This window comes from Leopardus geoffroyi, chromosome A3, assembly GCF_018350155.1.
Source record: "Leopardus geoffroyi isolate Oge1 chromosome A3, O.geoffroyi_Oge1_pat1.0, whole genome shotgun sequence".
Classification (NCBI taxonomy): Eukaryota; Metazoa; Chordata; class Mammalia; order Carnivora; family Felidae; genus Leopardus; species Leopardus geoffroyi.
Genome location: NC_059336.1, coordinates 119666443 through 119792234, shown reverse-complemented (window position 1 = coordinate 119792234; position 125792 = coordinate 119666443). Strand labels below are relative to the sequence as shown.

Below are 125792 nucleotides of genomic sequence, written 5' to 3'. Positions count from 1 at the left end.
TTTCACATTAATCCAGGTGGTACCTGGCAGTCCTGGGACTTATGTCAAATGTCCCCAACTCTATCAACCCGTCCTGGGCCTGGAGTCTCAGCTCTTTTTTTTTTTTTTTTTTTTAACGTTTATGTATTTTTGAGACAGAGAGAGACAGAGCATGAACGGGGGAGGGTCAGAGAGAGGGAGACACAGAATCTGAAACAGGCTCCAGGCTCTAAGCTGTCAGCACAGAGCCCAACACGGGGCTTGAACTCACTGACCGTGAGATCATGACCTGAGCCAAAGTCAGCCGCTTAACTGACTGAGCCACCCAGGTGCCCCTGGAGTCTCAGCTCTTAACATGCCCCCTCTTTCAACTCCCATGTCAACTCCTGCCTCCCCAGGAAACACTTTCCTACCTTCTCCAGGCCTCGGTGTCTCTTTCTTTTCTTATCTCCTGTGGCCATTTGCACTATGTGCAATTAGCATCAACTTTTTATTTTATTTATTTATTTATTTAAAAAAAATTTTTTTTAACGTTTATTTATTTTTGAGACAGAGAGAGACAGAGCATGAACGGGGGAGGATCAGAGAGAGGGAGACACAGAATCTGAAACAGGCTCCAGGCTCTGAGCTGTCAGCACAGAGCCCGACGCGGGGCTTGAACTCACGGACCGCGAGATCATGACCTGAGCCGAAGTCGGTCGCTTAACCAACTGAGCCACCCAGGCGCCCCTAGCATCAACTTTTTAAATGGTGTCCCCCATCCATCAACGGAAATATTCTGTCTCCCCAACTGGATTTCTTCTACTTCCCCATACTTGAATTTCTCATTACAGAAATACTTTTAAGAACACGTATGGTTTTTTTTTTTTTTTTAAGATCTTATTTTATTTTAATTTTTTAAATGTTTATTTATTTATTTTGAGAATGAGAGTGTGCATGAGCAGGGGAGAGGCAGAGATGGAGGGACAGAATCCCAAGCACGCTCCGTGCCATCAGCACAGAGCCCAAGGCAGGGCTCAAACCCACAAACCGTGAGATCATCACCTGAGCTAAAACCTAGAGTCGGACACTTGGCCGGCTGAACCACTCAGGCGCCCCTAAAGATTTTATTTTTAAGTACTCTCTACACCCAACATGGGGCCAGAATTCACAACCCAGAGATCAAGTGTCACATGCCCCACCAACGGAGCCAGCCAGGTGCCCCAAGAACACATTTTGAAGAGTTTTGACCATACTGTCTAAAGAATTGTGTATCCTAATTAAAAAAATATATATCATACACATTATTGACCTTTTCTGCTTACTCTCCATGCAGTCCATCCACAAATCCATCCACAAATCCGGTCTGGGTTCTCCCTATAAAATCTACCAGCTCTGGGGCGCCTGGGTGGCGCAGTCGGTTAAGCGTCCGACTTCAGCCAGGTCACGATCTCGCGGTCCATGAGTTCGAGCCCCGCGTCCGGCTCTGGGCTGATGGCTCAGAGCCTGGAGCCTGTTTCCGATTCTGTGTCTCCCTCTCTCTCTGCCCCTCCCCCGTTCATGCTCTGTCTCTCTCTCTCTGTCCCAAAAATAAATAAAAACGTTGAAAAAAAAAATTTAAAATCTACCAGCTCTGACTCCGACACCCTGCGTGCCCCCATCACCCCCGCCCTGGTCCATGCCACCTTTATCTCGTGCCCAGACACCACAGTAACAGGAATCCCTGCTTCGGCTTCCCTACTTCCCTTCTCCATAGAACAGTCGGTCTCTTCCTTCCAAACTATAAATCGAATCATAGCACTTCCTGCTCTCAGGCTTCCAGCGGCCACTTGTCACTCTCGGAATAAAATCCAAAGTCCCTCGCCCGGGCGTGTGGGACTTCCGTGGTCGGTCCTTGGTTACCTCTCGTCTCGTGTGCTCGTCCTCTCCCCTTGTTGCACTCTGACTGGATAGTGCTGGCCTCCTTGTTCTGCAGTCCCGCCAAGCACATTCCAGACTTAGGGCCTGTGCTCTTGTTCTTTTCACGGCCTGCGGACTGGTCCTCCCATGGCTGTGCACAGCCTCTCTCCTCTACTTCATGGGAATGTGAGCACCGTGACAGAATTTGTCTGTTTGTTTTAGATTTTTTTTAAATGTTTATTTAGTTGAGAGAGAGATGGAGAGGCAGAGACAGAGTATGAGCAGGGGAGGGGCGGAGAGAGGGAGACACAGAATCCGAAGCAGGCTCCAGGCTCTGAGCCATCAACACAGAGCCCAACGCAAGGCTTGAACTCAGGAGCCATGAGCTCATGACCTGAGCTGAAGTTGGAAGCTCGACCGACTGAGCCACCCAGCACCCCCCCGCTCTGACCCCGACAGATTTTGATTCCCCATCCCCGTGCCTACAAGTATGCCTGGTTCATCAAAGCCCCTGGGAAACATTTGCTTAATAAATAAATGAGTGAACGCAGTTACTAATAGCCTTAAAATCATCATTTTGAACGGCTGCTTAGCTTAATGTAAACTGGTCTTTACTGTGAAATATTAGGTTGAACCCTATGAAACTGCCGTTTTGTAGATTAAAAATGGTTGATATTGGCAATTTCACGTAGTTTAGTCGAATAAAACACACTCAGAAAGTTGCATTACATGAATACACCACTTGAAGAATTATTATAAACCAACATCCCTGTACCAAACACCCAGGCTAAACCCAGGACATTGCCGGCATCCCAGAAGTCCCCTGCGGGACCATTTGCAACCACATTTCTCTCCCTTCTCTCTAAGGTAACCACTCCTGATTTTTATGATAGTCACTTACTTGCTTCTCTTTGTCCTTTTACCATCTAAAGAGTATGGTTTTGGGGCGCCTGGGTGGCTCGGTTGGTTGGGTGTCCAACTCTCGATTTCGGCTCAGGTCATGATCTCACAGTTCCTGAGTTTGAACCGCAAGTTGGACTCTGTACTGACAGAGCCGCGTGAACCTTCTCTCTCTCTCTCTCTGCTCCTCCCATCATGCACGCTCTCTCTGTCAAAATAAACAAGTGAATTAAAAACAAAACAAAACAAAACAAAACAAAACAAAGAGAACAGGTTTGTTTTGCCCATTTTTTTAAAGTAAACTCTATGCCCAATGTGGGGCTTGGACACATGACCCCAAGACCAAGAGTCATGTCCTCTACTGACTGAGCCAGCCAGGTGCCCCAGTTTTGCCCATTTTGGGGTTTTATGGAACTTGTGCAGTACGTATTCTTTTGTATCTGGCTTTTTTCTTTTTTCGTTTATTTGACAGACTCATCCATGCTGTTGGTCTGTTGTGTGGAGGGTTATTACCGTATACCGTTTCGCTGTATGGCTATACCACCTCGCATCTGCTCTTGATGGACATCTGGGTTGTTTCCAGTTTGAGGTTATTACACATTATGCTGCTATGAGCATTCTCGTTTATGTTTCTCATGCACCTTGAACCCATTTCTTTTTTTAAAACTTTATTTATTTATTTTGAGGGAGAATGAGACAGGGTGAGAGTGCATGCGTGAGCAGGGGAGGGGCAGAGAGGGAGAGAGAGAGAAGGAGAGAGAGAATCCCAACCAGGTTCCACGCTGCCAGCGGGGAGCCCGACACAGGGTTCAAACTCCTGAATCATGAGATCGTGACAGCCGAAATCAAGAGCCAAATACCTAAGCGACTGAGCCACCCATGTACCCCGGACCCATTTCTGTTGCCTATATTCCTAGGAGCGTTGCATATATTTTCTATGATCCTGTGCTGAATGATAGAGAATGCAGTCTTCAACTTCAGTTGATGATGTCAAACTGTTTGCCAAACTGGGTGTTACAGGTTGCACTTACAAGCAGCCTGTGAGAGTTCTGGCTGCCTCACGTCAGAAGCAACACTTAATATTGGTGTTCTTAGTTTTAGATACTTGGCAACTCGTTATGGTTTTAATTTGGATTTCCCCGATGACAAATAAAGCTAAACATCTTTTCATAGGCTGGCTGACATTTCATATCTTCTTTTGTGAATTGCCCCTTCTATCTCTTGTTCATTTTTCTACTGAGTTGCCTGTCCCGTTCTTGTTGCTTTATAAGATTTCTTTTATATTTTGGCTTTGAACCTTCTGTGGCTTATATGTGTTGCAAGCATTTTTCTCTGTAGCTTGACATTTCATTCTTTTCACAGCACCTTTTTATAGCCAGTATTCCTGAAATTTAATGCACACACACGTCTCCAGTTTTCTTTCTCAGATAAGCACTTTTTGTGTTCTGCTTTAAAACTCTTCCCCTACCCAAGGTCACAAAGATATTCTCCTATATTATTTTCTAAAAGTGTTACTTAAAGAAATTTTTTTACACTAAAATGTTTGACAATTTTATGCAAGAACCACTAAAGTTTAATATTTAACAGCACAACAGACTGAAGTCCAAGATACAAAGTTATCGTGTTCAAGAAACTGGGGAGAATCATTCTATCAACTCACTATACAGTATGTGATAAGAAGAATACTCACTTTATCATAGAAAACCTGTCTACACGTAGTAGTTGCTTCAAAAAACAATTTGGGGGGCACCTGGGTGGCTCAGTCGGTTAGGCATCCGGCTTCGGCTCGGGTCATGATCTCACGGTTTGTGAGTTCGAGCCCCGTGTCGGGCTCTGTGCTGACAGCTCGGAGCCTGGAGCCTGCTTCGGATTCTGTGTCTCCCTCTCTCTCTGCCCCTTCCCAGCTCATGCTGTGTGTCTCTCTCTCAAAAATATATAAACATTAAAACATTTTTTTCAAAAAGCCACTTGGTCTTCTCTTGGCTTGTAAAAATGGTGTTGCAGATTTCAGTGTAAATTAGCAACCTTCGACTCTTTGGTGTGGCAGAGATGTGGTTTTCACCTTCCGGTTCTTCCACCCCAGCCTGTGCCTCGAGCCTGCAATGTTTTCTCCAGACCGTCACTGGGACTACCCATGTCGTCACTTTGCTGCAGGAGGGTCGGTACCACCTGGGTGAGATCCTGCACTGTCTTGGGGTCAGATTGGGGCATCTCTCCGGTTCCCAGCTTGACAGTGAAATCTCAACCGTCACCTACACTCTCAAAGTGTTACTGTTTTATTTATTTATTTATTTATTTATTTATTTATTTATTTATTAAAAAAAAAAATTTTTTTAGGGGTCCCTGAGTGGTTCAGTCGGTTAGGCATCCGACTTGGGCTCAGGTCATGATCTCACAGTTCATGGGTTTGAGCCCTGCATTGGGCTCTGTGCTGACAGCTCAGAGCCTGGAGCCTGCTTCAGAATTTGTGCCTCCCTTTCTCTCTGCCCCTCCCCCGCTCATGCTCTGTCTGTCTCTGTCTCTCAAAAATAAATAAATGTAAAATAAAATAAAATAAAATAAAATAAAATAAAATAAAAAACTTTTTAATGTTTATTTATTTTTGAGAGAGAGAGAGACAGAGCGCGAGCAGAAGAGGGAGACACAGAATTTGATGTAGGTTCCAGGTTCTGAGCTGTCAGCACAAAGCATGACACAGGACTCAAACTCACGGACTGCGAGATCATGACCTGAGCTGAAGTTGGACGCTCAACCGACTGAGCCACCCAGGTGCCTCTATTTCTTTCTTTCTAAAGTAGTCTCCATGCCCAACGTGGGACTTGAGCTCACAATCCTGAGATCAAGCGTGCTCTACTGACTGAGCCAGCCAGGAGCCCCTAAGAGCCTTGTTTTAAATGATGACTTAACTTTGTAACTGTTTTCAGATCATAATTCATTTCAGATCATTCTCTCTATTGTTGCACATTTAGGGTGACCTTTTTGTGTTTCTTTTTGCAAATACTTCTTTTAAATTTTTATTTTATTTATTTATTTATTTTTATTTTAGAGAGAGAGAGAGTGCGAATGGGGAAGAGGAGCAAAGGCAAAGAGAGAGAGAGAATCCCAAGCAGGCTCCACACTCAGTGCAGAGGCCGATGTGGGGCTCAGTACCAGAACCCTGGGATCATGTCCTGAGCCAAAATCAAGAGTCAGACATTTAACCAACTGAGCTACCCAGGCGCCCCCAAACACTATTTTAAACGTTGTGGGAACAGCCTCCTCTAAGCCCTCTGGCACTTGGGGAAAGGAAGTGGTGGGAGGTATTGCCCACTAACATTCTAGCCTTGCTCTCTCTCCTGAATTCTAGATATTTCTCCCAACACCCCCCGTCAGCCAAGCTCACCATCGTCACCAAACCGGGAGGTACCTGTGGTGGAAAGTCAGGAGACCTGACTCTGGCCGCTTTGGCATTGACCTTGACTGGAAAAGCACCCGACTCTGCCTCATCCCACCGGTGCGTGTAGGTCAGGGCACAGAATCCTGCATCACCAGACTGCCTGCCTGGTGCCCTTTCCCCTGGTCCACCACCACCAATCAGCAGTGAGGCCAAGGTCCTGGCTTTCACATCCCGGAATGTGGCAGGGGCGGTTTTCCTGGTGTGATTCACAAACTGCAACAATGTTTCAGCCGGACACAGAGACAAACTAAGGGGAGGGGGATGCGGGTGTCCTCAGCCGGGAAGCTTCCTCAGAGCCTCCCCGTCCCCAGGGATCTCTGCCTCTCTGAGCTGGTTGTGTCTCTCATAGTGGAGGGTCATGGGCCCCGCCCTCCCCCGCCTTGAGAGGGCACTCACACCATCCTTTTCGCTGTTTCTCACGTGATGCTGTCTCTCCAGCTGTGAGCACCCTCAGGTCAGGGAGCAAGCATGCGTACACTTCTCGGCCCCGCCCCAACCCCGTGGCTGGACAAGGAACGATACTCACCAGCTGTGAGAAGGAGCCACCAGACGGTGTTTGGAGGAAGGATTCCAAAGTGGTCCAAAATGAGCACCTCTGGCCTCCCTGCTGGCTGAGTGCTGTCACAGAGGAGTGACAAAAAAGGAGCTGGGACAAACTCGCACAGGCCACGGCAAGTAGACTTTCAAAACCCAAGTCCGACGCTCCCGGCAAAGGCTCAAGCGTTCTCGGCAATAGCTCCACCCACAGGCCGTGCTAACTGCCGTGGGGACGTCAATCCCCTCGGAAGATCCTGCCTGTACCCTCTGCGGGTTTAGAAGCTCAAGGGAACCACAGCTGTTCTGAGCTGGGAGCAGAGTGGCCCCAGGGCTCGGAGCACGCTCTGAGCCCGAGTCAGGAAACCTGAGCTCGGGCCTGGCTCGGCCACAGTGTGCCCCGGCCTCCTGGTGACTTCACCCCTCTGAGCCTGTGCCCTGATATGCCCAGCAAGGGGCAGTCCTGCACAGCCACTGCACAGGCATGGAGTCAGAACAAGTGACACAATGTGTATAAAATTACTTTGCAATAGAGCGTTGTACTGACATGAGGGTCATTAGACAGAAAAGCGCGGACAGATGAAAGGGGTAGGCCGCTGATTTCTCAAGGTACTTTACTCAGTAGTAGGAACAATCCTTTATTTGTTCAGTGCTTGATAATTCACAAAGGGTTTCTGGGTTCTTTATCTCACCTGAGCCTCACAACAACCTAGCAAGGCAGGGCAGGGATTATTCTCCCTGACCACTGAGCAGGTAAAGAAAAGGAGGGCCATTTTCCCATGGTCCTACAGTCACAGAGCCAGGACTAAAACCCCCTTGTGATAGCTCTCTATGCTCCTTATGATGGGCCCATTATGGTGTTCTCTGTTTCAGTTACTGCAACCCCATGGGGCAATTTCCCACAAGACGGGTGAGCACATCCTAGCAGGCCCCAGAGCCCCCCCCTGTGACTGGAAGGGGTGGGGAGGGTGGGGAGAGAGTAAAGAAGGCTGCGGTCATCTCATTAGCAATGGGAAGTTACTAAAAGCAGGAAAATACTGTGATCAGATCTGTGTTTTGTTAAAAAATGCTTTCCTTCTCCACCTCTTCCTTATCTGCTCTTTTTTTTTCCTTCTTCCCTCTTCTTCCTCCTTCTCCTCTTTATTCTTCATTTACTTTGTATAATTCCCCACAAAGAGAAAGAAAGGAAAATTCTGGGACTTTCCATCACCAAAACCCTTGCGTGTTCATCGAGCTGAAGTCCTAACTGGCTGGCTCCTTGTATTTATAGGACGCCAGGGTCCCGCCCAAAGACTCCGCTCTCTGGGGCAGGGGAAAGGGGGGGGGGGGCGTTCTAGAAGCTTCATGCTCCAGGAGCAACGCCAGGATTCAGCGAAGGAGTAGGATGTAGCAGGCATGTACGGCTGGAACCAGGCCCCTGGTCCCTCCCTGGCCTTCTGGAAAGAGCCTTGCCTCAAGGACTGCCTGAAATAGCCCAGAACCTGAGATCCTGGCCGTGTGCTCTTCACTGAGTGTCTGCCACTCAAGAGTTCACACTCCCCAGGCCACTAGCAAATGGCCAAGTGGCTGATGTGTAATCTGGGGTGCCCCCGCCCCAGGACGTCTTCCTCCCCAGTTCCCTTAGATTACAGGCCTAACTTCCTCTCCAGTTGGTGTCTCCTACATAGATCACATGCCCAGCAGCTGGGTCCCCAGTCAGAGAGTTTGGGAAGGATCTAAACAGAAAAGGCAAGCACATCTGCCCATGCACGTGTGCGTGCATGCGTGTGCATGCGTGACGAGCGTGTGACATCTCGGGAGGAAGGGGTTCACGCTGTCTCTACAGAGAACCTCTGCCTCCTTCATCTTGCTCAGTATCATATCGCCAGCACCACGCAAGTGGTTGGCACCTAACAAATATTCTCTGAATAAATGAATGAATGAACAATGAATGAACTGGTGAGGATCGTGGCCTGGATATAGCAACCAGAGAGGCCTTGGAGACCTCGCTAGCACGTTTCTAAGGAGTCCCAGCAGGGCAGGCTGGTGGTGATGGTAAAGGAGTCAGCAAGGCAGTGTGGGAAGCCTGTAAGGGGTCTGGAGGAGGCCGCAGGGCACAGGAGGGGTGGGGGTGGCGTAGGGATAGGAAAGGCTGTTTGAACAGAAAGCAAGAGTCCTGTTGAGAATGTCACCGGCCACAGGCCCTCTTGCACCCGCATCCATAGCAGCAGTCTCTCTTTTCTCGTGTGTGTATGTGTGTGTTTAATTTGAGAGAGAGAGAGAGAGAGAGAGAGAATCTTAAGCAGACTCCGTGCTCAGTGCAGAGGCCGAGGCAGGGACCTGAGCCGAAATCAAGAGTCGGACGCTCGACCGACTGAGCCGCCCAGGAGCTCCTCTATGAAAACTTTAAAATTCAAGAGAAATGCGAGTGATTTTTGTTGTTGTTTTTAATGTTTATTTATTTTTGAGACAGAGAGAGACAGAGCATGAACGGGGGAGGGGCAGAGAGAGGGAGACACAGAATCAGAAGCAGGCTCCAGGCTCCAAGCTGTCAACACAGAGCCTGACGCAGGGCTTGAACTCACAGACTGTGAGATCATGACCTGAGCCGAAGTCAGATGCCTAACCAACTGAGCCACGCAGTTGCCCCTGGGAGTGATTTTTGAAGGTGATGATTTCTTTGGCTCTTCCTCCACACTGGTCCCCTGTTTGTCCAAGGCCTGTCCTCCCATCAGCCCCCAGTCCAGTGACAGTGGAACTTTTTCAGCACCTAGAGCCTCTTGGGTGCCCATGGACACCCTCAACCTGCATAGTTTAGTATTGAATCAGCTATGGTCTTTTACTGTCTTGTTTGTTTTTGAGGAATATTACCGTTAATTTCACAGTTCACATGTAGCTCATCAACACTTACGGATGAACTGGGAACAATTTTGGGTCCCAGGATACCTCCCCCTCTCCTGGGATGTTTAACACTCCTACTGTTGCCCAGCTGGTGTCTGCTTGGGGAGTTCATGATAATTTTAATTTTGGCCGAAAATGGAAACAAAGAATCCTATCAGTTGAGCTGTTCCTTAGGGGCTTCACGGGCCTTGTTCTCTCTCTAGTTCCTTAGTAGCCTCCTCTAGGCCAGGAACGGTGTCTCCTGTTCTCTACCTCTCATAAGACCAAGCGCTGGTGAACATATTTTAAATGTGCTGGTTGATATCCCTGTTGGGTGATTTCAAAGTCAATCTTGTTAAAGAAGCAGAAAAACAAGCCAAAAAAGCTCGGTTGGAAGGGTTTCTACTCTAGCCTGGTTCACGTAGTCCCCGGGGCCTGCAAATCTCCCACTGACATATGGTCCCGTGATATTTACTCTAGTCTCAGAATCCTGGTGTAACTATGGGCACCTTTCCTGGGTTCCATGTTCTGGAACCTCCCTCCTCCTTAGGGAGTTACCTTCTTACCACTTACTTCTCCAGAACTACTCCCTTTGTAGCCAGAGCCAACAGAGATGCTCCTTCCCACACTTCTTGGAATGCCTCCATCAGTCCCAGTTTCTACTTTAAGGAACATACTTTGTCCAAGTAACTGGAAGGAAGGCAGAGCCTGAGCGTGAACTTCACTTTCCAGAAGGGACCCTGCCTTCTCTGGTACACAGTGGATAATCCCTTCCTTCCAGCCCAACAGGAAGGCCTACTTCAATCATTTAATGCCCTGAACAAGCATACAAGACAGACATATAAAGCATCATGAAGGCTTAGGGACAAAGAATGTCAACCCAAAGAAATCTTTTTCTTTTGCAGGGATATTTTTCATGCTGGCAGGCTGTCGGGAAGATACGTGGGGACCCTGGGATTTTCCTTTCGCTTTCTTGTGCTCTCAGAAACCACCCCCTGGTGACTCAGAAACATGAAGGTAAGGGCCAGGTAGGTGGGGCACAGCTTCCCATCCAGGTTTACCCAGTTTTACCAGACAGAGGAGCGCGCTGAGGCTGTAAGCAAGAGAGGAAGCCCCAAAGAGAGGAAGGACAGGGTGTTGGTTCCTCAACTTGTTGAGACCAGAGTTGTGTAGCAAGACAAACTTGAGTGTGCTCAGCATTTCTCCTTCCTGACTTGGGTTTCACCTTAGCCCCAGTTCAGTGGCAGCCCTGTTGGCTCAGAGGGCTGAAGGATCCAAGAGGAAGAAGCTTGTACAATCCTTCATGTAGTGGGGTGGGGGTGGGGGGTGGGGTGAACCTTTAAAGTAAACCTCTGGCAAGATCCCAGTGGGTTATGCTGCCCCAACTCTGGATCTGACTTCTCTCGCTTCTCTAACCTACCCACTCTGCCCTCCGCTCATAACAAATTTCTTATCATTCCTGATCATGACAGGTATGGCTGCTGTGTACAGCTTCGTGGGTTGTGCCCTGAACAATTCTTAGAGGTGCCATTTCCATATACAGAGGAAAAAATCACGCACAATTTTACCGGGCAGCCCTGAGACAGTCCTTTCATGACTTCTTTCCCATATATTTCTTCCTCCACCAAGAATGCCCTTGTTTGCTTTTCCTCTCACCATATATTCACCTGGTAAATCATCTAACACTTAGCTTTCAGACTCGGCTCAAATGATGTTGATGAACACAAATGTAACAACTGAATGCATTGGGAAATGCTCACACAGACATTGGGAAGAAACACCATATATATAGGAGTCTCTGGGCACCTGGGTGGCTCAGTCGGTTAAGTGTCCAACTTGGGCTCAGGTCATGATCTCACAGTTCTTGGGTTCGGGCCCTGCGTTGGGTTCTGTGCTGATAGCTCAGAGCCTGGAGTCTGTTTCAGATTCTGTGTCTCCCTCTCTCTCTGCCCCTCCCCTGCTCATGCTCTGTCTCTCTCTGTCTCAAAAATAAAGAAAAACATAAAAAAAATTTATATAGGAGTCTCAAGCTGGCACACTGTTAGCTCATTCTGCCTGGTAGTTTGATTATGCCCATGGGGTGTTCTGAAAAGCAATGTAACTAAAATCCATCAGGATGAGTCAAATTAAAAAGATATAATAACGAGTGTTGGTGAGGATATGGCCTAGCCTACGATTTAGCGGTTCTGGCAGAAACGCATATGTACACACACAAAACATGTGCAAACATGATCATAAAGGCACGATTCATAATAGGCCCAAACTAGAAATAACTTCAATGTCCACCAACAAGACACTAGAGGAAAGATGTGATATATTCATCAAATAGAATATTACACGGCAATGAAAGTGAATTAATCATTGCTTTTGCATAACAACGTGAATGAACCTGACAAATATAATGTTGTGTGAAAGAAACCCAGACCTAAAAGAATACATACACTGCGTGACTCCATTTATGTAAAACGAGCACTGTGGTGCCAGAAATGAGAATGATGGTTACCCTGGGAGGGCAGGTAGTGACTGGAAAAGAACACGAAGCTTCTGTGGTGCTGGCAATGTTCTATGTATTAACATGGGAGATAGTCACACAGATGTGTGTTTATTTTGTGAAAGTTTATCGAGCTGCGCACTTAGATTCGTACACACTTATGTGTGTATGCTACGCCTCGATAAAAAAAAAGATTGCTTAAAAGCATAAAAGCAACGCCGACTTTGGGCAATGATGTAGGAACAGAATCTAGATTTATCCTCTGCCTTCATCAGTTATAAAACGGAACAAAATATAGGAAGCAATGGTTTGAAGACATTGGATGGCAAGCGTCTCCGGACAGGGATCCCCGAGAGACAGGAAGCAGATGAGTCTTCTGGGGGTCCCGGCTCACTGCCTGGAGAGAGAGCTTCCAGGCTACCGCACAGAGAGAGAGGCAGAACTCTTGGAGATGTGCAGAAGAATGTTCTCGAAAGTTTTGCCTGGGCACCGATCGGTACGTGTGATTGTGGACATGCCCAGCACTGGGAAAAGAAGCCCCGTAGAGGCGAGGAGATGGACGAGCCCCCGGAGTGTGTGCGAGGCTGGGAAGAGTGGGTGTGCCCACCAGCCAGAGCAGAAAGCGCTCCCCACACACGGGGCTTGGAGCCCTCAGAGGAGGATGGCCTCAGGGGTCATGCCAAATGAGTCCCAGTCCGGGAGTTGTTCTGGACTCACCTAACAAAGCTGGAAAGCAAGCCTTGTGAAGGTCAGACGATTTCCAAGTAATTTAACCGCAGCCTATACTGAAGCCACCAGATATTTAAAAGAATTAAAAAAAAAAATTCTGGTACCAGGATGCCTGGGGGGCTCAGTTAAGTGTCTGGATCTTTTGTTAAAAATTATTTTAACATTTATTTATTTTTGAGAGAGAGAGACAGAGCACGAGCAAGGGAGGGGCAGAGAGAGAGAGGGAGGCACAAATTCTGAAGCAGGCTCCAGGCTCTGAGCTGTCAGCACAGAGCCCGACGTGGGGCTCAAACCCACCAACTGTGAGATCATGACCTGAGCCAAAGTCGGATGCTTAAGCAACAGAGCCACCCAGGTGCCTCAAGTGTCTGACTCTTTTTGTTTTTTTTATTTAAAAAAATTTTTTTTAATATTTATTTTTGAGAGAGAGAGAGAGGGACAGAGTGTGAGTGGGGGAGGGAGAGGGAGAGAGAAAGACACAGAATGTGAAGCAGGCTTCAGGCTCCGAGCTGTCCGCACAGAGCCTGACTTGGGGCTCAAACTCACGAACTGCGAGATCATGACGTGAGCCAAAGTCAGACGCTTAGCCAACTGAGCCACCCAGGCGCCCCTGGTTTTTATTTTTTTATGGTTTTTTTTTTTTTTTATTTTTGAGAGAGAAAGAGACAGAGCATGAGCAGGGGAGGGACAGAGAAAGAGGGAGACACAGAATCTGAAACAAGCTCCAGACTCTGAGCTGTCAGCTCAGAACCCAACCCGAGGCTCAAACTCACGAACTGAGAGATCATGACCTGAGCTGAATTCGCACACTTAACCAACGAAGCCACCCCGATGCCCCTCCAAGTGTCTGACTCTTGATCTTGACTCAGGTCATGATTTCACAGTTCATGGGATCAAGCCCCATGTGGACCTAACGTGCACTAACAGTGTGGAGCCTGCTTAGGATTCTCTCTCTCCCTCTCTGCCCCTGTCCCCTGCTCACGTGCTCTCTCTCTCTCTCTCTCTCTCTCTCAAATAAATAATTCTGGTACCCAACAATATAAACTTCAAAATATCTGGTATCTCATATGGTTTCACTTATATGGAATATAAAATAACAAAACAAATGAACAAACAAACCCAAACCCAGAAACAGCCCCATAAATACAGAGAATACACTGGTGGTTGCCATAGGGGAATGGGGTGGGGGAGTGGGCAAACTGGAAAAGGGGTGTGGGAGATACAGGCTTTCAGGTATGGAAGGAATAGGTCACAGGGATAAACGGTACAGCATGGGGAATATAGTCGGTGGGATTGTAATAGGGCTGTGTGGTGACAGATGGCAGCTACTTGAGGGGACCACAGCATAACCTACACTTGTCCAATCACTAGGCTGTTAAAAAAGCAGTGTTTCTTGGATGTTACCTAAACTTCTTGTGGTGATCATTTCACAATATACATGTGTATTAGACCATTATGTCTCACACCTTAAACGTACACAATATTGCACGTCAATTATAGCAATAAAACTGGAAAAACCCCCACAAAATATTTGGTGTCTAATAAAAAATTACCTGTCACTCAAATAAGCAGGAAAAAAAAAATCAATCAGTAGAAACAGAAACAGAAATGATACGGCTAATAGGAGACAAGGGCATTGAAACAGCTACTATAAATATATCCCATATATTCCAGAAGGTACAGGACAGCATGAGCATCAGGAAGAGTGAAATAGAAGATCTACAAGATGCCCAAATCAAAATTCTAGAGATGAAAAATATAGTGGATGGAATTAATAGCATAGCAGATCAGACATTAAATAAGAAAGCATTCTTGGCTATGAAAACATAGCAACAGAAAAATCCAAAATACAACACAGATAGGAAAAAAAGATTCATCTCTAGAATAAGAATATTGGGGCACCTGGGTGGCTCAGTCAGTCGAGCGTCTGACTTCAGTTCAGGTCATGATCTCACAGTGTGTGGGTTCGAGCCTCATGTCAGGCTCTGTGCTGACACCTCAGAGCCTGGGGCCTGCTTTGCATCTGTGTCTCCCTCCCTCTCTCTCTGCCCCTTCCTCACTCGTGCTCTGCTTCTCTCTCTCTCTCTCTCTCAAAAATAAATAAACATTAAAAGATGTTTTTAAAAATAAAATGAGAATATTGGGGCGCCTTGGTGGCTCAGTCAGTTGAGTGTCTGACTCTTGATTTTGGCTCAGGTCATGATCCCAGGGTTGTGGGACTGAGCCCCGTGTCAGGCTCTGTGCTGAGCGTGGAACCTGCTTAAGATTCTTTCTCCCTCTCTCTCTCTGCCCTTCTCCCCTGCTCTCACTCCCTCTTTCTCTCTAAAATAAAAAATAAAAAAATAAGCAGAACATCAGTGAGTGTTGGCAGCATTCAGGGCCTCACGTGCGTGTACCTGGAGTCCCGGAAAGAGGGGATGAGGTGAGAAGAGGACAGAAACCATGTTTGAAGACATAATGGCTGAAAATTACTTAAATTTGGCGAGAACTATAAACCCACCACAAATCAGAGAACCTCAACAACCCCACTCAGAGAAAAAATGAAGAAAAACCACATCAAGGCGCATTGTAGTCAAATCGCTAAAACACAATGATGAAGAGAAAACGCTAGAAGCAGCCAGAGGGGAAAATACACTCTGTGCTGAGGAACAAAGATAAGGACAGTAGCAGACATCTTCTTGGCCACATGCAAACCAGAGGATAATAGGGAGACATCTCCAAGCCACTGAAAGAAAAACTGCCAACCAAGAACAAAAATATCTTTCTTTTTTTCCCTGTTTTAAAATTATTTTTATCTTTTTTTTTTTTATAAATTTTTTTTTCAACGTTTATTTTATTTATTTTTGGGACAGAGAGAGACAGAGCATGAACGGGGGAGGGGCAGAGAGAGAGGGAGACACAGAATCGGAAACAGGCTCCAGGCTCTGAGCCATCAGCCCAGAGCCCGACGCGGGGCTCGAACTCACGGACCGCGAGATCGTGACCTGGCTGAAGTCGGAGGCTTAACCGACTGCGCCACCCAGGCGCCCCTAAAATTATTTTTTAAACCATGTTAGGGTGCCTGAGGGGCTCGGTCGGTTGAGTGCCCGACTTCAGCTCAGGTCATGATCTTGTGCTCCGCAAGTTCACGCCCTGCATTGGACTTGCTGTTGTCAGTGCAGAGTCCGCTTTGGCCCCTCTGTCCCCTGTCTCTCTGTGCCCTCCTCCACATGCCCGCACACATGCTAGCTCGCTCGCTCTCTCTCTCAAAAATAAATAAACATTAAATATTAAAAATAATTTTTTTTTGAGAGATAGCACGTGCTCATGGGGTAGGGGAAAAGAAAGAGAGAGAGAGAGAGAGAGAGAGAGAGAGAGAATCCCAAGCAGGCTCTGTGCTGTCAGCCCATCGCCTAAAGCAGGACTACATCTCACGAACCACCGGTGAGATCCTGACCTGAGCCGAAATGGAGTCAGACCCTTAACCGGCCGAGCCACCCAGGCGCCCCCAAAAATATCTTTCAGTAATGAAGGTGAGATAAACTTTTTCAGAAATACCAAGGCTGAGACTCTACTTCCGAGTGTGATAAAGATTTTACCATGTGACTCTTCACTGCGGAAAACAGTGATCAACCCTGAGCTTAGTACAAAAAGGAACTACGTGAAAATAGCAAAGCGAGAACAGGATCAGATGGACCCTCCCCACCCCCCGCCTCTCTGACCCACCTCACTGACTCACGCACGCAGCCCAGCCAAAGGCACACTGGACGGAGGCTGAAGCTGGCATCTTGCAGGTGGTGGCAGGAGAGCAGAAGGAGACAGGTGGAGGTGTACAAAGAAGCTCTCACCTTCGAGACGTTTAGCCCAGGGTGAAACGCATCCCATGTTGTACACAGAAGGCAGCCAGGTTCACAAGAAAAAACAGGTTTTATGATGTGAGAAACCAGAAAAGAAGAAGCCAGGACAATAGCGAAAACTGACCAGAGTGGAACCCCGGGGAAAAAAAGACCCAAGGTCTCCTGGCTGGCTCATTCGGAAAAGCATATGACTCTTGATCTCGGGGTGGTGAGTTCGAGCCCCACATTGGGTATAGAGATTACTAAACAAACAAACAAACAAACAAGTGAATAAAGAACAAAAGAACAGAAAGAAAGAAAGAAAAAAGAACAGAAAGAACAGAACCAGAGAGCTCTCCAAACTGTCGTATCTCTGAGTGATGCTTGCACCACACTTTGCATGAAACAAGAATGAAGATACTGCACAAGATGCGGGATTTGCCATGCCAGCCTAGCCAAGAAAATCACCTGCTAAAACAAAGGAAATAATACTCATTGGTGAAAAACAGCTGTATTAATTAGTCAGGGTTCTCCAGGGAAACAGAGTAAAGTATGTACGTGTATGTGTGTCTGTGTGTGGACAGGGGGTGAAAGAGAGGGAGAGAGGAGGAGGGAGTGAGAGAGAGAAATCGATTGATTATAGAGAAGTAGCTCTGCTGGCAAAATTCTTTTTACATCAGGGAAGTCAGTCTTTGTTCTATTAAGACCTTCAACTGATTACATAAGGCCCACCCACATTATGGAGGATAATCTGCTTAAAGTCCATCCATTTAAATGTTAATCTCATCCAAAAAACACCTTCACAGAAACATCCAGAATTATGTTTAGGCAAATATCTAAGCCCAGTGACCCAGTCAAGCATGCACACAAAAGTGACCATCACAATAACAGTCTGAGTATCTCCACAAATTCACATTCATGACATTCATATAAATAGCAATCCAAAATTGCTTGCAAATAAAAGACCAAGAAAATAAAACATATTCTCAAGAGAAAAATCAAAATTGAAGCAAAATTGACAGAATTAAAGGGAGAAACATACAATTCCATAACCAGAGTTGGAAGTTTAAACTCTCCCTTTCCGGCAACTAGTAAAATAACTAAATTAAAGAAATTGAAAGCTTGAGTAATTCTGTATTTGGTGAAACTGTCTTTATTTGTAGATGGCACTGTTTGTGAATGAAAAAAAAAAAAAAACCCTTAAGAATCTACCAAAAAGAACTTACTACAATAAATAAAACTTGCCAGTTGGACATAGTACATAGTCAATATATGAAAATCGATGGTATTTCTATATACCAGCAACAAGTAACTAGAAAATAAAAACGTAAAAGTCAACTCCATTCATAATAACATTAAAAAAGCTCACATAGGAATACATTTGGAGAAAGACTTACAGGCTGGAAACAATAAAATATTGCAAAGGGAAGTTGAAGAACTAAATAGAGAAGATAGTGTTATAGTTTGGAAGGCTCGATATTGTTAAGACGGCAATCCTCCCGGTTTGTTCTTTAGATTTATGTGGTCCCAGTCAAAATCTGAACAGTCTCTTTTGAGGAATTGACAAGCCATTTTTATTTATGTGTTTATTTTTCAAGTTTATTTATTTATTTTGAGAGAGAGAGAGCAGGAGAGAGAGAGAGAGACCGAGAATCCCAAGCAGGCTCTGCACTGTCAGCACAGAGCCCGATGTGGGGCTCAATCCCATGAATCATGAGATCGTTACCTGGCCTGAAATCAAGAGTCGGACGCTTAGCTGACTGAGCCACACAGGTGCCCTGACAGGCTATTGTAAAATTTATATGGAAAGTTGAAGGACTTAGAATAGCTAAAATATTTTGAAAAAGAAAACCAAAGCCGGAGGACTTACACTGTCTGATCAAGACTTGCTAGAAGAGGGGCGCCTGGGTGGCTTGGTCGGTTGGGCGTCCGACTTCGGCTGAGGTCATGATCTCATGGTCTGTGAGTTCGAGCCCCGAGTCGGGCTCTGTGCTCAGAGCCTGCAGCCTGCAGCCTGTTTCAGATTCTGTGTCTCCCTCTCTCTCTGCCCCTCCCCTGTTCATGCTCTGTCTCTCTCTGTCTCAAAAATAAATAAGCGTTAAAAAAAAAAAAAAGACTTACTAGAAGAGGGTGCTTGGCTGGCTCAGTTGGTAGAGCATGCAACTCTTGATCTTGGGGTCATGAGTTCAAGCCCCATATTAGGTGTAGAGCTCACAAAAAAAAAAAAAAAAAAAAAATTACTGTAAAGCTTCAGTGGTCAAGAGAGTGTGGTTTCCCCATAAGGGTAAATATAGACCAGGGGTCAGCAAACTTTTTCTTTAAAGGGCCAGGTAGTAAATATTTTAGGTTTGCAGTTCACATGGTCTCCGTAACAACTACTCAACTATACTGTAGCTTGAAAGCAGCCAGGCAGAATACAGAAATGGATGAGTGTGGCTGTATTATAATAACACTTTATGTAAAAAGCCAGAGTAGGCAGGATTTGTTGACCCCTGATATAGATCAGAGGAACATAACAGAGTCCAGAAATAAACTCTCACTCATCAGATCAGCTGATTTCTTTACAAAAGTTCCAGGGTAATCCAATTACATTGAAAGGATAGTATTTTTTTTTTTTTTTAACATTTATTTATTTTTGAGAGACAGAGAGAGACAGAGCACAAGTGCGGGAGGGGCAGAGAGAGAGGGAGACACAGAACCTGAAGCAGTCTCCAGGCCCTGAGCTGCCAGCACAGAGCCCGATGCGGAACTGGAACTCACGGACCATGAGATCATGACCTGAGTCAAAGTTGGACGCTTAACTGAGCCACCCAGGTGCCCCTGAAAGAATAGTATTGTAAACATACAGTACTCTAGCGAAAGGATATCTGTATGGAAAGAAATGAACCTTGACACATACCTCATGCTAAACTCAAAATGGATCACAGACCTAAAACTGTTAATCTTCTAGAACATATAACGGGAACATTTTGTGACATTTGCTTAGGCAAAGAGCGTGATAACAAAATCACAAATTATAAAATAAAAACTTGATAACAAATGACAAGAGACCTCAGCCCGGCATGGCCCTTTTCCAGGATCCTCTCTTTTCAATTTTGCAGATGTTGGGCCTCAGACAAGGAATCACATTCTTATGCTTTAATTTTCAAGGTTCATCTTTCCATTTACATCTTATTCCTTTTTTTGTTTTTTTTTTTTTAACTCACCAGTATATGTTGAGTAACTACTATCTTTCATGTTGTGGCCAGGTGCCAACAGGATTTCAGTGAACAAAACCTAGATATATATTTGTGTTTTTACTTATTAAGTCTTGTTTTTATTTTTATTTATTTATTTTATTTAATTTTTAAAATGACATCTGGATTTTTTAAATTTTATTATTTTTTTAATGCTTATTTATTTATTTATTTTAACGTTTATTTATTTTTGAGACAGAGAGGGACAGAGCATGAATGGGGGAGGGTCAGAGAGAGAAGGAGACACAGAATCTGAAACAGGCTCCAGGCTCTGAGCGGTCAGCACAGAGCCCGACGCGGGGCTCGAACTCACGGACCGCGAGATCATGACATTCGGTCGCTCAACCTACTGAGCCACCCAGGCGCCCCAATGCTTATTTATTTTTGAGACAGAGAGAGACAGAGCGTGAGTGGGGGAGGGGCAGAGAGAGAGAGAGGGAGACGCAGAATCCAAAGCAGGCTGTAGGCTCCCAGCTGTCAGCACAAAGCCCCACGTGGGGCCTGAACTCACAACCGTGAGACCATGACCTGAGCCCAAGTTGGACACAACCGACTGAGCCACCCAGGTGCCCTACATCTGGATTTTAAAGGCAACCTAAGGACAATTGCCTCTACCAAATACTTTCTCCTCCCTGCCTTCAAAGTTTTTCACTTCAAAACCAAGCTCAAATAGTGAAGAGATTGGAAGGTACATACCACCAAATTGTTATCAATGGTGGCTTTCAATGCCCTTCGTTTTCTGTATTTTCTAAAGTGGCAACATTTGTTATTTTTGGAAAGAAATACAATCGAAGTTACGTAGGAAAAAAACTCTCTAAAACCTCAATTTAAAGATCCTCTCCCGAGGGAAATTTTCCCTCATCGTACCTCTCTCCAGTATGACTTGGGGATTCTCTTCTATCCACACAGTCACCCTGCATTTTTGTCACTCCTAGCCCATAGAAGCAGCAGGGGAACCATAAATGTGGATCTTCTTCCTTGGACTGCGAACTGGAGGGCGGGGACCATGTCTTAGTCATTTCTGAATCCCCAGCTCCGAACAAAATGCTTCGTGTTCAGCAAGAACTCAGAAAGTGTCTGTTGGATGAACAAATGGATGAGGTTATCAAGTCGTGGGTAGGAAACAAGATGGAGGTCCATGGTCTAGAGCGCTGTGGTGGTAAAGGAGGCTGTGGGTCTTTAGTTATTGAAACTCAATTCTCAGGGTCCAGGACAGATCAGAGAGGAAATTTCATGCTGAGGCCTCTGGCCTTGGGCTAAAGCTTCTTAAGTTGACCCGGGAAAGATGAGAGGGAGAGGGTTGCAGAACCCAGAGTACAGCTGAGCCTGTTGGAAGGAGTTCAGTAACCCTAGGTGGGGAGTATCACAATTTGAAATTATCTATTGATTTGTTTGCTTTGTTACATGTCACCTCTTGTTAATGAGAGCACTCTATGAGGATAGGACCTTATCTGACTTGTATCACCAGGGCTCGGACCAATGCCTGGCGCATAGATGACACTCAATAAATATTTGTTGAATTAATGTTGAATGAACAAACTCACTCTCCACCAAGCCCACGAGAAAGAGCTCAGATGCAGCTTTATTCATTCATCCTGTAAAATATAATTGACAATAGATCTGAAGAAACCCCAGTCAGCACATTCTTTACTCTGTGGGAAGGCGTGCTGCGGAAGCCAAAAGTAGATCTGAGAGTTGCTTGGTAAATACAGAGTTGGACTAAGGGGACTTGGAAGATCTTAAGAGACTGTGTCATTGAGCTGGGGCACCCTGATGAGTCATGCTTTCCTACATGAGGACAGACGTTCCTTGCCAAACAGGATCCTGCCTTGCCCAATGCTGCCATCTTTTCCTGTCACTGTGGGAGAAACACAGTCTGCGCCATTCCCCTATCTCAGCAAGACTTATCAGTTTCTTTCTTTCTTTCTTTCTTTTTTTTTTTTTTAAGGCTTTCCCTCACATTACTGTGCCCAGGATTACAGAGTGTCCCTTGCTGGTTACATTTTCCACTGTGGCTTCCCAATGAGATTTTTGGTTATAATTCACATATCCTGCTAAAGATGAACAATTCTGGATCCCAGACTGAAACCTTCTACTATTCTAGTTGCAAAAGTTACTCGTTGTCACTCTATCTCAATTTATCTTTAGAAAATGAAATAATAACACCTTTTCCGTGTGTCCCACAGGCTATTAAGCAAAAGAAATTGAAGACGATAAATATGGGTGGCTCAGAAGTTGTGCTTCGATCCTTTCAGTTAAAGTTCCATACCTGGTTTGCTACTGATGAGCTACCGGACATTAAATAAGTCATTTTATCTGATACTTAGCCCATTGTCTTGTTCTTAATAAGCGGGAAATCCTCATATGGTTCTATTGCCATAGAGTGGCCTGAGACACCTCCCTACTTTCCCAAGCAGCCTGAGGAAAGATAGTCGGTTGCTTTTTTACATAACTAGTGGGCTTTTACTCTGTTGACTGTGTTATATAAACTTGAGACCAGGGGCACCTGGCTGGCTCAGTTGTTAGAGCGTGCAGCTCGTGATCTCAGGGTTGTGAGTTTGAGCCCCACATTGGGTGTAGAGATTACTAAAAAAAATAAATAAATAAAAGTAAAAAAAGAAAAAACTTGATAACACAGCTGAATGGTTTGAAAAAAGAAGGGAATTTCAGAAGTTGGGTAGTAGGAGGGTTGGAGAGAAGAGATGCCGCATGGAGAAAACTTTGAAAAAGAACGGGTCTAGCAAGACAAAAGAAGGGATCTAGTTAAGCTTTGCTATGCGATGCAATCCTCTTCTCCATCTTCCCATGAAACCTTCAGTATAATGTCATCAGTCATAAATAGTTTTTTTTAAGTTTATTTATTTTTGAGAGAGAGAGAGAGAGAGAGAGGGAGAGAGAATCCCCAGCAGGCTCCATGCTGTCAGTGCACGGCCCGACTCAGAATTCAAACTCACAAACCGTGAGATCATGACCTGAGCCAAAATCGAGAGTTGGCCACTTAACTGACTGAGCCACCCAGGCGCCCCCAGTCATAAATACGCTTGAATTTGAATGTATTAGGAGGAGACAAACAAGTGCCCAGTCTGGCCTTGATGCATATGGTGTGTACAGGCAGTACAGGTAAAAGCCAATCATCTTCTGGTTATATAATTAAAAACTGAAGAGGTAAATTGTGTAGTCTTAAGGGGTCTTGAAGCTCTAATATTTTGTGATTCTATATATGGTATAAACAGAATGTTACCAGGAAATTCCTTTTTTTGTTTGTTTCTGAACTGTAGAATCTTTTTAGGCTTTATTACCTATCTTTTTTGTTAACTTCTTTTTATAGATTAAAAAAATGTAATTATAGTATAGTTGACATATAAACGTATAGTTTCAGGTGTAAATATAGTGATTTGACAATTATATACATGAGGACGTGCTTACCATGCTAAATGTAGTTACCACCTGTCACCACACAAAGTTATTACAATATTATTGACTATATTCCCTATCCTGTACTTTCTATCCCCATGACTTATTTATTTTATAATTGGAAGTGCATTCCCCCCCCCCTTTTTTTTAATGTAAGCTCTATGCCCAATGTGGGGCTTGAATAGAGGACCCTGAGTTCAAGAGTTGCATGCTCTCTGATTGAGCCAGCCAGGTACCTCAGGAAGTGTGTACCTCTTAATCCCCTTCACCTATTTCACCTATCTCCACACCCTGCCTCCAGGAAGTTATGATGCAGTGGGTTAGGGTGAGGCTTGGAGATTCCCATTAAAAAAATTTCCCTAAATGATTATGATGCACACCAAACTTCGGGCATCATTGTACAAATACTTATCACATTCTGTGGTCAATGTTTAATTGCCCACACATGATCACTCTTCTCCCAGTCCTTAGCATGCAATATTGCTGACAGAAGCAAATGGGGTGTGTTCAGAGAATGTAAATTCACATTAATATTATTCTGAGTGAAACATGCTTATAAAAATAATATATCAATGGGAAAAAGAATACAACAAATGGTGCTGGGACAACAGGATATCCATATGCAAAAAAATGAAATGGGGCCCCTACCTCACACCATATATATATGGGCCATCCAGGCTCCCCTACCTCACATCATATTAAAAGAAAAGAGAGAAAAAAAAAAACAACTCAAAATGGATCATAGACCTAAATGTAGGAGGTAAAACTATAAAATTTTTAAAAAGCAATACACAAGTAAATCTTCTTGACCTTGTCTGAGGCAATGGTTTTTAAGACATGATACCAAAAGCAGGAGTGAGAGAAAAAAATGAAAGATAAATTAGACTGTCAAAATTTAAAACTTTTGGGCTTTAGTGCACACACCATCAAGAAAATGAACAGAAACTCCACAGAATGGGAGAAAATATTTACAGATCATATATTTGATAAGAGATTTGTATCCAGAACATATAAATAACTTCTACAAATTAGAAAGACAACTCAGGGGCATCTGATAGGCTGAGGCAGTAGAGCATGTGACTCTTGATTGATCTCAAGGTTGTGAGTTCAAGCCCTATGTTAGGTGTAGAGCTTACATAAAATAAAATAAAATAAAATAAAATAAGGCAACCCAGTTGAAAACTGGGCAAAGAATTTGAATATACATTTTGCCAGAGAAGCTATACAAACGGGCAATAAGAACATGGAAAAATGCTCAACATCATTAATCATTAGGGAAATGCAAATCAAAACTACAATGAGATACCATTTCACCTCCTACTGGGACAGCTAAAATTAAAAAGGCAGACAATAACATGTGCTGCCGAGGATGTAGAGAAACTAGAAGCCTTAGACATTGCTAGTAGGAATTTAATATTGTTCATTCAGCTACTTTGAAAAAATAGTTTGGCGATTCCTCAAAAAGTTAAACATGAAGCTATCACATGGCTCAGCAATTCCATTCCTAAGTATGTACCCGAGAGAACTGAAACATATATTCACACAAAACCATAAATACAGAAATGTTCATAGCAGCATAATCCATAATAACCAAAAAGTAGAAACGATGCAAATATACATCAATGATAAATGTACACACAAAATGTGATGTATCCATAAAATGAAATATTATTTACCCATAAAAGAATAAAGTACTGGGGCAGCTGGGTGGCCCAGTCGGTTAAGTGTCTGACTCTTGATTTTAGCTCAGGTCATGATATCACGGTTCGTGAGTTCGAGCCCCACGTTGGGCTGTGCGCTGACAGTGTGGAGCCTGCCTGGGATTCTCTCTCCCTCCCCCTCTGTATCTTCCTTGCTTGTGCTCTCTCTCTCAAAATAAATACATAAACTTAAAAAAAAGAGAGAGAATGAAGTACTGATTCATCCTACAACATGCGTGAGCCTTGAAAACATTATGCTAAGTGACAGAAGTCATAAAAAGCCATATATTGTATGATTTCATTTAAACATTTTTTTTTTCAACGTTTATTTATTTTTGGGACAGAGAGAGACAGAGCATGAACGGGGGAGGGGCAGAGAGAGAGGGAGACACAGAATCGGAAACAGGCTCCAGGCTCTGAGCCATCAGCCCAGAGCCTGACGCGGGGCTCGAACTCCCGGACCGTGAGATGGTGACCTGGCTGAAGTCGGACCGACTGTGCCACCCAGGCGCCCCCATTTAAACATTTTTTTTTAATGTTTATTTATTATTGAGAGACAGAGCATGAATGTGGGAGGGGCAGAGAGAGGAGGAGACACAGAATCTGAAGCAGACTCCAGGCTCTCAGCTGTCAGCACAGAGCCAGATGTGGTGCTCGAACTTGTCAGCTGTGAGATCATGACCTGAGCCGAAGTCAGACACTCAACTGACTGAGCCACCCAGGCGCCCCTGTATGATTTCATTTATACCAAATGTCCAGAATAGGCAAGTTCATGAAGACAGAAAGTAGATTAGTGGTTGGTAGGGGTTAAAGGAAGTTTGGGAGGTGGGTGTTGGGGAGTCACTGCTAATAGATACAGTTCCTTTTGGGGGTGATGAAATGTTCTAAAATATGATTGTAGTAACAGTTGCACAATTCTGTGACTATACCCAAAATCATTGGATTGTATACTTTAATATACATTATGGTATGTAGATTAGATCTCAATAAAGTTTTATAGGGTGCCTCGGTGACTCAGTCGGTTGTGTCTGACTCTTGATTTCAGCTCAGATCATGATTTCATGGTAGTGGGACCGAGTCCCGAGTTGGGCTCCATGCTGAGTGTGAAGCCTGCTTGAGATTCTCTTTCTCTCTCTCTCTCTCTCTCTCTGCCCCTGCGCCAAAGTAAATAAACATTAGAAAATAATAATGTTGTTATAAAAATAGTGCAGCATACACAGTATGATCATACAAAAATTCTACATGAAACACAACATTTTAGATTACGCATTCCATTGCTCAACCCAAAACACACTGTATTGGTCAGTGCTTTTGCAAGTGACAGAAATCCAGCTTAAAGTGGTTTATAAAAAGAATACAATGGATTGGCTCATGTAGCCAAAAATTACAGGGGTTGTTGGCTTTAGGCAAAGCTAGGTTTAGTGGCTCCAATGATGTCATCCAAGAATCCTTTCTTTCCATCTCTCAGCTCTGCTATCTATCTTCTATGTTGGTTTCTTTCTCAGGTAGACTCCTTACAAGTGGTGGCAAGATGGCCACCGATGTCTACAGGATTACAACCTTCCAAGTTAGCAAGCTTTGCCTTTCAACAACAACTCAGGATTAGATTTTGACTGTCATGGCCTGGGTCATATGGGTGCCCTTGGAGTGTGACTGGCCCAGCTTTATGGTAGGGGACGAACTATAGTGAGTTATAGTTTGATGCTATACATTTCAAAATTAGGTTACTTAAAATAAATGACCTTTGGGTGTTTTGGAAAAGAAACATGGGTACTTGGAACCAACATTAATCCACATGGACAGATGGATCAAAACTCCTGATTAAAAAAAATAATGCGTGGAGTTTTGATTTCAATGATCAGAAGCAACTAGGTGCGAATGTCCAGAATCAAGACACAAGAGCAGGGCTTGGTCGCAGGCCTGAAACCTTTGCTATCAGCCCAATGTGAGCAGGAAAGGCAAGGTGAAGGCAATGTCAAGGCTAGGGGAAGGAAGCCGATGTGTGCTGTGCACTTACTAAGTGCTTTACATGCACTACTTTGTTGGGCCTTCACAACAAACCCGCAAGGTAGGGATTTCGATTTCTATTTTACTGATGACAAAACTCAGGCTCAGAGACATTAGTGACTAGCCCAAGGTCACATATCCCTAAGTCTCCATATTTCCATTGGAGACCAAATTGGTCTCCATATTTCCCCACACGCGGGCTCTTCTGGGCTTGAGCCTAGGGATGGAATCCTCCTCTCCAGGAGAGGAGCAGCGTCTTTATATTTTTTCTGCTTTTGACCGGAAGTAAATCCTAGAATCTCCTAGAGAAGGAAGACTTCCTTTGCAGATAGTAGGAGATGCTGGTGTCCAGCTCATTTTTTTTCTGTCCCGGGAAGAGTCCAGGGTCCTGTCCACGTCTCCAACAGCTGGGAGGTGGTCTTTTGACTCCCTTCAGGGTTCAAGTTTCAGGCAGGAGGTTGCCGCTTTGGATGACAAGGGAGGTGCCAAGGTGGGAACCCCAGGTAAGAGTGAGGGAACAAGAAGCCATCCATTGAGGAGGAAGCTGGGATGGGGCAGGGCTGGGCTGGGCTGGCCCAACCGGTTCAGACCAGCCAGGAAAGGGCAAGTCATATCTGGCTCAGCAGTGGGGGCTGGGCCGGGGGAGTGGCGCTGACTCAGGGCCTGGCAAGTCAGGTGACAGCCCAAGGACAGCTGTTGCCTGGGTGTTTTTAGAAAACTTTGGCTGCCAAAGACTCTCTCTTGGGCTGCTTCTGTACCTTCTCAGAAAGAGGCAGAGAAAATGAGGGCATCTTCTTTATAATAAGCTCTAGGCATGGAGAATTAATATCTGGCTATACTCTGTTGATCCTTGCCAAAATTATACCTGGAAAACAGGAGCCGAAATTAGCCAAGAGGTCTCTTAATGCCCCCCCCCCCACCTTTTTTGGTTTGTTTGTTTTGTTGTTTTGTTTTGTTTTGTTTGTTTGAGAGACAGAGAGAGAGAACCAGTGGAGGAAAGGGGCAAAGGGGGAGAGGGGGGAGAGAGAGAGAGAGAGAGAGAGAGAGAGAGAGAGAGAGAGAGAAAGAACCTTAAGCAGGTGCCACGCTCAGCACAGAGCCTGACTTGGGGTTCAATCCCATGACCCCGGGCTCATGACCTAAGCCAAAAATCAAGAGTCAGATGCTCAACCAACTGAGCCACCCAGGGTCTTGTGGATTCCTTTTGAATCCTCTGAAGATCATTAAGGTTTTCCTCTTAGATCTTTTCAGGTTCCTTGTCAAGAATCCAGGATAGAGGTTAAGAGAGCAGGTGTTGAGGTCTGTCGGATCTGGAATCAAAACCCAACCTTATCACTTATTATTTGTATAGCTTTATTCAAGTTTCTTAGCTTAAAAGAAAGTAAAACATAATTTTAATTGTGGGTAATTTCAAATGTATCCGTATTAGACATAACAGTACGATGAATTTCCGCATATCTATTATGCAGCTTGAGCAATTACCAGCCTGTGGTCAATCTTGATTCGTCTCCCACCCCTCTAGCTAGTTTGCAGGAGATCCCAGGCATCATCCATTCCATCCCTCTCAACTTCTTCAAACTTCAAACAAAAACTTTTAACGCTTTATTCATGTAACTAACCTCTACACCCAACCTGGGGCTTAAACTCTTTTATTTTTTTATTTTAGGAAAAGGGAGAGAGAGCTTGAGGAGGGAGAGGAGCAGAAGAAGAGAGAGTCTCAAGCAGGCTCCACGCTCAGCACGGAGTCCGATGCGGGGCTGAATCCCACGCTCTGGGCTCATGTCCTGAGCTGAAATCAAGAGTCTGAAGCTCCACCGACGGAGCCACAAAGTCATCCCACCCCGTTTTTTTTTTTTTTTTTTTTTTTAAGTGAACTCTACCCTTGCGGGGCTTGAAATCACAACCTCAAGGTCAAGAGTCACAGGGCGCCTGGGTGGCTAAGTCGGTTGAGTGTTGGGACTTCAGCTCAGGTCATGATCTCACGGTTCGTGAGTTCGAGCCCCATATCAGGCTCTGTGCTGACAGCTCGGAGCCTGGAGCCTGCCTCAGATTCTGTGTCTGCCTCTCTCTCTGTCCCTTCCCCACTTGTGCTCTGTGTCTGTCTCTCAAAGATAAATAAACGTTAAAAAAAAAAAAAAAAAAGATCAAGAGTCACATGCTCTGCAGACTGAGCTAGTCAGGCAACCGAACTTCTTCAAACTCTTGTTTCTTCCTCTGAAAATGGGGATTATAATAGTCCCTACTTTCAAGTATTAATGTGAGGTCATGCTCTAAAGGGCCAGCACAGTGCAGGAACTCAGTAAATGACAATCTGTATTATTAAATTAAATAATAAGAATAAGAACAGTCTTGCTACCCTCCCATCTCTCTGCCTGTGCCCCTCTTAACTCCTAGTGACACTTCTTGTAGCATCCAAGGAATCTCTCCCCTCTCAGCACTAGGCCAGTGCTGACATCACAACAGGGTTAGGATGACCACCCGGACACCTCAGGATACCTGAGTCCTAGGGAGGGGGCGAGAGGGAGGCCATGGAGTCATGGGAAAGAGAGATCAAAGGTACAGCAGCCTTACAAGACAGACTGGTGGGCACGGGCCAAGTTTGAGCAGAGGTATGGCAGGTCCACGGGGCAAGGTCAGCAGAAGATGACAAAGAGAAAGTGGAACATGATGGGCACGTCAGGCAAAATTGGAGTCACTGTAGGAGTTCTGCCAGAAGAGAGTGTGACAGTCAGGGATCTGGGTTGCAACACAAGCTGGCTTTCGCAGATAGAACCTGAAAGTAAGTGCATTGAAGGGTTATTGGGAAGCTCTCAGAGTTACTGGGAAGGCTGGAGAACCAGGCTAAGGGATGAGGGGACAGAGACAAGGCTGCACCTGCAGAAAATGCACAGGGTTAGGGGCCATCAATCCCCCCTGCACACCAAGGAGGTGCTTCAGCTTGCAGCACCAGCGTGGGCAGCCCTGGACCTGGGACACTGTCCTGCTGGGGCTCACAGCCTCCCTGGAAACCAAGTGCTGCTGCTGGGCCCCACTGCCTTCTCAGGACATTCCCCCCTGCGCCTTCTTTTTTGTGTCATCAGCCTCTGTACCGAGATTTTAGGCTGGTGCTTCAGGCTGGTAGAGCTCAGCTCATGTCCCCACAGCCTAGACGCGTGCTCAGGGGCACGGGTGCCGGGAAAGGGAAATACAGTGGGAGGAGGGCTCTGTATACTGGAAGCTCACCGTGGGGAGTTTCCTTGTCAAAGGAAGGGGGTACGGTCCCGAGCAGCCAAAGACCTGACAAATGTCTGTTACACAAGGACGTGAGTGCGAATGTGGGTGAGGGGTGGGGGACTGGCACTGGTAGGAACAAGGCGAAAAAGCAGGACTTCCATGTGGCTGTCACGGACACCATTGCCCCCAGGGCAAGGCAAAAGGTAGTGAGGGGAATACTGGATGTACAAGCTACGTGGCAAAGGCCTGGTTTCCTCCTGGAGTATTTTGGACATTTGAGATGGCTGCACTCAGATAGTATCTCGGCAGTGTCTGACTCAACTGGTATGTAGCATGGAGGCTTTTTTCTTTTCTCTTCTGTTTTTTTTTTTTTCTCTTTCTTTCTTTCTTTCTTTCTTTCTTTCTTTCTTTCTTTCTTTCTTTCTTTCTTTCTTTTTCTGTATGGAGTCCAACGCAGGGCTTCAACTCAAGACCCTAAGATCAAGACCTGAGGGGCGCCTGGGTGGCTCAGTCGGTTGAGCGTCCGACTTCGGCTCAGGTCATGATCTCGCGGTCCATGGGTTCGAGCCCCGCGTCCGGCTCTGTGCTGACAGCTCAGAGCCTGGAGCCTGTTTCGGATTCTGTGTCTCCCTCTCTCTCTGGCCCTCCCCCGTTCATGCTCTGTCTCTCTCTGTCTCAAAAATAAATAAACGTTAAAAAAAAAAAAAATTTAAAGATCAAGACCTGAGCTGAGATCAAGAGTCAGATGCTTAACCGACTGAGCCGCCCAGGCGTCCCTCTAGCACGGAGGTTTTTGATACCCCGTGCTTCTATCCTCTCTCTTGCTCCAGGAAAGAGATGGGACAGCCTGCAGATAACTGAGTACTTAGTCTGAAGAGCTGGAAGCAGGGCGGGGTGAGGGCTGACAGGTGACCGCTGAGAGCTGAGCTCCAAGCTTCGTGAACAGACAATTCCATGATGTCTGAGCTTCCATTATGAATCAAGGTGATCAAATAAATCTGTCACAAATTTTAAATGTGCGTTACTGTTGTTATATTATGTGGTAATTAGACATAGAAACAAACAGCCAGAATCTATTCTTTTTTCAAGTCAAACCAAATACTTACGGGTTTTTTTCTCACTTTGCTATTATTCTAATATCCATGAGGAGTATCAGTATTAATTTCATCTATCTCTGTATCTCTCTGTACAATTGAATCCCTTCCTCACTTTTGTTTAAAAATTTAGATCTGGGAGGCAAAGCACTGAGTCACTTTCCTCATTTATTTACACACTGAAAAATTTTAATGTATTTTTAAATGTTTATTTTTGTGAGATTGAGAGAGAGAGAGAAAGAGAGAGGATCCACTGTCAGTAGGGAACCTGATGTGGGGCTTGAACTCACGAACTGTGAGATCATGACCTGAGCCGAAGTTGGATGCTTAACTGACTGAGCCAGGCACCCCTGACATTTCTAATCTGTGCAATGTTCCTCCCATTTTATTTCATTTCATGTTTTTCCCTTCTTCCTCTGTCACTGCCTTACCTTTCCAGGTTCCCTCTGTAATGTATTTGATGTACATTATTAAATATGTGTGAAACCTCATGTAATATAGTTTTGTATGTTTTTAATTTACACAAATGGCATTGTACTATAAATCATTTTCTGTTTCCTTTGTTCTAATTGCTGAATGTACAGCTAGTTACTAGCTTAATATTGCTATGCAGTATTTTATAGCACGCGGGGTAGGCCATGGACAGGCCTGCGGCTGGCCCAATAGTACAACAAAGAATTTTCTTACATGGTAGATTATAGGCCCTTGAATGCTGACCCAGTCCCTCACCAAGCCTAATCCTATAAAAACTTAGTCCCGACTCTGAACTCATTAGATCCATCTTTCTCCCTCTAAATGGCCTGCACTGATCACTAGAATTTGGGCATGTTTCTGGGAGGAACTAGGAAGGCATTGTTCTTTGCTTTACTTTTTTTCTAATTTATCAGGGAACTGAAGTGATAACAATGTAGCCTTGGGTCTGAGTTGTCATATTAGCCAGCTTTCAAACTAAGCTAACCCTTTGTGATCCAGACTACCTCAATGTGCATCCTTCACAGTTTATTTACTCCACCCCGGTAACAGATGCTTAGATTGATTCCAACAATAGCTGTCACAAACAAAGCCGTGATAAACCTATGTGAGGATTTCTCACGGACACACCCAGGAGTGGTATTGTGGGGTCATAGGCATGTACAACGTTTATTAAATACTGCCTCATTGCTTTCCAGAATGGCTGGGCCAGATTGCATTCCCACTAGCTAACGGCAAGAGTCTTGTCCCGCCCTATCCTCACCAACACTTGGTATTATCCATCTTTTTAATTTTTTGTCATTCTGATGGGCAGAAAATACTATCTTGTTTTAATTTGAATTTCTCTGATTACGAGTGAATTTAAACAACTCTTCATACATTCTTATACTCCTGTGAATCGTCATTTCCCTCCTTTGTTTATTTTCAATTTGTGTATGTAAGAGGTAATTTTTATCTAAATTTTTTGGAAAGTTTAGTAACTTAAAGAACAGTTACGAGGCGCCTGGGTGGCTCAGTCGGTTAAGTGTCCAACTTTGGCTTGGGTCATGATCTCGCGGTTCGTGAGTTCAAGCCCCACGTCTGGCTCTGTGCTGACAGTTCAGAGCCTGGAACCTGCTTTGGATATTGTGTCTCTCTCTCTCTCTCTCTGTCTCTCTCTCTCTCTCTCTGCCCCTCCCTGCTCACACTCTGTCTCTCTGTCTCTCTCTCAATAAAAAAATAATTAATTAATTAATTAATTAATTAAAAAATTAAAAAATTAAAAACAAAAGAATGGTTACAAGGCAAGGTTGGTCTGGAAGGTAGTTTCTTCTCAATCAGGTACCAAATCACCTCAGTCTTAGGGAGTATCCCAATTGGCCCTTATTTCTATAACCTGTTAGTGGTAGCCTGATCTGGGCGTTTCCACAGGGTCATGTCCTTAACTCAAATAATGCTCAATTATGGGTGCCACATTGCACTGGAGGGACATATACAAACCAAAATGGTAGTGCTGATAGTTATCTGAGAGTCATCTTATATGAAGAGAGTTAGCTTGGAGCAGCTTAGAGGAAAATACCAATGTTATCTTCAAATAGTTGAAGAGCTGTCATCTGAATGTGAGGGAAAGTTCACTCTGTGTTGCTCCGGAGCACAGAGTTAGGACAAATAGGTGATGTTACAGGGAAGCACACTTAGATTCAGTGTGTGGAACACTTTTCTGTTGGAAATACCAAGCACTGGGGGCACCTGGGTGGCTCAGTCTGTTGAGCATCCAACTTCAGCTCAGGTCATGATCTCACGGTTTGTGAGTTGGAGCCCCGCATCAGGCTCACTGCTATCAGTGCAGAGCCCGCTTCAGAGCCTCTGTCCCCTTCTTTATCCGCCCTTCCCCTGCTCATACTCTCTCAAAATAAATTATGAAATACCAAGCGCTGTAATCAGTCCTATTGGCATCAGCAAGCTAACTGGTGGTGTTCAACGACTGGACAGACCACTGGTTGGCTAGGGCATTTCTGCATGGAGCAGGGAATTAGTTGAGATGCCTTCCAAGATTTCCTCTAATGCAGATGTGATTCAATTGAATTTACATGTATTGAGCCCCTGGTACACGTAAGACTCTGGGTTAGGTATTACAGGAGACACAGCAGCAGTTCCTTAGATAGTTTACATCTTACCAGGGGAGGAGAATCGACATTTAAGGGACTGCTAGCCCCACTGCCAGGGTCTTTACATGGATTATTTTAATCTTCACAATCACTTGATTTGGTAGCTCCTGGTAACCTTACTTTCCAGATGAAGAAACTGAAGTTCAGTTTGATTAGTAATTGCTTAAAATGACCCAGCTAGGCGCCTGGGTGGCTCAGTCGGTTGAGCGTCCGACTTCGGCTCAGGTCATGATCTCACAGTTCATGGGTTCGAGCCCCGCATCAGGCTCTGTGCGGACAGCTCAGAGCCTGGAGCCTGCTTCCGATTCTGTGTCTCCCTCTCTCTCTGCCCCTCCCCCACTCACACTCTGTCTCTCCTTCAAAAATAAATAAACATTAAAAAAAAAATTAAAAAAAAATGACCCAGCTAAGTGAGATGGACCAGGGCTTCAAGATCAGATTACTGTGACTCCATCACATCATGCCATGAGTCTATAAATTTGTAAGTCACAAGTGTAGCTTCAAATTTCTTGGCTTGGAAAAGGGTTAAAGCATTCGCCTCCCCTGGTTCTGCCTCTGGAAAGTGACTTTTTCTTTCTCTGTTCTCTTCTTTCTTTTGGTGCTTCTGTGATTTTTCCAACCGTCTCATGCAGGTCAAGTTGCCATACCTTATGCTCTCCCCTCTTCTCTCTCTCAATTTACCTAAAGCCTTCTTTGCTCTTCAGCGCTCTGACTTTTGCTGCTGTAAAAATTCCAGTTCCTGTGATGGCTCATGTGTGCCTTGTAGCCCATTTTGCAATGATGCACCCAGGAGTTTACTCTGCATATCTTCATGTTAAAAGAGTACTACTATGTTTGTGTCTTGCTGCTCTCATTTTTTAAGTAGTGCGAATTGAGCAGTTATTACTTTAATGCCTAGTTGAATGGCCAATTATTAGAAAATAATTATCCTTTGCCTTGGATGATTCTTTTTTCTTTAAGACATGAACAAATGGTTAATTTACATATTTACATTTTTATATGTAAATATACAACCTGTAGATTGGTGAGGGTTCCTACTGGATCCATAATCACTTTTATTTATTTTTATATTTCTATTTTTAAAAAAAATGTTTATTTGAGCGCCTGGGTGCCTCAGTTGTGAAGCATCTTGACTTCAGCTCAGGTCATGATCTCATGGTTTGTGAGTTTGAGTCGCACATTGGGTGAGCTAGAGCCCCGCTTTGGGTGAGCACCAGCCCCGCTTCAGGTGAACAGGAGCCCTGCTTCTAGCCCTGCTTCTCTCCCTTTCTCCCTCTCTCTTCCCCTTGTGGGATTCTCTCTCTCTTTCTCTGCCCCTCGCTCACTTGTGCACGCTCTATCAAAAAGAAATATTTATTGGGGCGCCTGAGTAGCACAGTCGGTTAAGCGTCCGACTTTGGCTCAGGTCATGAACTCGAAGTTTGTGGGTTTGAGCCCCACGTCGGGCTCTGTGCTGACAGCTCAAAGCCTGGACCTGCTTTGGATTCTGTGTCTTCCTCTCTCTCTGCCCCTCGCCGGCTTGCACTCTGTCTCTCTCTCTCAAAAATAAATAAACGTTAAAAAAGGTAAAGTAAAATGTTTAAGAGAGAGAGCACATGCATGTGAGTTGGAGAGAGTCAGAGAGAGAGGGAGACTGAGAATTCCAAGCAGGCTCCTTGCTGTCAGCACAGAGCCCAACGTGGGGCTCAAACTCAGGAACTCTGAGGTCATGACCTGAGCCGAAATCAAGTCAGATCTTTAACTGACTGAGCCACCCAGGCTCCCTCTCTTTCGAGTTTTCAGTTTTTTTTTTCTGACACTGAGAATTTCTCCAAATTAGTATTGTTTTCTAGGGAAAAAAGTGAACTGGTGACTTTCATTTTATTTTCTCTTCAATAAACATGTTTTGACCTTCTGATATGTTGAAGATTCTTTGCAAAGTCATGAATATAATAGTCACAAGCTCTTAAGGAGACTCCAATTGGATAAAATATGTACACAAATATCTTTATAAATGTGGAAAATGTGTAAGAAGTGTCTAAATAAAGAGCTACGGGAAGAATATTTACATGGTTATTCATCAAAATACTAATAGGGGTTATCTCTGGGGGTAGATTTTTTTTTTAAGTGTGCTCTGTGTCCAACATGGAGCTCAAATTCGCAGCCCCAAGATCAAGAGTCATGTGCTCTGAGTCAGCCAGGTAATCCTGGGAGTAGAATTTTTAATAATTAAAAATTTTTGTTTTGTTTATATGCAGGTTCTAAGTTTCTAAAGATAAATATGTATTACAAAAGAGAAACAAATTCCTTCCAGCAAGAGTGTTGCAGAAGACAGGCTATGGCGAGGATATTTAAGCTGAAGGCTGAAGGGATAGAGGTGGGGGAGAGGGGGATGCATTTCACATGGAGAGAACCACGTGAAACTAAGCATGAAGTCAAGAAGATGCATAGTAATTGCAGAAAAAAAAGACTAGTTCAGTTTGTCTGGAGATTAATGTGAGGAAGCTGGGATAGGAGATAAAGCTCGTTGGCTAGGTCTTGCCATTAAGTGCCAGCTGAGTAGTCCAGCATTTCAGAACTGAGGTATCCCCGGAGAAGCTTAGGACAAACACATCCAATGGGATGGGGAAGGCTCATGGGGCAATCATTCTCTAACAAGAGGAAGGACTAAGTCAAGATATGTAGGCAGAGCAGAATATTGGCAGGTGATGGAGATAAGAATGGTTGCAGCCTCTCAGCAATCAGGGATGTCTAACAAAGACCTTTCTCATGGAAATCCCTGCTGAAGGCTGGGAGAGTGAACGCAGGAGGTAGGCACTAGCAAATAGGCAAAATCCCTGAGATTGGAGTGGTAGCTTTTATGGCCAGGTGACGACATAGCAGCGGGACTGCCATTCACGGGAATAACTCCATTTTTAAGGATAGAGAGAGCAAGGGGCGGAGAAATCAGAGGAAGAAATCAGGTACAGAGGATGGAAGATACATGCAGGAAGAGGAATAATGATGATCCTGAGGCATAATAATGATCTTCTGAGGCAGGAATTTTTTTTAAGTTTGTTTGTTTGTGTCTGTCTGTCTGTGATCTCTACCCCCAACATGGGGCTCGAACTCAAGACTTAAAGATCAAGAATCACATGCTCTTTGGACCCAGCCAGCTAGGCGCCCCAAGGTAGAATGTTCCGTTTTTTTTTTTTTTTTTAATTTAAATGTTTATTTATTTTTGAGAGAGAGAGAGAGGGAACACAAATGGGGGGTGGGGGGGCGGGCACCAAGGTAGGAATTTCCTATAAGCTTTAAAGGCAGGTCCTAAAAGTTGAAGCAGAGGACTGGAAACATGACTTTGGTCAGCTGCGTGTTCTCTAGAAAGATATAGAAATAATACCTTAACTAATAATATGAGCGTATAAATATATCTATTTTCTTTCTTGGCTTTGCAAATATTTGGGCAAGATTTACAGAGAAAAATTTTTAAGGGCATAAATCCTAAGCTAGTACTAACTAAATTGGCATTTTCTTTCACTAAGTTTTAGGATTTATCAAATATTACTTCATAACACTATGTTTTCCTTTTAGGCCTACATAGACCCCATTTTATTCTTTTTTTCCCCCTAAAGTCAGGGGCCTTTCATGCCTTGATCATTCCAGCCACCTTCCATGGCAACGTAGCTTGATGCTTAGGTCTTACTCCAGCAAAACTTTTAATTAACTTTGGGGAAGCCGAACATCGAGAACTGGCTGAGCCTCCCAATTCCCACCTCCATACAATGTGATGTCCTGTAGAGGTCTTCCTCCCTGTCCCCTTGCATATAGTGCTGGCTCTGCCACTAATGTGTGACCTCTGGCAAGTCTCTAACCTCTCTAAGCCTTAGACTTATCTGTAAATTACACACAGGAGTTGAATTATGATGTAAAAGATACGAAAGCTCTAAAATTCTATGATCCGGACCCAATAATAAATACAATTTGTTAATAAGTGCAGTTCACTCCTAAGGTTTCAGAATATGGAGCCCATGGAGAAAAGGCTCCAAGTGCTGTAACTGCTCCAAACACCTGGAATAGGGGTGCCTGGGTGACTCAGTCAGTTAAGCATCTAGCTTTTGATTTTGGCTCAGGTTATGATTTCACGGTTTGTGGGTTCAAGCCCCGTGTCAGACTCTCTGCTGACTTCGAGGAGCCTGCTTGGGATTCTCTCTTTCCCTCTCTCTGCCCCTCTCCCACTTGCGTGCTCCAGCTCTCCCTCAAACCAAATAAACAGTAAAAAAAAGAAAGAGCTAGGATAAAACATGAAGTTTCTAAATTTATTTTTCAATTTTTAAAAAAATGTTTTCAAGTTTATTTGGAGGGGGGCAGAGATACAGAGAGAAGAGCGAGAATTCCAAGCAGGCTCTGTGCTGTCAGCACAAGGATGATGTGGGGGTGGATCCCATGACCCAGAGATCAAGACCTGAGCAGAGATCAAGAGTTGGATGCTCAACCGACTGAGCCACACAGGCGCCCCAATTTATTTTTTATATGTAACTGCCCTTATTCCCAAATTTTATGTCATGGAATTAATTGGGCTTTCCACATTTAGAAATAATAACACTTAAAAAATGCTTTACAACACTGGGGCTTGAGTTCAACTTATTTGAAAGGGAGAATCACGCTAACACTCCGGGGTGCTCAATGTAATGCCTCTTAACGGACGACAAACTTGTGAAGCACTGATCATAGCTCATTTTGTGATTTGCATAGCCAGCCTATATTAGAATTGTTGGCATTATCATAAGACATTCCCAACTATAGAAAGAATGATCCATAGAGGATAAGGTTTAAGTGAGAAGAGCAATCACAGAAACAAACTGAAGAGCGAGATGTATCAGAGAAGACCAGCATTTTCAGTAGTGAAGCTTCAGGGGTGGTTGGGAAGGAAAAATGCGAGCCAAGTCTTTAAAAAATGGAAGGTTGAAATATGATTACCCTAACGACCTCGAAGACCAATTTTAATTACGTATTAAACGCACAAACGTTTTGGGGCTGGTGGCGGATATAAAAATGTAGTTTTTACTTCTCTCTCAAACCCCGTTTCCAGATGTCTCAGGGTTTTCTCTTGTAGGAGTTTGAACTAGCCCACCAGGTTCAACTACCCTACCACCACATCCTGGGTGTGCTTGGCAGCGATGAAGCACATTGAGAATGGCAGGGCAGGGGCGTGACTCTTTAAACGACAGAAAGGAAAAAGAGGAACAGGAAAGGATAAAGACTAATAGGGATGAAAGGGTGTAAGGCACAGGAAAAGGAAGGGCAAGGAAGAGGCAGCGTCGGGTTGGGGTTGGCTTCACTGTCCTTCAATTTTGGACACCGGTGGTTAGCTTTTGGCCGCAGGGACCAGCCCTGCTGCCTCTGTATGGCGCTGCTGGGCTCTCGGGCATTCCAAAAGGACGGCAAGGCCTGGAGCGGGTCCTGGGCGTAGAGCACAGCACCGAAGCTTCGACTTCTCCCTGCACCCAGGTGTTCTTCAGTCCTTCTCCCCTCGCCCTGGAAGGCGGATTACATCATTCCAACCTGAGCAGCCCGGCCAGTTTTTCCATTTCAGACTCCTGTTCTCTGGAACGTCAACTTTTGCTCCTGAAGTAAACCAGGATGTAGCTCTAATGCTTCTCCTGTTACCATTAGCCACCAGGGAGGGCACTCCAGGATGCGTCTCATCTTAGCAAAGGGCCTATTAATGACCCAGGGCGCCACTTTTTCTGGCGTTTACGAACTACAGCTACACAGGAACTCACGGCCATCAAGGGCTGTTGCTGCGCCAAGCCCCTCAGCTCGACACACGCGACAAACACAACCGGGGGCATCCTCAGCGCGGCCGGGGAGGCGGCCCCGGGAGGAAAGAGGGTGTCAAGGGGCTACTCCAGCGTGCCGCGCCTGCGCAGTCACCAGGCAGCGCCTCCCCGCGGGGCGTACTCTTAACACGGCGCACCCTATCAGGCGGCCGCAGGGAGCGCGCCCGCGGCCTCGCCCTCTCTCGCCCCTCCCTTCTCTCTTCTCCGTCCTGCCTCAGACGGCGGCTCGGAGAGCCGGCGCACCACTCCCCGCCCCCGCGTGCCCCTACACGCTCCGGCGCGCGTGCGCAGAGGCGATCCGCAGGGCTAGGGCGCGAGGGAAGGGCGGGCGTACGTCCTTGCGTGCGTCTCAGGCAGCGCGCACGCCGGCGTGAGAGGGCACGGGGAAAAGGTGGCTCTGGCCGGGGCGGCTCGGCTTCCTGTGGCTATGTAGCTGAGCTCGTCGGCTCGGGGTCCTCCACTGCTACCGCCGCGTCCTGGCGCGGAGTTTCTGCTTGGGAGGGAGACTGTCCTCACGCCCGCCGCACTCCCTCGACGGCAGAGCTTGCTTGCTCGCCCGTGGGAGCGTCCCGGCCGAGCAGCCCTGAGGGGGGAGGGGAGGCCATTTTGTCCCGACCGACTCCCCGGAACCGGGCGGAGCGGCTGGGAGAGGCTGCGGAGCCGCGGTCGCCGCCCTCGGAGGCACCGGACGCCGCCACCGTCGGGGGGCTTCCTCGACGAGGCCGTTCGCAGGTTGCCCGCGCCCTCTCGAGCCCTCGTTTTTCCCACGCTTCCCCGGTCCTCCGGCCTGAGAACGCCCGAGCGAGGAGTTGGCTGTAGTGAGAGGGACCGATCCCTTGGGGCCGCCGGCGGCGAGAGCCTGAGCCGCTCCTCCCAATGGCGAAGAAGACGTACGACCTGCTTTTCAAGCTGCTCCTGATCGGAGACTCGGGAGTGGGGAAGACCTGCGTCCTTTTTCGTTTTTCGGATGATGCCTTCAATACCACCTTTATTTCCACCATAGGTAAGACCTGTGGGAAGATGGTGTACGGTCTGGGTAGCTGCAGACCGTTTCTGTTACTCCAGACATCTTGCTTCCCGTAATAAACGCCTTTGTTTCAGTGATTCCGATTCCAAGCGACAGACCTAAGTTACTGTTTGAATCGACATCGAGCTTACTGGGGCGGGGTCTTCTCCTGCTTTCCATCCGGTCTTTTGCTTTCAAGTCTCCTACTCTGTTCGGTGCCTCTGATGCAAAATATGCAGCATTAACCACCTTCCAGAATGCTGTTTCTTTAAGCGACTGCACTGGCTTTTTCCATATTTGTGTGGCGTTACTAGATGCACGATACTTGTAAGGGATTTATTTTAGTGGTTGGGATTGAAGCCGTAGGTCATTTGGTAAAGGCCTGAATTTATACTTCAGGGCAAAGAGAAGATTCTATATGGTCATAACTTAGAGTAAACTTGAGGGTTTGTGTGAGGAATAATTAAAGCAAATTAGAGGGGAAAAGTGAGTTCCCCCGCGTTGACTAATCCATTGATGTGTCAAACAATCGGAGGCTCTTAGTGCTTGGGGTGGGACTCAATGGCATGTTTGCCTCACAGTGCTTTTCCAGACATCAACAGAAACAGTAATCTAAGGGAGATGATCAGTTTCTGTCCTCAAACCCGAAAGAATGAAGTTCTCCCTTCTGTTAGACTTTACGCTAGAATTTACGGGAAAACGTTTGGCCAGTCCTAGCCGAAGAACTTCTAGTGTACTTTCACCTTATGTTTCAGAATTACTTAGTGTGGAAGTAAGAACTAAAGATTGACCTTTTTAGTTGGTTTCTGGTTTTGGAAAAAAAAAAGGGGGAAGACTCTGGGAAAATTCCTTTGGATTCTGGTTAGAAAATTCAGTGGCATTAAGACGACTTGTGTTAAATGAATTGTATGCGAAAAATGTCCCCTTCCCCCCCCCCCCCCCCCCCCCATGCAATAAATATCTTAAAGGATACGTGATTGCCCGTCATTTGGAACCCAGCACTCAGCATTGGGGCAGTGCAGTGAAACCCAATTATACATGTAACTAGTTTTATATTTGAGATGATTTTAAAAAGCAACTGCAGCCTTCTCTGAACTCTGGGAATTGCAAAATTAAGCTGATTTCAATTCACAGCATTATTGGAATGGTTGATTTGGATTTATGACAAAATTTTTGTTAGCTACTTAATTCATATGAAATTATACTGAAATTAAGTTGGGCAAATGATAATTTTAAATAGATTTTTAATTTTACTCTTCCTTTTTTCGGGATGGGTGGGAGACTTGCAATCATTATTGGATGTGTATCATACTATTCTCTTGACCTGTCATAAATTCCCTGAAATTTAGAACTTGTTTTCTGCTTGTGGATTAGCACTTCCTACCACTAAGTTTGCTTTTAATATGCCACCACTTTTAGCTGTAACTGGGTGGGTCACATGGTTACATAGTTCAGCAAATATTTATTGAGCACCTGATGCTAGGCACGGTTTTAGGTACTATAAGTGGTGAACAGGGTAGACCCCTTGAGCAGTCACAACAGAGCGTGGGAAGTGCTACAAAGGGATGAACATAGGGAGGAGAGGTGACCAGCCTAAATCATGGGGGAATCTGAGTAAGCTTGCATGGAGATGGTATCTGAAATGAAGCCTGAAGGACATAGGAATTGGACCAGTGGAATAGGATAGGGCCTAGAAATTCTGGAAAAGGGAGCATAGTGTAAACCTTTAGCAAGATCAAGATCAACTTTAACCTGCCATTGAGAAGGGTGGAATGAGAGTAGGAAGCAATGCATTAAGCCCCATCTATTCTAGTCTTTTCGTAATGGGTACGTACACACAACTAGAACCCAGTCCTATAAGATAATGACTCAGTCTTGTGTAGTCTTTCTTTTTTTTTTTTCTTTTTTCTTTTTTTTAAGTTTTATGTATTTAGTGATTTCTGTACCCAACGTGGGACTCAAACTCACAACTTCGAGATCAAGAGTTGCATGCTCTTCCAACTTTCAACTAGGCACCCCTTGTGTAGTCCTTTTTTTTGGGAAAATGTGTGGTGGTTTTGGTTAGAGCCTGCTTGGTTGGAATCCTACTTCCACAGGCTGTGGGACTTTGGCAAGTTACTTAACCTCTTTGTGCTTCAATTTCTTCATTATTTTATTATTATTTTTTAAGCTTATTTATTTATTTTTGAGAGAGCACTCGAGCAGTGGAGGGGCAGAGAGAGAAAATCCCAAGTGGGCTCCACACTGGCAGTGCAGGGCCTGATGTGGGACTTGATTTCCTGAATTGTGAGATCATGACTTGACCTGAAATCAAGAGTTGGATGCTTAAGCAACTGAGCCACCAAGGTGCCTCTCAATTTCTTCTTTAAATAGAATCTACTACATAGGGTAGTTGTGAGGATTTTATGGGTCAGTGAGAGTAAAGCGTCTAGCATGGTGCCAGGCATACTGTAGGAGCCCAGTGCTTATTAGCTAGATACAGACTATATGTACCTTTGGCTGTTGAAGGATAGCAGAACAAGTTACTTTATGGATTGAATGCCCTGCGCACATGGTCACTCAAATATTTGTTAGTCTCTGCTAAACAATTTCACATTAGACTCTGAAAGTTTCATATTTTGATATAAAAATATTTGATATGTTTGGTATTTTGGTATAGGAGATAGGCTGAAGAGTGTGAACTGAGAAGTGAATAAGTATGAAATTCTAAGTATAGCTCCAACAAATATTGCATGTATCACTCTGTGTGCAGGTTTAGAAGTCTATTAAACCAGTGCTGTTTAAAACAAATAGAATCCGAGCCACATATTTTTTGATATTGAAAAAAGTAAAAAAAGGTTTTTTTTTTACATTAAAATAAAAGAAGAATTTAATAATGTTTTAACTCATTTTACCCCAAGTGGTATCATCTTATTATGTAATCAGTATTTAAAAATTGTTGAAATATTTTCTATTGTTTTTCTTCAGTGTGTATGTTATACGCTGAAACTAATTTCACTTTGGGTTTGGCACGTTTCAAGTGCTCGATAGTCACCTGTGGCTAGTGGCTACCATATTGGACAGTGTATGTCTGAACAGTCTGAACTAGCTAGTTGGCTAGAAATGACTTTGTATGCTATTTTTTTACTTTTTAAAAAATATTATCAGTTGACTAGGGTTATCTCTTTAGTTTTGTTTTTTAAAAAATCTAGAGCATTCGCTAATTATGAATGATAGTGAAATTTGAGTTGTTACTTGATTGTTAAAACCTCTTGAGGTTTGAGTAAGTAGTTACCTTGCTAAGTGAGTATTCAGAAATAAATAGAAGTAGGTATTCACAAGGACCAAACTGCCGATAGAAGGCAGACCCTCATTATTTCAGATGGAATCATTTTAGTTGTTTGTTGGTCATTGATTCTTAGAAGAAAGAATTTTTATGGGCTTATTATGCCCATAGTGCTCACAAAGACTACAGTACTTAAATTTTTCTGTGTACTTTCAATTCCCACACATTTATAGCAGAAATTATGATATTTATGGTCAGATTTATTGCAGAGTTGCAAAAACAAATTACTGTTATGTCCCACACTCACCATTCTCAAAGGGAATCCAAGGGAACTAGAATATAAGCTGCATGAGGGCAGAGGTTTTTTGTTGTTGTTGTTTTTTGTTTGTTTGTTTTTTGCGGATAGAGGCTAAACACTTAGAAGAGTCTGTCTTGAGGCGCCTGGGTGGCTTAGTCAGTTAAGTGTCCGACTTCAGCTCAGGTCATGATCTCACACTCCATGAGTTCAAGCCCCGAGTCGGGCTCTGTGCTGACAGCTCAGAGCCTGGAGCCTGCTTCAGATTCTGTGTCTCCCTCTCTCTCTCTGCTGCTCCCCTGGTCATGTTCTGTCTGTGTCTCAAAAATATATGTGCTGCCGAAGCGAGCACTCTGTGTCTCAAAAATAAATAAAAACATTTAAAAAAATTAAAAAAAAAAGTTTCTCTTAATGGGTGTGAGATAAATAATGAATGAAGACAGGCAGACAAGTAATACAGTCAGGACCCTTTAATATAGAATAGGGGCCAGTTTTATTTTAATATTTTCCTTCCTGTCTACTTTCTGAACATTGTATATGTGAAGTATATTGCAATCAGATTTTGCTTAAGAATAATAGCTGTTTGGCTAGTAGAATAATTTTAGGGTAAAACTGGTTTGAGAAATATTTGCTAAAGAGAGCTATTCAGGGGTCCATTTGGTTATAGCCCTCTCGGCAGTATGAGGTCAGGAAAATATTACTCTTTAATGGTAGTTACATGGACTTGTCCTAAGGCAGAAATTTTTAGTGGGCTGTATTACTGAATGTGCTATTTTTTGGTATTAATTCCTCATTCCATGCCTTGGTGTATTATTACCTTTTCCATAGGGAATATCTTTTGTTGGGAAATGGATTGTCTGGGCTCCATGCAAGAAGTTAAATTGGTAAAGGCTCTTGCCTCTGGAGAGGTATAATGAATGCATCCTTTTTGCTAAGCTTTATTAGAGTAGGATGGTTCCAGTAATCTGCATTTAAGAATTGGTTGATTTAATTGAACTGAGCCCACTTATATGGGGAGGCTGCTTTTTAGAGAAATGAGCAAAACCCCTGTCATATTAAACATGCCTGGACTTTGCTGTGATTCTCAGTCAGCAGCTCATGCTATAGGAATGCCAGGGTGCCTAAGGAATCTTTCATTTTAATACCTAGTTTTAGGATTGATTAAAAACTATCCAGACATTTTTCCAAAGAAGATCTACAGATGGCCAGTAAGCACATGAAAAGTTGTTCAGCATCACTAATAATTAGGGAAATGCAATTCAAAACCACTATGAGATGTTAGTACAACCCATTAGGATGACTGGCTTATCAAAAATGAACTTTGTCAGGGGCTCCTGGGTGGCTCAGTTGGTTAAGCATATGACTCTTGATATCCGCTCAGGTAGTGATCTTTCAGTTGTGAGATTGATATCTGCATTGGGCTCCGTGCTGAGTGTGGAGCCTGCTTGGGAGTCTCCTTCTCCCTCTCTGCTCCTCCCCTGCTCACATACTCTGTCTCTCAAAATAAATAAACATTTTTTAAAAAAATGAACTTTGTCATACAGTTACCTGTTCAAGTTCTTTCAGTACTTTTGGGTTTAGACCCAGAAGTGGAATTTCTGGATCATGTGGTAATTCCATTTTTAAGTTTTTGGGAAACCACCCTATTGTTTTCCACAGCGGCTGTACTCTTTTGTATTCTTACTGTCACTGCACCAGGGTTCCAATTTCTCCACATCCTCACCATACTTACTATCTATTTAGCAGCATTATTCACAATAGCCAAATGGTAGAAACAACCCAAATGTCCACATGAATGGATACACAAAATGTAGTAGTATATGCATAGAGTGGAATATTACTCAGCCTTAAAAAGGAATGAAATTCTCGCATATACAACAACATGGATACCTTAAAAACACTGTGCTAAGGGAAACAAGGCAGACCGAAAAAAGGACAAATACTGTGTGAAATCATTTATATGAGGTACCTAGGATAGGCAAATTCATAGAGAAAGTAGAATAGTGGTTATCAGGGCCTGGAGACTGGGTAATGGGGAGTTACTGCTTAATGTGTACAGAATTTCATTTATTGCTTAATGGGTACAGAGTTTGACTTTGGGAAGATGAAAAAGTTGTGGAGATGGTAGTGGTGATGATTGTATAATAATTAGAGTATCATGTAATGCCACTGAACTGTATGCTTAAAAATGGTTAAATGCACAAAAAGACAAATATTCACTATATGCTTGCACTTACATGACGTATCTAAAGTCAAATTCATAGAAACAGAAAGTAGAATGGTGAAAGGTAGAATGATAGTCCCTCAGGGACTGGGAGAAGGGGGAAATAGGGAGTTGTTTAATGGGTATAGAGTTTCAGTTTTGTAAGGTGAAAAAGTTCTGGAGATCTGTTGCACAACAAAGTGAATATACTTAACATTACTGTACCATACACTTAAAACTTGTTAAGATAGGTAAATATTTTTTTTAACTTTTATTTATTTATTTTGATGGAGTGGGGGCAGAGGTGGGGGTAGACAATCCCAACAGGCTCCACTCTGTCAGTGCAGAGCCCAACATGGGGCTCGAACTCACCAACCATGGGGCTCGAACTCCCCAACCACGGGGCTCGACCTGAGCTGAAACTAAAAGTCGGACGCTTAACCGACTGAGCCACCCAGGCGACTCATGATGGTAAATCTTATATGAATTTTTACCACAGTTTTTAAAAACTGGTAAATTTTATGTTATGTGTATTTTACTAAGAATCCAAAAAACAAAAGCTACCCAACACTTGACCTAGTTCTCTGTAAGAGCATTTAATCACAGGCAGTTCCTCGGTGTTCCATGTGATAGTTACTGTTAACCAGTGGTCTTTGAGTCAAGAGGATCCTATATGGTACTTTCCCACACTTTAGTATCATTGGTCTGTACTCAATACTGAAGACAGGTTTGTCTTTTTGTTGTGTGTACCTACATGGAGCTCCTTGGGATGTTAGAAAAAAAAATATCAATGCAGGAAAAGAATCCTGCAGTTAATTTTAAGTCAAGAAACAGACTGGTGAAGTGAAGCAAGTTCCAAAAGATTTTATGGGTAATTAGTGAAAGCTTTTTTTACTAGAATCCAGATCTAGTTCTATGGCCATATTTCTGATTCTGAGAACTTCATGGTTTTGTTTGAAAAAAGATTAATGATGGCTAATTCTCCCATTCATCAATTTCTATTTGAAAAATGAAGTTGCAGTGTTGTTTTTTGTTTTTGTTGTTGTTTTGGCAGGAGTGAAGAAGTAACAAGTATCAGCACCAAATATCAAGGAGTTTTGTTCGGGTTGCTTGTCCTTTGCAAACCTAGAGCTTAACAGAGTAGAGCTAAGCTGATGTTAAGGATAATTATTTTCACTTCCAGAATTACAGTGTATAAGAGTGTACAAATAAGTTAAAGGAATACCTGTATGCCTGTTCGGTTTGAAAAAGAGAAAGAGTGATAGAAATATTGGCAATCTCTTTCAACTTTTAACAGTACCAGTTTGCCCAGTCAGTGCTGTGGTAGGAACTGTAATTAACAGAGAACTGTTAGAGCTCGTTGAGTGTTGATTTACAAATTAGAAACTTTTATTTAGCATAAAATATAAATTGCTAAAGATGTATTCTGTATAAATATAAAATATAAATTAGCTAAAGAGATATGCATGGGAAAAATGCTTATGGAGTTGGTTAGGTCAGAAAAGAAGAGTTCAAGGAAGCTACAGAGAATGTTAATAGAACATTTTCTGAATCTGTAAGACCAATAAAAGTCTTGTAAAGATCATAGATTTGCTTCCTTTAAATCGATGAATATTGGGGGTTAATGGAATCCTGTTTTTTTTTTTTTCCTCTTGAAGATTTTATTTTTAGGTAATTAGGTGAACTCTACATCCAACATAGAGCTTGAATTTAACAACCCCAAGACCAAGAGTCGCACGTCCTACCTACTGAAGCAGCCAAGTGTCCTTGGAATAAGTTTTTAAAATTTGAATTATAAGATAAAGACTTTGAAAATAAATGGTTAGAATAAAATATTAGTGCAGAAAACTCACCTGAAGAGAAAACTGAAATGAGAAAAAATTTTCTTTGAAAACAGTACTGCATATTTTGGATTACAAGCAAAAGTGATTGCTTGATGTTTATCCTTCTTTCCAGAGATGAATTTTTTTTTTTTTTTTGAGGAAAACAGCCATTGGTGGTGGAACACAGAGTTTCCAGTATGGCCCAGAAACAGAGCATCCAAGGTTGTAAATCATTAGAAAAAGGAAAAACAGTTTTGTGGAGACCCAAATAGTACAATGTATCAAAATTAGTATAGAAGGACAGTGTTGATTTGTTTCTTTCATATTAATAGCGATGTATATGCAGACGTGTTTTGTTTTTTTTTTTTTTCTTTTTTTTTTTTTTCCAACGTTTATTTATTTTTGGGACAGAGAGAGACAGAGCATGAATGGGGGAGGGGCAGAGAGAGAGGGAGACACAGAATCGGAAACAGGCTCCAGGCTCTGAGCCATCAGCCCAGAGCCCGATGCGGGGCTCGAACTCACGGACCGCGAGATCGTGACCTGGCTGAAGTCGGACGCTTAGCCGACTGCGCCACCCAGGCGCCCCATGCAGACGTGTTTTAATAGAAATTTTTATTAAGGCAATTGTAGATTCATATGCAGTTATAAAAAATAATACAGTGGGAATTCTTGTGCATTCTACCCAGTTCTCTCAGTGGAAACATTTTTTGAAACTTGTGTAATATCACAACCAGGATATTAACATCTGGCACTGTACATCAGTCTTATTTTACATTTGCATACATACATACATTACATATTTATGTTTCTCAGGTTTTTTTTTTTTTTTTTTTTAGTGTTTATTTAGTTTTGAGAGAAAGAGAGCGTGAGTGGGAGAGGGGCAGAGAGAGAGAGAGAGAGAGAGAGAGAGAGGAAGACACAGAATTGGAAGCAGGCTCCGGGCTCTGAGCTGTCAGCACAGAGCCTGACGCAGGGCTCGAACTCATAAGCAGCGAGATCATGACCTGAGCTGAAGTTGGATGCCCAAGCGACTGAGCCACCCAGGCGTCCCTGTTTCTCAGTTTTACTTGTTTTGATTTGTATATGTTTTAAATTCTCCATAGTTTTATCACTTGTGTATGTTAATGTAGCCACTACCACAGTGAAGATACTGAACAGTTCCAAGAAGCAAAGATCCCTGGTGTTCTTTTAACTATACTCCTACCCCTGCCCCCATGTATCTCCTCCAGAACTTTGTTTTTCATTTATAAAATTTTGTCGTTTTGTAAATGTTATATAAATGGAATTGTACAGGGTATACCTTTTGGGGTTGGCTTTTATTCACATAGCATAATTCTCTGGAGATTCACGCAAGTTGTTGTGTATATTGGTAGTTCTTTTTTATTGTGTAGTATTCCATGGTATGCATTCACCAGTTTGTTTAACCATTCACCTGTTGAGGAACATCACTGCTGATTCCACTTTTTGGCTGTTGTGAGTAAAGCTGTTAGGAATATTTGTATATAGGTTTTTTTTTTTTTTAATTTTTTTTTTCAACGTTTATTTATTTTTGGGACAGAGAGAGACAGAGCATGAACGGGGGAGGGGCAGAGAGAGAGGGAGACACAGAATCGGAAACAGGCTCCAGGCTCTGAGCCATCAGCCCAGAGCCTGACGCGGGGCTCGAACTCATGGACCGCGAGATCGTGACCTGGCTGAAGTCGGACGCTCAACCGACTGCGCCACCCAGGCGCCCCTGTATATAGGTTTTTATATGATCATAAGTTTTCATTTCTCTGGGATAAATGCCCAATAGTATAATTACTGGGTCATATGGTAATTGCATGTTTGGTTTTATAAGAAACTACCAAACTGTTTCCAGAATGGCTTTACTATTTTACATTCCCACCAGCAGTGTGTGAGTGATCTAGTTTCTCTGCATCCTCACCAGCATTTGGTGGTGTTACTATTTTGTATTTTGCTATTCTGGTATCTGTATAGTGATATTCTCAGTGTGGCTTTAATTTGCATTTCCCTGCTGGCCAGAGGTGTTGAAAAATCTTTTTATGTCCTTATTTACCATCTATATATCTTCTGATGAAATGTCTGTTCATGTCAGTTGCCCATTTTCTTTGATTGTTTTTACTGTTGAGTTTTGAGAGTTCTTTGCACATTTTATTTATTTATTTGTTTATTTATTTACATACAGTTTATTTTGAGAGAAAGTGGGGGAGGGGCAGAGAGCGAGGGGGAGAGAGAGAATCCCAAGCAGGCTCTATACTGTCAGTGCAGAGTCCAATAGATGTGGAACTTGAACTCATGAACCGTGAGATCATGACCTGAACTGAAGTCCGATGGTTACCTGTTTCACCCAGGCACTCCTCTTTATACATTTTAGATACTAGTCCTTTGTTGGATTTGTGGTTTGCAGGTATTTTCTCCTAGTCTGTATCTTGTCTCTTCTTCATTATGTGGACATTCATAGAGCAGTTTTAATTTTGATGAAGTCTAATTAATTTTTTTTTTTTACGGATCATGCTTTTGGTGTCTAAGAACTCTGTTTAGTCCTAGATCCTGAAGATTTTCTTCCATGGTGTTTTCTAAATTTTATCGTTTTACATTTTACATGTGAGCCTGCAATCTATTTTGAGTTAATTTTTGTATATGGTGTGAGTTTTAGGTTGAAGTTAATATTTTTTGGCTATGGAATGGATATCCAGTTGCTCCAGTACCATTTATTGAATGTACAGGCCTTTTGTTTTTTGTTTTTTTAAATCTCATAATCAGGTGGTGCAGATGTTCTGAAGGCTTCAGACATTATGTATAAGAGTGAAAGTTGACTCAAGTGACTCTTTTATATAATAGCAACTTATACTCTGCTTTCTGAAAGATTTTCAAGATTTTTATCAGTGATATATATTTGAAATAAAATACTGGTATAAGATTTTTAGTAATAAAGAAATCTCTCGTCCTATCCCTGTCCATCCCCAGTCTTGCTCTTGAGAGGCATCGTCTAGCTCTTCTGTTACCTACCTCTATATTTTTATTCGTTTTGTTTTGTTTTGTTTTGTTTTGTTTTGTTTTGTTTTGTTTTGTTTTTGAGAGAGAGAGAGCAAGCGCGTGTGCATGGGCCGGATAGAGGGGCAGAGGGAGAGAGAATCTTAAGCAGGCTCCATGCTCGGTGCAGAGCTGGACACAGGGCTTGATTCCATGACCCTGGGATTGTGACCTGAGCTGAAATCAAGAGTCAGGCGCTCAACCAACTGGACCACCCAGGCGCCCCACTATTTTTTTAATTTTCAATGTTTATTTTAGAGAGAGAGAGAGAGCGAGCACGAGTGGGGAAGGGGCAGGGAGAGAGGGAGACATAGAATCCAACGGAGGCTCTGAGCTGTTAGCACAGAGCCGAACATGGGGCTCAAACTTACAAGCCATGAGGTCATGACCTGAGCCAAAGAAGTCAGATGCTTAACTGACTGAGCCACCCAGGCGCTCTTTATTTTTATTTTTTTAAGTAAGCTCTGTGCCCATGGTGGGGCGCAAACTCACATCCCCAGTCACATACTCTATTGACTGAGCCAGCCAGGCACGCCCTCATTCTGATTCTTTATCCATTATTTGTGATCTAGTTTGTCTCTAGAAGTTTTTAGATTTAAAAGTTTTTTTAGGGGTGCCTGGATGGCTCAGTTGGTTAAGCATCCAACTTCGGCTCAGGTCATGATCTCATGGCTCGTGGGTTTGAGCCCTGCTTCCGGCTCTGTGCTGACAGCTCAGAGCCTGGAGCCTGCTTCAGATTCTGTGTCTCCCTCTCTCTCTCTCTGCCTCTCCCCCACTGTGTTCTCTCTCTCTCTCAAAAATAAATAAAAATGTAAAAAAATTTTTTAAGTTTTTTTGATGACTGGTAACAGATTCCAGAATGATGTATCTTAGTGGGTGGGGTCTTTTTTTTTTTTATGAACCCATTTTTCTAAATACTTGGTCTTTATGTTTTTTTCTTGCATTTTTACCCCCTATAATTTTATTCCCTTTATTTTGTTTTTTGTTTTTTTTTTTTTTTTTTTTTTTTTAAATTTTTTTTTTTTTTTCAACATTTATTTATTTTTGGGACAGAGAGAGACAGAGCATGAACGGGGGAGGGGCAGACAGAGAGGGAGACACAGAACTGGAAACAGGCTCCAGGCTCTGAGCCATCAGCCCAGAGCCTGACGCGGGGCTCGAACTCACGGACCGTGAGATCGTGACCTGGCTGAAGTCGGACGCTTAACCGACTGCGCCACCCAGGCGCCCCTGTTTTTTTTTTTTTTTTTTTTTAGTTTATTTATTTATTTTGAGAGCGAGCAAGCAGGGGAGGGTCAGAGAGTGATGGGGAAAGAGTGTCCCACACAGGCTCCATACTGTCAGCACAGAGCCAGGCATGGGACTTTAACTCATGACCTGAGCTGAAATTTAGAGTCAGCCACTCAACTGACTTGAGTCACCCAAGTGCCCCCTTTATTTTGTTTTTAATTGGTTTTTGGACTTTTTATTGTGTAATTTCCTATTTTCCAGCTTTGTTAATTGGTTTTCTTTTCTTTTTTTTTTTAATTTTTTTTTTTTAACGTTTATTCATTTTTGAGACAGAGAGAGACAGAGCATGAATGGGGGAAGGTCAGAGAGAGAGAGGGAGACAGAGAATCTGAAACAGGCTCCAGGCTCTGAGCTGTCAGCACAGAGCCTGACGCGGGGCTCAAACTCACGGACCACGAGATCATGACCTGAGCCGAAGTCGGACGCCCAACCGACTGAGCCACCCAGGCGCCCCTAATTGGTTTTATTTTCTGGAAGATTTCCTCAACTTTACCTTTTAACTTTTCTATTGAAGGTTTTAGTTCAGCTGTCATATTTTAAAATTTGTAGTAGTTTTTTCTTGTTTTTTTTTTAAAGTGTACTCTTTTCATGAATTATTTTTTTCTTGGGAGATAGCTTGTTTGACATTTCTATTTCTTGCCTGTTTTTTCCTTCAAGTTTTCTGTGCTCTCCCCACATTTGTTTTATTCTGTATTTTAGAGGCCTTTCTCAAATGATTGGTAATTTCAGGGTGTATGTTCATAATTAAGAATGGGTCGTTATTATTATTTTTTTAATGTTTATTTTTGAGACAAAGAGAGACAGAGCATGAACGGAGGAGGGTCAGAGAGAGAGGGAGACACAGAATCCGAAGCAGGCTCCAGGCTCTGAGCTGTCAGCACAAAGTCCGACACGGGGCTCGAACTCACAGACCGTGAGATCATGACCTGAGCTGAAGTCGGACGCTTAACCTACGGAGCCACCCAGGCGCCCCAAGAATGGGTCATTAAAAAGATGTTTGCACGCTCTGTAAGCATGGGTGGGGCTTTTTAACCTCCCTGTTTTTGTCTCTCCATACTCCATTGAGCCTCTTGTTCTTGAATTCAAAGTATATCGGTTTTATATTTTCTGGAGAATAAACCTTTAGATTCCTGCTTAGTCTTGTGGAGTGGTAAAATCTGGCTATTTGAGATGGAGGCTAGGTCTTGGGGTGTCCTTATGTAAACCTTTAATCAGTTTCTGCCTGGTACCTGATACCTCCTATTAAACCTTTCTCAGGGTTCTGAGACATGAAGTGGCTTGCTCCTCATTGGTGTCTTTAGTGGACCCTGAGGTCATAAGATTTTTTGTCTTCATCTGTTATGGTTAGAGTTACAATGTCTATTCATTTATTTTTATTTAAAATTTTTTTTGTTAACATTTGTTCATTTTTGAGAGATGGAGAGATACAGAGCGTGAGTGGGGAAGGGGCAGAGAGAGAGAGGGAGACACAGAAGCTGAAGCAGGCTGCAGGCTCTGAGCTGTCATCACAAAGACCAGTGCAGGGCTTGAACCCACAGGCCACAAGATCGTGACCTGAGCAGAAGTTGGGCACCCAACCGACTGAGCCACCCAGGTGCCCCAAGGTGTTTTTATATGTAGGTACCACAACTTAACAGGACTTTTTTTTTTTTTTTTTTTTTTTTTTTTTTTTTTGTACAGAACATTTTAAACTTTCTTCTTTAGCTCCCAACACATATTTTCTTGAGCTGATTTCAACTTTTTTCTAGATGATGCTACGTAGCAGGCATTGTTATTTAGGTTATTGATGAAGAGGCCACATATATATATGTGTATGTATATATATATATATATACACACACGTATATATATATGTATATATATATACACACACACACGTATATATATATATATGTATATACATATATATATACACACACACATACATGTATATATATCACAACCTAGGGCAAGGGGTAAGAGCATATATATATATATATATATATATATATATATGTATACACACACACACGTGTATGTACATATATATATGTGTATATATATATATATGTACATACACGTGTATATACACACACACACACACACACACACACATATATATAAATGCTCTTACACTTTGTCCTAGGTTGTGATCTTCTCATTTAATGATGATTTCCAACTGCAATAGTGATGTAGTTAACCACAGTTTGCTTTTTCAACATTTTCTTCAGTCTTGGGGAACGTCTCCATCCTTGACATTTTATCTACCCTTGGAATACTTTAGCACCATAAAAATGTTTCTGCTGAAGGGACTCTTTCTTCAAACAGTTTTTTTCCTAATCTCTTAATGAGTTTTAGTAAATTCTTGAGTTTAAAACTGCTCAGTGGAGTAATAATTTTTTTAGGGAACTGTTTTCTCAAATATAGCTTTTCTTTTAGAATTTATTGATTGATGGGAATGAGTGGCTGCAAGGAAAGAATTGGAAGTCTTAAATGATAATCTTATAGAAAGCCTTATAGCTAACAATTTCAAGAGTAAATACATTTTTTGTAAATTTGTCCTTGATTCTTTTACTTGTAAAACACATCTTTCTGAAAGCAACGGTGTTGTGTGCTTACTTGGTGTTGCATGATCATAAGTTGTTTTGTGGATTTTGACATGCACCGTGGAATAGTATTACAGCTTGTCGCATCTTTGTTGCTATTTGTCAGTTAAGTTTTCTCACGTAACTGCCATGAATCTGCTTCAGTGGATGATTTGCTTTTAGGTAGTATTTGGCCTTCCTTTACCATTATAAAATTTCGACAGTGTGTGGTGGGTTGATTTTCTTTAAAGATGATAATAATGATCCATTTTTAAAAATGTGCAGTGACTGTGAAGAAAGTGGTTTCCAACATGTCTTTCTTAGCAGCAGCACCAGCATCACCAGAAAACCTGGTGGAAATGCAAGTTCTCACATTCTACCTCTTTTTTTTTCTTTTTTTCTCTTTCTCTTTTTCTTTTTTCTTCCCTTATTTTACTTTATTTTATTTTGTTTTGTTTTGTTTTATTTTATTTTAATTTATTTTTAGTTTATTTTGAGAGAGAGAGAAAGAGTAGGGGATGGGCAGAGAGAAAGAGAAGGAGAGAGAGAATCCCAAGCAATCTCCACACTATCAGTGCAGAGCCCAATGTGGGGCTTGATCTCACATTGAGATCATGACCTGACATGAGCTGAAACCAGGAATTGGATGCTTAACTGACTGAGCCACCCAGGCACCCCCCCTCCCACCTCTGATTTTTTTTTTTTTTTTTTTTTTTTTTTTTTTTAGAGATGGCACAAGCGAGCGAGAGGCAGAGAGAGAGAGAGAAAGAAAGAAAGAATCAGGGCTCGTGTTCACCTGAGGTGGGACTCAAACTCATGAACTGTGAGATCATGACCTGAGCCAAAGTCAGATGCTTAACTGACTGAGCCACCCAGACACCCCTCTTTTGACTTCTTTGGAGGATGGTTGGCAGTGGAGGTGTCCAGAGTCTAGTTCAGGATTGTATATTGAATTTAGTTGTCCTGTGTCTATAAATTTTCCTTAATTGAGAACAAAACAGATCATGACATTGACATTTTCAAATGAGTATAAGTATTTTGTTAATAGAATGTCCCACATTTTGGATTTGCTTCCTCATGATTAGATTCAAGTTAAACATTTTGGCAAACATACTAACTAGGTGATTTGTCTTAGTGCGTCACATCAGGAAGTGTACATATGTCATCTTGTCCGTTATTGGAGACAATAAATTTGAACCCTTGTGTAAGATACAGTCTGCAAAATTGTTAAGGTATTTTCCCAAATGTAATTAATAATTAAGAGGTGTGGTGATGCTTTGAGACTGTGACTATTGTATTATCTAAAAACATTTTACCCAGTGGTTTGATCCATGAATGAATCCGTGATTACATTTGGGGTTGCAAAAAAATATTTCTCTTTCTCTCATTCCTTTTTGTCTTCTTCGAAGACCATAAAAACTCTCACCAGAGTCCTTTGGCCACCTACTGTCACTTTTCAGTAGTCAAAATTGTGTTAACATGGACATAATTGAGCATTTTTTTGACTTTTTTAAAACTACATGCACAACCATAATAGGCTTCCTTTTAAAAAAATTTTTTTAAATGTTTATTTATGAGAGAGAGAGAGAGAAAATGGGGGAGGGGCAGAGAGAGAGAGGGAGACACAGAATCCAAAGCAGGCTCCAGGCTCTGAGCTGTCAGCACAGAGCCTGATGGGGGCCTTGAACTCATGAAGTGCAAGATCATGACCTGAGCCGAAGTCTGATGCTTAACCAGCTGGAGCCACCCAGGCGCCCGCAGTCTTTTCTTTCTTTAAACAAATTTCAAAAAGTTTTAATCAAAGTAATAACTATTTGTAGTTTAAAAAAGTTACATTGTACTGCATGATTTGCAATGAAAAATAGGTGTTCGCTGTACCATTGTTTCCACTATGAGTCCTTCTTCCCTATGACAGCCCTTTCAACTGCTAGCTAATTCTCCTGGTATTTACTATTATATTTTTCTTTTTTCTTTGTTTTAATTTTTAATGTTTATTTTTGAGAGAGACACTATGAGTGGGGAAGGGGCAGAGAGAGAGGGAGACACAGAATCTGAAGCAGGCTCCAGGCTCTGAGCTGTCAGCACAGAGCCCGATGTGGGGCTTGAACTCATGAGCCGTGAGATCATGACCTGAGCCAAAGTCGGATGCTTAACTGACTGAGCCACCCAGGCATCCCATATTTCTAAATAATATGATTATGTTGCTGTTTATCAATTTTAGACATTATCTGTTGATTTCCTTTTGTGAAATATGAGAGTTTCAGCCTAGACATACTGGCTTCATAATCCATGCTGCTGATTAGTCTTATAAAAGGTGAATGTTCTATTTTAGGGATGTACCTGGGTCTTTTATTTGCCCTATATGTCTCCTTAATTCTGATATTCCTTCATATGTCTTTAATTAGCTTTTGTTTTTTAGTGTTCTAATTTTGATTTCTTGATTGGATTTTTAAAGGGCAGTTAAAAACAACAGAAGTCACTCATGTGCACACGTATACACATGTACATATAAACACACAGATGACTCCCTGCCTGAATAATGGAATAGTTACTTAGTTTTCTTTCTGGCATGTTTTGAACTTAATTATGTGCGTAAGTAATTTCATATTGTTCTCAGTATCTATACTTACTTGCTATTTTTAGTGTTTCTTTTATGTACACCTTTCTGTATCTGTATTCTTGTTTTTCATGTCAAAAATAGCACTTTTGATGTACCTGTTAAGTGCTAGGAGCTTATTTTCCATTTTTGGCCATTTGTTGCTATTCAGTTTTTGAATGGATACTAAGAATCTGAAGTAAATTGGTCCAGTGTCATACCTGAAAAAGAGTATTTCAAATTTTCCAGAAAGAATTACCTTGAAAGTCTAAGTTTCTAAGGGTCTTGATCTGGGTACTAGTAAGTCTTGCTGGACATGTAATAGTTTTGCTGTTGGTGAACAAACCAAAGAAGAGCTTTTAAATTTTATCTCAAATTAACCTTATTTACTTAGAATATATTTGAGCAGTGCTAAATTTTAGCTCACAGCATATGTCAGCTAATTTTCAGGTTTAAAAAAATGGTTGTGGGGCGCTTGGGTGGCTCAGTCGGTTAAGCGTCCGACTTCAGCTCAGATCATAATCTCGCAGTCCGTGGATTTGAGCCCCATGTTGGGCTGTGTGCTGACAGCTCAGAGCCTGGAGCCTGCTTCAGATTCTGTCTCCTTCTCTCTCTGCCCCTCCCCTGCTCATGCTCGCTCGCTCTTTTTCTCTCTCTCAAAAATGAATAAACGTTAACAAAAAAAAAAAAAAAGAAAAAATGGTTTTAATCGAAAACACAACAGATCTTTAGGTTAAAAACACTACTTCAGGGGCACCTGGGTGGCACAGTTGGTTAAGCGTCAGACTCTTGATCTCGGTTCAGGTCATGATCCCACAGTACCTCAGTTTGAGTCCTGCATCAGACTGCGCTGATGGCGCGGAACCTGGTTAGGATTCTATCTTTCCTTTTCTCTGCCCCTTCCCTGGCTTGTGTGTGCTCGATCTCTTTCTCTCAAAATAAATTTCTCTCAAAATAAAAAAAAAAAAAACACTATTTTAGAAATATGTGTGTTAGATATGTGAGATACGGAAATAGGTGAGATATGGGAACACCTCTAATAGTGTGTTTCACCTCTTTTGGTAGTGAGTTACAGAAAAGAAATCATTGACAATAGAAAGGAAGGTTGTTTGAGGTGTGTTTCTTTGTAATTAAAACTTTTTAGAACCACCAGTTGAAATCTGAATTATGGCAAAACAAGCAAAAACCTTTTCAACCAGTAGCAGTAAGGTATTTGGTTTATTCAGTAAGCATTTATTGGGCATATATTGTGTATAAGGGCCATGACGATTATATAGAGATGAAAAGTAAAAAAAATATGAAAGTTTCTCTTTTGAAGAGTTCACAATTCAGTGATCGAGTCACTCACCTAATTGTTCAGTAAAATGTGTAAAAGATAATAAAGCTATTATGTGGGAAACGGGAGGGACTTGTAAACTTTGAGATTATAGACCTCACAGAGGAAGTGATTTAAGCTGAGCCTTAAAGCATGATTAATAAGGTGCCAGGGGGTTAGACGTATTTTCAGGTTGAGGGAATTGCATAGGAATGGAGTCATTGGTACATGGTGTGTTTGGAGACTACAGGTAGAACAAAGTGACCTAGAATGGGAGGTATGGCAGGATATAAATTGGGGCTGGATTGTAGAAGGATTTTCTAAGGTGTCATCAAGAGTTTTGTAGCAGAGGAATGGTGACTTTAGATTTAAGATAGGATTTTTTTTTTTTTTTTTTTTTTTTGGTTTAAAAGGTGTGTACTATATATACTTTGATATGTGTAGAAAAGACTATGAAGAGGTATGTATCAAAGTATTAACATGGAAGTTAATGGAGGGAGAGAGACAAATTTGCAAAATGCTGGGTAGAATCTAAGAGAGATGATGAGGGTCTGAGCTACAAAGGTGAGGATTAAGGTAGTAAACAAATACACTTGATTTAGTGTGATTAGATATTGGGGACAGGAATGGTGAGAGCAAGGGGCCAGTTAGGTTTCTAACTGGGACATCTAAGTAACTGATACTATCTTTAACTGAAATAGTTAATGGTAGTTGACAGAGGCAGGAGGAGGTTTGGGATCATCCTCCCTTATTTGTGACTTCATTTGTGTGAGGTCTCTATCAATCTGTATAAATCCTATTGGAAAGGTTTTTCTTTTAGTGATGATGGGCGTATAAATTTGGGTGGAGTGTAAAGTGTTAATGGCAGAAATGTTCCTGTTAAGCTAAAAAGAACTATAGAACTAAAAATATACTTGGAATGACTGTGGAATGCACATTGTTCTAACTGCTTATGAAGAGGCTACGATTGGGAGTGGGGAGGTGGACAAAATGGGTGAAGGGGAGTGGAAGATAACAGGCTTCCAGTTATGGAATGAGTAAGTCATGGGAGTAAAAAAGATGTAGAGCAGAGGGAATGTAGTAAATGGTATTGCAATAGCGTTGTTTGGTGACAGATGGTCACTCTGTTAGTGGTGAGCACAGCATAAGGTGTAGAGTTGTTGAATCTATGTTGTATACCTGGAATTGATGTCCCATCACGTGTTAGCTATATTCAAGTAAAAATAAAATGGGGGTGGGGGAGAGTGGGAAGGCGCTGCAGTATTGTATCTACCATTCAAAAGATAGCTTTAGGTGTTAACATTTTGAAACCCACACAATGACAGAGGTACACAATTTGTGATCAAGCTGCTGCTGCTGATTTATATATACATACACATGACTAGCAACATGTGATTTCACTTTTTATATGTTATCAATCATTTTGGAAATGTTTGAGCTCTTAAAGAACTTCATAAATCTACCTAAGTGTCCTACAGTGGCATTGAGCTTTTTTATAAATGTCTTATAAATTTTGGTTGCATTTATTTGTGTGTATATATTGCATACACATTTTATAGTAGACTCTGCACCCAGTGTGAGGCTTGAACTCCTGACCTTGAGATCAAGAGTCACATGCTCCACCCACTGAGCCAGCCCGGTGTCCTTTGGTTGCATTTTTTTAATCAGTTGGAAGTATTTGAAGTATTCAGCGAGTTGAAATGCCAAAAAGTTCAGGTTTTGTAGTTTTTGGCAAATTAAAGTTATTGAAAATAAAACCTTGCAAGCAGGTAAGTGCCAGATGAAAGTGTCAACAATTTTCAATATATCAATCTTAAAAAAAAGTTTGGTTTTTTTTAACGTTTATTCATTTTTGAGAGACACTGCACGAGTGGGGGAGGGGCAGAGATAGAGGGAGGCACAGAATCCTAGACAGGCTCCAGGCTCAGAGGTGTCCACACAGAGCCCAATGAAGGGGTTGAACCCACAAATTGCTAGATCATGACTTGAGCTGAAGTCGGATGCTCAACCAGCTGAGCCACCCAGGTGCCCCAATATATCAGTCTTTAAATACAACTTAGGGTACTGCAGAAGACTGTTAAAAAAACACAACCATACTGGAAAAAACACATTTTTCAGAGAAATAAATACAAGAGACATGACATTAGATGCGGCTAATAAAGATACATAAATATGACACAAAGAATATTTTTTTGGAATGATCTAATTTTTAGAAATTACATTTTTAGTGCCAAATGTATTACAATATTAAGCCAGGAGACAAGGTTCTAATCATTGTTAATTTGAGAGCTTGAGTAAGTCATCTAACCTCTGAGCCTCTTTTTTTATTTGTAAATTGGGCATGTTAGAGAAATACATGTTTAACTTAATCATGTTAACTGCTTAACTGTAGTTAACATATGGGGTTAGTCTTGCTGAGTCATTTTCTCAGACTGTGGGTACGGCTTACTTAAAGCCGGCTTGGCAAACTTCATGACATCTCATATCTGTCCTGTAGAAGTCAGAGGAAAGAAGTTGTTTCATGGATGTTTTATATATTGTTTTTTAATAAAAGTTTTTTGCAGAACAGTGTATCAGTTCATGCAGATTCTTCATTGAGAGAGAATATGGTACATTGTAACTAGGGGACAGGACTGATGATACACTTTGCATTTTAGTGGCAGTTTGAATTTAAGAATTTTAAAATTTACCTTATGCCTCTCTGTAATTTCATATATATATATTTTTAAATTTCAGCTGTTCCAAGAATGATGCTGGATTGTAGTGTTCCTTAGGATTTATAGATTTATGTTTTTCCACAATTTAAACTTTTTGAGGCATATTTTGAAGATCTTAATGCCTTAAATAGCAAAGCATTTAAAAAACTTCAACTGCTCAGTTTGATGGTAACAGTTTTGGTTTTGGAGCAGTGTAGTTCTGTGTGTGTCAGTCTTAGATTTATCTTTGGACTGTCTGTTATATTGAGCTATAATGGATGTACAGCTGTAAGTATTCTACTTGAGCTCCTTGTTTTCAGGGCTCAGTCTTCTTGGACTTGAAGTTAAGCATCCTTGGCTTTCTCTTGGGAGCTGGTCGTCTTTGCCTCACATTTCCCTTTTTCTGGGTTTGGCTTCCTGGCTTTTCCACAAAGAGTAGAGGACTTTAGGTTCTTCTGAGAAGTTCAGAAGTTAGGTTTTGTTCAGAGGGATAAGCTGGAGAGCTCAATAGGAAATGGGGGGAAAGAGTAGATTATATTAAGAAGTTGTGATTGGAGCAAAACAGACTCAAACTCAACCTATACTACTTGCCACAATCAGCACAGCGCAATTCTACCTGTGAGGTGTTTGTGATCATGTTCTTTTTTTTTTTTTTTTTTTAATGTTTATTTTTGAGAGAGAGAGCATGAGTGGGGAGTGCAGAGAGAGAGAGAGAAGGAGACACAGAATCCGAAGCAGGCTCCGTGCTGTCAGCACAGAACCCGATGCCAGGCTCAAACTCATGAACTGTGAGATCATGACCTGAGCCGAAATCAAGAGTCGGACACTTAACCGACTGAGCCACCCAGGTGCCCCAGTGCTCATGTTCTTGATGAAAAACCTCGGGTGACCTGGGGCATTGATGATTGTGATGTAGTATTTCTTGGTCTCAAACTTCCACAAGATTTCAATGGTGATTTTTTTAAACCTGTTTTAAAACAGGTAAGTTTTCGTAATCACTTAATAAGGTAACTACATCTTTTTGAATTTCAAGGATTTTCCCCCCCTTCTTGGAATTGATTTTTATTTGTTGCATAATACTGCTAAATATAGTTAAGAAAAAATTTTAGAGTACTACTTTCCTTCTTGCGAGCCTTGCACAATGCTGTGAAGAGGGCAAAGTAGGTAACAATTACTATTTCACAGATGAGGAAGCAGAATTGAATGATGCACCCTTGATAATATGTCAGTTAGAGCCTGATCTTAAACATGGTGATTGGAAGCTTTGGGGTTAGAAACAGTTGGATTTGCTTTTTTGGCTCTACCTGAATTTCCTTCTCTGTTTAAAAAAAAAAAACCTGTTTCAGGATTGTTGCAAGGAACAGATGAAACACATAATGATCACGTCTAACACGTGGTATGACATGTAAATTCTCAACAAGTGTTAGTGATAGCTCTGGGATTTTCAAAATTTGAATCTCCACAGACTGGGGGTCTTTTATGACTAGAAAGTCAAAACTATTTCATATTAATTTTTTAAAATATTTATTGTGAGAGAGAAAGAAAGCGTGCTCTCACAGCTCACAAGCAGGGGAGGGGCTGAGAAAGAGGGAGAGAGAGAATTCCAACTAGGTTCTGTGCTGTCAGCACAGACCCCAATATGGGGCTCCATTCTTCCAACTGTGAGATCGTGAGCTCAGCCAAAATCCAGAGTCGGCCACTTAACCAGCTGAGCCACTCAGGCGCCCCTCATATTAATTCTAAGATGTTGGCTGTTTTTCACCATGTTGATGCTTTAACTGATTGTACAGAAGCAATGGTGTGTAAAATTGCTGGCCTTGCCATTAACAAAGACAGTTGCATCAAGCTGGACTAGTCATTGTTTTCTTTACCACCATGGACTCACAGGAAAAAAAACAAAGCTTAATTTCACTTAGCAGTGTCCTTGATGAAGCAGAAATAATTTTTATTTTTACTAAATCTTGATCCTTCACGTATCTTTTTTCCTGTGTGACAAAATGGGAAGTAAATGTAAAATATTTCTGCCTCATTCTGAAACAAGTGATGGTTGTCTCAAGGAAAAGCACTAGTGAAAGTCTTTGAATTGGCCACCTTTTCCATGGAACACCATGTATTCTTGAAAGAACAACTGGCACACTGTAGTTGTTCTACCTTGAGTATTTGGCAGACACTTTCTCAAATGAATGATAGTATTTGTTGCTAATGATAAAATTCATGCTTTTACATGAAAATTAGAGTTTTGGAAAACTTGTGTCTGCCTTCATGAGCTTGACAGTTTTCCAGTACTTAGAGATTCTCCTGATGAGGTCCATGGTGATATTAATGAACATTTTTTTCCCATGTTGTGTAATGAGAAGTGTCAGCAAGTGGAAGAACTATGTTGCTAGTGAACCAGTATTTTCCAAATGACCAACACATGATGTTGTAAAATCAGACATGGATAAAAAGATCCACTCAAAATATAAAGTAACCGATAGATTTAATGCAACTGAATATGAAAAATTTGTCGATATGGTTTCAGAGTCCGCACTGCAGCTAATCTTTGAGAAAGTACCACTTGTTGAGTTTTGTAGCATCATAGAATTATCTGAAAATGCTCTTAAAATATAACTCCCCTTTTCAGCTATATATCTGTATGCAGTTAGACTTCATATGTCATAGTCTTCATGTTTCAACCATAACAGCATATTGCAACAGATTGAATGCAGAAGCAGATTGAAAATCCATTTGTTGTCAATTAAGCTGGACATTAAAATTACAAAACTATTAAGTCATGCTATTCTCACCAAATTTATGTTTGTTTTTAGAAAATGTAATTACTTTTCATAAAAATGTTATGGGTTTATTATTTTAAAATACATTAATAGTTAAAAGTTTTTTTAGTTTTAATTTTTAGTATGGTAAATATAAATTGACATAACCTACATAAACTAAAGCCTTTTGGAACTCTCAGTAATTTTAGGAACCTAAAGGAGTCCTCAGAACAAAAAGTTTGAGAACTGGTGGTGTACCTCTTTCATTGCTTCTATATTCCCTCCTAATTCCGTTTATAATGTAGTATAGGAAGCTGACACAAAATGAAAAGTGAAATGATAGGATAACATATGAAACAGTTGTACTGAGAAGAGTCACCTAAAGGGAATCCATTCAAAACCATGAACAAATTTTCTTAGCAAATGATGGGGGGGGTGGGGGGGGAAGTTGGGAACTTGGTGAGAAATGAAATTAAAACTTATGAAAGCAAGTTTGCTTTATCTTGTATTTGAAAAAATTGGATTATAAATTTAATTCTTGGTTACTATTTAGCACTGGGAGAAAGAATCTAGTGTTGGAAGGGTTGGCATACCTTTTCTGACAAAATTGTGTAGATAAGATCCTTTAATCTTACTTTTGACTTTTATATTATGAACATAAAAGTCATTAAAAATATATTTAAAAGTCCATTTCCTCAAGGGACTCTTTTAGTCCTTTTCATATCATTTTAATTTTAAGCCCACTTGTGCTGTCATCCTTATCTATTTCTGTTCATCTGTTAACTCTCCATTCCTCATTTGCCAGTGGCTTAACAGTTGGTTCTACACTAACATTTTTTACTGCATCTTTTATTGGAGTCACAGTCTCTCTGTAGTTAAGTTTACACTGTTATTGGACCATCTGGTAAGAGATACACTAACGATGTCCATGTGATGAGTGAAGTATTTTCATGTTGTTATAACTTGTTTTTGCAACCTTGTGATTTGACAGTTTAGATAAGGAAGACTTGGTGTAGGGGAGTGATGGAATCACTTAAGTAGAAGCATTTAGTGCAGCAGGGTGTGTAGGTTGCAGGTGGGGTGTTTCAGGAAATGTAAAGGGCAAGTGAAGGTACTCCCTTTAGGCTATCTGGAATTAATGCTTTCTATATAAAACAATTGTTCATTTTCTCTTTGATTTAGAAATAAAATTAATTTTAACAGTTTGTAAGTGGAATGCTTTGTTTTTAGCAGTTTAGGACCCCTCAAATGGAAAAATAATTCCTTATTCTAGGTTTGCAGTGAAAGATAATGGGGATAACTAGTTAATGGGAGGGTTTTTTTTTTCCAAGGTTTTATTTTAAAAAGTTTTTAAAAACGTTTTCATTATTTGTTTTTGAGAGAGAGAGAGAGACAGAGAGAGACAGAGAGAGACAGTGCCAGTGGGGAAGGGGCAGAGGGAGGAGACACAGAATCTGAAGCAGGCTCCAGGCTCTCAGCTGTCAGCGCAGAGCCCGATGTGGGGCTCGAACTCACATAAACTGTGAGATCATGACCTGAGCCGAAGTCGGTTGCTTAACTAACTGAGCCCACCCAGGCGCTCCAGGCGTTTTATTTGTTTATTTATTTAATTAAAAAAATTTTTTTTTAATGTAGGTTTATTTTTGAGAGAGACACACAAAGTGCAAGCAAGGGAGGAGCAGAGAGAGAGGGAGACACAATATCCGAAGCAGGCTCCAGGCTCTGAGCTGTCAGCACTGAGCCCCATGCAGGGCTCAAACCTACGAACTGTGGGATCATGACCTGAGCTGAAGTCGGTTGCTCAACCTGCTGAGCCACCCAGGCGCCCCAAGTTTTTATTTTTCAGTAATCTCTACAGCCAACGTGGGGCTCGAATTTACAACCCTGAGATCAACAGTTGCATGCTTTACCAACTGAGCCAGCCAGGGACCCCTAGTGGGAGGTTGATGTAAACCAGTGTGAGTTAGAAATGGTTTTGAACTTCTTAGATTTATGCCTTCCATCATCATTTTGTAGCACAAAGAGTAGAAGAAAACTCAGATGGTGAAAGTTATGGGATGAAGAGGTTGAGCATTGAATGCTAATTGAATCATTGGATTTTTAAATTCCAGAAGCTATAAACTGGAATACTTTGTTTCTTTATTCTGTTCTGTAGTAATGTTTTGGTAATGTAGGTAGTGGATGAAACCTTGTATTGGAAACAAAACTAGCTTTGTCAACAATTATTGTTTGTTTGTTTGTTTGTTTGTTTTGAGAGAGAGCTTAAGTGAGCAAGGGGTGGGGGGTGGAGATGGGAGGGGGGAGAGAGAGAGAGAGAGAGAGAGAGAGAAGTAGGGCTCATCCGATGTGGGACTTGAACTCAGGAACCATGAGATCATGACCTGAGCTGAAGTTAGATGCTTTACTACTAAGCCACCCAGATGCCCCAACAATAGTTTTTTTAAATAGGCAAATGACTTCATCTCTTGGGCTTAGTTTTCTGTTTATAATAAAAGTAATATGATCTAACACTTAGGCTAACTATGTGCCAGCAACTGTACTAAGTGGTTTATGTGGATTATAGTTGTAGTTATTAACACAGTTCAAGAGATGGTTTGTAGGGTCCTATGTATGGGGAAATAGGAATGTACCAGCTAAAGCCTTTGGGAAAAAAAGCAACATTACATTGAGACATTTGGAAGAAAAGTGACTTAAAATGATATGTAAAATAATTTACATGTTACTTTAGGGCTTTGGAAGGAAACAGTAAAAGGAAAGGCTGTGGAAGCATTGGTAGTGTTACACTGGATCCTGAGGACTCCTTGCCCCTTCTTTTAAATCTTTCCATCATTTTTTTTCTCATCTGGCATCTTGGATAAAACCTAAGGTTGGATTATAAAGGAGGGAGAACTCTTGTTTGCTCTGATTTCTTGCATGGGCATTCTGTAAGTTACAGGGTTTTGTTTAAGCTTAGAAAAGATGGCATTCTGGGGCACCTGGGTGGTTCAGTCAGTTAAGCTTCTGACTTTGGCTCAGGTCATGATCTCACAGCTTGTGGGTTCGAGCCCCATGTTGTGCTCTGTGCTGGCAGGTTGGAGCTTGGAGTCTGCTTTGGATTCTGTCTCTCTCTCTCTCTCTCTCTCTCTCTCTCTCTCTCTCTCTCTGCCCCTCCCCTGCTAACACTGTCTCTCTCTAAAAAATTTAAAAAAAAAGAAGAAAACATTCTTAGTTAAGAGCCTGGACTATGGAGTCAAACTGATGAAGTTGAAATGTCAGTCCTGGCACTTAGTAGCCGTGTACCCTTGGGTAAATTACTTATCCTCATGTGCCTTTGATTTCCTCATCCACAAAACCCTGAGAAGTACTATGAGGATTAAATGAGTTAATGTTTGTAAAATGCTTGGAACATGTCTGGCACGTAGTAAGCACTATATAAATGTTTGTGAAATAAAACAAAAAGAATAACAAAAGCCAAGGACCTCAGAAGGGGATAAGAAGGTGGGGGAAAAAGCAGCGGTGTTCTTTTTCTCTTTTGTTGAAAGTAGAAACTGCGCTTAATTTGGAGTTCTTAAGAGACTGGCCTGTTCTAAATTTTGGAGCAGCTAGATAGAACAGTACGAGAGTACAGGCTTCCTGGAGAATTGAAGAAAGATGACAAGAAGAGGTAATTGAAGGTTGGAATATTGGTAAGGAATTAGAGTATATTATGCTAAAGTTTTATTAGTATATCCTCTTTTCCCACGTCAGACATTCTTAACAAGCCAACGTCTCCTAAATTCTCTAGTGCCAAAAGAACTTTCTTTCATTTTCCAGTAGGGAAAACAGTCCTCATTTCCTCCATTAAGTCATTTATTGCCTGATCCCATTCGAAGATCCTTCCCAGCCACCTCCTCCCACTTCTCTGTTGGAATGAAATGGTTTTATGCCTTGGTTGGCTGGTGTCCTGAATGGATCAGCGCAGATTTAACTTGTTTAAGCAGATGTTTTGTCTCTCTCATAAATAAGCTTGGGAAGAGGCTGTTTGAAAGGTTGTGTGGTTTTCTTCTTTACCAAAACAAAAAACAAAACAAAAAAAACATTAAAACCTGAACTGGAAGTGAGAGGAGAGGAAGGTAGTCAAGTCAATTAGTAGGAATTTAAAGTGGCTATGTTTTATCTAATACAGAGTAAACCAATGTCATTGCAAAGTATTATTCTAATGTGAAAGTATAATGGCCAAATGACAAGTTGTCATGATATTATATGGAGATCAGCATTATACATTAATAAGTTTGAAGCATTTAATCAAGTCTTAGATTCTGAAGATTTGGTGACCTTTGGAGATCATACATGAACTCATTTTATAATGATTCAGAAAAACTTTTAATATGTGAAAAGTTACAAATTTCCACAAAAAAAAGGAATAAAGGTGGAAAGTGAGCAAAGGGTTAGGAGGTAAGTGAGCAAGTTCTGGGCAAGTTGAGTAGAGAGCTGCTAACCTGACAGTCATGCTGCTGCCTGGGATACAGTTTGGGCTGGATCAAGGAGATGTGTCAGAGGAGTAAGATAAGGACAGGCCAAAAAGAGAATAGACAGTTTGACTCACTAGTGGCAAATCAGTAGACTGGGAGAAGCCTGAAATCGAGCAGAGTAGAGTTCAGAACCACCTTAAGAATAGCTTAATTGAAAGCTTGTTAGGTACCCTCCTAGACTTTTTACACATGATCTCATTTAACCTTTACAACATCTTGGAGTTGGAAATTATAATTCCTACTGTAGTGGGAAGGCAACAAGAGGTCTAGAGAGGTTAAAGTTTCACCCAATGCCACATAGCAAGTATGTGACAGAGCCAGAAGACCATGTTTATCAGGGTACTCTTAATCACTATGCTACACATGGCCTTTCTTAATTCTTAAAATGAATTCACTGTCAACAGCATACTTGTATTTGCTTATGGAGGTGTAGTGTATAACCTAACATATCATAAAAATATGATTGGAATAGCTCTGTAGAGAGATTAAGATAGGTATTTGAGGTAGGGTTACTCTTGATGCTGTGATACCAAATAAGAACATAAGGAGACACTGCCATGTTCTGCAGAACACCTTCTGGAAGGTGCCTCCAAAGTTTTGGACAGTGGAAGTGACAGCAGAAGCAGCAGAAAAGTGTTTCATCACACACGTACTGTGTCACACAAGCAAGAATTTACTTGCTCAGTTCTTTGACATGAAAAAGTTCCTCCTTCTTTTTTTTTTTTTGGATAAGTGTCAAAGGAGCATATAAAGAGCTCAGGAATAAAGGAAATGAAGGAAATTCATGAGGGACTTGAGGAATTAACTACACATGCCAAATTTAAAACTACTTTTGGAAATCTATGACTCCAATGAAATACATCTTATGGCTTATGTGAAACAAAGCACAAAGCTCATTAATTTCTACTGTACTAATTTTGAGTTCAAAATAATTAAGACACAGTAAGTGTGGTTGTGTTTTACTTATTCAGAGCTTTTGATTTTTTAGAAATCAGATTTTGTGAAATAATACTTAAAGTGCTACATGGGTATTATAAATCTATATTTACTAGGGGCGCCTGGCTGGCTCAGTCAGTCGAGCATGCCACTTTTTTTTTTTTTTTTTAAGATTTTATTTTTCAGTTCTCTCTATACCCCACATGGGCTCGAACTTAAGAACCCTGAGATCAGGAGTTGTATGCTCTACCAGCTGAGCCATCCAGGTGCCCTGAGCATGTGACTTGATCTCTGGGCTGTGAATTTGAGCTTCCCATTATATATATATATATATATATATATATATATATATATATGTGTGTGTGTGTGTGTGTGTGTGTGTGTGTGTGTGTGTGTGTGTGTATATCTATACACATATATATACACTTATACATGTATATACTTATATATATATGTACATATATATACTTATATACACACATATATATGTATTATGTACTTATATATAATACATAAAGTATTAGAGGAAATTTTAAATTTTCAAATAAGAAAATTTAAATTTAGCAGGGTGAATAAAGATATTACATCTTTTGTGCATAGACAAACATGTTAATTTTCTGTTTTTGTGACATTGCTTCTCTTGCTTTTTTTTTTTTTTTTTATCCTCTGTTATCTGGTATTGTGGAATTAGATTTTCCAGTTGTCTTCTGTAACTATATTTACTTCCGAGAATCTTAATGAATTAGAGGAGTGTCTCTAAAATTAGTGCATAGCAGATAAGACTTTCTTCCTCCTGACTTACATCTATAGATTCAGTAGTTTTTGAGTTTTATTATATACTACTTTGTAATGTCAGCTTCTTTTGTTAGATGAAGTTATTTTTTGTTAGAATGACTTTTGTTATTTGTAATGTAATTTTAATGTAATACAATGTATAGGTACTTCAGAATAGAGTAGCTACTTTGCTTTTTAAAAGTCCATAAATAGAATACAGGAACAGTGTACAGAAATCAAAAGTGTTTCTGTACATTAGTAATGAAACATTTACAAATGGAATTAAGACGTTAATTCCACTTATACTGGCTTCAAAAAGAATCAGTATTTAGGAATAAATTTAACAAAAGAAGTACAAGAGTCGTACACTGAAAACACTATTGAAAGAGACTAAAGAAGATCTCAGTAAATGGAAAGATACACATTGTTCATGGATCAGAAGACAATATTAAGGTGGCAGTACTATCCAAATTGGTCTACAGATTCAGTGCAGTTCCTGTTAAAATACTAGGAAGCTTGTGTGCGGAAGTTGATAAGTGACTCATAAGATTCGTATAGGAATGCAGAGGGCCCAGAATAGCCAAAATAATTTTGAAAAAGAAGCACAATGTTGGAAGACACACATTACCTGATTTCAAAACTTACAGCAGGGCTACAGTAATCAAGACCATGTGGTTCTAGCATAAAAGTAGGCATTACAGATCGGTGGAATAGAATTGAAAAGTCCAGAAATAAACCTTTATATTCTGGCCAATTGAGTTTTGATAATTAAATATCAAGCACTCTTGTGGCACCTGGGTGGCTCACTTGGTTGAGTGTCCCACTTCAGCTCAGGTAGTACACAATCTCATGGTTCCCGTTTGAGCTCTGCCCGCATTGGGGTCTGTGCTGACAGCTCAGACCCTGGAGCCTGCTTCAGATTCTGTGCCTCCCCCTCTCTCTGCCTCTCCCCCGCTCGTGCATGGTCTCTCTCTCTCTCTCTCTCAAAAATAAATAAAACATGAAAAAATTTTAAAAAATAAATATCAAGCACTCTTAAATGTTCTCCTTTACTATTTACCTTTCTGTCTTTATCTTTTCAGCTTCTTTCCATTACTTTTTTTTTTTAAGTTTATTTATTTTGAGAAAGAGGACAGGGTAGGGGCAGAGAGAGAGAGAGAGAGAGAGAGAGAGAGAGAGAGGGAGAGAATGAATATCCCAAGAAGGCTCCACACTATCAGCACATGGAGCCTAATGTGGGGTTCCAACTTAAGCACTGTGAGATCATGAGCTGAGCCAAAATCAAGAGTCGGATGCTTATCCAGCTGAGCCACGCAGGCACCCAACTCCCTCCCATTATTTAAATCAACAGGTATTTATTGCTGAGTATGTGGGACTAGGGTGAATTCTGAAGTGATATTTACTGACATCCATCTGGCCTGACCGAGCTGGCTTATGCTTCTGTAAGGACTAGTAACCTAGGAGAATGCCAGTTTTTAACGGCAGTTAACAAAGAATGAATGTATATATGAAGTGTATATATTTATAATTCAGTATCAATATTGCTGTTGCTGGCGGCTAGATCAGGATAATAAAAAATTGCTTTTTAATAATTATATAACAAAAGAATGCTAATTAGGATATCAGATAAAAAATCTAGATTGTTTTGGCTTGGTTTCTTTAGTCTGTAATATCAGACTGCCAGTATATCATCATGTAGATATGTGAGAAATATTATCTGCCACATGTGGGGAAAGAATAATAGCTATATTGTTTCTGAACTTTGTATTAATACTTTTTTTTAAAGTGTCTTCTTTGATAAAAAAAAAAAAAAATGTTTTTCCTTGGTTCAAATACTTGAATTTCAGCCTTAGCAAGTTTTTAGTGAATACAAATTGCCTCTAAAGCTTTGAAAGAATGATAGTGTAGTGCACCAGTGCTATAAACCACAACCCTCTGGTGGAACAGTAGAAGGTGGGGGACTGGGACAGAGGCTTTAAACTCCCTGAAATATATACAGTTTGGTGTAAGGGTATGGGCAAAGGGTCCATGATTTTCTTTAGGTTCTCAAATGATTTGAAACCTATTCTAAAAAAGGTCAAGGATTACTTAACCTTTAAAAGACAATAAAGCTGTTGAGAGATCTTCCATGTCTGGACATCATGGAGTAACTGGCACCAGAATAGCCTTCTGGCTATAAACTGCTAGACTACCAGACAAAACATAAGAAACAGCTGTTTTTAAATATTTGGTAACAGGTGCGGCAGAATTGCAATCCTTGAGAGAAGGAAAACAAATAAATAGAACCCTGCAATCCCCCTGGCTTTCTTTCTGAAACTAGATTCCAATTCAGGATCTAAGCAGTCTTGTTGGGCCAAGGAGTTAGAACTCAGAGAAAGACTGAGGGGGAGGCTGGAATTTGCAGGATTGTTTATCATAGAAGATGGCATTATGTGGACAGTGAGATCCAGAAAGGAGTCCCTTTGAATCTTTGGATGCTAAGCTGTGTGGGGCTCCATGGCTGAGCAGAGAACAACTATTAGGGGAAAGAACAACTACCAGATAGTTGGAAGAAGTGTTGAGACTTAAAATGGGTTGGGAGACATTCTAGTTCTGACCACCCAAGAGAGAGAGATCTCATTGAATATAAAGGCCATTTGGGGAAGACCCTAGAAATGGCATTCATTAGGAGTGGGGCTAAAGTAATAACTCTGGAGAAAAGGCTGCTCTAGCCCTTCCTTAAAACTGTGCTGAAAAACGGACCTCAATAGGGTTAAGCTGATTCTCAACTAATTTAGCTGCCCATCTTAACAAAACGCAACATTTAAAAAGTCTATACATTAACAAAGTCTGTAAGATGTTTAGCATCTAATCTGAAGTTATTAGGCATATGAAGAAGTAGGAAAATGTAATCCTTAACCAGGAGAAAAATCAGTTTCTGGAAAAAGACCCAGAAATGACAGAGATGATGGATTTAGAAGACAGATGTTGAAGCATTTAAAGGAAAGCATGAACATGAAAGAAATGTAAGATGTAAAAAAGACCCATTGGAGCTTCTAGAACTGAAAAATATGGTATCTGAAAGGAAAAATTCAGTCGATGGGGCTTAACAGCAGATTAGATATGCAGAAGAAAAGATCAGTGATAGGATAATAGAAACTGCCCAAAATGAAGCACAGGGTAAAAAAAGACTGGAAGAAAAAGAGAGCCCAGTGATGTGTGAGACATTATCAGATAGCCTGCCTAATACCATTTGCATTTGGACGCTGCAGTTGAAGAAGTATTTGAAGAAATATGGCTGAAAAAAAATTTAAATATAATGAAAGCTATAATCCCTTAGACTTAATGATCCCAGATAGGATAAACACAAAGAGAGTCACACTGAGGCACATCCTAATCCAATTGCTGAAAACTAGTTTTAAAGAGAAATCTTAAGAGAAACTAGAGGAAAGAAAAACCGCATTATATATACAGAGGGCAAAGATAACAGCTGTTGACTTTTCAAGAAAAATAATGTAAACCAACAAATGAACCTAACTTTATTACAACTGGACAACAACCACACTGAGGAGGAGGAGGAAGAGAATAAATCATCAAAATAGTATTTCAGAAAATAGTATTTTGACTAGATATTGTAAGACTAAAGATAAAAAGAACTGTATACAAGTATTATATTCTAGTTAGTAAATCTGCCCTTTCTCATAAGGATATGGGTTAGTAAGCCTGAAACTGCTCTGTGTATATACTACTTTATGTATATATTAAGATTGAATATATAAGTAAATCTAGTTTAGATCATGACAGCCAGATACCTAACTGTTAAATGAAGAGGTTACAAGTAAGGAAAGGAAAACGGCTAGAATGAACTTTTTGGTCTTGAATTGGAGGTATCAGTATTAACTCATGGTTTTATGTAATATATACAGATAAATAGGTCTAGAAATGTAGATGTATGTATATGCATGGGTTACTGTGCATAAATGTATTTCCTCGCTCTGTCCTCTGGGAATGCGTAGAAGCAGTGACGCTCCAGGAGCAATGAGCATATCTTGTGCCCAGATCTTGGACTCAACAATTCTTCATTAAGATGTACCACGGCACTTTGAAGAAAGAGCTGGGATAGAGGCAGAAGAGGATGATTCTGAAGTATCTTTGGTGCCAGAAAACAAAGAAGTGCTAGAAAAGGGTGGGACATGTCAAAAGGATGTAAGAGCCAACTTGAAAGAGCTTCTGATGGCCAAAGCTGGAATCAAATAATTCTAGTATTACATAATCAGTAGAATAAAATATCTATGAGTCCATATTGGTAATAATAAATAATTAAGTAAGTAAATGAATGGGGAGAAGGAATAAAATGTAAAAGAATTAGTTATTAAGTGTAAAGTAGTGACTAAACACAGCATCACCATTAGCAAATATTACAGTAATAGTTGTCACAGGCACAAATCGATATGGAAGGTAAAATCAGTGAGTGAAGGTATGGTGAGAAACATATTTTCATAGCCTTAAAGTATTTTCTCCAAAAAATTTATTAGTTACAAAGAGAAAAAATGAATTTATAGTGGAGAGAAACTCTGTAGATACCACCATAACCAAGTTATCAAGGTTAATAGCACAGCAATAAGACATTCACAATGTATATACTCCCTGATAATGAGCTAAGAAAGGCAAAATATTTCATCTGTGGTGTTCTTACCAAAAAATGCAAAGCCTTGCTCTAATTATGAGAAGACATCAGACAAACCCAAATTGAGGGAGGTTCTACAAGATACCTGGCTAGTATTTTTCAAAATTATTAAGGTCATGCAAGATGAGAAAATATTGAATAACTGTTACAGATCAAGGAAACGTGTCCACTACATGCAGTGTTGGGAACCTGAATTGGATCCTGGAACAGAAAAAGACATTAGTGGGGTGCCTGGGTAGCTCAGTCAGTTAAGCACCCTACTTTGGCTCAGGCCATGATCTCATGGTTTATGAGTTCGAGCCTCATGTCATGCTCTGTGCTGCCAGCTTAGAGCCTGGAGCTTGCTTTAGATTCTGTGTCTGTCTCCCTCTCCCTGCCCCTCCCCTTCTTATGCTGTCTGTCTGTCTGTCTGTCTGTCTCTCTCTCTCTCTCTCTAAAATAAACATTAAGAAAAAGACATTAGTGAACAAATTGGTAGATTTAAGTCTGTAGCTAAGTTAATTGCTTCATACCAGTGTTACTTTCTTTTTTCTGATAATGATTATCTAAGTGTTAACATTAGAAGCTGGATGAAAGATATATGTGGACTCTGTTTTTGCAAATTTTCTGTAAAGTCGTTTCAAAATAAAAAGTTTCTTAAGTCTAGATTCCTCCCAAAAGGGGTGTGTATGTGGGTGGGGGGTGTCATGCAAGCCAGAAGACAGTGGAGTAACACTTTTTAAGTTCTGAAAGGAGGGGCACCTAGCTGGCTCAGTTGGTAGAGCATTTGACTCTTGATCTCAGGGTTGTAACTTTGAGCCCCATATTGGTTGTAGAGATTACTTAAAAATTAAATCTTTTTTTTTTTTTTTTTAAGAAATAGATCAATCCTTTTTTTAAAGTTTATTTTTTGAGAGAGGGAGGGAGAGATGGAGGGAGGGGCAGAGACAAAGGGAGAAGGAATCTCAAGTAGGCTCCACGCTGCCAGCCCAGAGCTGACACGGGGCTCAGTCCCACAAACTGTGAGATGATGACTTGAGCCAAAACCAAGAGTTGGTGGCTCAACTGACTGAGCCACCCAGGCGGTCCAAAAATACAATCCTAAAAAAAAAAAAAAAAAAGTTCTGATGTGAAAAGACTATCATTAGAATTTAATCCTGACAAGCGTATCTTGCAGAAATCAAGACAAACTGAAGACATTTCCAGGACGCAGGTGTGGCTCAGTTGATTGTCTAACTTCAGCTCAGTCATGATCTTGTGGTTCTTGAATTCGAGCCCCACATTGGGCTGCTGCTGTCAGTGCAGAGCCTGCTTCAGATCTGCTGCCCTCTCTCTTTCTCTGCCCCTCCCCTGCTCATGCATGCTTACACGTGTGCTCTGTTTCTTAAAAATAAACATTTAAAAAGGCATTTTGCAGACAAAAGCTGAGAGAATTTCTTGCTGACAGTCCCGCTCTATTAAAAATGTTAAAGGGGGACGCCTGGGAGGCTCAGTCAGTGAAGTGTCCCACTTCAGCTCAGATCATCATCTCGTGGTTTTGGAGTTTGAGCCCTGCGTTGGGTTCTCTGCTATTAGCACAGAGCCTGCTTCGGATCCTCTGTTCCTCTCTCTGTCTGCTCATTCTCTCTCTTTCTCTCAAATTAATAAATAAACTTTAAAAAAAATCTTTAAAAAATATTAAAGGAAATTTTTCAGGCTGAAGAAAACCATTTTGGGTGGAAACTCAGATACACACAAAAGAATGGAGAAGATAAATGGTACACATGGGGAAATGCAAAATACTTTTTTCTCAAATTTAAATTTATTTCAGACAATTGACTAGTAAAATTCAGAAAATGTAGATGTAAAAAGTAAAAGGTAGATGTAAAAAGTAAAAGCCCAGTAATAGGGAGAAAATGGAAGCACACTGCTGTAAGGTTCTTACATTAATATGAGAAGTGGTATAATACTGTTTGAAGGTGCACTGTGCTAAGTTAAAAATGTGTGTTATGAAGTCTAGTGCAACCACTAAAAAATATCTTAGGACTACCTAAGAAGCCAATAATCATAAAAAAGCCCAGGTGGCTGTATTAATAGTAGACAAAGTAGATTTCAGAGCAAGGAGTATACTTCCAGGAATAAAGAAAAATTTTTTGTAATGATAAAGGTGTCAGTTTATCATATTTATATACCTAATAACAGAGTTTCAAAATACTTGAAGCAGAAACTGACAGAACTGGAAGGAGAAATAGAAATCTATAATTATATAGTTGGATACTCAACGAATATTCTTCTGTAGTGATTGATAGAATAGACATATATTAAAGAAATAGAATCTTAATTTAAGTTTTTTCTGAAAGAAATTTTAAGGCTCAGATGGCTTCACTGGTGAGTTTTATCAAACGTTTAAGGAAGAAAATACTACTATTTCAGTAAATGGTGGAGGAGGGCACACTTTAAATCATTTATGGGACCAGCCTTCTCTTGGATATTAAGACCAGACAGAGAGATCCCTAATGAACATTGACATCTCCTTCATGAACATGTATGTAAGAATCCTTATCTAGGGGCACGTGGGTGTTTTAGTTCGTTAAGGGTCTGACTTTGGCTCAGGTCATGATCTCGCAGTTCGTGAGTTTGAGCCCCACATCAGGCTCGCTGCTGTCAGCTCAGAGCCTACTTTGGATCTTCTGTCCCTCTCTCTTTCTGCCCCCTCCCTGCCCCCAAAATAAACAAACATTAAAAAAATAATAATTGCACAGCGTTTCTGGGAACTTATAGAAAATAATATGTCATGACCAAGTAGACTTTATTTTAGGAATACAATGTTGATTTCACGTTCAAAATAAATTTTTAAAAATCATTTTATCTATCTATCTATTTATTTATTTAGTGCTTGTTTACGGGTGCCTGCATGGCTTAGTCAGTTGTGCAGCCAGCTCTTGATTTCGGCTCAGTTCATGATCCCAGGGTCATGGGATTGATCCCTGTGCCAGGTTCTGCCCTGAGCAGGCACCCTGCTTAAGATTCTTTCATTCTCTCTCTTTCTCTCTCTCCCTCCACTGTCCCTCTCCCTTGCATGCTTGTTCTCTCTATAAATAAAATTAAAAAAAAAAATAATAAAAAAAAAATAAATAAATAAAACAAAAATTAAAATAAAATAAAATAAGGGTGCCTGGGTGGCTCAGTCACTTAAGTGTCTGACTTTGGCTCAGGTCATGATCTCACAGTTGGTGGGTTCGAGCCCTGCATTGGACTCTTCACTGAAAGCTTGGAGCCTGGAACCTGCTTCAGGTTGTGTTTACCTCTCTCTCTGCCCCTCCCCCATTTGTGCATGTGTGCACATTCTCTCTCTCTCTCTCTCTGTCTCTCTGTCTCTCAAAAATAAATATTTTTTAAAAACTTATTTTTGGGGCGCCTGGGTGGCTCAGTCAGTTAAGCGTCCGACTTCAGCTCAGGTCACGATCTCACGGTCCATGAGTCCGTGAGTTTGAGCCCCGTGTCGGGCTCTGGGCTGATGGCTCAGAGCCTGGAGCCTGCTTCCAATTCTGTGTCTCCCTCTCTCTCTGCCCCTCCCCCGTTCATGCTCTGTCTCTCTCTGTCTCAAAAATAAATAAATGTTAAAAAAAAAACCACAAACTTATTTTTATTTTTAAAATTTTTTTTTCAAGTTGATTTGTTTATTTTGAGAGATAGAGGGAGAGAGAGAATCCCAAGCAGGCTCCATGCTTTCTGTGCAGAGCCCAATGCAGGGCTCAAACTCATGAACCACGAGATCATGACCTGAGCTGAAGCCAAGAATTGGACACTTAACTGACTGAACCACCCAGGCTCCCTTAAAGTGTTTATTTTTGAGGGAAGGAGAGAGGGAAAGAGAGAGAGAGAGAATGAGAGAGCACGCAAGTGAGCAGGGGAGGGACAGAGAGAGAGGGGGACAGAGCTGACAGCAAAGCTGTATGCGGGGCTTGAACTCATGAACTGTGAGATCATGACCTGAGCTGAGTCAGCTGCTTAATCAACTGAGCCACCCAGGAGCCACTATTTTATTTTATTTTAGAGACAGAGAGTGAGTGTGCCCGAGAGCAAGGGAGAGGGGCATGGGAGGGGGGAGAGAAAGAGAAAGAAAGAGTCTTAAGCAGGGTCACTGCTCAGCACAGAGCCTGGGACAGGACTTGATCTCATAACCCTGGGATCATGACCTGAGCCGAAGTCAAGAGTCGGCCGCTCAACTGACTGAGCCACCCATGAGCCCCCTAAATCAATTTTAATTAGCTCCCTTAATGGGGTAAAGAAGAAGGGTTCCTGGCTGGCTCAGTTGGTAGAGCATGTGACTCTTTGGGGTTGTGAGTTCAAGCCCCAGGTTGAGTGTAGAGCCTACTAAAAAAAAAGAAGAAGAAAAGTCATGATCATCTTAATAGGTACGGAAAAAGCATACGATGGGGTGCCTAGGTGGCTCAGTTAGTTAAGCATCCAATTCTTGATTTGGGCTCCTGTCATGATCTCATGGTTCGTGAGTTTGAGCCCCACATTGGGCTCCATGCTGACAGTGCAGAGCCTACTTGGGATTCTCTCTCTTTCCCTTTCTCTTTGCCCCTCCCCTGCTTGCTTATGCACTGTTTCTGTCTCCCTCAAGATAAATAAATTAGCTTAAAAAATAATAAAAGCATTTTACAAAATACTCATTTGCATCACGATACCTTAGCGAACTAGGAGTAAAAGGACATTTCCTCAGCCTACTAAATGATGTACAGTTGACATGATACTTTAACAGTGAAGCTTTCACTCTAAGCTTTCTTTGTTAAGGATCAAGTACAAAACAACATGTATTAGAGGTCCTAGCTGGTAACAATAAGGCGAGAGAAAGAAAGATCTCAGAGGTTCGAAAGGAAAATGATTAAGAAAGTGCCTTTTTGTAGACTACCTGATTATATATATGACTTACATACATAGAAAACTCTAAGCACCCTACCTCCCAAATAAAGAGCAGCTAGAATTAAGAAGTGACTATAGCAAGGTTACAGGATACGGATCAGTGTACAAAAATAAGATGTATTCTGTATTGAGCAACAATTAGAAAATGAAACTCTTAAAAAAGTATTATTTATAATAGCACCCTAAACATGAAAAATGAAATGGGGATAAATTTAACAAAATGTAAGACCTAGGCCCTGAAGACTACAAAATACTGTCAATAGAACTTAAGACCCAAATAAACTGAGAACATCTTATGTGGATTTTACCTCAGTAGAAAATACATAAATAAAAAATGGAATTATGGAACTTAATTTAGGTTAAGAGCTTGTATGGTGTGAAAAAACAAGTGGAATTGAGTACTGGTTCTGCCACCTTAATTCTCTGACCTTATTTAAATTACTTTAAACTTTCCTTTTCTTTAAAATAGGCATATATGTAGTTTTGCAGAGGATTTTCAAAAATTAATTAATGTTTAATTTACATTCAAGTTAGTTAGCATATAGTGCAACAATGATTTCAGGAGTATATTCCTTAAGGCCCCTTGCCCATCTAGCCCATCCCCCCTCCCACAACCCTCTGTTCTCTATATTTAAAAGTCTGTTCTATTTTGTTCCCCTCCCTGTTTTTGTATTATTTTTGCTTCCCTTTCCTTAGGTTCATCTGTTTAGGATCTTAAATTCCTTACATGAATGAAGTCATGTGATATTTGTCTTTCTCTAATTTTGCTTAGCATAATACTCTCTAGTTCCATTCATGTAGTTGCAAATGGCAAGATTTCATTCTTTTTGATTGCCGAGTAATACTCCATTGTATGTATGTGTGTGTGTGTGTGTGTGTGTGTGTGTGTGTGTGTGTGTGTGTGTGTGTGTGTGTATACCACATTTTCTTTATACATTTAGCTGTCAATGGGCATTTGGGCTCTTTCCATACATTGGCTATTGTCGATAGCACTGCGGTAAACATTGGGGTGCATGTTCCCCTTCGAAACAGCACACCTGTATCCCTTGAGTAAATACCTAGTAGTGCAGTTGCTGGGTTGCAGAGTAGTTCTATTTTCAATTTTTTGAGGAACCTCTATACTGTTTTCCGGAGTGGTTGCACCAGTTTGCGTTCCCACCAACAGTGCAAAAGAGATCCTCTTTCTCCTCACCTTCGCCAACATCTGTTGTTGCCTGAGTTATTAATGTTATTAGGCATTCTGACAGGTGCGAGGTGGTATCGGTATCTCGTGGTTTTGATTTGTATTTCCCTGATGATGAGTGATGTTGAGTGGTTTTTCATGTTTCTGTTAGCCATCTGGATGTCTTCTTTGGAGAAGTGTCTATTCATGTCTTTTGCCCATTTCTTCACTGGATTATTTGTCTTTTGGGTGTTGAGTTTGATAAGTTCTTTATAGGTTTTGGATACTAACCCTTTATCTGATACGTCATTTGCAAGTATCTTCTCCCATTCCATTGGTTGCCTTTTAGTTTTGCTGATTGTGTCCTTCGCTGTGCAGAAGGTTTTTATTTTGATGAGGTCCCAGTAGTTCATTTTTGCTTTTGTTTCCCTTGCCTCTGGAGACGTGTTGAGTAAGAAGTTGTTGCGGTTGAGGTCGGAGAGGTTTCTGCCTGCTTTCTCCTCTAGGATTTTGTTGGCTTCCTGTCTTACATTTAGGTCTTTCATTCATTTTGAGTTTATTTTTGTGTATGGTATAAGAAAGTGGTCCAGGTTCATTTTTCTGCGTGTCATTGTCCAGTTTTCCCAGCACCATTTGTTGAAGAGACTGTATTTATTCCATTGGATATTCTTTTCTGCTTTGTCAAAGATTAGTTGGCCATACGTTTGTGGGTCCATTATGGGTTCTCTATTCTGTTCCATTGACCTGGGTGTCTGTTTTTGTGCCAGTACCATACTGTCTTGATGATTACACCTTTGTCATAAATCTTGAAGTCTGGGGATTGTGATGCCTCCAGCTTTGGTTTTCTTTTTTAAGATTGTTTTGGCTATTTGGGGTCTTTTCTGGTTCCATACAAATTTTAGGATTGTTTGTTCTAGCTCTGTGAAGAATGCTGGTGTTATTTTGATAGGGATTGCTGCAGAGGATTTTTTTTAAGTTTATTTATTTTGAGAGTGGATGTGGGGGAGGCGCAGAGATCAAGGGAGAGAGAAAATCCCAAGCTAACAAGCACAAGCCTGATGCGGGGCTCGATTCTGTGAACTGTGAGATCATGATCTGCGCCAAAATCAAGAGTGTGAACTGACTTGACAGTTGCCCAACAGAGGATAATTTTGAATAGTAAATGAGATAATACAGGAAATGCTTAGAACACTTAGTAGTTATCCAGTAAATATTGTTAGTACTACTGGATTTTAATTTTATTTTTCATTTGTAGTTTGTAAATAAAAGTATAGGTTAGGACTGTTCTGAGGATTTAATGCTTTAATCCACTCCAAAGGGCTAAACTCATTATAAATTCTCAAAGTGTTTACTAAGCTATTACTATTATACGGAAGGATCATTTAAAAAAAAAAATTAATGTTTAGAGAGAGAGTGCATGCATGGGGGTAGAGGCAGAGAGAGAGGGAGACACAGAATCTGAAGCAGGCTCCAGGCTCTGAGCTGTCAGCACAGAGTCTGACATGGGACTCGAATCCACAAACCACGAGATCATGTCATGAGCTGAAGTTGGATGCTCAACTGACTGAGCCACCCAGGCACCCCAATAAGAAGAGCTTTAGAGGAAATTTCTGCATTCTGCATTTTCACATCTGCATCCAGATAAGCTAATGGCTGTATTGGGAAGTGGTCTTTTCAAAACTTGTGCTATAATGGTAGAGCTAGAGCTAGGACTAAGAATTATGTTTCTTAAATCATGTTAAAGAATCATGTTTCTTAAATTCCAGAAAAAGCTATATTCAAAGGATTGTAGGTATAGGATTCTTATTTCCTTTCCTGATGTGGTGAAAATACTTTATTTTCATTTGTTAAAAACCACAGATATTGATCGTTTACCTATGAGCTGTTAAACTTTAGTTGTCTGGAGTTTATTATATTTCTTCCTACATTAAATACTATGTATTGGTGTGTCATCAGAAGCTAAGCTTTGGAAAACTGATACTTACAGTGGCTAGAAGTTGCAGTTAACTTTTCTTGCCACTGGATGGTGCTTCTGCAACATCATTAAGGCAAATATTTTGGCTGATACGTGTTTCTCACTTTCTGAGCAGCTGAAAATTGATAAAAGTTAGAGTGCAGTAAATTGAAATACTCGTTTGAGCTGGGTCCCAGGAATCTGTAAAAATAAGAGATTTCCTTTAGTGTGTTTTCGTATAAATACAACCTAAAAGAGAAACATTGGTTGGATCAAATCCTATGTTTGCTCTAGTCTGTGAAAATTTAGGAAATGATAGTGTTGCAGGAGAATCTGGTTATTTCTCTTGGCAGAATCTTAAATTTTGTTTAATGTTTATTTATTTTTGAGAAAAGGAGAGAGAGCACGAGCAAGGAAGGGGCAGAGAGAGGGAGGGAGACATAGAGTCTGAAGCAGGATCCAGGCTCTGAGCTGTCAGCACAGTGAAGTTGGATGCTTAACCAGACTGAGCCACAGGTGCTCCTCCTCCTGGCAGAATCTTAAAGGGTGATATAGGTTTTCCTACCTTCTCTTGGCAGTTGAGCTACTTATTTTGCTCTAATTCCTAAATGTTATCAAAAGCTTTTCTACTCTGTCTTAAGTTTTTCCACACTTAGGTGTGTATGTTTTGGGGAATGTAGAAACTACTTGATGGAGTAACAAAGGTATTTACTTGGAAAAAGTACACAGCTTCTTCAAAAAGTTGTGTTTGAAGGTGACTACCGGAGGCCGACTGGAAGGAAATGAGACTGCAGGGGTGGCTGAAGGCCATGGGAGGAATACAATGATCAAATTGAAGTGGTTAAGTAGTGGAGAGAACTTATTTGTAAGCGTCCATCTGTTAACCCAGTTTTTATTTCTATTAAAGTTAATAGAGCAGAATTTTAGAAGTCACAGTATTTCAAGGTCTGTGAGGACAGTAGCAACAATAGAGTTTTGCCCTGTGCCTACCTGTGTGTTTCCTTTTCCAAGCATTTTATGACCTTTTTATCTGTTATTCAACACCATATTCCTTAGTCTTGGCTTTTAACTTAAAAAAAAAAAAACCACGCAAAAAGAAAAAACTAACATTAGAAATTCTCTCTTGTTACGGGAAATGAGAATCAATTATTCCAGACATTCCTGGTGCCTCTCTCTTCATCTTCTCAAATAGTTATAACACATGTTTTTTATTAACTGTTAAACCAAGTAGTGTACTATAATCACATTTCCTTTCTTGGATGATTTTTCTGTTTTTACTGTAATTTACAGTTCCTTTATTATTACATTTGCTTAAATTTCAAGACACTGTACATACTTTGTCCAAAATCGGCAACAGAATTGCCAAGCTTTCTGAATTTCTGCTTTTCATACAAATTCCATTAGTACCATTTATTCCCTTCCCTCTCTGTAGATATATTTCTTGGAATTTTCTTCTCATTTTATTCTGTCCTTTTATGTCCTCATTCGCTTCTGAACTGGTTGCTCTCTAGGCCAGTTTGAGCTGCCATTTACCTCACTCTTTGCTGGATTTCTTCCTGGTTTTGGCAAAGCAACCTCTCCTAGTAGTTGTCATAGAAGAGATGCATGGGAGCTAACTCTTGAGATCTTTCATGCCTGGAAATGCATTATTTTACTCTCACTTGCGTTTTGACTGGAAAAAGGTTGAAAAAAAATTTTCTTTTCTTAAGTGGGGCTTAAACTTAGGTCCCTGAGGTCAAGAGTCACATGCTGTACCTACTGGGTCAGTTAGGTGCCCAGGTTGAAATATTTTTTAAAGACATTATCTTTCTGTATTCTAGTGTTGCTGTTGGCTGTTGAGAAGTAGAAGTTCAGAGTTGTCACTTCTGATTATTTAATATGGCTTAGTTTATGTGTGTGCAAGCTTTTATAATATCTTTATTCCTGGTGTCTTGAAATTTTGGTTATATTACTGGTTATATTACTTGGTATAGATCCTATTTTTTTCATTATGCAAGCATTTGGTGAGTCAGTCTAGAATAGATTCTTTTGCTTCTGTTAAGTTTTCATGCACCATTTTTAAAAAGTTTTTACTTAAATTCCAGTTAAAATACAGTGTAGTTTTAGTACAATATAGTGATTCAGCATTTCTGTATATCACCTGGTATTCATCACAAGTGCATGCCGTAATTCTCATCACACATTTAACACATATCCCCCCCCCCCTCCCCGTAACCATCAGTTCTCTATAGTTAAGAGTCTTCCTTGGTTTGCCGCCCCCCCCCCACCTTTGCTCATTTGTTTTGTGTCTTAAATTCCACATATGAATGAAATCACATGGTATTCACTTAGCATAATTAATACTCTCTAGCTCCATCCATGTGGTTGCAAATGGCAAGATTTCATTCATTCGTATGGCTCAGCAATATTCCGTTACACACACACACACACACACACACACACCACATTCCTTATACATTCATCATTCAGTGGACATTTGGGGTTTTTACATAATTTGGCTATTGTAGATAGTGCCGCTATAAACATTGGGGTGCATATATCCCTTCGAACTAGTAGTGCAGTTGCTGGATTGTAGGGTAGTTCTATTTTAACTTTCTGAGGAACCTCCATACTGTTTTCCAGAATGACCACACCGATTTGCATTTCCACCAGCAGTGCAAGAGAATTCCCCTTTCTCCACACCCTAGCCAACACCTGTTGTTTCTTGTGTTGTTGATTTTAGCCACTCTGACAGGTATAAGGTGATATCTCATTGTAGTTTGATATGCATTTCCCTCATGATAAGTGATGTTGAGCATTTTTTCATGTGTTTGTTGGCTATCTCTATGTCTTTGGAAAAACGTGTGTTCACGTCTTATTTTTTAATTGGATTGTTTTTTGGGTGTTGAATTTTATAAGTTCTTTATATATTTTGGATACTAACCCTTTATCGGATATGTCATATGCAGATATCTTCTCCCATTCAATAGATTACCTTTTAGTTTTGTTGATCGTTTCCTTTGCTGTGCAGATTTCTTGCACAGTTTTTATTTTTTATTTTTAAAAATTTTTAAATGTTTTCATTTTTGAGAGAGAGACAGAGTGTGAGCAGGGGAGGGGCAGAGAGGGAGGGAGACACAGAATCTGAAGCAGAGGCTGGGGTCCAAATGTCAGCACAGAGCCCAATGTGGGGCTTGAATTCATGAACTGCAAGATCATGACCTGAGCTGAAGTTGGACGCTTAACCGATTGAGCCACCCAAGCGCCCTTTTGCACAGTTTTTAAATTATTATATTCTATGTGTCATTTTCTTTGTTCTTTCTTGAACTTCTGTTAGTTCAATATCAGACCTCCTGGTTTGATCTTCTAACTTGTCATATATCACATAAATTCCATTCTTGGTCATTTTGTTAATATTTTCTAGATCTCAGTTTTCTCTTGGTCTTTCTGTTGAATATATTATTTCTTCCACTTCCTTTTTTTTTTTCCCTTAATTTTCAAGAGTTTTTCTGGTTCAAGTTCATTTTCCTGCCCCTGCCCCCGCCACTCTTGTTCCGGGAAGATAAAAGGAACTATCTTTTCTCTTTCTTTGCATTGTCCCTGTTTCCTTCAGGTTCCCTATTTTGGTTTGCTTAGTTTTTAGTATCTCATTGAAACTTTCATCCTTTGTGTTTTGGCCTGAGGCTCAAAAAATCTGGATGCTAAGTGGACAGGTGTGGAGCTTGTCAAGTGGTAAGTTTCACCCTAATGCTGAAATAAAATAAATAAATATGTATATATATATGTGTGTATGTATATATATATATTTTTTTAATTTTAATTTTTATTTTTTTCTTTGGTGCTCTAGTAGGGAAGAAGGGTAGAGGAGGAGAGAGAGAGAATCAGAGAATCTTAAGCAGGTTCCATGCTCAGCATAGAGCCCACCACGAGGCTTCATCCCAGAATCCTGGGATCACGACCTGAGCCAAAATCAAGAGTTGGACTCTCAATCAACTGAGCCACTGAGGCACCCATCTATATGTATCTTTTCTCGGGTATCATTTCACTTTCTCTAGAAAACATCATTTATCTCTTCATTCAAATACTTTTTGAATGCCTGCTTTTATGTCAGGCTCTAGGTGCTGGGAATTTAACTGAATTAAATAGATAAAAATTCCTACCCTTGTGGATTTTATAGTTTTGCATAGGGAGACAGAAAATAAATAACAGGAGGGGCGCCTGGGTGGCGCAGTCGGTTAAGCGTCCGACTTCAGCCAGGTCACGATCTCGCGGTCCGTGAGTTCGAGCCCCGCGTCGGGCTCTGTGCTGACAGCTCAGAGCCTGGAGCCTGTTTCGGATTCTGTGTCTCCCTCTCTCTCTGACCCTCCCCCGTTCATGCTCTGTCTCTCTCTGTCCCAAAAATAAATAAACGTTGAAAAAAAAAATTTAAAAAAAAAAAAAAAAAGAAAATAAATAACAGGAATAAGTAAATATAGCATATTTAAGGGATGTTAAAAAAAGTAAAGAAGAAGGGTAGGGATTATTAATAGACAATGGACATGGGGTGGGGGACTTGGGAAAATGTTGCCACTTAGGAAAGGACGAGGGGAAGGAGCCATAATGGAGAAGAGTGGTCTAAGTTGGAAGAACAGTTATATGCAGAGTTCTTGAGGTGGGAATCTTTCTGACTTGTGTGTGGAACAATAAGGAAGCTGATCTAGTTAGCTAGATCAAAGAAAGATACAGAAAATTATGAGGACAGCATGGAATATGGGGGGTGGGTAGGCAGAATGTGTAGGGCCTTATGAAACATTTTAAGGACTTTTGCTTGAGTCTTAGTGAAAGATGGGATTTGCAGATAGGCAATAAACGGTTATCTCAAGTTTGGAATTCAGGAGAGAGGTCTGGGCTATGATATAAATTTGAGAGTTACCAGTGCGTATTTGGAATTTAAAGCCATGAAATTAGGGAAAATCACCATGGGAATGCGTAAAGATAGAAAAATTCACTTCGGTTTTTAGAAGAGTTCAGAGAGGCAAGGAGAAACTAGTAATGAAGATTGAAGAATGAGCGGCCCAGAGGTAGGTGAGGAGAGTTTTTGTGCAGAAAAGAATGAAGAACTGCTTTAACCACTGCTAATTAGTTTGAGGATAGACAACATTGAGAGAGAGAGAAAAGAGAAACTCAAGGAGTCTAGGATGAGGTAGGTGACTTAAAACAGCCTAAAAATCTTAATTTTCCAATTGTACCTGGTTTCTGTCTCTCAAAAGATTTGGAGCTTTCAGACTGTGTCCTAATTTCACTTGTCTTTGGAGAAGTTTTCTGAAATATATTGGTTGTTAGCTTTGTTATATAGGTTAATTAGCAAATTGCATGCCTAATTGGAATTGTTAGTCTTGTTCAGAGTCTCAGTAATTCCTAGAGAAACAAAAACATGGGCTGTAGACAAAGTCTGAGGTTTATAAATGCCAGGCACATCGCCCTTTTTTTTCTTTTCATTTGATTGTGGGAAACTCAACCCAAGCTGAAGATTTTGGTTGATTAAGGAACAGACAGATTTGGGAGATTTGTATTACTTTTGCCTCATGTATTTTGAAGCTCTGTGTTATAAGATGCATAAACATTTAGTATTTTTGCCTTCTTAATGAATTAACCCTTTTATCATTATGAAATGACCCTCTTTATCCCTGGTAGTAGGTTTTTGCTTTGCAAGCTGGTTAAGGCTATTTTTTTTCCCTAGTGGGAAACTTTTTTTTTTTTTTTTTAATTTTTTTTGCATTAAAATATTAGATATTTTAGGGGCACCTGACTGGCTAAGTTGGTAGAGCATGCAACTCTTGATCTCAAGGTTGTGAGTTCAGGCCCCACTTGGGTGTGGGGCTTAGTTTAAAAAAATTAGATATTTTAAAATTTACCTTTTCATTTCTTTATTGTAAAAACTTTTTATTTATTTATTTATTTATTTTTTTAAAGCATTTTTTTTTCCAACGTTTTTATTTATTTTTGGGACAGAGAGAGACAGAGCATGAACGGGGGAGGGGCAGAGAGAGAGGGAGACACAGAATTGGAAGCAGGCTCCAGGCTCTGAGCCATCAGCCCAGAGCCTGACGCGGGGCTCGAACTCACGAATCGCGAGATCGTGACCTGGCTGAAGTCGGACGCTTAACCAAGACTGCGCCACCCAGGCGCCCCTAAAAACTCTTTTTATATAGCTGTTTCTTCTGCCATGTTGGATCTTGTATTACTCAAGTTTAAAATTGAATAATTTGTTCAGAATATGCATACTTAGAGGCTATCAAGAGCCAAGCAGACACAGATTTTAAAAATGTATTTTTATTTTTACTCCCAGTTAATTTTGGGAGAGCCAAGTTCAGAGCCATAGATATAATTTACCTTTTTTTTCTTCTGTGTTGTAGGAATAGACTTTAAGATCAAAACAGTTGAATTACAAGGAAAGAAGATCAAGCTACAGATATGGTAAGTGATGCTAATTTACCTACTTTATAAATAGAATACCAAGTTCCTGAAGGATTGGCAGTGAAATCCTTCCTTGTCACCTGTTTAGTTTCTGTGAGACTTTCCTTTGTTAAGCCAGCAATCAGGACACCTTCTTTCAGTGAAGTAAAAAAAAATTATTGACATGGAGCACCTGATGGCTCAGTCAGGAGAGCATGTGACTCTTGGTCTCAAAGTCATGAGTACAAGCCCCATGTTGGGTGTAGAGATTACTTTAAAAATAAATGGGTGCCTGGGTGGCTCAGTCGGTTCAGTGTCTGACTTTTGATTTTGGCTCAGGTCATGATCTCTCACGGTCGTGAACTTGAGCCCCATGTTCTCTGGCTCTGTGCTGGGCGTGGAGCCGCTTAAGAGTCTCTCTTTCTCTCTCTTCTTCTGTCCCTCCTCTACTTGTGCTCTCTTTCAGAAAAATAAAAGAGAAAAAAAAAAAATATATTGACATGGACTTTGGAGTCCATGAGATCTGGCTGGATGTTTTACCTTTTCCACTTGCTCTTGGAACCTTGAGCAAGTTACATAACACTGTGAGGCTGTTATGTCTTCATATATAAAATAGAAATAATACCACTTATCTCAAAACATTGTTCTAAGGATTATATGAACTAATCTGTGTAGAGCCTTTATTTAGCACCATACTTTGCTCACACTCAATAACAAAAGTTAATATCCTTTCATTGCTTTGAGACTCTTAAGCTAGAAGATTTCCTTTAATGTGTTTATCACTTTTTTTTTTTTTAATTTTTTTTTTTTTTCAACGTTTATTTTTATTTTTGGGACAGAGAGAGACAGAGCATGAACGGGGGAGGGGCAGAGAGAGAGGGAGACACAGAATCGGAAACAGGCTCCAGGCTCTGAGCCATCAGCCCAGAGCCCGACGCGGGGCTCGAACTCACGGACCGCGAGATCGCGACCTGGCTGAAGTCGGACGCCTAACCGACTGCGCCACCCAGGCGCCCCACTTTTTTTTTTTTTTAAAGATTATTTCTTTATTGTTGAGAGAGAGAGAGCACAAGCAGGGGAGGGGCAGAGATGGAGAGAGAGAATCCCAAGCAGGCTCTGCACTATCTGCACAGAGCCAATGACGGACTCTGTCCCACGAACTGGGAGATCATGACCTGAGCCAAAACGAACAGTCTGATGCTTAACTGACTGCACAACCCAGGCGCCCCTATAACTTTTTAATTAGTTTATGTAGGGTTTGCCCCATAGAAATAAAATGAAATTCTTTAAATTTGTATTCAAGTCTGAATCGTAGACTTTACAATTAGAATAGCAGTATTGTGTGGTGAATATTAAGTGTTTTACATGTATGTATTAACCTATTAAATACTCGAAATGACCTTGCAAGATGTGTTATTCCATTTTTTAAACAGCCTTGTTGAGGTATAACAGTTTATATAACGATAAACTGCACATATTTAAAGTATACAGTTTGGTTAGTTTTGACATATATATATAAATCTGTGAAACCATCACCACAGTCAAGGTAATGAACAAATCCATCACCTTAAGCCTCTTTGTAATCTCTTCTTCCTCCCAGTTCCTGGTCCCCAAGTAACCATTCTTTTGGTTTCTGTCACTGTAGACTAGTTTCCATTTTCTAGTAGTGTATATAAATACAATCATATAATGTCTTTTTTTTTTTTCTCATCTTTTTTGGGAGGGAGGTCTGGCTTCTTTTACTCAGTATAACTAATTATTTTGAGAATTGTGAATGATTTTATGTGTATCAATAAGTTCATTACTTTTTATTGCTGAGTATTATTCCATTGTTACATCGTAAGTGGGTTATTCACCACAAAGCTGCTACAAATCTTTGTGTAGGTAAATATTTTCTTTTCTCTTGGGTTATCCCTGTTTTACAGATAATGAAATGGACAAATTTTGAAATAACTTAGCCAAGATCTTTAGCATGTAAATGGTAGAGCAGGGATGCATTACATGCTCAGAATGTAAGGTTGAGAGTAACACTCTTTAATTTTTTTTAATGTTTATTTTTGAGAGAGAGAGAGAGAGAGAGAGAGCGCGCGCGCGAGCGGGGTAGGGACAGAAAGAGAAGGAGACACACAATCCGAAGCAGGCTCCAGGCTCTGAACTGTCAGCACACAGCCCAACGCGAGGCGAGGCTCAAACTCACAAACCATGAGATCATGACCTGAGCCAAAGTCAGATGCTTAACCAACTGAGCCACCCAGGTGCCCCTAAAATGTAGGCATTTTATTAAAGATTTTCTTTGACACACGGTCCACCTGATGATCACTGATTTTTTTCTTTACTTTGGGAAATAACTCAGGAAAGGAACTGTGCCTCATACTCTGTTTCCTTATAATTAAAGCTGATCTCAAGGGAAAGGTTGTCAGTTGTTCTCAATTTCAACCAACTCCTCCCCCCCCCCCAACCCCCTTTTTTATCACCAGTGCCTTATCCCAGCAGCATTGACCCTACAGGGTAATCTAATGTGTGTTCCAAGCTCCTCTTAGGCTCTGCCACACTGATTGGCTTTCCTGTCAACTGCATCTCCTCTGTATACACCTTAAACTCATACTGTTCAAACTTTTTGGCGGTAACAGATATATTTTACATTGTGATTCTGTGACTCAATATATATGTACATGTGTGTGAGAGTGTATGTGCAATGGACACAGAAGTGCACACACCACTTTTTTAGGATACAGTTTTCTCTATATAATACAGAAAACCTTCTCCCTACTAAATTTGCCCTGTTCCTCCTATACTCTCTGTCTTCCACAGACTTTCCCTTCTGTTTCTTGTCCTGTGACTTTAAAATATTTTTTCTCCCTGTCATTTTAGTTTTTGTAGCATCTAGAAGTAAACAGTAACAACTAACACTTGCTTTTTTAAAAAGAGAGCCTTCCCAGAACACTTTGTTTTGCAACAGTAATTAATCTAGAAAAGATTTCTACTGTACCTATAAATATCAAGTATGGCACAGAAATGGTAACATTTCTAATTTAGAATTGTTTGATTTTAGACATTATTAATATAACCGTTTTTGGGTAAAAGCACCTTAAAAGGAAAATTGCATTTAGTCTAGGTTTTCATATATAAAACTGACCGCTTTTAATTTGAAATATCCATTTTCCAATAAAGATTAGGAATGAGTGGTTAAAATTTGAGGTTGATGGTTTTTAAGAGGTTAGCATTGTACTGGCTGATTCTGTTTCTTTGGTTTTGAAAGTTTGCATGCTGACAATCCAAGGAGAAGGCTCCAAGTTAAGAGATCTGGGATATGCCACCATAATTCAAGAAGGCTTTTAGCATGAAAAACCCGTTGTTCATAATTCAAAATGCTATCTTCAACGTTAAATGCTTTGCTTCCAGTTCCTAAAAAAAGCACAGTGATCTTTATCAGTCTCTAGTTTGAATGAATATTTTCAGATTCTTGTTTCAGCGTGAAAAATTTCTGTGCTTTGATTGAATATTGATTTGGGAAACTTTTCTTCAGTCTGCGCTAAAGATTTGTTTTTCTTTACTTGAATGATTTTCACTTCTCGTCTTATTTCTAGGGGTCTTTTAGTGTATCTGTTGCCTAAGGGTGGAGATGTGTGTCATCCTGGCCACGGCATGTATGAGTAGGCCTGAAATTAGTTTGTTTGGCTGATAGAGAGGCAGCTGTGGCTATTTATTTATTTAATAAGATTTTTTAATGTTTATTTTTGAGAGAGAGAGAGACAGAGCATGCGTGGGGGAGGGGCAGAGAGAGAGAGAGAGAGACAAAGTATCCAAAGCAGGCTCCAGGCTCTGGGCTGTAAGCACAGAACCTGATGCGGGGCTTGAACCTACAAACCATGAGATCATGACTTGAGCCGAAGTTGGCAGCTGTGGCTTTTTAAATCCCAGATCTCTAGAAATTCCACCACAGTATCTATCTACATTTTCCATAGAGTTGTAGGTCTTGCCAGGAAAATGGCCATAGTGAAGTATTTCAAATTTGCCTTTCCTTGTTTTGTTTCATTTTGTTCTGTTTTGAAGGGAGGGTGGTCAGAAATTTTTGTTACTATTGGCATCTGTATCTTGTACTTTCAATTTAACATCAGCATAGTAACCAGAAATCAATAGTGTCACTTTGTAGAATTAACCATTTATCTATGTAAGGGAGTCATCTTTGATTCTTCTCATTCCCTTAATCCCAACATCCTTTTTGGTAAGCCCTATGATTCAATCTTATAATGTCTAGAATCCAAATACAATTTGCCGTCTCCATTGTTAACCCCCCATCCTCACCCCCGGTCCAAGCCACCATTACTACTTCTTTGAGCCACTGCAATAAGTAGGCTCTTAATATCCTAACAGGTTCTTATTTCCCCCTTTTGCCGCCTTCTCTTTTGCCTTTTCCCACATAACAACCAGAGTAATCTTTTTTCCAAATACAATCAAATATAGATCATGGTTTTTATTCCTTCCCCATTTATAACCATTTTTAGTTTCATTGCATTGCATTTCAATTTTTTTTTTTTTAATGTTTATTTCTTTTTGAGACAGAGAGAGACAGAGTGAGCTAGGAAGGGGCAGAGGGAGACAGAGACAGAGTGAGCTAGGAAGGGGCAGAGGGAGAGGGAGACACAGAATCTGAAGCAGGCTCCAGGCTCTCAGCTGTGAGCACAGAGCCCGACGCGGGGATCGAACTCAACTAACTGAGAGATTGTGACCTGAGCCAAAGTCGGACGCTTAACGGACTGAGCCACCCAGGCACCCCGTTCCATTGCATTTCAAATGAAAGTCTAAATTCCAAATCCAAATTCTTTACCACAGTTAACAAAGTGGGCCTCGTTATCAGTTTGTGTTCTCTTGTGTAAATATAGTCTCTACCCCCAGCTGATCTCCTTTCAATTGCATGGACATGGCAAGTTCTTTTTCAATTTGGGACCTTGGTACATGCCTTGTAGATCTCCCTTAAACAACCCCACCTCCACACCCCCACCTGTGGCTAGACTGAACATTCTGAAGTACCACGTTATTCCAGAAGCTTCCCATGTCATCAGAAATAAAAACTGAAAATGTCAGGTTGTTAGTACTGGTTCTGACCTCATCTCTCACCAGCTTTGCTCCAACAGTGTGGCCATTTTCTCTCCCTTGAGCATGCCAAGCATGTTTCCTGTCTTAGGGCCTTTGTACTGCTTTAACTGTTCTTCAGCTTGGAATGCTTTTTATCAGATCTTTGTCCTGCTGCCTTCTCTTATTCAGATCTCAGCTCCACGTTCTCTGAGGTAGGCCTTGCATGATGCCGAGCTAAAGTAGCCCAGTCCTTCAGGCAGTGTCACATGTATCTTAATTTATTTTTATCATAGTATGTTTTTAGTATCTAAAGTTACCATATTTTTTTTAAATTTTTTTAACATTTTTTAATTTTATTTTTGAGACAGAGAGAGACAGAGCATGAACGGGGGAGGGGCAGAGAGAGAGGGAGACACAGAATCGGAAGCAGGCTCCAGGCTCTGAGCCATCAGCCCAGAGCCCGACGCGGGGCTCGAACTCACGGACCGCGAGATCGTGACCTGAGCTGAAGTCGGACGCTTAACCGACTGAGCCACCCAGGCGCCCCTAAAGTTACCATATTTTTAAAAAGTGTCTATTATTTCCCCCCCTTTGAGGGTGGGGATTCTTTCTGTCTGATTTGTGGTTATTGTGATGACCATCTAGAACAGAGCCTGGCAAATACTGATGCTCAGTAAATATTTGGTGACTAAATGACTTTGTTTGGTTGACCTCTGTTCATACTTCCCACTCCCCTTAAGCATCAGGGACCTCCCTGATCATTCTATCTAGGTTACTTCTTCTTTCCCCCATACCTCATTCTTCATCTCTCCACCCTGTTTACCTTGTTAGCATCTATCATAATATGGGAGTATATATTTATTTGTTTCTTTCCCCATTGGAATGTAAGCTCTGCAAGGCCAGGTTTCAGACTTTTTTCTTAAATGAAGATAAACATTAAAACTCATATTTTTGAGTAGAGAAATTGCATATCTATGAGGAAATCCAGGTCTTGCTAAAATAAAACTTAGTGTGAGACGCCTGGCTGGCTCCGTTGGTGGAGACTCTTGATCTTGGGGTTGTAAGTTTAAGCCCTGTGTTGGGTGTAGAGATTACTTAAAAATAAAATCTTTAAAAAAAATAAAAAATGAAATAAATAAAATCTTTAAAAACAAAAAACACTTCAGTGAGAAATTTGACATCTAATTTACAGAGCAAGAAATAACCTCATTATGTTACCAAAAACACAAAGTTATGAAATTTGGGGTCTCTTCTTTGCAGAGCAGATTGATGTTGTCTCTGGCCTGTTCCAGTGCTGTCAGTGCCCAAACTAAAAATAACTGTCAGAATAGCAGCCAGGGTACACAGCTTCCTTGACCCTGCATGTGGGACTAACAAGGAAATAAGCTATTTTAGTTCCTAGGAACATATATCACTCCTTTTATAATATGTCGGGGCGGGGGCGGGGGGGGGAGAGGATTGTCTTAGCTGTGTGTCTATTATTTTCTGTAAGGGAAGTTCTGTTGCCACTGGGTTGTAATTTTAGAAACCTTAAATGTAGGCTGAGAAGAAAAACAATTATTTTTTAATTTTTTTTAATTTTATTTTTTATTTTTTAAAATTCACATCCAAATTAGTTAGCATATAGTGCAACAGGAGTAGATTCCTTAGTGCCTCTTACCCATTTAGCCCATCCCCCCTCCCACAACCCCTCCAGTAACCCTCAGTTTGTTCTCCATGTTTATGAGTCTCTTCTGTTTTGTCCCCCTCCCTGTTTTTATATTATTTTTGTTTCCCTTCCCTTATGTTCATCTGTTTTGTCTCTTAAAGTCCTCATGAGTCAAGTCATATGATTTTTGTCTTTCTGTGACTGACTAATTTCACTTAACATAATACCCTCCAGTTCATTCCACGTAGTTGCAAATGGCAAGATTTCATTCTTTTTGATTGCCGAGTAATACTCCATTGTATTATACCATACCACATCTTCTTTATCCATTCATCTGTCGATGGACATTTGGGCTCTTTCCATACTTTGGCTATTGTTGACAGTGCTGCCATAAACATGGGGGTGCATGTGTCCCTTCGAAACACCACACCTGTATCCCATGGATAAATGCCTAGTAGTGCAATTGCTGGGTCGTAGGGTAGTTCTTTTGTTCATTTTTTGAGGAACCTCCATCCTGTTTTCTAGAGTGGCTGCACCAGCTTGCATTCCCAAGAAGAAAAACAATTACAATAGGAGAAGAAAACCAAGTTGAGTGGTTTTTTTTTTTTTTTAAGTGTTTTATTTATTTTTGAGAGAGACAGAGACAGAGACAGAGAGACAGAGTACAAGTGGGGGAGGGGCAGAGAGAGGAAGACACAGAATCCATGAAGCAGGCTCCAGGCTCTGACCTGTCAGCACAGAGCCTGACATAGGGCTCAAACACGTGAACCATGAGATCATGACCTGATCCGAAGTCGGACGCTTAACCGACTGAGCCACCCAGGCGACCCCAAGTTGAGTGGTTTTGAAATAGGCTTAAAACCTGCATTATGGTACATAGAAATATATTGTGAGTACATACAATGTTTAATTGCTCTTCAGATATTTAATACCTGGCTTTGCTTATTGGAGTCAACCTGCTGTCTTTAATCTTGGGTGTATGTATGTGTGCATGCAAGCCTAAAAATACTTTGGGCAATGAGTAAGCAGCTGTGGCTTTTTTTAGCCCTGGCAGAGGCTCATCAGTTAGCTTAGGGGTAGTGAGCAAGGACTGTTTCTGGTTTGAAATAAATGATTGCTTGCCTTAACAATTGGTAGGGGCTGGTAAGAGTATCCAGGCACGGCTCAGAAAAAAGGTAATTGGAAATCAAGGAGCTGAGGAGCCAGATCATCATGTGGGGTGAATACAGTCATGTTGGGAAGTATAAATATATGGCATGTGTAAATGCAAATGAAAATGGGATATAGAAAGCCTTAAAAAAAAAAAAAAAAAGACTTTGCAGGAAAAGCATATAAAGAGGGAAGGAAAGTTCTTGGGTTTAAGAGATTTGGAAAGGTGGAGGAGACCAAAGAGCCGATGGGAGTAGAATGCCATGGATCAGAACAGAAACTTAGCTCTGAATCTAAATAGTGTTTACTCTCTTTTCAGAGGGGCCATTAATATTTCAGTATCTATTATATTGACATTTCATATCTAACCAGTATTATACCTCCTAAGTGCTGTTAATTTAGATTTAGCTAAGTAGTTTATTTTGCAGTGTATTCTCTCTTGATAGAGAATGTAGTTATAGATTTGACACCGAAATGGGTGTATAATTTGCTAGTTTTGTAACGTGAATGGTTTTCATTGTTGAAGAAGAACGATAGAGTTGGGGGTGGCTGTTCATAGTGAGGTGCTGTAGAAATCTCTTAAATTGTTATTATGACAAAAAATGAAGTAAAAGTTTTCCATGCCTCCTGTACCAAAGCTAGTAGGCACTACTGAGTGAGTACATTTCCATACTGGATTTTAGCTAGGAGACTTTAACTCCTCTTCCAGGGTATACAATTATTAGTTGATTTATACTTTTTAGCAGTTCAGAAAAGAGCTAAACTATTTCTAATGTGTTGAAACAAAATTTTTGTGTTTTTTTCCCCCATGAAATCATAAATTATGCCTGATTGCAGGTACCTTGTGACTAAATAGGATTAATAAAAGATAAAACAAGAATTTGGAATTGGGGAAAATGGAAGATATAAATACATGATCTCTAAAGGACAACTTCTGTTGCTATGCTTAATTTGTAAAACTTAACCTAGAAACTTCTTAGGGGCCAAGGCAAAAAAAAAGGGGTGGGGGGACTGGGAAGGGGGGCTTTCCACAATAGATTGCATTACTCTTTTCAGAAATAATATGAAAAATGGGGAAAAAATAGATCAGAACAAAAAAGAATACATTTTCATAAAGCTCCTTCCTGTGGTGATTTTTAATAAATTAACACATTAAAAGGTAGTGGTGATAAAAACTATGGTCTAAGAATGTGAATAAACATGTAAATACAAATACATATGTGTGCCTGTATGTGTGTGTAGTCTTTACCAGTCTAACCTGATGTAAGAATACAACCCGGAAGAACTGATAGTGTGTCTCTTAGATGTTTTTTCTTAAATGACAGTTCTGTTGACAGTTTTTTGGTGTTGCATTACCTCCTACCTCTGCTTCTGCACACACACCCCTTTTCAACACAGTAAATAGAATGATTCTTTGTAAACCCCGGTTAAATTACTTCTTTTTGTAAAACCCTCCAGTAGACTTCCCATCTCAGAGGAAAAGCTGAAGTCCTGTTGACCTCTTTACTCTTCCCCCACCATGTGTCAGGACTTTTGTACTTGTTCTTCCCGTCTTCTTGGAACACTCTGGTGCCCTGATACTTCCTTTTTCCCTTCACCTTCTCACCGAAGCCTTCCCTCACCACCCTGTTTAAGATTTTACTTGATTGCACCATCTCCAGCATTAGCCCCTATTCTCTTTACTTTTTGTGTTCTTGGTACTTGAAGATACATAGTTCTAGGAATTACGATTTATTTGTTTGTTATCTGCCCCCAGGAGCATATAAACTTCATTAAAGCAGGAGTTTTTGTTCTGTTTACAGCTTTCTCTCCAGTGCCTAGAAGCATGTCTGGCATGTACTGTTTGTTCAATAAATACCTACAGAATGAATAAATGGGATTTTATATTATTTTAAAGGGCAGATCCATGTACTTTGAGATGAGATGGGCAAGTGACAGACCTGAAATTCTTTCTCTTCTGAAAATTGAAAAGTCCAGCCAGGTTGTCTTTAACTTGGCTAAATAAAAAATCATCTCATTTTATCTTTATACAGAAATAGGCTTCAGGGAAAGCCAGGGATTTCCTTGTGAAGCAGTTTTGAGTACAGCTTAAACACTGACACACTAACTTGAGAGAGCATCTGCAGAGATGGTGTTGACTTGGGACAATCACAAAATGACATTATTGCATCTTTGTATATTTTTATACTACGGATTGCTTTGAGGTTATCTATAACACATACACAAATAAATTATGGAATTTTACTTTAGTTGTTTCTTTTAGTTGTGAATGAAAAAACAAAGATCCAGAAGGGTTGCAGTACCTTCAAGTTCACCCACCTGGAAGGATTAGAACCTGAGGATAAACTTGGATCTGACTCCAAACCCATGTTCTCTGTTTGTTCTTGTATAATGGTTAGCACACAGTAGACAGTCAGTACATATTTGAATTGATGGATAGAGGGCAGATGTACGAACACTGTAATTGTACACCAGGATTGAGCGTAAGGAATATTGATGTATTGGAAGTTGTGTTCTATTTCTGGCTACACATATTTTTAGGCATATAAGCATTATTTTTAAATATTAAAAAAAATTTTTTTTTAATGTTTATTTCTTTTTGAGAGAGACAGAGACAGAATGCGAGTAGATTAGGGGGCAGAGAGAGGGAGACAGAATCTGAAGTAGGCTCCAGGCTCTGACTGTCAGCACAGAGCCCGATGCGGGGCTCGAACTCATGAGCTGCGAGATCATGACCTGAGCTGAAGTCAGACACTGAACCGACTGAGCCACCCAGGCACCCCTAAAAATATTTTTAATGTTTATTTATTTTCGAGAGAGAGAGAGAGAGAAGGGGAGGGGCAGAGAGAGGACAGAGGTTCCGAAGCAGGCTCTGTGTTGACCGCAGAGAGCCTGATGCCCAGCTTGAACTCATGAACCACGAGATCGTGACCTGAGCTGAAGTCGGACACTTAACCGACTGAGCCACCCAGGTACTTCTGAGCATTATTTTAAAAATACGTTTTTTAAGGATTATATAACTGAATTAGAGCGGCTTGATTATAAAATAATGAAGAATGCAAGATAGGATTCTGAAGTACTGACTGATTAACATTTGAATGCTTGTTCTCCCATGTAAAGACCATGGATTCTGCGATGAACAAGACAAATCTGATGGAACTTAAATTTTAGAGGACATGGGAGACAGTAAAGAAATAAATCTGTAATAAGTTTTATACAGAGAAGTGAAGTAGGGAGTCGGAATGGAGAGAGACTGGATGACTATTTAAATTGGGCGGCTGGAGAAAGCTTCATTGTTAAGGTGACGGTTCAGATGTGAACATGAGGAGCCAGTGAGGCTGTGGGAACAGCTAGTAGTTTTCAAGTGAAAGCAAGCTTGTGAATTTGGTGACGTTAAAAAAAAAAAAAAACGTGAGACCAACGAGCTCAAATTATTAAATAAAACAAAAACAAAAAAACGCGGCTCTAGCTTCGAAGGAAAGGAATATATCAAAATATGGGGGGCTGGAGAAAAGAACAAGTCCTGTAACCCTTTGAAAGCCTCGAGATAAGGTTTTGAAACTGGTTCTGGTTATAATGAATTGGAAATTTTGTTTTGTTTTTTAGCCTAGTAATCTTTTGTGTTTGTTTTGTGATAGCTTTATTGAGATAAGACTTAATTCATGTACCATGTAACTCATCCATTTTAAAAGTGTACACTTAGTTTTTTAGTGTATTTACAATGTATATATTCACCATCATCACAATTTTAGAACATGTGTATATTCCAAAAAAGAAACTGCCCATCCTGCCCAAACCCTTCAGCCAGGGCAACCACTAAATGTCTGTGGATTTTCCTGTTGTGAACATTTCATATTAATGGAATCATACACTATCTGGTCTTTTGTTTCTGATTTCTTTCACTTAACATAATGGTATCAGTTATCAAGTTTCACCCATGTTGTAAGCAGATAATCAGTACTTTATTCTGTTTTGTGGCTGAATAATATTCCATTCTCTGACTAGATCACATTTTATTTATCCATCAATTATCGGACATTTAGATTGTTTCTACTTTTTGGCTATTAAGAATAATGTTGTTATGAACATCCGTGTATGAGTTTTTGTGTGGGCATATGTTTTCATTTCTCTTGGGTATGTACCAAGGAGTAGAATTGCAGAATCATATGGTAGCTGTATGTTGCACATTTTGAGGAACCGCCAGACTATTTTGCACAGTGGCAGCATTAGTTTAAAGAAGATCACTCTGGCTACTATGTGGGGACTGTCAGCCTGTGTATCTCTGAATGTTAGAATGCTAGCCAGAGAAACCGAGAATGAGCAGCCAGTGCCATAGAGCTAAGGGCAGAAATAGGTGGTGTCAGAAGAGTCATGAGAATAAAATGTTTTAAAATGAGAAGGTGGTCAATTTTATGGCATCCTGATGAATGGGTAAAATATACAGAAAGGAACTAAATCCTGGATTTAGCTATCAGTGGTTTCTGGAGACCTCTTGAAGAAGAGCAGAACCTTGCTGGGGAGATTTTTTTTTAGATCTAGACAAGCTGGTTTTAAACTTTTTAAGATTTTTTTTTTAACATTTATTTATTTTTGAGAGACAGAAACAGAGTATGAGCAGGGGAGGGGCAGAGAGAGAGGGAGACACAGAATCTGAAGCAGGCTCCAGGCTCTGAGCTGTCAGCCCAGAGCCTGACGTGGGGCTCAAACTCGCAAACTGTGAGATCATGACCTGAGCTGAAGTCGGACGCTCAACTGACTGAGCCACCCAGGCACCCCGGGTTTCAAAATTTGAAACTTTTGCTCTACAAAAGACCCTGTCAAGAGAATTAAAAAACTGGGTACAGAACCCTAAACATGCGACAGTTTAAAAAAATAAAATAAGGGGGCGCCTGGGTGGCGCAGTCGGTTGAGCGTCCGACTTCAGCCAGGTCACGATTTCGCGGTCCGTGAGTTCGAGCCCCGCGTCGGGCTCTGGGCTGATGGCTCAGAGCCTGGAGCCTGTTTCCGATTCTGTGTCTCCCTCTCTCTCTGCCCTTCCCCCGTTCATGCTCTGTCTCTCTCTGTCCCAAAAATAAATAAACGTTGAAAAAAAAAATTAAAAAAAAATTAAATAAGGAATCTAATTAGAAAATGCGCAGAAAACAAGAACAGCATTTCACCAGAGGGGATACGTGGATGGCAAATAATTACATGAAAAAATGCTCACCATCATTAGCCATAGAGAAATGCAAATTAAAATGATGAGGTATCACTCGCAACCTATTTATTAGATTAAAAAATAGAGCGACAACACCAAATGCTGATGGATGCAGAGAAACTGGATGTGTTATGTTACATTGCTAGTCAAAATATAAAGTGGTGTAGCCACTCTAGAAAGGTTTGGCAGTTTCTTATAAAGTTAAACATATACTTATCATATGGCTCAGCAGTCACATTCCTGGATATTCATCCCACAGAAAAGAAAACTCAATTTCCACACAAGAACTTACACGTAAGTATTCATAGCACCTTTATTTGTAATGGCCCAAAACTGGAAGCAACCCAAACATCCTTCCATGGATGAGTGATTAGACATATTGTGATATGTCCATACCATGGAATACTATTCAGTAATAGCACAGAACAGATTATAATACAACAGATTGTATTATATGCAACAACGTGGGTGGATCTCAAAGAGATTTATGGTTAAAAAAAGTGAAAAACAACCATTTCAAAAGGTTGTATACAGCATGATTACATTTATATAACATTCTGGAAATGACGAAATTATAGATACGGAAAACGTAATTGGCCAGGGTGTAGGACTATAGGAGATGGAAAGGTGATGCAACAATTTTCTATCTTGTTTCTGGTGGTGATTACACGTATCTATACATGTGATAGAATTGCAGAGAACTAATACATGCATGTGCGCATGCATGTTAAAAAAAAAACTCTAAATATGGTCATTTGATTGTACCAATGTAACTTTCTTGGTTTTGCTTTTGTGAGATGGTGTATGATGTTACCATTGGGGAGAGCTGGGTGAAGGATACACAAGAATACATTTTTGTAACTTCCAGTGAGCCTGTAATTATTTTAAAAAGAAAGTTCACTGGGGAGGGGAACAGAAATGTGATGTTAGTTGAAGAGATGTAGGGTTGAGAGTGGGTTTTTTTGTTTTAATTTTACTTTTTTACGAAAGATAAGAAGCCCACCTGGTGGCTCAGTTAGTTGGTTGAGCATCTGACTCTTGATTTCAGCTCAGGTCATGATCTCAACAGTTTGTGGGTTTGACCCTCGTGTCAGGCTCTGTGCTCATAGTGTGGAGCTTGCTTGGGATTCCCTCTCTCTCTGCCTTCTCCTGCCCGTGCTTTCTCTCAAAATAAATAAAGTTTAAATAAAACTTTAAACAAAAAAAGAGGGGGCACCTGGGTAGCTCAGTTGGTTGTGTCTGAAACTTGATTTTGGCTCAGGTCATCTCACAGTTCGTGAGTTCAAGCTCCACATCGGGGAGCTGTGCTGACAGCATGGAGCCTGCTTGGGATATTCATATTCATATTCTTTCTCTCTCTCTCTCTCTCTCTCTCTCCCCCTCCCCCTCCCCCTCTCCCTCTCCCTCTCTCCCCCTCTGCCCCTCCCCTGCTCAGCCTGCCTCTGCCCCTCCCTCCCTCCCTCCCTCTCTCTCTCTCTCTTAAATAAAATTAACTTTAAAAGATAGGGGATACTAAAGCATGTATGTTTGCTGATGAGAATGATCTATAAAAGGTAGAAATAGGTGATGCAAATAAGGGGGAAATTACAGGAGCAAAATACAGATCTTAGATCTCTGACATGAAAGAACTGAAAAATACGATTTACATATTTCCATCTTGTTAACTTAAAAATGAAGTTATCTTTATAACATTTTGTAAATGATTCCAAATGGGTAAATGTGGCTGTACTACGGTGTAGTCCTTTAATGTTCTAAATATTCCACATGCTTTTATATTACATTATGGAACTAGATCACTGAATAAAACAGAATTTTAAGAGTTTTTATTACACTTGCTGGTGTTCATATTAAAGTAATTTCCCAAGAGTTTTACATGTCATTCTTCTACTGTTTTCCCTTCCAGATTTTCATCCAGTATAGGTAGGTCATTAAGTTCTTTAACTAAAAAAAAAGTTATATATATTTATTCTTAAGAATAAACCAGAATTATTAACATCTAAGAATTAAATGAGTGGTTCAGTTTTGCTTTGTGGCATATAATGGATTTTTGTGTTTCTCTTACCAAACCCATTCTGTTTTGCCCTTTATCTAGAATGTAGTAATATCAAAATGCTCAATACAAATTATTGCTGTTTATTTCAGGGATACGGCAGGCCAGGAACGATTTCACACCATCACAACCTCCTACTACAGAGGAGCAATGGGTATCATGCTAGTATATGACATCACCAATGGTAAAAGTTTTGAAAACATCAGCAAATGGCTTAGAAACATAGATGAGGTAAGACCTAGAAATTGTATAAACCCCTTATAAAGACACATTTTTGTGTTAAGAATATTCTAGTTGATGTTTAGTATATAATGTACTGTCTTTATTAGTTATTTCTCCTTTTTAAAGGTTAATGTTATATTTTGCCTACCTTTGTCTTAAAGTTTTGGGTCTGTCTAGAACCCTGTCCAAGGCAGTTACTAACTTACCCAAAACCTTTATGCAGCCATCTTCTAAGATGGCCCCACATAGAAGCTACCAGTGGTTTTACACAGCTCTCTCTAAATGAATTATTTCTCAGTGAATTTTTATTGAATGAATGAATGAATGACTACCTTTTTCAGTAGGAATTTAAAAACAACAGAAAGGTCATATCACTTCTAGACATTTTGAAAGATACAGAGTAGTAATGTGTTAAAAACCTAACCAAGAAAATAGAACCATACCATTGCATGTGAAGATGTGAGTTTTTATAAGGTAAAATATGTGTCAAAGCATGTCTGCTTCTGTGCTGCAGCATAGGTAGCTTCTTGTTGAAATTATTTTTCATGTCTTACTGCTGCCTTCTAGACTTTTAATTTCATTAAGACTAATAACTCTTTAAAGCATTTTTGGCTAGGTACATGAAGATCAAGGCTTAAGCCAGCATTAGACACAAGATCATGATATCTTCAATGGTACCAGTCCTAACAGCTCATTACTACCTTTTCCATCGCTACAATAAATCTTCAAGGAGAAGCCTGTTAGTATTTAATAATCAGTTAACAGTTCACAGATTTTTGACACAAAAGGCTCCATTTTCGATTTCTTTTAGCCTTAATTTTATGATGCAGCCAAGTAGCATGTGTAGTAGGAGCAGTTTATAAAGAGACTGTGCAGTGTTGTTCTAATAGCAACCAGTTTTCTGAATTCTGTGACATGAACTGGATGTCCTACAGTTCAGTGCCATTCTGGCTCCACAAGTTTAAGGACTCAGTCACACAAGACTGCCCTTCCTTCAGATGTTAAATCCTGGTTCCCCAGGCTACCCTCACTTCTCTCTGACTTGGCTACAAATTTGGGAGTTCCTAGGACCCACTTTTGGCTCAGTAGTTGGCTAGAATGTCTCACAGAACTCAAGAAAGTGCTGTATTTACATTTATTATTTTATTATAAAGGATACAGTACAGGAACAGCTAAATGGAAGTGATGCATAGGCATATAGGTATTGGGGTTGGGGAACACTGCTTCCAAGCCGTCTCTGGACACGGCACCCTCTGGACATTTTGATTTGTTCAACCTGGAAGGTGCCATAACTTCATTGTTTCAGAGTTTAATCCAGGTTTTACTGTATAGGCATGGTTACTTAAATCATTGACCTCTGGTGATTGAACTTAATCTCTAGTCCCTTCTCCTCATGGGAGGTAGGGGAGTGGCTGAAGTTCCAATTCCTTAATTACATGTTTGGTTCCTCTGGTGACCACCTTCCATTGTGAAGCTCTGTAGGCACCCTCTGCCCTAGTTTTCATTAGCATAAACTTAGATAAGCAGAAAGGGCATTGTTACCAATAACAAAAGACAATCTGTCACTCTGGAAATTAGGAGTATTGTGCCAGGGGAGAAGGACCAAATATGTTTTTTATTATGTTACAGCCTTACATACTTAACTAAGGCTGGATGGCTTAAGTTTCCCAACATGAGAGTTAAGATACATAACTGACATATATAAGCCATCTAAGATATTGATGGGAGCACCTCCATGGCTCAGTCTGTTAAGCATCTGACTCTTGAGACTTGATTTCCGCTCAGGTCATGATCTGTCAGTTCTTGAGATTGAGCCCTGTGTTGGGCTCTGCACTGACAGCACAGAGCCTGCTTGGGATTCTCTGTCTCCTTCTTTCTCTGCCCCTCCACTGCTCATTCTCTCTCTCAAAATAAATATACATTTTTTTTTTAAAGGAGTTCTTATCTCAAGAATGGTGCTGCCTAATTTTCACTTTTTTGTAGAAATTAAAGCTTTAACTAAATGAAAAGAAGCTGAACTGATCCAACAACATTTTTATTTTTTTAAGGAAACTTAAAAAAAAATTTTTTTTAATGTTTATTTTTGTGTGAGAGAGAAAGAGATACATAGCATGAGCAGGGGAGGGGCAGAGAGAGAGAGGTAAACACAGAATCTGAAGTAGGTTCCAAGCTCTGAGCTGTCAGCCTGGAGCCAGATGCGGGGCTCGAACTCATGAACGGTGAGATCATGACCTGCGCCCAAGTCAGATGCTCAATCAACTGAGCCACGCAGGCATCCCGATCCAACATTTTCTAAAGGATTATATATCATGATCAAGAGGAATTTACTTAGGAATGCAAAGGTGGTTTAATATAAGAAATCAATCAGTATAGGGGCACCTGGGTGGCTCAGTTGGTTTAAGCATCTGATTTTGTCTCAGGTCATGATCTCACGGTTTGGTCTCTGAGTTCAAGCCTCTTGTTGATCTCTGCACTTACAGTGCGGATTCTGCTTGAGATTTTCTCTCTTTCTCCCCCCTCCTCCCACTCTCTCTCTCTCTCTCTCAAAACAAAATAAACTTAAAAAAGAAATCAATCAGTGTAATATACCATATTGATAGGAGGCAAAGAACCAACACCCTTTCATGATAAAAGCACTCCACAAACTAGAAATAGGAGAGAACCTCCTTAGCTTAATAAAAGATGTCTGTGGGGTGCCTGGGTGGCTCAGTTGGTTAGGCGACCGACTTTGGCTCAGGTCATGATCTCACAGTTCGTGGGTTTGAGCCCTGCGTGGGGCTCTGTGCTGACAGCTGAGACCTTGGAGCCTGCTTCGGATTCTGTGTCTCCCCCTCTCTCTGCCCCTCCCCAGCTCACACTGTGTGTCTCTCTGTCTCTCAATAATAAATAAATAAAAATGATTAATAAAAAAAAGATGTTTGTGAAAATCCCACAGCCAACATCATACCTGCCCCCTGCAACTAAGAAAATGAGAAGTATGCCACCTGTAATTCTTAATTGTAGTGGAGGTTCTAGCCAGGGCAATTAGGCAGAGGAAAATAAGGGGGCTCCCAGATTGGGAAGTAAAACTATATTTGTAAATAATGAGATTTTGTATATAGAAAATCCTAAGGAGTCCATACACATACACCAAAAAATAAAACTGTTAGAACCAATAAACACACTCAGTAAGCTTGGAGGAAATAAGATCAATATACAAAAATCAGTTGTATTTCTATACACGAGCAGTGAAAAATCCAGAAGTGAAATTAAGGATATAATTGCATTTACAGTAGCATCAAAAAGAAGAAAAACAATAAATTAAAAAAACAAAGAGGAAAACTAGTTATGAAAAATGTAACCAGACACGTACAAGACTTAAATACTGAAAAAATGTTACAAGAAATTAAAGAAGATCTGAGCAATTGGACACATACTTCGTGTTTATGAATTGGAAGATAAAATTCATATGGAAATGGAAGGGACCCAGAATAGCCAAACCCTCTTGATATAAGAAATGACATTTATTCTGAGACCTGAAGAAATGAGTACAAGTGACCCAGAAAAGAATGGGGCTAGTCAAAAAGAATGTGATGGGTTCAAATTTAAGACCAATCAAATCTCAAATTACTCCGTTATCTAGAAAACCTGTACCTTGGCTGCAGAGACATTCAGGGAAAGAAAGGTGTGTTGGGCCAAAGATAGATGATTTGCAAATACTTTTGGTATTCTGGGGGTTGGTTGCCTTTTCACTCTGGTAGTGACCTTTGACACACGCAAGTTTTTAATTTTGATGAAATATTAATTTGCCTATTTTTTCTTTTGTTGTCTATACTTTTGGTGTCGTATCCAAGAAACCATTAACAAATCCAGGGTCATAAAACTTGTTCCCCTGTATTTTCTTTTATGAGTTTTACAGTTTTAGGTCTTATATTTAGGCCTTTGATCCACTTTGAATTTAGTTTTGTATATGGTGTAAGTTGGGGGTCCCAACTTCATTCTGTTGCTTATTGATATTTGGTATGCCCAACACTATTTGTTGAAAAGACTTCTTTCCCCCATTGAATGGGCTTGGTACTCTTGTCAGAGCACTTGTCAGATGCATGCAAGGGGTTATTTCTTGGCTCTGGATTCTGTTTTATTTGTTTATATATATTTATTTATATCTGTTTTTTTTATGCCAGTGGCACACACTGTTTTGATTATTGTAGCTTTGTAATAAGTTTTGAAATCAGGAAGTAAGTATGAATCTTCCAACTTTGTACTTTTTCAAGATCATTTTTGGCTGTTTAGGGTCCCTTGAGATTACATATGAATTTTAGGGATGGGTTTTTCTATTTGTGCAAAAGATGTTACTAGGATTTCAGTGCTCTAGCAGTATAGCTTTTTTTTTTTTTTTTTAATGTTTATTTTGAGAGAGAGAGCATGCGCAAGTAGGGGAGGGGCAAAGAGGGAGAGAGAGAATATCCCAAGCAGGCACTGTGCTGTCAGCACAGAGCCTAGAGCGGGGCTCAATCTCTCAGACCGTGGTGAGATCATAACTTGAGCTGAAGTCAAGAGTGACTGAGCCTCCCAGGCACCCTAGCAGTATAGCTTTTTGAGATTTTAAGGGCTCTATAGAATTTATAATTAAGGCTTCTACAGGGTAATACATATTCTCCAAAATCATCATCCTTCTTGGATTTAGATTATGCATAAGAGATTCCAGTTTCAGATCTTTTGCCTAAATCTTCTCTTTTGGTGAGAATATATTAGAAACTATACAGCCTCTTATTGGGGGAAAATAATATTTGACAGCAATATTAGGGATTGTGTTTCTTTTTCTAAGTAACTTATGAATTTGTGTAGGCCTTAGCATGGGGATGATTTCAGGACGATTGCTTTAAAACTTTCAGATTATAAAAATGACACTGAAAATTGAGAAAAATAAAGTCATTTTTAGAGAATATCAAGCTATAATTGGTGGTAGTGTGTAAATTTAAAATTTTTTCCATTGTAGCATGCCAATGAAGATGTGGAAAGAATGTTACTAGGAAACAAATGTGATATGGATGATAAAAGAGTTGTACCTAAAGGAAAAGGAGAACAGGTAAAAAGCTCTGAATGAAACTAATATGCTTTCTTTGTAAAGATGGTATTGCTTTAGATTGGCTGGTACTGGTAATGGACGATGCTGAGCTATTCACAATGTTCTATAAATGCTGTGGGAAACAATAGTTTATCCTTTGAGTGAATTTTTTCAGTGCATGTCCAACATGTATGGGAGAATCAAACCTGTGGTGGTAGTATTGTTAACCTTATTTAAATTACAAAGAGGCTCTCAATTTTTTAACTTCAGACTTTAAGTACCTCACTTAGGCTATCTGAAGTAAACTCCCGAAGTGAGAAGAGGATTCTTTTAGTATTTTTGTTTATTTATTTTTGAAAGAACTTGACCATTTGAATCTTGACCCATCGAAATAACTTCGTTTTATATAACCTAGTAGAGACTGCTGCCTTTAGAATAATATTTTTTCCTCCAGGATGCACCCTATGCTTGATAATTTTATGATGACATTTTGCTTCTGTTGTAGATTGCAAGGGAGCATGGTATTAGATTTTTTGAGACTAGTGCAAAAGCAAATATAAACATCGAAAAGGCTTTTCTCACATTAGCTGAAGATATCCTTCGAAAGGTAAGATCGTATTTTTACTTTTTAATTCTAAGGTGCCAGTGTCACCATTGAGCATTTAGTCTTTTTTGAAGTACTAGATTAACATACAGAAATTAGATTTGGGTGGTATTGTTCGTAACTGTTTACCTATCACCAGCATCTAACCCTCCAAAGTGAAGTAGGACCTGGGGAGAACAGAGAGCCACTAGAAATCTGTGGCTTCTGGTCAGTGGTAACACTGTTCTGAACTCCCACACTGACTCTCAGGTCCCTAATTTCATGCTCCTTTTTTCAACTTTTTGTCCGGTCCATGGTGTTGTGGCTCTTTTGTTTACTTTTGGACTCATTTCTCTTAATACATTCTTTGCATTTCCATAGGTAATTTCTTAAAATTTAAGCTAATGGTGATTTGTACAGAATCATTTTTTTTCTATATAGTCATTTCTCAGATGTGCCAGTAAAGGGCACATATCTGTTATATACTGAATAAATACAGTAAATCCATCTCTATATTTCTTTTAGCCAATCATTTCAATCTGTGATGTGTTAAAAATGATAAAATGTAATCTCAGGGAATTAACTTTGCCTCAAGATTAGTTTCTGGGTTTAATTTGTGAAACTCACCACTACAAGTAACTTGTAGCAAAATTGGGAAATCTGATTTTCATATTTTTCCTCAGATGGTTAGATACAATCCACAGATTTGGTTATGAATCCTGAGTTCTCTATTCACTCTATAGTACATTTAAATGCACATAAAAACAGAACAAATCTGTTTTTACACAAATCCTGTAGGAGAAGCAAGCATTGTATAGGAGAAAATTTAATTGCTCTGGTAACTTTTCTATTTTTATAATTGAAACAATATTTTTTTTTCAAAAAACCAATCCCGGAATTTATCATTTATGTATATATAATTTATGTGTGTGTATATATATACATACATATATATAAAACATAAGGTGTAATAGAAATGGTATCTCAAATACAAATCTAGTGAAATTTCAGAGAAATCAAACAACTTACTTTTGTATATAGCAAAATGTAGTTGTCAACTATAATTGTGTGTTCAAACTGGAAAAAAAGTCATCAGTTATTGCTATTCAGAGTGACTGTAAAACAAACTAACAAAAATGAAGTTAAGGATATAATTCCATTTACAGTAGCATCAAAAAGAAGAAAAACAAACAGTAAATTTAAAAAATAAGAAAAACCAGTTATGAAAGTAAAATACTAGGTGGACAAGGAAAAATGTTTGTACTTTTTAATTTAAAGTTTATTTATCTTGAGAAGGACAAAGCACAGGCGCTGAAGGAGCGGAGAGGGTGGGGGAGGGAGAATCCCAGGCAGGCTCCACAGTGTCAGCACAGAGACCAGTGCAGGGCTCAAACTCATAAACTGGGAGATCCTTATCTGAGCCGAAACCCGGAGTCAGACAGTTAACTAACCAATGGAACCACCCAGGCACCCCAAAATGTTTGCATTTTTAGTTAAATGAAGGGAATAACAGGGATAGAAAAATATTTTTAAAAATTTTTTTAAATACTTACTTTTGAGAGAGAGAGAGCATGCGACCATATGTGAGCATGCGCGAGCAGAGGAGGGGCAGAGAGAGAGGGAGACACAAAATCCAAAGCAGGCTCCAGGCTCTGAGCTGTCAGCACAGAGCCCAACGCAGAGCTCGAACTTGTGAACCGCGAGATCATGAAGATGGACTGAGCTGCCTAGGTGCCCCACAAAATACTTTTTAAGTTAGTGATAATATACTTTGTATTTCAGAGCTTTGTGGGTCACAGTGAAAAATTATTCCAGTACCCATAAGATTTACCATAACACTTGTTAATATTCTTTTGTGTTCTTTCTCTTTCTGGATTTTTTAGTTTTCTCCATGGTTTCTGATTTCTTTCTGTCCATACTGTAGCCCTCAACTTCTCACTAATCTTGGCATTTTTTAAAAATGCTTATATAATCATATAATCTGTTTCCCTATGAAATAGGTTTTCCTTGTTCTCATATCAAAGGCTCAAAAGTATGGATACACCAATAAAGAAAGATCTCAGTCTGGAGTCTTCCCCATGTAGGCAGGCCCAAATGTGAGGTTGCATTTTTTTTCTATGCACATACATAATGCTTTTCATTGTGGTCAGGTTATGAGTTAAAACATCAAACATGAACTTGTTTTACATTGGAATATGGGAAACAGGAGTGATGCTTGAGAGAGAGACAGAGAGCAAGCAGGGTAGGGGCAGAAAGAGAGAGAATCCCAAGCAGGCTCCGCACTGTCACCATGGAGCCTGATGTGGGGCTTGAACCCATGAATCACGAAATCATGACCTGAGCTGAAGTCGGACACTCAACTGGCTGAGCCACCCAGGTGCTCCAAGAAAAATTAACTTCAGAGTGAAAGCAATTTAAACCATTTTTTAACTTATTAGACTAGGTATTTCATTCTCATGGTTCAAACATTTAAAATAAAGAGAGTGAAAGTGCAGAGAAGTTTCCCACTGCATTCCCCCAACTCCTCATTTCTCCCCCACAGGTAACCAGTTTAACTAACCTCTTAGTTATTAATATAGCTGTTAATATGAATATATTTTTATTCCCACTCTTTGGGTAAGGCAGCGTGTACACTGGCGCTTTAAATGTATACGTAAAGTCCACTTTTTAAATCATTGAATGCTACTCCCTTGAGTTGATTTGTCATAATTAAACAGGTTTTCTCAAGGACATTTGAGTGATTTTCAACCTTATCTCATAAATTGTATTGCAGTGAATAATCCTGTATTTAAATCATTTTGTAAGTGCATGATTATGTGCAAATATATGAAGTACAGATACCTGGAAGTGGCCAAAGAGAAAATATATGTGTTTTTTAATAATTGTGATACATGGCGCCACATGCTTTCCTGAGGGTTGTACCCATTAACACTCCTGCTAGCAGTGTATGGGGACGTCTGTTTACTCACACTCTGACCACATAGTGGGTTGTAAGACCTTCAGATCTTCCCCAACCTGACAGGTTTAAAAACAAGAAACAAAGGTGGATTTAATTTGCAGCTTTCTTGAGTAAGGTGAGCATTTTTAAAGATCTCTTTAACAATCACTTTTGTATTTCCTTTTGTGTAAACTTGTTTTATTCTTTCCCTCACTTTTTAAATGTAGTTATTGGCCTTTCTCTTATTCTTGGCTGGGAACAGCTTGGAGTTGTACTTAATAAACTTGATTAATACTTTTGGCTCTAAAATGTTTTGCTCTGCATAGAATAATTCCCTTTTTTAGGGAGTCTCTTTCAAGGCTCTAAGTTAAATTGTGAAGGGATGGACTGTGAATGAAGTGCTAAGTGAATAGATATAGTGACCTCCCTGCTTACAAGCACCCATGTTTGCTTGTTTTTAAGCACCCATGTACTTTTAACTGACCCACACCTGGAAGTTACCAGAGAAAGAGTATTTCCTGTGCAGTCATATTCTTCTGCTATGGGCGAGGTGCTGACTGGCCTCTTTCTCTTCTGTTCATTTTTCTCAAGATCTGCAATAGGAATAAAGTTAGTTCAGGAAAACTCACAAAGGTTTTTTAAATGCAAAGCTTGTAGCTATAACGCACAATGAGGAGAAGAATCCCATAAAGCAGTGAGAATAGGTAGGTGACCTCGAAGTGCAAGTTGAAATTTCACCTCAGTATTAGTTAAGCAGGTTTCTCTTGGGCTACATGCCTTTAAAATATTTTGTTTCCCCCCCTGGGTTACCTTAACTTTATATTGTTTCTAGGAGAGAATATATTCCCAGTTACACCCTAGCTTTTAAATTTTCACTCATGATGAACTACTGTTAACACACAAAACAATCTGGATACATTTCCCAGACTGATACTGAGTAAAGGGAGTCATGCATAAAAGAATACATAAAACATGGTTCCGTGTATATGAAGGTCAAGAACAGAAAAAAACCTAATCTCCGGTGACAGAAATGAGAGTACTGGTTACCTTTAGTAGGGTAGTACTGGCTAGAAAGGGATATAAGGGAGCCTTCTGGGAGTATTACATTCTAGATTTTGATCTGATAGTTTCACATTATATACTAAGCACAGTTAAGATTTGGTGGCTCAGTCGGTTAAGCATCTGACTTCGACTAGGTAATGATTTTGTGGTTCGTGAGTTCGAGCCCTGTGTCAGGCTCTGTGCTGACAGCTCAGAGCCTGGAGCCTGCTTCACATTCTGTGTCTCCCTTTCTCTCTGCCCCTCCCCTGCTCGTGTTCTGTCTCTATCAAAAGTAAACATTAAAAAAACAAAAAAAATTGTATACTTTACTAAATACAAGCTGTTGCTAAAAAATGTTCCTTTCATACATACAGTGTAGGCTGTCCATTGAGAAGATGATATTCTTATGATTTCAAAAGTACTATTTAGGATATTGGGGAAATACAGGAGTATTCATAGAAGAAAATAAAATCACTCAACCCCACTACCTAAGGGTTACTGCTGTTGACATTTGATGTCTCTCCTTTTGACTTTTTTTCTGTGTCCATCTTTAACATGAATTCTACAACTTTGTGTTCTGCCCCACCCATTTCCTTCCACTTAATGTTAGCATATCATTGTTGAGACTGCCTTTTTAAAGGTATGGTAAAGTATCACAAGCTTCAGTCTCAAAAGGCAAGTTAACTAGACAGAAAAGGGCTGGTTCACTTCTCTGAGGTTAGACTCGACCCAACATTAGTTTTATACATTTGCCTGATAATGCTTTTTAAGTCCTAAACACTCAGGGGTCAGGGCTAAGAAAAACCTCTGTGCAAACAGCAGAAAGGATATTGGAAGCTTTATTAAAAGGATGCCAGGAGGCCTCTAGACATTCGCAGCTTGGAGTGAGCAGGCAAAATGTAGATCAGAAACAAAGCTGCCAAATCTTTACTTTTTGCGTGGGAGAGAACACCTATATTATGTGACCGTAATTACGTTTTGTTACATTTATGAGAATATTTGTGTTGAATCTTGATTTTTTCATAGCAGTGTTTATTCATGGGTTACTTTCCTTGTGTGTGTGTTCCAGACCCCTGTAAAAGAGCCCAACAGTGAGAATGTAGATATCAGCAGTGGAGGAGGCGTGACAGGCTGGAAGAGCAAATGTTGCTGAACATCCTCCTGTTCCGTCAGTTGCCATCCACCACCCTGTTGGCTCCTCTTGCTGCAAAATAAACCACTCTGTCCATTTTTAACTCGAAACAGATACTTTTGTTCCTCATCTTAATTATCCAATCCACCTATTTTATTTGTTCTTTCATCTGTGACTGCTTGCTGACTTTATAATTTTCTTCCAAAAAAAAAATGTATAGAAAAATCATGTCTGTGACTTCATTTTTAAATGTACTTGCTCAGCTCACCACTGCATTTCAGTTGTATTATAGTCCAGTTCTTCTTATCAACATTAAAACCTATAGCAATCATTTCAACTCTATTCTGCAAATTGTATAAGAATAAAAGTTAGAATTAACAATTTTATTTTGTACAACAGTGGAATTTTCTGTCATGGATAATGTGCTTGAGTCCCTATAATCTATAGACATGTGATAGCAAAAGAAACAAAAGCCAGGAAAACACTCATTTTCGCCTTGAATATGTAAATGGGATTAATTTTGTCCTGTGCCTTATGTGGAAAGGAACCGCTTTGGTTTTTCTTTTGTTTTGTTTTTTGTTTTGTTTTGTTTTGTTTTGTTTTGTTTTGTTTTGTTTTGTTTTGTTTTGGTGGAAGCATGTGCAGGAGACATACATATCATCCAAACATAAACCATTCAAATGTTTGTGGTTTGCTTGGCTATAATTTTCAAAGTAGTTAACTGAGGACAAAGGGTAATGCAGAAATGATAGCTTTGGTTTGCTGAGTCTTAATTTCAAGTGGCCTTGATACTTCAAACTGTTCCTGCCACCAGTTCTTCTGTTTGGCCACTTTCTCCTCGCTGTCTTCCTGCATGCTGCTTTATTTGCTCCCCCGCCCCCCACCACCACCCAATGGTATGAGTTATTTAAAAATGAAAGGGGCAAACTAGTAGGTTTTTCAAGTTTAACGTAAAGTACTGATTTAACTTGCTAAGTAAACTGAAAGAGAAATTCTAACTGCCTACTACTATCTAATGTCTTTCCCTCATTTTCTCTTTCCCCTAAAACTTCTGCCCCCGGTTCCTTCATCAGCTCTTTTACTTCATGCTCCTCTTCCCTCTCTGTTCCCTTTCTATCCATTGAGTTTATGAAATGGAAGAGTTCATTGCATGCACTAGTGTTTGGAGGGTGTTGTGGTTTGTCTTTCTAATTAGGTGTATAGCCTATTCACTTTCCTAGAATAAATCTCTTAACCTAAATTTGAAGAGTCTCCATTTTGGCAACTCCTCTAGCAGTTTGGTAGCCCAGTAAAAGTTATTTTTTTTGTTTTGTTTTTTTTTTTTTGTTTGTTTGTTTGGTTGGTTGGTTTTTTTTTTAAGGTGGGAAGGAGGAGTGAAGTTTATTAACATGTTTGCCAAATATAGTGAGATTTGGCCTTTGAAGAACACTTTTTCAGTGTTAAGTTGTCTTTACCTTAAGATTAGAAGTACTTTAGAGTATTATTAATTTTAAGTCCTATCTTCACATCCCTTTGGAAAACTTGTATTACCATGGATTTGGGAAAAGGACAACAAAAGGCTTTTCGTGTACAGATCAGATCTCCGGCTATCTCTAACCCTGTCCTTTTTCACTTCATTTTTCTAGTTTCGCTTCATTGCTTATCATCAGGATAGGGTAAGTTAAGTTTGCTACGCTGCTAGCATCCTAAGATGATACCTTTGTTGAAATAATTGTGAATAGCATGATTCATTTCTAGCAGAGGCTGAGTTTAGGACAGCAGCTTCCATTGAAAAGTCTTTCTGTGTCGTGGGTAGCATTTTAATGCCCTCTTGGCTCACATCACCAACATAGGGACGTATCTGCTCTGAACATCCATGAATTTTTCAGATAGTGCCCTAAAAACAATTTTATATGCCTCACTGGTGGTTGTTCGTAGGTTTTTTTCCTTCACTTGACTTTATCATTGTTTACTAGTAAAAGCAGCATTGCCAAATAATCCCTAATTTTCCACTAAAAATAATAATGAAATGAGGTTAAGCTTCTCGAAAAGTTATAGGTTAAACCTACTGTCGTTAGATTAATTTTAATGTATGTGTTGCTTTCCTTTATCTGGAATGTGGCAATAGCTTTTTTATTTTTTAACCCTCTTTAATCCTTATTCAATTCAGTGACTTAAGGTTTGAGAGCTAAACACTGGGATTTTTGGGTAACAGACTGACAGTTTTGTTGTTTGCATAATTATAATCGGCATTGTACATAGAAAGGATATGGCTACCTTTTGTTAAATCTGCACTTTCTAAATATCAAAAAAAAAAGGGAAATGGAGTATAAATCAATTTTTGTATAACCTGTTTGAAACATGAGTTTTATTTGCTTAATATTAGGGCTTTGCCCCTTTTTCTGTAAGTCTCTTGGGATCCTGTGTAGAAGCTGTTCTCATTAAACACCAAACAGTTAAGTCCATTCTCTGGTACTAGCTACAAATTCGGTTTCATATTCTACTTAACAATTTAAATAAACTGAAATATTTCTAGATGGTCTACTTCTGTTCATATAAAAACAAAACTTGATTTCCAACTGTGTGGCTTGGTTTTCATTTATTTATGGAGTTGGAGGATTACTTCTGAAAACAATGCAAAATAGCAAACTGAGTATCAGAGGGGCAGAAAGTTCAAGAACTACCTTTGGTAAGAAACTGCTTAAAAAACGGAGCTCTCTGGGGCACTAAAGCAGCATCGTCCTGGTGTCCAAAGAGACGCCACGGTCATAGGGTCATGGTCCCTCTGCGGCTGACAGCGCTGGATTCTGCCGAAGGCCAGCTGCCACCGAGCGCAGCAGACTCCCCGGGGGCACCGCGGTGGGCTCCCGCGCTGGAGGGCCGAGCACTTGCTGCGGCAGTGACCATCCTCTTGTCCGAAAAAAAGTATTTCCTTTTTTGTGAACCATCAGCAACAGCTTTGTTTTATAGAGAGAAAGCGCTTGATCCCGTATTAGGGTGTTATTAGTAGAGATAAATGTTGACGAGATGATCTCTGCTGGCAGGGTAATGAGTAGTTTTCTCCTACTGCGATGTTGATAGGAGCCCCCGGGAGTGTTTTTAATGCTTCCCCATTCACTCCAACTGTCTCTGTTTTGTACGTCTAGGATGAGGCCCACGATTCTCTTTTTGATATTGGTATGGGAAGACAGAACACGGTCTCTGCCCTTAAGTGTATGATTTTGTTTAGAAAGCAAAAGCAGTAATGAGGTAAGCAGACGTAAGAGCCAACTAGGGGCACCTGGCTGGCTCAGTCGGTGGAGCACGCAGCTCTTGATCTCAGGGGAGTCATAAGTTGAAGCCCCACATTGGATGTAGAGCTTACCCAATTAGATGTGATTCAGGTTTTAAGTGCTGTATTGTATTTAAAACTTAAAAAAATTTTTTTTATTTATTATTTTTGAGAGAGCAAAGCAGGGAAGGGTCAGAGAGAGAGGGAGAAACAGAATCGGCAGCAGGCTCCAGGCTCTGAGCTCTCAGGACAGAACCCGACGCGGGGCTCGAACCCACAGACCGTGAGATCATGACCTGAGCTGTAGTCGGCCGCCCAGCCGACTGAGCCACCCAGGCGCCCCAAGTGCTGTATTAATATTTAAGAGCAAGTTCAGTTGGTGGGTAATAGTTGGGGTGGCTTTTGAGGGAATAGGGACATGAATTGGTTCTTAAATAAGTGAATTGTTTAAGGGGGAGGGGAAGGAGGGTCCACAAGTATATTTGTAACAGGCTTTGCTTACGTGAGAAACCAGAAGCCCAACTGGTTGATGATTGGCAGTGGGGAATCCTGGTAAGCTCTCGGAAGTGGCAAGAGAGAAGTGTGTCTGAGGAAAACAAGTCTGGAGGTGTTGGAAACGGAGAAAAAGCAGGAGGGTCCTAGAGATTGATCACCTAGGAAGTTAGGTGAATTGAGATTTGAATAGGACCAGGCTAAAATGATGGCAGAGGGCAATGCAGGGTTTTCAGTTCCAGTAGGTGAAAGGGAAAGAATATTTCTTGCCTACCAAGGAGCCTGATAGATACTGTGACGTGGTTCTACATTCTTTGGGTTATGTCCACAACTACCTGGTGAAATGGTATCCATTTTACAAAATAAAACATGTCAGATTAAGTCTTACGGTTGCACATCCAGTTGGTGCTGGAGTTGGGTTTGGAAAACAAGCGTGATGCCAGTGCTCCTCCTTTTCATCTCCACTTTACCAGTTTCTCAGGATAAGAGTCTTAGGGTTTGGTTATAGTGATTATAATGGGGGTGATCAACATGTGCCAGAGCCCACAGAAAGAGTGCTGGAGTGTAGTCTTAACCTGGTTTTTAAAAAACAATTTTATTTACTTAATCTCTACACCCAACACGGGGCTCGAACTCACAACCCTGGGATTAGGAGACGCGTGCTCTTCTGACAGCCAGCCGGGTGCCCCAGGTCTTACCGAGCTAATGTTAACCATTGAGCCTAACCTTGACACTTTTCTAACAGAGTAAAGTCCTTGTTAGTTTAAACCTATATTCCCCCTTGCCACCCGACCAATTTTATGTTTCCTCCTTCTTCCAGACGTCTTTAGCCTGAAGGTCAACAATAAGGCAGTTGCTTTTCACATTTCTCTTAATTGGCTTTCTAAGGGTAGACTTTGAGAGGGACCTGGGTTGCTTATGAATTGCTACCACAAGTAATGGTGAAATAAAATACAGGAGAGGGGAAGGAAGGTAGCTGGATATAGTTTTTGCCAAATTCTTAGGTGGATTTGAGATCGTTTGTAACAAATGTCTAGTACGGTATAACTTCATATAAGATTAAGTCATACAAGCTTTTCTGGGACACTGAATTTAGGTCTGAGATTTCCAGCACGGAGGTAAAAAGGTGTGTAGTCTTGTTACATCTTAGAATGGTTGCTAAGGAAAAAATCTCTGGCACAAAATTCAGAAATTCCCGCCATTAAGGTTTAGTGGCCTACAAGTGAAAACGTCTCCAATGCAAGTTCCTAAAATGCATACATTTGCTTGTGTACTTCTACCCTTTTTGTGAATTTCCATAAAACAGTAAATTGAAAACCAGTGGTGGCATTTGTAGCTTTCTGGTGATTTGACTTACTGTTTATTTAAAGGTTCTTCAAGAGAGGGTAATTCACGTTCTCATTTGATTCAGAAATGGGCTCAGCTCGTCTTTTGACTGAAGCTAGAGAGTAGTCAATCCAAGATTACGCTCTCCCGTGACTGCTTCAAGTGCAGGGTCTTCGTGTTCGGTGAGAATGGTCCATTTACTTTCGACCAGATGTGCAGGTAGCAGAGTGGATATTGCTTTGAACACATGATCGGACTCCAAGGAGAGGCCCTCCACCCGTGCCTCTTCCGAAGTGCTTCAGGTATTCCGTTAAAGCCTCTTGAGTTTCACGAATTACAGAAACCACTTAGGTCTGGCAGATTTGGGAGGCGGATGCTGCAGCGAGCAGTGCCTGTGAGGTGAAGGCACTGACTCTCCCCGGCGAGCTGTGGGATGAGATCGAGCTCTGGAGTGACTGTAGGTCGAGGGGCTGCGGCTGGGCGCCTTTCTCTGTGGCGCCTCCCATGGGCCGCCGCGTGAACAGCCGAGCGAGGGCTGCGCCCTCCTCCCATTCCGCGTCATCAGCACAGCCCTCCCTCCCCGCTCCCTCCCTCCTCCCATCCGCTCTCTCCTTCCTCCCATCCTGCGTCAACACAGGCCACGCGCTCTGCTTTCTAACCTTTCTAACCGGCCGAAGAAGTATTTCCTGGGAAAGAAATGTTTGAAGAGAACTGTGTAAAGAATAAATTCCTAGGACAGGGATCACTTTTCTGCTTTCAGCCCGAAGTCCCTCGTGTGGGAGGTTACATTCCTGTTTTTCTTATTAATCACCCAGCTTTGAGACCTCAGCCGCTGCCTGCCCTTCCTCTCCCCGTCACCACGTACTGTTCAGTCTCTCCCACTCCGCCCCCATTACTGCCCGCCTTCCCCTTCATACTCCCACCGCTCTAGTTTTGGTGCTCGGTCCTCTCTTCTGGACACTGCACCACTTTCAGGGCCCATCACCCCGTGTTGGCCTACCTCTCACACACCCCTTGTCCATCTTGCACGCATCAGAAGTTCACCTTCTGAACCCCCCTGCTCAGGAATCTCCAGTGGCCCAGTTGCCTACAGCAAGGATGTGTCCTGTGCTTTGGTCACAGTTTGTCACCATCCAAGCTTCCGGGGAAATAAAACGGTGAGTCGACCTAATCCGACAGTCGAAGACCTTCTCCAGGCCCCAACCCATGTTACAGCCTTAACTGTCAACCAAAGTGCTACACAAATGTACTTAGCTCTTTGGAGGCTTCAAAACAGGTCAGGTGACAAATCCTTGCCTCTGCCATCCCTTTGCTTAATTAAGACCCCTCCGTATCCGTTTTGGTTCTTTGCCTCGGATGGTAAAAACCAGCGTGGCTTTACTTACACGATGGAGGACATTTGTTACGAGGTTGTTAAAGGTGCATTTTTATAAGAAGGTGGTAGCAGTGGCATAATTTTCCATTTTCCACAAAGGCCGCCATAAAAACACAGCACGTAGGACAGCAGAACCCGCGAACGATGTATACAGCCAAAGTAGTTGATGACGTTCCCCCACAAGCCTCCAAATCTGACAGAAACGGGAGCTGCATAATAGCATCTGCGCAGAAGAAAACGGGGAAGAAATGGGGCATCTGATGGATCGAAGAACTCCAAGATAACCAGCAAGCTCTTGGAAACTCTGCCAGCCAGTGTTGGAGCCGTGGCTGACACTCACATGGGCTTGCACACTCCCAACAGCAAATGCAGGGAATCTTCTATAAACCGAGGGCTACCACAGACTGGGCCCTCAGAAGTTCCTTTTTCTCACTAAAAGAAACCAGAGCTTTGTGAAGAAATGGCAGAGTCCATGTTTGTGACAGGAAATGTATAAGATGAACCAGAAAATGTCACACCAGAGAAGTTCTGAAAATCTAAGCGATGAAGTTTTAGGGTGATGGGGGGTGGGGGGTTAGTTCCGGAGCCGATGGCCAAGAAAGAATTCTTGAAGATGTCTTTGGTGCAAAAAGGTGATTTTTATTAAAGCACGGGGACTGGACCCGTGGGCAGGAATTGCTACACTGCGGTTGTGACAGGTCACTCATTACATACCCTCGGGTTGGGCGGGGGTCAGGGATGGAGTAAGTCTCTAAGGTATTTTGGAAGCAAGGTTTCCAGGACCTAGAGGGGTGAGCTGTGCTAGGAAAACGCCATTTATTACCATTTAGCAAAACCTCAGACATGAGACCCTTCAGGTGTATATCAGGGGGCCATAAGCGTGGAGTATGATTGTCAACATATATCTTGGGGCAGTTGAGATAACGGAAGTTTCCAAAGGAATTTTTATATGTTAAGGTAGACTTGCAGGTTCCTGGGGGGGGGGGGGGGGGGGGGGGTCAGGATAATGTTAAGCCAAGATTCTCTTTGGCCACTAGCAGTGTCATCACGCAGGCAGCTGAGCTCATAGAAGGTGGTCACTCTGCCAGTTTCAAGGGCCTGTCAGTGGACTGTAGACAGCAAGGGAATTTAATGTTTCATTTGCCTTAGTTTCCCACATCATCGTGGCAAGCACTTACACCCCTTTCCTTTGTTCGTGGGTAGCCAGGAGTGTCCGGGGAATATCACACAGATCCCACCTGGGGTGGGGGACAGGACGGGGCGGGGTTTGCTGTGAACTGCACTTGGCTCTCAGCCTGCCCCACGCTCCCTCATCATAAGGATGTATGGCTTGGATGCCGGCTTGAAGAAGCCCACTCTGGCCAGAGAGAGGACATTTCAAACACATCAAATACTGTTAAATCTGTGTTTCCATAATGATGTGATACACATGTACGTGCACACACGCCCCTAATTGGTCGCTACTGGAGGTTGCTTGGGAAACAGTTCTCTCCCCCCGACCACACCTCTCCCTGGTAAAGAAAACAATCAAGAATTTACCTTGATTTCCCCTATCACTGGGTAGTAAAAGAGTGAAGGGGCCAGAATAAGCCACTGTGGCCTAAGAATTATTTTAAACTTAAAAGTATCTGAGTTTCTGAAATCCCTTATCTGCCTAAAAACATAGCTTCCCAAAAGAACTCACTTGTCACTAAGGAGCAACTCAGCTTTTGGACAGATTTGTATCACATCCAAATACATCGTCGCAGGACTATTTTACCCCCTGTCCTCCTAAGGGATCATTTATCTTTCCAAAAAGTCACTTAAGTGCCCCTTCTCCCCCTTCCCCCGTAAGAAGTCATTTGTCCCCTTGGAAGTGCCTCTCTGCCCTTCCCTATCCTCCATTAAAGTGGTATATAAACCCCAAATTCTAAGAGACACATTCTTCCATGAATGCACAGATACATAGTGAATAAAAATCTGCTTTTCTCTTGCTAATGTGTCTTTTGGTTGAGTTTGCAAGTTTCCAAACAACTGCCCCTAGGAGGACAGAGAACATTTTTCTTCTCAATAAATAGTAAACAAGGTGAAGTTAGTCTACAGAGAAGTATTCCACCAAAGAAGAGAGAAGCAACAGAATTTTACTGTTTTGAAACTGCTAATCAATTAATGGATCTAGGAATGACTAATGGCTAACATCACAAAGGGAGATTCAACAAAACAGAGACAGCCAGACATGTACTTCTGACCATTAACAGAATGCTTCCTGTGATGAGGCCATACCAAAAAATCTAAAGCCTCAGATCAAACCTTTGGTTTGGATGCAACTGCCAGTTTCTAGGAAACCTGAGGACGGAGGAACACACTGAACTGCATCAATCAACAAGATCCAGACCGGTAAATTTTACAAGAAAACTGATCCAGTCTCTTCAAACCATTAAATTTCAGTGGGGGCAGAGAGAGAGAGAGAGAGAGAGAGAGAGAGAGAGATTCTAAATGAATCAAAGACTGAAAGGGGAAAAGAAAAGGCAAAACTAAACTATAAGGTGTTTAGGGAGCCACAGAGGTTATATACTATAAAGAAAATTAATGAAATGATTACTCTAAAAGGACAGGGATATTCTTAGGGAGCGAGGAGTTATTAAGTGAGTTTCGGGGACAGCAAAATCTTCTGGCATGGGTGTTTACAAGGGTGTTTGCCTTGTAACAATTCATTAACCCATGCATTTGTTTTCTGGTGTTTTAAAGTGTATATTATATTTAATCATAAAGCCTCTGTGCGGGTTTAAACTTACAGTGGGTAGCCCCCAATCTCTGGGACCACAGAAGCAACTTCAGAGGCTGTGCAGCCCAGTCCCCTGCTCAAAATCAGGCTGAGCAGAATTGGTCTGCTAAGGTCTGACAGTTCCTGCTGCTGCACATCGTGCCCCAGGAATTGTCACTGCTGCCTCTGGGAACAATGTAGGTGCCACCACTGCCAGAATCCTGGCTAAGGTCAATACTGTGCAGCCTCCGCTCCTTTCAGTGGCTCTTGCTGCAAAGTCTGAGATGGTTATGTTGGTTGGTGAAGCCCCAAGTGCACACTTGTGCCCCCCGATGCTTGGGAAGTGAGGGAAAGGGTATCTCTTGATTTTAGCTTCACCTTACTCTGCATTAGAATCACCTGGGAAGTGCTTTTATTTATTTTTATTTTTTTATTTTTTAATGCTTATTTTTTAGAGAGAGAGGCAGAGTGCCAGTGGGGGAAGAGCAGACAGAGAGGGAGACAGAGTCTGAAGCAGGCTCCAGGCTCCGAGCTGTCAGCACAGAGCCCAAGGCGGAGCTCGAACTCACAAACTGCGAGAGCGTGACTTGAGCCGAAGTCGGACGCTTAACTGACTGGGCCACCCAGGTGCCCCTGGGAAGTGCTTTTAAAAATACCAATGCCAAAGTCACACCCTAGCCCAATTAAC

General features: G+C 40.9%; 1 protein-coding gene and 1 long non-coding RNA gene across 3 annotated transcripts; both read left to right on the top strand.

Moving 5' to 3' along the window:
- The first annotated feature begins 10129 nt into the window (after positions 1-10129).
- Positions 10130-22177, top strand: LOC123581426. Its single transcript, XR_006703728.1, has 3 exons — positions 10130-10338; positions 10492-10603; positions 22044-22177. It is a non-coding gene; the product is annotated as an uncharacterized LOC123581426 (long non-coding RNA).
- Positions 22178-29627: 7450 nt separating this feature from the next.
- RAB10 (RAB10, member RAS oncogene family) lies at positions 29628-118476 on the top strand. 2 transcript variants are annotated; one of them, XM_045447484.1, is made up of 6 exons: positions 29628-29757; positions 89796-89856; positions 105048-105186; positions 110156-110245; positions 110730-110831; positions 115856-118476. In XM_045447484.1, the coding sequence occupies exons 1-6, from the start codon at positions 29643-29645 to the stop codon at positions 115937-115939; spliced, it is 591 nt and encodes a 196-aa protein (XP_045303440.1). In that variant the 5' UTR covers positions 29628-29642; the 3' UTR covers positions 115940-118476. The 2 variants fall into 2 exon arrangements, with proteins under 2 accessions (XP_045303440.1, XP_045303441.1); XM_045447485.1 differs by lacking the exon at positions 29628-29757 and adding an exon at positions 40005-40707.
- Positions 118477-125792: the final 7316 nt, after the last annotated feature.

Bases quoted from the DNA above. Each gene is read 5' to 3' on its own strand.
- RAB10 (XM_045447485.1), top strand. From the start codon at position 40,581: ATGGCGAAGAAGACGTACGACCTGCTTTTCAAGCTGCTCCTGATCGGA. The intron at 105,187-110,155 runs GTAAGACCTAGA...TTTCCATTGTAG, and splicing joins GGCTTAGAAACATAGATGAG to CATGCCAATGAAGATGTGGA. The intron at 110,246-110,729 runs GTAAAAAGCTCT...CTTCTGTTGTAG, and splicing joins CTAAAGGAAAAGGAGAACAG to ATTGCAAGGGAGCATGGTAT.